Raw genomic sequence first — 144,179 nt, 5'->3', positions numbered from 1 at the left:
CTTCTCCAGGGGATCTTCCCAACTCAGGGATCGAACCTGGGTCTCCAGCATTTCAGACAGACGCTTTACAGTCTGAGCCACCAGGGAAGCCCTACATATATAATAGATAACTAATGAGGACTGACTGTATAGCACAATGAACTCTACTCTGTGCTCTGTGGCGACCTAAATGGGAAAAGAATCCAAAAGAGAGGGGGTATATGTATATGGACAGCAGATTCAGTTTTCTGTAGAACAGAAACTAACACAGTATTCTAAAGCAATTATTCTCTAATAATAAAAAGAAAGAAACTAGTTCCAAGATACTTAAAGTTGAACTCAGCTGACAGTTAATTCAAAGCAACTATTATAAATATTCTAAAAAATTAAAGAAAATGTTATTGAACATACAGGTTATGTCAGGAGAGATATAAAAACTATTAAGTAAACACAAACCAGATCATTCCTGAACCATATCACTTCTGGATTATGATATATACACACAACATACATTGAACTTGGCATGGCAGTCAGTTAGCACATAAGCATCAGGGTTTCTTGTTCTTTTTGTCGGTCATTTCTTGATTATTCTGATGGGACAGAGGATGCATAGTAGTCTTTGTGAGTTTGGAAATTACACTGGCTATATCACTGAGACAAGCATCTGTATGAAAGTTTTCATTGTATTTCAGTCATATTTCATGAAAACCTATCCCATTATATGCTTTAAAAACATTTTTTTAGATAACACAGGGGCTTTTCCACTCAATTTGTATGTAACTATTTCAGCTTCATCGGCAACTGAAAAATTAGTCCCCTATCTGATAACTCTTAGGTGTAAGGATCTCAGGAGAAAAAAATTGAAAGACCAGTTGCCCATTAATAATGTTTTATATTGAATCATTAGAGAAAAGAGAAGATAACCAAGAGGAGAAAGAAAAGTAAGATTCAAAGTGGCAATCCTAAACTTCTTACTTCTATGGATTTGTTCTAATAGACAAGCTGGGAAGGTCATTGATTGTCTTCAGTTTTTGTTAAATACAAAGAGAATTTAAAATCCTGACTTAGTCACAGGGGACTGTATGTGACAATGGCATCAACAGTATCTATATATTTGTGCTCCCTTTGCTATGAGTTACCATGAAGGTTTTGTACAAGTCATTTACTATGAATCTTTAACGTTTTTGTTTCCACTGCAGCTAAAACAATACCACTCAAACCAAAACCAAAATGTACTTGGCATGCAATGCTAATAGAAAATTTTGCCAGTCTTTCTTCTAAAAGGAGGAAGTATTCACCATCATTGCAGCCAGAATGAATCTGACTCTGGCTTTCTCACAGCACCAGTTTTCCCTTATTATATATAATTTTAATTGACTTTTTACATCAGCATTCTTGGTTCACTTGAAGTTCATAAACAGTCACATTTTGTATTCTCTCTTGGCATGGTCACCAAACTAATTTAACTTATATGCACAAAAATAAAAAAATAAGGAAGCTCTTTTGCCAAAGTGGCTCCATTTTAATTTCCAATATAGCTGCAGTTCACAAATCACATAAATACCCAACAACGAAGTATTCAAAATTGAAATTAGACTTAGCAGCACCATCCAACATTTCATATCCTTTCCTGGCAGACATTTTTATTTCCTATTGCTTTAAAGAGAAATCATGAAAAAAAATGCATAATGAATTCTAGAAATTGAAAGCAGTGAAACAGATAAAATCCCATTAATGATTTACTACATGACTTTCCACGGTTTGTAACCTGTAGTACATGATTAAATTACACCATTAAGACAGTTTGAACTATTTTGAGAATGTCTAACTTGAAGAAATAGCTTTCCATTTATAGTAACAATGTTTCCTTAATTGTTTTTGCCAATCTACTAAATGCTTCACAAATAGCACTTAATAGGCACATCTAATTAAATATTCACTTAATTTTAAGGAGTTTTTTAATTCTCTCTTCCTCCCAGAGCCACACCAAAATGAAAGTGCATAATAAAAAGCTTCAAAAGCACATGGGTAAAGTAAAACTGAATGGTAGTTAACTGGAGAACAAGGCATGTAACCAATTTCAGAAAGATGAAAAGGAAATGAAGAATTAGCCAACAAGAGACACTGAATATCAAGCGCTTTCCCAAAGGAAATGGCAAGAAGCAGCTTAATAATTTTTACCCTTAAACTAAAGAAAACCCCAAGATTTGGATTCACTGAATGATACAAAGCCTGGGTATAGAATAAAGATAAGAACATGAAGACTATTTCAAGTCTCTAAGAGGTAGAATTAGATTCCAAGGTCTCTGCTTCTATTCCAGAAATGACACATCCCTCAGGATAATCTATGGATCAAAGAATCCAGAGAGACTTCTCCAAAGAATCTCAGGCTGACAAAGGACAAGAAGCAGACCCAGGACAGTATGTTCCCTGGGGTGTTTTTGCCAATTTCCATTCCCTTATTCCCTTACCATCACCACCACCACCAACAACAGCCAACCCCCCCACCCTCTTCCCAGTTTCTAGTGATACCAGGATAAATATAAGTGCATTAGACCTAGAAAATGAACTTATGTTTGTGGGGGACGGATAGTTAGGGACTTTGGGAAGGTCATATACACACTGCTGTATTTAAAATGGATACCAACAAGAACCTATTGTATAAGCACATGGAACTCTGCTCAATGTTGAATGGCAGTCTGTATGGGAGGGGGGTTTGAGGGAGAATGGATACCTGTTTATGTGTGGGTGAGTCACTTCCCTGCTCACTTGAAACTACTACAACACTGTTAATTGACTATATCTCAATACACAATAAAAAGTTTAAAGTTTGGGAAAAAACAAAAACAAAAAGGAAAAAATAATGTGGGTTAAACCAATCACAATTCTTGCAAGGTTGGCTGGGTTGCTGACTGAGCAATGTCCATGAATGCCTCAGAAGAGAAATGGTTAGAGATGTTGGGAATTCAACATTATTTTCTACAACAATTCGAAGTACAAAGTCTTTGGGCTATAGGTTTCACAACTAATGTTTCAATATTTCCATTGAACTAACAACATGATGATAATAATTTAGCTAAACATAGAAAACAGTCTACACAATTCACATTTGATTATTTTTATTTTAAAAGTAGCCTATATAAGCTATGTGAAAAATTATTTTGTTTCATATTTCCAATTTTATAAATTTTGGGGCTTGCATAGACTATTCCACACAAATATTTTGAAAGAAAAATAAACCTGAGAAAAGCATTCAGTTATAAGGATTTTGTGAGGTGAAGCAAACAATCATGCCAAATAAAATACTTTGTGTAAAAATTATATTTACTTTCTGATGATACTCATTGAGGCATCACTATGAAAATTTCAAATAAAGAATTTTGGTGGTTGACATTCCTCTGGATACAAATTTTCAGAGGTGTGTGCTTCCCTCACAATTTGTTAATTACCCTTGCAAATAAGCAATACTAAATAAAAATGTCCACAACTGATTCTTTGAATAATCCTTGTGATATGCCACTCCCCTATTTTTCATACTTTTCAAAAATTAATATCATTATTTATTTTGTTTTGCTCAAGCTAAATAAACAGAAGTCATTCTTGACTCCTTTTTTATATATTTCATGTAACCCATCACAAAACATTTCAAAGCTATCTAAAATACATATATCATTCTCTATCACCACTTCCATTATTACATAGCTAATACTAAGCTCCAAAGTGATCTTGCCTTCACCCGTGTTTAACAACCTCACAAAGACTATTCTCTATGTAGCAGTCAAACTGGTACTTTAAAATTCTAGGTCAAACAAGGTCCCTGAACTCCCTGTGCAGAAATCTTCAATGGCTTTCCTGCTCCTTATTGATCTCCTTAGTGTTCTTTAGGAATTCCACAGAGCTTCTCAACTCAAAATTGTTTTGCACTTGCTGTCTCTACTCTTCACAGATATTTGTACAGCTCAAAAGCAAATTTAATTAATATTATAATATATATAACATATTATGTCTGCTATATTATATATATATGTCTCTGCACAATTTTACTTAATATATTGTGCATATAACACATGTATATGCATGTATTACATATGTGCATATATATAATTTATTAAAAATTTTGCTACATTAAATAGAGATTTGTATGTCATCTGGATCTTCCTGCATATGGTAGAGTGCATGATAGAAGAGATTTCTTTTCTTATATATTGCCATATGACCAATAATATTTGGAACATAAGTAGAACTTCAATGAACATTTTTAAGTTTAAATGAATGAATGACTAACATACTGATTCTGTTTGCAAATATTTATTTTTTAATTATTTTTCATTGTTTTTGGCTTTAAAGACTAATCTACTAATCTTGTGTGTATCCTCAGAATAAAACTAACATTTGCAAATATATGAAAATACTATGGTAAATTTTAACTGTTAGATTTTAAAACACATAGTCACCCAGATCATTTATCAAGATTCTGATTTCTCCTGCTTGATGAGAAAAATGTCATTTATTTTGACATTTCAGATTTGTTATACTGTTTTAAATTATCCTATACTCTCTCTCTTTACTAATGTATCCAAATAAAAAATACCAGTTCAAGATATACATATTTTTCCTTCTTTCTGCAAGCTAACAGGACATACACAATGCCCTTAATTTAGCATTATATTTATTTAAACAAAAAACATAGATCTCTTGAAAGGAACGCAAAAAAATATTTTTCATACATGATCATAAACATTGAAATTCTAAATCCTTTCAAATTGCTCTGTGAAATTCTTTCATTCTGCTCCTCCAAACAGAATGCAAATTATACTAAATAATAAATTTTTACTCATTTGTCAAGGTCTTTAAAGTAAAAAACTGTGATTGCTACCATTAAATCACTTTGATTTTGTAATATATATCTGATTAATTGGTCTTCTGCAACCTGTCCTGAGGAAATGAAAAAAAAAAAACTGTTTGGTTTACAAAAGTGCTATTTTTTTTTTCATTTTAAAATATATTGCTAAATTGAAGTAAAATAGGTAATTTCCATAAAATAAAATTCCAGGAAAAAAATGCATGAATAATACTTTAGACTAGCTACAGAGATTTTAATCAGTTTTAAGCACCTGTTGCATTCTAACATTCCTAATGGTGATCTATTGTCTAAATTTATATACATTCATAATACATAAGTGACTGCTCCTACATAATCCTGATACACAATATTGTCCCTAACTTTGCACCATTGGTTCATAATGCTAATTATCATTTAACTTTGGACTACAGGTTAAAGCTAAAAGGTTAATTTATACTCATTAACTATTATTTCAAAATATATGTCTTAAGAAAAACATGACATATCGCATAAGGAGGATTTCTAGAAAAATTATACATATTCCTCAAGAGATTATTTGCTTAAAATGATTTACCTGAGTTGATTTTTCATGTTAAAATATTTGTCAGTAATTTACTCTTAATTTTTATGCCTTCCTGTTTTTCTGAGAAATTGTAAACCACCAAAGATAATTCTGATTCATAGAAAATATCTTTTTTCCAAATTAGTTTTTAATGTCAATATCATCCACATAATTTGTTTCATGAAAATCCAAATTAAATCACATTGTACACTTTATTATTATAACTCTTTTGGGTAATTTCCACTCTATTACTATCTAGTCATTGTAAGGAACACTTAAAAGACCTTTCAATAACACTTTTGCTCACTATTAATTTTAGAAGTGTTCATCAGGCAATTTCATGATGAGTGGCAAATTACTTCTAGTTGTTTAATGAAGTCCCTTTTTACTCACAATGCTCCTATATTTATTGCTCCCCCCTTTTTTCTGTATCAGTTTGATATTATGTATTAGTCTTTCAAGGACACAATTAACAAAGACAGTTTCTTTCTAACTCTCAGGACAAATTTTCAATGCTTTTTATAAATGTATCAGAATTCAGTGGGTAAAGCAAAAAAAAAAAAAAAAAATCAGAGTGCTTTTTTGGGAGAAAGCCATATAGATATTCTGAAGCAAAGCCAATAATGAAATTATTAGATATTATAGATTAACATGATGTTGAGTTGGGGAAGAGTCATAAAGGAGCTGTGAATATTTTTAAATTCTTATGGATAAAAATAATTTTTAAATTACAGTGCTTAAATTTTATTGCTTAATTTCATCATCTTTATGGAATAATAATAATGATTACTTTTGAACAAATCTAAATGGAAGAGCAGAAGACTGACAAACATATAAATCATCTTCAGTTCAGTTCAGTTGCTCAGTCGTGTCCGACTCTTTGCAACCCCATGAATCGCAGCATGCCAGGCCTCCCTGTCCATCACAAACTCCAGGAGTTTACTCAAACTCATGCCCATCGAGTCGGTGATGCCATCCAGCCATCTCATCCTCTGTCGTCCCCTTCTACTCCTGCCCGCAATCCCTCCCAGCATCAGGGTCTTTTCAATGAGTCAACTCTTTGCATGAGGTGGCCAAAGTATTGGAGTTTCAGCTTCAGCATCAGTCCTTTCAATGAACAACCAGGACTGATCTACTTTAGGATGGACTGTTTGGATCTCCTTGCAGTCCAAGGGACTCTCAAGAATCTTCTCCAACACCACAGTTCAAAAGCATCAATTTTTCGGCACTCAGCTTTCTTCACAGTCCAACATTCACATCCATACATGACCACTGGAAAAACCATAGCCTTGACCAGATGGACCTTTGCTGGCAAAATAATGTCTCTGCTTTTTAATATGCTATCTACGTTGGTCATAACCTTCCTTTCAAGGAGTAAGCGTCTTTTAATTTCATGGCTGCAATCACCATCTGCAGTGATTTTGGAGCCCAAAAAAGTAAAGTCTGACACTGTTTCCACTGTCTCCCCATCTATTTCCCATGAGGTGATGGGACCAGATGCCATGTTCTTAGTTTTCTGAATGTTAAGCTTTAAGTCAACTTTTTCACTCTTCTCTCTCACTTTCATCAAGAGGCTTTTTAGTTCCTCTTTACTTTCTGCCATAAGGGTGATGTCATCTGCATATCTGAGGTTATTGATATTTCTCCTGGCAATCTTGATTGCAGCTTGTGCGTCTTCCAGCACAGCCTTTCTCATGATGTACTCTGCATATAAGTTAAATAAGCAAGGTGACAATATACAGCCTTGAGGTACTCCTTTTGCTATTTGGAATCAGCCTGTGGTTCCATGTTCCGTTCTAACTGTTGCTTCCTGACCTGCATACAGGTCTCTCAAGAGTCAGGTCAGGTGGTCTGGTATTCCCATCTCCTTCAGAATTTTCCACAGTTTATTGTGATCCACACAGTTGAAGGCTTTGGCGTATTCAATAAAGCAGAAATAGATGTTTTTCTGGAACTCTCTTGCTTTTTCGATGATCCAGTGGATGTTGGCAATTTGATCTCTGGTTCCTCTGCCTTTTCTAAAACCATCTTGAACATCTGGAAGTTCTCGGTTCACGTATTGCTGCAGCCTGGCTTGGAGAATTTTGAGCATTACTTTATAGCATGTGAGATGAGTGCAATTGTGCAGTAGTTTGAGCATTCTTTGGGATTGCCTTTCTTAGGAATTGGATTACACTCACGCAAATGTTTCTTTTCCTTTCTATTCTTATAGTGACCACATTATGCTTTACTTACAATTTAAAACTCCAGATTCAAAGGCATGTAGGTTCCTTCCAGATAGTTTCCAAATTGATGTCATTTCACATAAATTCTTCAAAATGCATTTCTATACTTATTGAACTATACTATTTGCTTTTAATGTGATGTTTCTTCCTTAGTAACTATTGTAATGACACAATTTTATCATATGCTATCATCAAAATGATCATTTGGACACCATAGATTATCAGTAAATGTTAGAACATTTCTTCATATTATAGATGGTGGAAATAAATATTTTAGCAACAGTTTCACATATTATTAGGGACTCGGGTAGGTAAGAATCAGAATTATTTCAGTTTTGGCATGAAGTTGCAGTAGCTTTGAAATGCCCTAATTATTACAAAGGGAGAAATAATACTGAGAGGCATTTCAGTATTATTAGGTTCCTGACTACTTCCCGTGGTTTGACTTAAGAAACCCTGCTAATACTCCACTATAATTTTAAATGAAATTTTAAAAATAGAACCTGGTATCATATTGTCTTCCTTGTACTCATATTAAACTTGCAATCTTAATAATGTCAGGTTTTTTGCATTAAAATCATGTGTCTATATTTTTAAAAAAATTAAAAGATCCCTCTTTTGTCTAACTTTTTGCTTTATTAAATTATTAACTAAATAAAATTAAATAATTTCCAAGTTCTTTTTAAAATATAATCCAATACTATATAAATTACCTACATTAAAAAAATATAGACTAGTCTGAGAAATGACAAACCTAGGCAGCATTTTAAAAAGCAGAGACATTACTTTGCCTATAAAAGTCCATCTAGTCAAAGCTATGATTTTTTCAAGTATTCATGTAGGGATGTGAGAGTTGGACAATAAAAAAGTCTGAGTGTCAGAGAATTGATGCCTTTGAATTGTGGTGCTGGAGAAGACTTTTGATAGTCCCTTGGACAGCAAGAAGATTCAGCCAGTCAATCCTAAAGAAAATGTACCCCGAATATTCACTAGAAGAACTGATGTTGAAGCTGAAGCTCCAAACTTTGACTGCACACTGTGAAGAACTCACTCACTGGAAAAGACCCAGATGCTGGGAAATACTGAAGGCAGGAGGAGAAGGGAACCACAGAGGAAAAGATGGTTGGATTGCATTACCAACTCAATGGACATGAGTCTGAGCAAACTCTGGGTGATGGGGAAGGACATGCAAGCCTGGCATGCTGCAGTTCATGGGGTCTCAAAGAGTCGGACATGACTGAGTAACTGAACAACAAGAGTCTGAATAATCTAGCAGAATGATTTCTTAGTGAGGATGGGAGACTGTGGAGGCATTTCTAGAAGCTTGTTTAGGATAGTAATGTGACTATATGAACTGTATAATCAGACTCTTTCCAAGATCAACCTGAAAACAGTTTACCAGTGGCTAGAGTGGATGAGATGGTTGGATGGCATCACTAACTGGATGGACATAAGTTTGAGCAAGTTCCAGGAGTTGGTGATGTACAGGGAAGCCTGACGTGCTGCAAACCATGGGGTAGCAAAAAGTCAGACATGACTGAGCGACTGGACTGAACTGAGAGTAGGCAAAGGAGGTAAAATTAGTGGCATCTGTGTCTCATTTTTGTAATTAATCCTGTTCTTAGCAAGATTTCCCTAAACGCCTATAACAAAAGCTGAGGCTATGAATAGCCAACAGTTAAATTAGAATTAAATATTAGATTTGGCTGGTGGTAGAAATGTGACAAGTATAAAGATTATCTGTACTCAGGACCTCCCATGCTATAATTTGCTACAAAACTTAAAATTTTTAATTTTATTAGTAGCAAAAATAAAGTAAAGTATAAGTCTTTCAGTTGTTTCCAAATCTTTGAGACCCCATGGACTATAGCCTGCCAGGGTTCTCTGTCCATGGAATTCTCCAGGCAAGAATACCAAAGTTGGTAGCCATTTCCTTCTCCAGGGCATCTTCCCCACCCAGGGATCAAACTCAGGTCTACCTCATTGCAGGCCAATTACCATCTGAGCTACCAGAGAATCCCCTCCACTTGTAAATTACCATTTTCTTCTTTGCCATTTACCTGACACAGTGTTTTTTTGTTTGTTTGTTTGTTTTTTGCCTTTTTTTTTAATTTATTTTTCAGTGGGTTTTGTCATACATTGATGTGAATCAGCCATAGAGTTACACGAATTCCCCATCCCGGTCTCCCATCCCACCTCCCTCTCCACCCGATTCCTCTGGATCTTCCCAGCCCAACAGGCCCGAGCACTTGACTCATGCCTCCCACCTGGGCTGGTGGTCTGTTTCACCACAGATAATATACATGCTGTTCTTTCGAAACATCCCACCCTCCCCTTCTCCCACAGAGTTCAAAAGTCTGTTCTGTACTTCTTCTGCCCTGCGTCTCTTCTTCTGCCCTGCATATAGGGCCATTGTTACCATCTTTCTAAATTCCGTATATATGTGTTAGTATGCTGTAATGTTCTTTATCTTTCTGGCTCACCTCACTCTGTATAATGGGCTCCAGTTTCATCCATCTCATTAGAACTGATTCAAATGAATTCTTTTTAATGGCTGAGTAATATTCCATGGTGTATATGTACCATAGCTTCCTTATCCATTCATCTGCTGATGGGCATCTAGGTTGCTTCCATGTCCTGGCTATTATAAACAGTGCTGCAATGAACATTGGGGTGCACGTGTCTCTTTCAGATCTGGATTCCTCAGTGTGTATGCCCAGAAGTGGTATTGCTGGGTCATATGGTAGTTCTATTTCCAGTTTTTTAAGAAATCTCCACACTGTTTTCCATAGTGGCTGTACTAGTTTGCATTCCCACCAACAGTGTAAGAGGGTTCCCTTTTCTCCACACCCTCTCCAGCATTTATTGCTTGTAGACTTTTGGATAGCAGCCATCCTGACTGGCGTATAATGGTACCTCATTGTGGTTTTGATTTGCATTTCTCTGATAATGAGTGATGTGGAGCATCTTTTCATGTGTTTGTTAGCCATCTGTATGTCTTCACCTCCCAGAATATTGGAAATAAAAGCAAAAATAAACAAATGGGACCTAATGAAACTTAAAAGCTTTTGCACAACAAAGGAAACTATAAGTAAGGTGAAAAGACAGCCCTCAGATTGGGAGAAAATAATAGCAAATGAGGAAACAGACAAAGGATTAATCTCAAAAATATACAAGCAACTCCTGAAGCTCAATTCCAGAAAAATAAATGACCCAATCAAAAAATGGGCCAAAGAACTAAACTGACACAGTGTTTTAATGAAGACAAATTCTTAGATTATTGTGCTATCTTGGTTATTGCTTAGTTTGTCTAATTTCCCATTTGAAAATATTTCTGATGAAATTAAAACTATTTCCAATAGTATGTATCTTGGGAAATATGCTTTTCTGAAAAGATTATACAAGGTGTAGAAGGCTTGATAATATATTCTGCGAACCGTGAATAAATAAGAGAGCATTTTATGGGTTAGCATTTGTCTTTGTGAGCAAAACCTGAAATCAGGGCCATCTGATTTTTCCATCTAAGTGTAAGGAACCCAAAAGATGAAATGAAGAAAAAACCAAAAGGGAAATTCCATAGTGCTCACAAATTCAGAGACAAACATTAGTAATTAGCAATTACAATACAATACATAAATTTAAATCACAAAGAGTTTTACTTTTAAGAATTTGTTTGTGGAAAATCTTATTATAATTTCACTGGCTGAGCTAAATGGCATATTAGGCCCAACAGAATAAGCTATCAGCCCATTTGAGAATAAATCAAAAGATTATCTGAAACAAAAAAGAATTAAGATGGGAAAAATGTAAGAAAGCAAACTGTGACAGATGATAAAGCAGATATGATGGTTAATTTTATGTATCAACTTGGAGAGTGTTTTGGATGAGATTAACATTTAAATCAGTGAACTTTAAGTAAGCAGAAGGAATTCCTTGGAGGTTCAGTGAGTAGGACTCTGTGCTTTCAATGCCAAGGACATGGATCTGATCCTTGGTGGGAGAACTAATATCCCACAAGCCGTGCAGCATAGCCAAAAAAAAAAAAAGTAAGCTGATTGTTCATATATGGGCTTCAAAATTAATTGAAGATCTGAATAGGAAAAAAAATAAATCCAGTTCCCTAGGCAAGATGGAACTCTTCAACAGACTTTCACTGGACTGGAATTGCAGTATCAGCTTTCTTGGGTCTCTAACCTGTGGGTCTATACTACAGGTTTTGGACTTATCAGCCTCCATAACTGTGTGAGTCATTTCCTTTTAACACATCTTTTTTTTTTTTAAATCTCTATACTCATCCTATTGATTGTACTTCTCCAGAGAACTCTATTATAACAGGATAACAAGTACTCACAGTCCATAAAGAGAGGAAAGAGAGATAAAGACAGGAAGAGACTGGCAGAAAAATTGTTAATTATATTATTGTTAATATTTTTCAAAGATGAAAGTCATAAACTCAAGCAAGTTAATTAAAATATTTATATATTAGATGATTCACCAAAATGATACATAGTTGCAGCATATTGAAATTTCAGTACTTTGGCTACCTGATATGAACAGCTGACTCATTGCAAAAGACCCTGATGCAGGGAAAGATTGAAGGCAAAAGGAGAAGGGGGTAGCAGAGGATAGATAGTTAGATAGCATCACCAACACAATGGACATGAATCTGAGCAAACTCTGGGAGATAGTGAAGGACAGGGGAGCCTGGTGTGTTGTAGCCCATGAAGTCACAGTCAGACACAACTTAGTGACTGAACAGTAGCAACAAATTGAGAAACTGACACTAAAACGTACATAGAAATGTAAACACCTAGGAGGTCAAAACAGAAACCAAAGTTGAAGAACTTTCGAAGTTGAAGAACTTGCATTTCATTAGTGTCAAATCTAGCTATAAACTTAGAGAAATCAAGAGATTGTGGCATTGGCATAAAAGAAGAAAACTAGACCAATGGATCATAATGTAGAGTCTACATAACAAAACATACTTAAAAAACAAGTAGGCTTTTTTTTGAAAGTTCTAAACAATTTATCTGAAGAAGAATTTTTTTAATAAAAAAATGATGGCACAACTGAATATTCATATGGTGAAAAGAAACCTGCCTTATACCTTACTCAAAATTTGAGATATATTAGAGAACTAAATGCAAAGATTTAAAATTTTATATTCAAGCCTTCCGGTTGAACACACACAAAATCATCATTGCAACCTAGAAGTTATTTAAATATTTCTTATACAAGATACTGTAAGCAATGATTGTCAAAATATTGTGGTGTTAATATTTTTTAAAATACACTTTAAAAAACTTCATTTAATGACAGTGTTATCTATAGAATTTAAAACTTCCTAGAATTTGTACCAGGGTATAAAAATCATTCTTATAGGCAAATGTTCCCTCACAAAAGAAAATTACTTGAATAAAATCTCACAACAGAAAACAGAGAAATGTCCCAGGTAATCACATGAAAAAGTAATCCGTATCATTGTTCAGTAGGAAAATATCATTAAACCAAACAATTAGAAAACAATCCTGTGTAAAATAGTTATAGGAAAGGAAAATAACTTACTTATCTATCTAGGCACAAGAATAAATATAAATTGATTAAGACCGAAGTATGAATATTGGAAACTGGGATCAGAGAGTGTAGGAAATGTCATTAAAATTCTGTGTTAGAGAATTATTTCTAAAATAGGTGTTCTGTCAAAACAAAACATAAACCATAACTACATTTAGATTACTCAAAATACATATGAGGACAATGAATGACAATACACAGCAGAGTAAATTATTTTTGGACAAAAAGTTCATTCAGGTTTTTCAATAAGATTTTACAGAAAAAACTTTTTGGTCTATATCTATCTATCTATAAATATATATATATATATATAAATAAAGTGATCACTACCATTTACTACATAACAATTTGTAGTACACAAATCAATAAAAACAGAAAAAAAGGTATGTACAGCTAATTTAGAGAACATTATAAATAGCAATAATGTCCAGGTTATAAAATTATAAATAAATACCCAAGTTCCATGGACAGAGGAGCCTGGAGGGCTATGGGTCTAGTTCAGTGGGTTGCAAGGAGTCAGAATGACAGCGACTAAGCACAAACTTTTGGGGCTTCTCTGGTGGCTTAGATGGTAAAGAAGATGCCTGCAATGCAGGAGAGCAGGGTTCAATCCCTGGGTCAGGGGAGGGATGGCAACCCTCTCCAGTATTCTTGCCTGGAAAATTCCATGGACAAAAGAGCCTGGCAGGCTACAGTCCATGGGGTCCCAAAGAGTCGGACATGACTGAGAGACCTCCACTATAAATAGCAAATAAACACATAAAGAGACTCTCAACCTCTTCAAAACATTGGAAATGCAAACTAGAACAACAAGAAAATCATTTAATACCCAAGAAATTGGGCAAAGATAACTTATACCAAATGTTGGGACTGTATATAAACCAAAGTAAATAATTGGTGCACAGAAATATGCATGATTAATATCAGATATAAAATAATATGCAAATAGAGCAATCTTTAAACCATTGTGAAGAAGAACTTAGTGTCTGAGGAATACTCAAGGGAAGGACAAACACATAAATGAATTTTCTGAACTCCGTTTTCCCTGTTAACTGATGAGCGTGAGGAGAAGCTGATTGCCTCTTACATTCTGTCTACTCTTCCCAAATTATGCCGCGCATCCTCTCATTCCTGTCTGCCCTCTCCTTCTGCATCCTCCTTCTATTCCTTCTCCTATTTTATTATACTAACAAAACAAAACAGGCCACCTCATGGAATTGCAGGAGACTCATGAGGGTGTACCCTCAATATTATTGTGCTCCATTTATTCAAATACTTCAGCATAAACTTTCTTGTGTACAAGCATTAAACTGACTATAAGTTTTATTGAAAAGAGAAAGTGTATGCACATGGAATGTGTTTGTGTTCTCATATGTGAGTGTTGTGATCTAGGCAGACAGGACAATTCATTATCCCTTTTGATTATTCTTAACCTTTGATTATGCTTGATTACTAATCAAATTAACTTTGATTAACTTTGATTATTTTTAAGCTTTTTAAGACATGAAGGATTTTTATACTTAAATATGTAGAAAACCCTTAAGATTAGCTGTCTCACCTTCCAACAAAACAATGTTGCACTATTATTTCAAGTCTGATTTGACTATTTCTTACTCTTACTAAACCAACTTTATTGGTCTTACCTACTAAGAGACATATACATTTTAAATAATCACTATTGAATACTCTCATCATCAAAGTTGACTAGAGGTTTATAATGTCCTAAAAGCAATGTTACCAGACAGTAAAATAGAAAAATCCTAAATCATCTCACTACATGTTTTGCAAACATGCAGAATATTAAGGAGATGTTGATTTAACATATGTCATGATAAAAGATCATAAATAAGGGAATTTATTAAAATTTGGACATTCTCAGAGAAGCTTATCCTTGTGATTATGATACTGGTGAGACTAGAAAGGGAAAATATAAATTTTCTAAATGCAAACAAAAATAATTAAAGTAATTGTCAAAAAGCAATATTATAATAATAAAAAACATTTTTTTAATCTAATTACCTTCTTTTTCTCTTCTTTAAATTCCAAAGTCATTTTTACCTATATCATAAAGATATTGAACAATTCTTGATATCTTCATTCTGTAGTTATACTGTTTTAACATGCCATCAAAATTCTTTCTGAAGGAAAAGTTATATAACATTTAGGAAGTGATTTTTTTAAGCCCACCATATTTTTTCTCTTCTAGTGAGTTTTCCATGGAAAGATAGAAAAAAGTGGCATAAAACCAAATGTACATTATGTGCATTTATGAAATTAATTAGCATTTTACATTTTCCTGTACTGAAGCATTTGGGAGTAAATCATAGTTGACAAAGAAAGTACTGCCCTCTTTCCCTTATACTGAGAAATTAGCAAACTTAATGGCTCATGTATAAAATGGATGACAGTCAAAGGACAAATTTCCAAACAATATATAAAATAAAATCTGAGTTGATCTTTCTCTGTGCGAGGACGTGGCTCTATGAGTTTCAATGTGTCTTGAGAATGCTCATTTTTGGCAACCTTGCATGTACGTGTTTCGCTCCAGTAAACCATATTCAACTGCAAGGGGAGGCTTCTGTCAATCATACAATGAAGTTTTATGTAGCTTTTAGCATTTGTATAAGAAAAATCACTTCTACCGAGGACCCCAGTGAGTAGTTAGAATAAATGAAATTTGGTAAATATTGATGTAAAATTCAAGGGACCTGACACATTATATTTAATGAGACATATTTTACATACAATAAAAGCCAAGTTTTACACACACAATTCTATGAGTTGTGAGAAACATATGCAATCTTGTAATTAACAAAGAAATTAAATATATCAATAGACCTTGGATCCCAAGGATGAAATGTCAACAAGATGATAGAATAAGGGATACCAAGCTTCTTTTCCCCATGATAAGGAACAATTAGACAGCGATCCATGAATGAAAATAGCCTTGGGATGGCTCAAGAACTCAAATGAGAACATACAGCAGTAGTGGAGTAAAAACTTGAAAATAACAACACAGAAAGGACTGCTAAGAGACTGGCAAAGGGACTTCCCTGGTGGTCCAGAGGCTAAGACTCCACCCTCCAAATGTAGAGGACCCAGGCTCAATCCCTGGACAGGGAACTAGATCCCACAAGGAACAACTAAGTGTCTGCATACCACAGCTAAAAATGTTGCATATCTCAACTAAGACCTACAACACTATAGCAAAAAATTCAAAATAATCCAATCAACAGTTTTTAATTAGCACTGCAAACTCCACTGAGTGTGTTTATCTATTCATAGCTAGCAATGTGGTTTCAGTGAATCTTTAAAGCATGGATGGATGACAACTTTCTTTTAAGTATTATCTGCATTACTTAGAGCAAAAGTCAATTGTCCATAGCAAAGCTAGGAGTCAGAGGCAATTGGGAAGACTTCTGATTCTACATCATTTTAGGAAAGACAGTGTTCTTTCTTCCTTGTATTGTTGTAAGTGTATGCGATGTTATACAAGTGAACTGTTATAGAGGTCTTGGATAAACAGAGACACAAAAATGTACAGACACAGCTACACTTTCACACACACACACACACACACAATTTTTGCTTCCTACAACTTAGTAGTTCAGAGAAATAGTGTCCTGTAAAATACAAAACCTTGTGTAGTTCTGGTCATAGACACAAAGTATTGAAAATGAAGAAACAAAGATGTTTACAGTATTGCATATACATATGAAATTAAATCTTGGAAACTTCACCAGTTAAAGTAATCACCAGGCTAACGTTGTGAGTACTAAAAAATAATAGTAAGTGCAAGCACTCTATTAAATATTAAAATATTATAATTATAAAATACATATCTATGAAATTATAAAAATGAGTAAATAGCATAATGCTAAAACATTTCTTCTGCTTGAAATGTTACCTGATACCAATATAAAAAATTAATTAGTATATCAAGAGTGCAATGAATAAGTTTAACAATTAGAGGTTTAGAAGTTTAACAGTTTAGAAGTTTAACAGTTCTAAACAAGTATTTGGAGTAGGAAATGGCAGCCCACTCCAGTATTCTTGCCTGAAAAATTCCAAAGACATAGGAGCCTGACTGGCTATAGTCCATGGGGTTGCAAAGAGTCAGACACAGTAGCACACACATGTGCAAACAAGCAAATAATTTTACATGCATATACACACCCATATATACACACCATGAAGCTGAAACTCCAATACTTTGACCACCTGATGCGAAGAACTGACTTGTTGGAAAAGACCCTGATTCTGGGAAAGATTGAAGGCAGGAAGAGAAGGGGATGACAGAGGATGAGATGGTTGGATGGCATCACCGACTCTATGGGCATGGGTTTCAGCAAACTCTGGGAGCTTGTGATGGACAGGGAAGCCTGGCGTGCTGCAGTCCATGGTGTTGCAAAAGTTGGACATGACTGAGCGACTGAACTGAACTGAACTGAACTGAACGCACCCATGTATATCACCCATGAAATCTTTATGATATCAGCGTGGAATAGCATATACTTATAATATGTTTGGTTATAAAAGAAAAAATTCTTCAAGATACTACAAAATTGCCTAAGGCATGTCCTTCTCTGACAACTAAAGGGAAAAATGTGCTGGCTCATTTCCAATGGTTGTGTTTGTACTTTTCAAATGTTTTGCTAAAAAATATTGATTTATAAATGACCTGTGCTCCATTTCATTAAAACTTGATGTTTACAAAAATGGTGGCTGACATCCTAAGAGAGTTTTGCCTGGTTGAGGTGTTGAGGAAATTTAGAACGGCAGGGGAATACACAGGTTAGTGTCCTCACCAACAGTGAAACAAAGTAGTTTACCTTTGGTTTTCTGTTGTCCCTAGGATGTTGTAAGTTTCTAAACTACCTTATTCATTGTTTATCTGAATAAACAAAGAAAGGGGTCTCCCCCTTTCTTCATCGGGTCATTCTGATATAGGTGTTAAATACCTGACTGACATATAATACATACAGCCATGAATCAAAGCTCCTGTAAGCTTCCTTAGACTTCATGTAATGTAATCACTTTGCTGTGAACTGTTGTAGGGCAGATCTCCCCTGGATAACTTCAGTAAGACTTGTGGTTGAATTCTGCTTGTATTCTTTGGTTGTTCTCAGTGGCTAATGGTTATTAACCTTCATAAATGAGTGATATTTTGTTGTTCCAAGTGTTAGTTAGTTTTCTGTTTTTGTTTATTTTTGTTTGTTTGTTTTTTTGCTGTTGTTCTGTATTATTGATCAACAGTTTAAACTCATGTTTTTGCTTTTGTTTTCTTTTAATTTTGCTCTTAACCAACTTTGCAAATGTCCCAGATAGGCATAAATTTCAGACTATTATCGAGCAGTTTCGTGTAATTTTCTTATTGAGATAAATTGTGGTTTATAAGTGGCATGTGTTTATTATTTATTTTTATTTTGTTTTTATTTTATACAGAATGGAAAGAATTACTCTTGAACACCTATGAAAAGTATATTTTGCAATGTTGTTAAATATTTTCATATAAAAGAAACAACTTTCACATTACTGAACACATTCTCAATTTTTCCATCTAAATGTGAATTGTGATTTTAAAACATCTGCCCATCTAACATTAATTCTGGATCCACATAGACATTTCATACCCTATATAATGCTGGAAAAAATGACTAAATTATTATTTTTAAAGTCTTTTATTCTATACATTATTAGTGTAGAATTAGATAAATATTGTAAAGTTAAATCAAAGTTAATTTAAATGTAGATTTAAATGTTTCAGTTAAAAGTAGGACATTTGGTCCCTTTGTATGTTTTTTACTTACTATAGTTATATATATAAAATAGCAAACTATTTATAATTATAAATCTAAGGCCTCCCAGGTGGCACTAGTGGTAGAGAATCCGTCTGCCAATGCAGGAGACAATAGATGCGGGTTTGATCCCTAGGTGAGGAAGATCGCCTAGAGGAGGGCAAGACAACCCATACCAGTATCCTTGCCTGGAGAATCCCAGAGACAGAGGAGTCTGACAGGCTACAGTCCATCCATAGGGTCACAAAGAATAAGACATAACTGAAGTGATTGAGCATGCACAAATATAACTTTGTATCTATTAAATTAAGGTGCAAAATGAATGCTTTAAAATATTTGAGGTATTATTATAATATAGATATGTTTTTTAATAATTGCCCATTTCATGCCTACTATTTGCCATGTGTGAATTCATTTTTGGCTGTTCACACACCCTGAAAAATGAGTATGACTGACACTAATTTAAAGATTTGGAAACTCAGATTTAAAAGTTTTAGTAGTTTGACTTTGATTTATTACAAACAGATTTTTTGAAAATAATTTTTATTTCATTGCATTGTAATTAAAAAAGAGGATAGTTGTCTGTATGTAAAATACAGTTTGCAAATTATTAAAGAGATTCAAGTTCAAGAAAGATTGTGCTTGTGTTAATTAGTTGCCACAACATCTGTACTATTATTGATATCGTTTCTAGAGGTAAATTGATTGACCTTTTAAGAAATGATAACAAACGCAATTTCAAACAGATGGTACTGAGAGAGATAGAATAGGATACTCAAAGAGCTGGCTTAGAAACCCCATTAGGGAGTTTTAGCTAGAGAGGGAACTTTAGGGGGTTTGGGAGACCACAATAAGATTAATGATCACTCAAGAAAGCAATGGGAAAATCCTTAAATAATGTGAGCTTGCTTGATTACTAAAGCAGAACAAGTTGCTTGGCATCAAAGTCAGATTGACTAGCTTAACAATAAAATCCAGCTAATTTGCTTATCAATAAACCATGCAACAGAATCATAAGACATACCCCAAAATAATAAAACAGTGGTGACATGAGACTCACATCCTGCCCAGTGAGCTTAGTTAGTTAAAGACCCCCAAAACATGTTGGGGGTCTTAGGTTGCCCCTAAGACATGTTCTTTGTAGAATGCTCCCAAACAATAAACCAATAATAGAGAATAAGGTCTACAACTTGCCCATTGTTGTCATTAAGTTAATGACCCCCAGGACATGCTCTGTGCACACCAAAAAACAACCATTTGAGGACAAAGTGTGTTATCAAAATTAAAGACCCTCATTATCTTGAGACTTGAAAGGATTTTTCCAAAGTGCTATGAAAGTCCTGGCCTGACCATATAGGGACAAGAAAATTCCCCTGCCCAACCTGGGGAAGTAACTGATGATGGAAGCATGATGCCTACTCAGGAAAGCCAAAAAAGGTCTTCTCATTCTCCCCTGTCTTCCTTTGAACATAAGCATAGCAGCACACATGCACTGAGTCCTTGAGGCAGGGCAATGCTTATCTGATTGCTTATAAACCTTAGAGGCATTCTATTCTAATACATCGTTTTAGTCTATCACTTTGCCAATCGCTGAATTCCATTCTTCACTGAGATATAAAAGACTGTGGTACCAGAGCTCTTAGGAACCCTGGAAATGAAACCAAACAGTTCTGTACTCCATTGTGTAAGAATTTTCTTTCAACAGTTTGATTTATTATCACGTTTGTGATTCAGAAAACTGCAATATAATTTGGAAGTTTATAGTTTCTTTGCATTCAAAACATTTCATTCTTATATTGTTTTTGATTCAGTTTCTACTTTATTTTCTGCTGCCTGGTGCCTCAGATGGTAAAAAATCTGCCTGCAATGCAGAAGACCTGTGTTCGATCTCTGGGTTGGGAAGATGCCTAGAGAAGAGAATGGCAAACCATTCCAGTATTCTTGCCTTGAGAACCCCATGAACTGTATGAAAAGTCAAAAAGATAGGACACTGAAAGATTAACTCCCCGTGTCACTAGGTGAACAATATGCTACTGGAGATCAGTGAAGAAATATCTCCAGAAAGAATGAAGAGACAGAACCAAAGTAAAAACCACACCCAGTTGTGGATGTGACTGGTGATGGAAGTAATGTCTGATGTTGTAAAGAATATTGCATAGGGACCTAGAAAGTTAGGTCCATGAAATAAGGTAAATTGGAAGTAGTCAAACAGGAGATGGCAACAGTGAACATCGATATCAGTGAACTAAAATGGACTGGAATGGGAGAAGTTAACTCAGATGAACATTGTATCGACAACTGTGGGCAACAATTCCTTAGAAGAAATGAAGTAGCCATCATAGCCAGCAAAAGATTCCAAAATGCAGTATTTGGATAAAATTTCAAAAGTGATAGAAGGAAAATAAACAGCTATCACAGTAATCCAAGTCTATGCCCCAACTAATAATGCTGAAGAAGTGGAAGTTGAATGGTTCTATGATGACCTACAAGACCTTCTAGAACTAACACCTCAAAACAGATGTTCTTTTCATTAAAGGGGACTGGAATGCAAAAGTAGGAAGTCAAGAGATATCCAGAGTAACAGGCAAGTTTTGCCTTGGAGTACAGAATGAAGCAGAGCAAAGACTAATAGAGTTTTGCCAAGAGAACACACTGGTCATAGCAAACATGCTCTACCAACAACACATGAGAAGACCCTACACAAGGACATCACCAGATGGTCAACATTGAAATCAGACTGATTATATTCTTTGCAGCCAAAGATGGACAAACTCTATACAGTCAGCAAAAAAGACCAGGAGCTGACTGTGGCTCATTTCATGAACTCCGTATTGCCAAATTCAAACTGAAATTGAATAAAGTAGGGAAAACCACTAGACCATTCAGGTACAACCTAAATCAAACCCCTTATGATTATACAGTGGAAATGACAAATAGATTCAAGGGATTTGATCTGATAGACAGAGTGCCTGAAGAACTATGGACAGAGGTTTCAGACATTCTGCAGGAGGCAGGGATCAAGGCCATCGCCAAGGAAAAGAAATGCAAAAAGGCAAAATGACTGTCTGAGGAGGCCTTACAAATAGCTGTGAACAGAAGAGAAGTGAACGACAAAGTAGAAATGGAAAGATATACCTATTTGAATGCAGAGTTCCAAAGAACAGCAAGGAGAGATAACAAAGCCTTCCTCAGTCATCAGTGCAAAGAAATAGAGGAAAACAATAGAATGTGAAAGACTAAAGATCTCTTCAAGAAAATTAGAGATACAAAAGGAACATTTCATGCAAAGATTGGTAGAAAGGAAAGAAATGGTATAGACCAAACAGAAGCAGAAGATATTAAGAAGACGTGGCAACCATGCAGAGAAGAACTGTACAAAAAAGATCTTCATGACCCAGATAATCACAATGGTGTGATCACTCACCTAGAGCCAGACATCCTGGAATGTGAAGTCAGGTGGGCCTTAGGAAAAATCTCTACAAACAAAGCTAGTGGAGGTGATGGATTCTAGTTGAGCTATTTCAAATCCTGAAAGATGATGCCGTGAAAGTGCTGCATTCAATATGCCAGAAAATTTGGAAAACCCAGCCAGAGAACTGGAAAAGGTCAGTTTTCATTCCAATCCCAAAGAAAGGCAATGCCAAAGAATGTTCAAAGTACTGCACAATTGCACTCATCTCACACACTAGCAAAGCAATGCTCAAAATTTTCCAAGTCAGGTTTCAACAGTACGTGAACCGTGAACTTCCAGATGTTCAAACTGGATTTAGAAAAGGCAGAGGAACCAGATATCAAATTGCCAACATCCGTTGGATCATCAAAAAAACAAGAAAGTTCCAAATCAAACATCTACTTCTGCTTTATTGACTATGCCAAAGCCTTAGACTGTGTGAATCACAACAAAGTGTGCAAAATTCTTAAAGAGATAGGAATACCAGACCACCTGACCTGCCTCCTGAGAAATCTGTATGCAGGTCAAGAAGGAACAGTTAGAACTGGATATGGAAAAACAGACTGGCTCCAAATTGGTAAAGGAGTGTGAGAAGGCTGTATGTTGTCACCCTGCCCATTTAACTTATATACAGAGTACATCATGAGAAATGCCAGGCTGTATGAAGCACAAGTTAAAATCAAGATTGCTGGGAGAAATATCAATAACCTCAGATATGCGTATGACACCACCCTTATGGCCAATAACGAAGAAGAACTAAAGAGCCTCTTGTTGAAAGTGAAAGAGAAGAGTGAAAATGTTCGCTTAAAACAACATTCAGAAAACTAAGATTGTGGCATCTGGTCCCATCACTTCATGGCAAATAGATGGGGAAACTATGGAAACAGTGAGAGGCTATTTTGAGGGAGGCTCCAATATCACTGCAGACAGGGACTGCAAACATGAATTTAAAAAGTGCTTGTTCTTTGGAAGAAAAACTATGACCAACCTAGGCAGTATGTGAAAAAACAAGATGTTATTTTGCCAACAGTGGTCCATCTAGTCAAAGCTATGGTTTTTCCATTAGTCGTGTATGGATGTGACAGTTGGACTATAAAGAAAGCTTTTGAATTGTGGTGTTGGAGAAACTCTTGAGAGCCCCTTGGACTGCAAGGAGATCAAACCAGTCAATCCTAAAGGAGATCATCCCGAATATTCATTGGAAGTACTGATTCTGTAGCTGAAACTCCAATACTTTGGCCACCTGATGTGAAGTACTGTCTCCTTGGAAAAGACTCTGATGCTGGGAAAGATTGAAAGTGGGAGGTGAAAGGGATGACAGAGGATAAGATGGTTGGATGGCATCACCGATGAGATGGACATGAGTTTGAGTAAGCTCTGGGAGTTGGTGATGGACAGGAACCCTGGTGTGCTGCAGCCCATGGGGTCACAAATAGTCGGACATGACTGAGTGACTGAATTGAACTGAATTTAACTGAAAGAAAAAACCCTTACCCTCTCCATGGAAGCAATGCCCATTGTGCATGGAATCAAGATTGTGGCAATGTGGTCCCTTACAATGGGATTAAGTTACCCAAGTTTACAGCCAAGTCCTTCCACCCACATGAGTCCCCTTGGGCTAGTTCCTTAAAATCTCTGCCCCTCATTTGATTATCCATTAAATGAGATTAATAATAATACTTTCCTCAGTAAGATATGATAGTATAACATTATTCAATATGTGTAATGCTGGTATGGAAAGGATGAAGCACATTAAAATTACAATAAATATCCATAATTATTGTATTCTATTGTATGTCATAACCATTGTATGGTAAAAAGCATGTGAATTATCTCATTATATTCCTAACAGTGTTATAAAGAATGTTCTGATATGTTGTAGATGCAGAATTTTAGCAGATAAATGATAAATAATAGCCAATATCACAGCATGTTGAATGGCACAGTCAGTCTTAGTGGCATCAGTACTTTTGTTAAATTAATACATAAATCAATTTTCATTGCAAAATTGAATTTTACAGTGTAAAACTCAGTAGTTCTTAGCATATTCACAGCTGGATAACCATTATCACTATCCAATTTCCAAATATTTCTATCATCCCCAAAGAAATAGAATACCCATTCTCAATCATTCCTCACTCACCACTCCCAGATCTTGAAAAAATGAATCCGCTTTGTGTCTATATGGATTCTTCACATTTAATGTAAATGCACTCATACAATATGTGGCTTTTTGTGTCTGGATTCTTTAACTTTGTATAATATTTTCAAGTTTCATTCATGTTGCACTCTTTATTGATAATTCATTCCTTTTTATGGATAAAAATATCCATTGCACAGAAATACCACAATTTGTTTATCTATTCAGCAACTGAGAGAATTTGAGCTGTTTCAACTTTTGGTTATAGTGAATAATGCTGCTGTGAATATTCATGTCCAAGTTTTCACATGAGCATGTATTTTCAATTTTGGAAGGAATGTACTCAGTTGTAGAATTGCTGGATCATGTGTTAGCTATTTAACTATTAATTTCTATTAAGAACTGACTGTTTTTCAAATAACTGTACCAATTATATTGTAACCAATATATGGAGGGTTTCAACCTCTCTACATTTTCCTCAGCACTTGTGTTTTATATGTTTATTATAGCCATGCCAGGGGTTGTCTTTACTGTGGTTTTGATTTGCATTTCCCAAGTGGCTAATTATATTTAAAGTTTTCTCTTGTGTTTTTGGTCATTTGCATGTTTTCTTTGAAGAAATGCCATTCAAAACCTTTGCTCAAATTTTCACTGGGTTACTCATCATTCATGGATTTTAATCTTCTAGGTACCATACTCATGTCAAATATAAGATTTGTAAACTTTTTCAACCATCAATAATAAATTGTATTTTCACTACTTGATAGTGCTCTTTAAACCACAAGATTTTTATGTTGATAAAGTCTGCTTTACCTATTTTTTCTTCCCTTTGCTCTTGCTTTATATATCATATGTAGGTATTCATTGTATATTCAAAGTCATATTGACTTCTTTGTTTGTTTGTTTTTTTTCTTTATGATTTCCCTGGTTTTAAGAGATATATCAGAAGGTTGCAGGTTCGAATTGTGCCTCAGTCGCAAGGGGATGAGTTGTTTTCTGAGGGCTTCCCTGGTGGCTCAAAGCAGTAAAGAATCCACCTGCAATGCAGGAGCTGCAGGAAATGAAGGTTTGATCCCTGGGTCAGGAAGATTCCCTGGAGGAGGAAACGGTAAGCCACTCCAGGATTCTTGCCTGAAGAATACCATGGACAGAGGAGCATGGTGGACTACAGTCCATGGGGTAGCAAAAAGTTGTACACAACCGAAATGACTTAGCACTCACAAGAGGTATATTTAGGCCTCTGATGCATTTTGAGTTCATTTTTATGTAAAGAGTGAGCTTGAAGTCCCATTTCTTTCTTTTGTAAGGAGATATCCAATTGTCCCAAAACCATTTGTTGAAAGGACTATTTTCCTATTGAATATTTTGGCACCCTTGTCTAAAATCATTCTCAAAGATATCAAGAATTTATTCTGGATTTTAATTCTTTTTACATTGATCTACATGTCTATTCTTATACCAGAAATACACTATGTTGATAATGGTAAGTCTGTAGTAACTTTTGAAACCAGGAAGTATGAGTTCTTCAAATTTGCTCTTTTTTTAAGATGGATTTCATTGTTTGTGTCCTTTGCCTTACTGTATAAATTTTAGGATACATTTGTCAATTTCTATAAAAATGACTCCTGGGATTTTGATATGGATTGCAATGAACCTATACATAAGTTAGGGGAATGTAGCCGTCTTAACAATAACAATCTTCCAATCCAGCAATATGACATGTATTTACATTTTTTAGGTCTTCCTTAACTTCTCTGACAATGTCAATTATTTTTTGTTTAGTGATTTTTCTAAATTTAGTCTGCAAAATCTAGTCTTTGTCATAAGTGAACTAAGTATCTTAATCGTTGTTTAACTACTAGACAGAAAATTTGTTAAAAACGTGGAACCGATAGATCTCCAGTGCTTGCCAAGGTGCTCTGTGTGTTTTATGGCATGTCTTTAACAAAACCAGATGAATAGCAATTATACCTTAACTTTCACTTCCTGCTTGTGTGGAGGCTTAAGGCCAAACAGATGTGACACTTAGGGCTCTTTCAGTTGTTTCCTAAACATGTCCAGGGCCTTGGGCTTGCACAAAATTCTATACCTGCCTATGGCCGTCTAGATGTCCAAAAATATATCAGCATTTTTCAAAGTGCATATAGACATCTCACCTCCCAGTTTTTGCTTTTCATCTCTTTAGTTAGCCTACTATTTGTCCCCAACTGTTATCTACATTTTCAGGAAGCTGGAACATCAAACTACTGCCTCTAACAATTTCTGATAAGTGGCTTTGGATAAAAAGCATTTTGTCTTGGGTGACTTCCAAATCAGAGGAAACAAAGGCAGACTTGAAATTGGGATTTTCCAAGGAAACACCAAATATATAAGCTATAATTCTTTTTGAGAATATAGCTTTGAAGAAGAACCAACTTTGTTTATCCTACTTCAGTGGCTTCCAGGCTTCTGGTTTTCACTATGCTTGCAGAGCATTCTTTTTTAAGACTTCTAATTGAGCTAGAGAAATAGGAATGTAAATGGTGCAAACTAAAATGCCACAAAGGTTGAAGTTCTTACCAAGGTTCAGCACTTTTTTTCTTGAATAAATGCTTCCAGATTTCTGAGTCTTTAGGTAATTTCTAGAGTTTTGAAAACATTGGTTCTGATAATTTTTCAAGTTTTCACATTGATTTTATTTATGAAAGAATTTCAGAATTCCTTACTCTACCATTTTCACTGACATCATCACCCTTGTATATTATACTTAAAAACTAAAGCATAAAATTTTTAAAATAACTAAGCCCATACACCAAATTTTATATGGCAGTTTGGGCTTTGCATCTTCATGTTAGAGTTGCAAAATAACCTCAAACTGGACAATTCCTCACCTGTCTGGAAAGCAGGAGTATAATACATTATCATCAATTTGCTTTTCTGTAATGAAATAATATAAGTTTTATCTAGGAATATATGTGTTTGTGGGGTTTTTTTGTTTTTCTGTTTTTGCTTTTGTCTGACAAGACCTTAAAGAACCTTCAACTTTGTCTAGGAGGTAGAAAGGAGGAAAGAACTTTCTCCCACCCTATGAATAAGAATTCAGATAATGTGCAATCGCAGAACTTTTCATGAACTCATTAAAGGACAGCATAAGACAATCTGTACAAGTAGTTAGGTTTATTTAATTACTGAATACTGATACTTTGACATACCACTTGGTAATATTTTAGAAGGCAAAAGAATTCAGGAAAGTGAAAGGTCTGGGTTTAACTCCTGTGTCTAACATCACACCAATTTCTATTTAAAACAGCACAATACAGTCGATACTTGTACTACTAGATCCTATTAATTTAAAAAGGTAATTGTATTTACTCTAATTGACTGTAAGATATTCAAGCAACACTTCAACTTTCCATTTTGAAACTTGTTATATTCAAGAGCATTTGCTGGAGGCATGCAGTTCCGATTAAACATATAATGTGAACTCTTAACCAAATGAACTAGGAAATCTTTATTACAAAGCTTGAAGACTGATGAAGCTTCCATATAATAAAATAACACTGGTCTCACCAAATTTTATCATGCTATGCTTATTTCTGAGTAATGATAGGTTGTTAGGAATCTTGAATTCAATATATATAAGGTTTTACTGCATTTTTCAATCAAAAGTTAATAAAGCAAATATTTTTAGGTTTTGGATATTGTCAAAAGTAGAACTTAACAGTCATGTTTCAGGGCCTTGTTTGGTTTTATATAACATGTAAATCACAGATGTTATTTGAAATCTATACTTTAAATGTCTTTACATCATCATTTTAAGCTCAGATGCAACAAAGATAACTATCAAGTTATTGACATTAATACTATTAATGTTACTAATATTTTGTAAGATTTTAAAATATTTCTTTTATCTATTATTTATATCTCTATAAACAACAGTGTTTAAATTACTTTAGAAATCCTATGATATATATCTACACTTTTGTACTGAAAGATCCCTGTTAGGATAAAAACAATACAAAGACAGATCTAAATTGAGGTTAAGTCTAATATTACCTAAATAAAGCTCTGTTAAAATTGCTATACTTTACAAGCAGTGGCAAATAATATATTAAAAGTAACAACAACATTAATTTCAATATAATATGGAAATGTTGATCTACAATAAATAGACTGCCAGCTTTCTCCAGCAAAGATGGGCTTAGTTAGGATCAACAGAGAATTGCAACTCATGGCCTATAATCACAGTGAGCTACATACAAGTCCCTGCAGGGCAAAGAAATTTTATAGGGAGGGAAAAGGAGATCTATAGTAAGTGAAGAGTCCATGCTCTTTCATTGGCTGAGTCCTGAGCAGGAAACAAGACAACTCACTTCTTCCTATGGGATTCTGCTTTCTTTGTAGGGCATGAGAGCTCCCCCTTCTGGTCTCCCAACTCTATTTTGAGGTTTCTGCTTATTAATGTTTTATGGAAGTATGAGAATATTTTATACAAATGTATATTGGTGCTCAGTTGCTCCAGTAGTGCCCAACTCTTTGTGACTCTGTGGACTGTGGCCCACAAGATTCCTTTGTCCATGGGCATTCTCCAGGCAAGGATACTGGAGTGGATTGCCACGACCTCCTCCTCCAGTGGATCTTTCCGACCCAGGGATCGAACCTGCATCTCTTAGGTCTCTTGCATTGGCCAAGTGGATTCCTTACCACTAGCGCCACCTGGGAAACCAATAAATGTATACATGTGTGTGACATCTATATATATCCAAAACTATTTAAATATACAAAATATACACATAATACTCTCAAGGGTTTTATATGATAAATAATAATATATGTATAAATGTCTATTTTTATATAATGTAGATGAATAGATGAAGAGAGAGACAGATGCATATCCTTATTTTAATTTTTAAATTCTGATTCAAGGATATCTGGGAAGGTCAAAATAACAAACTTTTTTCCATCTATGAATTTCCAGAATTATTGATTTCTTACCACTCATGGGTTCCTATATCTGTGTCTATTGTGACATAGGCAGAGGAGACTTGGGTTTATATCCCAGTGCATGAACTACTGCTGCTGCCATATTGCTCCCCATTACGGCATAGGAGTGAAAGTAACTTTGCTAAATGGAAAAAAAATTGAAGTGTGTGACCCCAAGCAGTCTAAAATTGGACAGCACACTTTCTAACTATGGAGTGTCAATTGTCTAAGAGATTTCTGGACAACACCAGCTGCTCTATTCTTGAGAACTCGTGGCAAAGGTGGAATGGTCCAGTGTGGGGTTAACTAAAAACCCAAGGGGGTTATTATCTTAAGTGCGTTCCCTCCTGAGGATGGGGGGAGGGAGAGTGAGGCTGTTCCTCCAGCACCAGGTAGCTCATTTTCCAGGTAACCCAGAGTGAGAGCTCAGGGTCAAATTAGACAAATCCATTTATTGAATCACTACTCTGAATCTGCTTCTTCTGCCAATCACACTCAACATTTCAATTGATATAAAAAAATTGGACAATTTTTGTTTCCACTTTATTTTCCCCTTAGAAACTGACCTAGTTAAACGGTGACTGTCACTAATGTCAGTCTAAGATACCAGATTTTTGATAGGGCTAGTAGGTCATGCCATTTCATTCAGAGTTTGCTTTCTGTGGGTGTATGCAATTGTTTTGAATGACATGGTAAGGATGTTTTTCAACCCTAAGAAATTAGAGATCAAATGAAAAGCATGTTGTTGTCAGCAAAAATTGTATATTGGAAAGTGTTGCTGCTGAAAAATAACTTGGATGGATATAAGAATCTTTTTTGGAATTACACAATTACAGAAGGTCTAATTTAGTTGCACTGAAATGAGCCAAACAAGTTTATATAACTTACACAGTATTTTTTTTCTTGTAAGAGGTCTCATAAACATTTCACATTCATAGTATCCAAGATATATTTGTTCTTGGTCTCCACTGATTTAAAAAAAAAAAAAAGAATTCCATTTGAGATGGAATATTTGGAACTGTAGTTTAAGCAAAATTAGATATACTTAGCAGCACATTCACAGTCATATAAGTAACAATGCAGTTTAAAAGTAACCAAAAACAAACAGTGCTCATGTACACTTCAAAAGACTAAAAGATATACTACGGAATAAAAGAAAGCTTGAAACAAAACAAAATCTGCAGAGATATTAAGTAATTTTTAAACATATCTGTGAAAATTAGCACAGCTGTTTCAAACTGAATTTTATAAAAAAAAAAAATAGGAAGTACGACAAACATACATTCTTAAATTATCTATCTGAATTTGGATTATTTGAATCTGAATTATCTGACAATTAAAAAAAATAAAAAATTGTGTCATAACTGAGGATAAAGATTATGAATAGTGTTTATTATTAGCATCAATATGTATATGTGCATATGTGTGAAAACAAATTATACTTTATTATATCTTAGTAAATACAAACAAATATTCAAGGTAAAGTCAAATAAGATGTATACAAATTTGCAATACACATAATTAAATGTTAAGGATTCCAGCCAACCAAAGATATAAACTCTGGAGTATAGTTAGGACATTGCTAATTAATTTTCAGCCCCTAAAGGAGTACAAAGGAAGGAAATGTGCCAATTGGGACGGAAAACTGGACACAGAAAAATGGAAGAAAAAATATAAAAACAAAACCATTCCCTTCAGTCTGTTTTCCATAAATCGACCTGAAAAACAGCCAGATTATGTCAGCTCAAATCCCATGATTTACTTCATATTTACCCATATTAAAATCCAGATGTTTCTATGGCTGTGTGAACTCCTTCCTCTTGTCCTACCAAACCTTCCAACCCTTCTCTGTTGCTTCCCCTCCACCAATCTACTAGCTTTGCTGCACATGAATATCCCCTCATTCCAGAGACTTTGCATGTGTTCTTTCTGTCCCCAGGCTCTTCCACCAAATATCTACTGTTTTACTTCAGCATTTTTTTTTCTGCTTTCCACTAATTGGCAGCTTTCAAACATACTAATTGTCAGTCCCCTCTGTACAAAGTAGCAATTTCTTATCACAATTCCCTTGTTGTTCAGTCACTATGGGCATATCTGACTCTTTGTGACCCAACAGACTGCAGCAGGCTAGGCCTCTCTGTCCCTTACTATCTCCTGGAGTTTGCCCTTCAATCCCCTTAGAAAAAGGAAAGTGAAACTGCTCAGCCATGTCCGGCTCTTTGCGACCCCGTGGACTGTAGGTCACCAGGCTTCTCCATTCATGAGATTTCCCAGGCAAGAATACTGGAGTGGGTTGCCATTTCCTTCGCCAGCAGATCTTCCCGACCCAGGGATCGAACCTGGGTCTCCCACATTGCAGGCAGACGCTTTAACCTCTCGGCCAAATCCCCTTACCCTTCAATTATTTTTCCTTATACTACTTATCAGCCTCTGACATCTCACACATTTATTTGCTTGTTTATTTTCTTCTTTCATTTGAATGCTAACTCCGTTAATTCCAAGGATTTTTCTTATAAAAGTTTTTCTTATAGCCAAGACAATGCTGCGCAGATATGTACCTGGCCAAGTCCTGGGAGCTCAAATATATTTTATAAAAAGGTGTTAATGCATATCAAAAAATACAATAATTTTCCTGGACTTCATTCCTATGAATTTCTTCTTAGATGAGAAATAATTTTTAGCAGCTCTGTTTTTTTTAACCCTTAACTTTGGTTTTCACATGGACTTCCCATGTGAAAAGTGCTAAAGAACCCATCTGCCAATGCAGGAGATGCAGGTTTGATCTCTGGGTCAGGAAGATCCACTGGAGGAGGAGATGACAACCCACTCCCATATTCTTGCCTGGGAAATCCCAGGGACAGAGGAGCCTGGCAGGCTATGTCCATGGGGTCACAAAGAGTGGGACACGACTTAGAAACTGAGCATGTTTGGTTTCCACCCACACACAAAATTACTATTTCATACACCATTTTCTTTCAGCTTATTTTTAAAGGAAAAAAAAATGATTTTCCTTCATCTTCAATTGAAAGATTTTTACCTGGATATAAGGTCAATTAATTATAATCATTAATTCTATAATTTTCCCCTTAAAGCTTTACAGACTATGAAAGTGAAAATAAGTAGGTTTCAATTCAAAATGTTTTCTAAAAATAAAGTTTCAATCAACAGTTTCTTCAAACATTTATTCACACAAAAAAATATGCTATTTCCTGCAAAAAGTGTATCAATCTTGTCCCTAAGAAGTTAACTTGTACCTGCCAAGTCGCTTCAGTTCTGTCCGACTCTTTGCAACCGTATATGGACTGTAGCCTGCCAGGCTCCTCTGTCCATGGGATTCTCTAGGCAAGAATATTGGAGAGGGTTGCCATTCCCTCCTCAAGGAAATCTTCTCAGCCCAGAGACTGAACCCACAACTCTTTTGTTGCTGGCGTTGGCAGGGTGTCCTTTACCACTAGTGTCACCTGGGAAGAAGTTATCATAAAGTCATTTAGCATTGTTTGCTGTTGTTGTTGCAGTGTGCTTAATGTCCTGTTTGCAACCCATGGACTATAGCCCTCCAGGCTCTTTTGTCCATGGAATTCTCCAGGCAAGAATGCTGGGGTGGGCTGTCATTGCCTCCTCCAGGGGATCTTCCCAACCCAGGGGTCAAACTTAGGTATCTTGCGTCTCCTGCATTGCATGCAAATTTTTTACCAATAGTGTCACCTATACTAAAAATGTCTTAAAACAGCAAAGTATATATGTTGAAAATAGTAATATCAAATCTCAAGGCACAAGACTTTAAGTGCTTTGTGTAGCACCTAATAATTGGCATGCAGTCAAGCAATTTACTTTCTAATGGCACTCATTTTTATCACTCAAAGATTAATGCCAAACCATGATTAAAATGATATGTGCAGCCCTGCAAGCTCCCAGAAGTTGACACACAACTCAGAGACAAGTCAATACTTATCAAAAGATTTAGGAGCATCATATAATGCTAGTGCCAAGAGAAAACTAGTTAACATAGATCAGATAGGAGTAATTTGCTGTTATGATCATGTTTTACAGACTAGAGTCAAAAGGCTGAAGTCAATGGAGTGGTAATTCAAATCATATATATACATATATATATTTTTTTAACTGAGTAATATTTATTTTAGTTATTTTAGAGCTTGATCATCTCAGACAACCTATAAAAAAGAAAGAAAGGAAGAAAAACTTTAACAAAATTGCCTTATTTTCAGCCATGTGTGCAAGAGATGAATAAAATTATGATAGGATTTTAAGTAATGTCACTTATATTCCATCTTTGCTTTATATTTTAACTTACAAATCACAATTGTTGTTATTCAGTTGCCCAGTCATGTCTGACTCTTTGTGACCCCAAGGACTGCAGTGTACCAGGCCTCCCCATCCCTTACCATCTCCCAAAGTTTGCCCAAATTCATGCCCATTGTGTCAGTGATGCCATCCAGCCATCTCATCCTCTGACACCCTCTTCTCTATCTGCCCTCAATCTTTCCTAGCATCAGGGACTTTTCCAATGAGTTGACTGCTCACATCAGATGACCAAAATACTGGAACTTTAGTTTTAGCATCAGTCACTCCAAAGAGTATTCAGGGTTGGTTTCCCTTAAGATTGACTGGTTTGATCTCCTTGCTGTCCAAGGGACTTTCAGGAGTCTTCTCCAGAGCCACAGTTTGAAGCTATCAATTCTTTGGTTTTCTGCCTTCTATATGTCCAGCTCTCACAACCATATGTGATCACTGGGAAGACCATAGCCTTGACTATATGAACATTTGTCATCAGAGTAATGTCTCTGTTTTCCAGCAAACTATCTAGGTTTGTCATAGCTTTCCCCCTGAGAAGCAATTGTCTTCTGATTTCATGGCTGTAGTCACCATCCACAGTGATTTTAGAGCCCAAGAAGAGGGAATCTATCACTACTTCCACCTTTCCCCCTATTATTTGCCATTTGTAATGGGGCTGGATAGGGCTTCCCTGATAGATCATCTGGTAAAGAATCCTCCTCCAAAGCAGTAGACCCAGGTTCAATTCCTGGGTCAGAAAGATTCCCTGAGAAGGAATAGGTTACCCACTCCAGTATTCTTGGGCTTCCTGGTGGCTTAGACAGAAAAGAATCTGCCTACAAGGTGGATGGCTTGGGTTCGATCCCTGGGTTGGGAAGATTTCCTGGAGAAGGGCATGGCAACCTACTTCAGTATCCATGCCTGGAGAATCCCCATAGACAGAGGAACCTGGCAGGCTACAGTCCATAGGGTCACAAAGAGTCGGACATGACTGAATGACTAAGCACAGCACAGTGGGGCAGGATGCCACGATCTTAGTTTTTTTAATATTTGATTTTAAGCTGGCTCTTTCACTCTCCTCCTTCACCCTCTTCAAGAGGCTCTTTAGTTCCTCTTTGTTTTCTGCCATAGAAGTGAATAGTCTGTAATGTGCATAACCTATTTATGACCACTGGCTTTCCTCAAAAAGTGCTTTGATATATGCCAATGAATAAATTATTCTCATTAGCATTAATTTGTAACCGTAACAATTATAGAACGGAAAATACTTGTCTAGAACAGAAACTTAACATCTGCAGTAAATGAAAAATTAGAAAGGTGTTTTTCTGTTGCCCTGGTGCTGGGATTTTTTCAGATTGTATCCTCATCCTGACAACCTCTATTTTTTATTGATTCTGCTCCTACAGCTACCAGAAAGTGATTGCATACACTACAAGGACTGGCACATAGCAAGCACTTCCAAATATGCTTGCTTATTGAATTAATGGAAGAGTAGATGAATGACTGCAAATAAAGTGAAAAGAAGATTGAATTGGACATCACATAGTATGTAATATGAATCCAATAAATAAATTAATATAGAAATATTTGAGGGAAGGGGAGTATCGGGTCATGGAATCTCTATCTGATGGAAACTCTACATTCACTGATTTTTTAAATGTGGAATGGCAGCATATTATTGATTACATTTTATATATTGGAACCTGTGATACAAATTAGGAATATCAAATTCACTTTCTGTTATACACATATCACAGTCTATAATGAGGCATGTATTTAAACTACTAACCATCACGAAAATGGTGAAAAGGAAAATATGTTTACATTTAACACAGAAAAATAACCTTATTCAGATTTGGAAAGAAAAACCTAAAACAGAAATAAGTTGAATTTTCATCAAATACTGTATTCAAAATTGAGTACAGAATGAAGCAATGTCAGAAATTTTGAGAGAACACAGTTACAACCTACTACTTTTACCCATGCAGATAATAACCTAAAATAGCATCCATACAATTTAATGTTCACTATGCATCTGATACTGCAACTAATAACTTATACTTTTTTATTATTAATCCTGCAAGTAGACTAGTGAGATAAGTATAATTTTATTCAGCTATGAAACTATTTCAATTGTGAAATTAAAGAAAGAAATGATGGTATAAATGGTTGAAAAATTTATGAAACTTTGTCCAAAGCACCTTAGTTTGGAATTAATGAATGTGGTATGTGAGTCCTGCTCTAACTAAATATAAACTCTCCTGTAACAACCATTGCTATATGTAGAGTGTATGGCCTGAAGGCAAATACAAAGTTATTCTCATATTTGAAAATGCTGAAGCTGTATTAACTGTATTTTATTAAAAGCATATTTAAATGTCTACTACATTAAAATAAGAAACAAATAAAAATAGTGACTCTGTAAATGAGAACACTGCACTATTTATCTGCTTATATACCCCATGTCCCAGGAACCCAACTATCCCCTATCAAATCTCTCACTTTGGCATAGCAGAGCTTTCAAGGTTGAGAATTCAGCCTATTTTGAAGCTCTGATACTCTAAAATATATCCTGGACCTCATGCTCTGTCTTCTGATCACAGAAGATAAGAGTCAAGGAAGGTGTCCAAATTTTATATTAATACTTCACTTTCAATTGTTGATGGATTGAATTTCATTGTTTTTCTCAAACTTGTGAGTTTTCCCCAGGGGCAGTCAGAAACTTTCTTGATTTTTACAACTATTACTTCGGCCAATCTTCTCAAGTGCTTAGAACACTGCACCAGTCAGTACATTCCCTTCCTTTTGTGTCCCAATAAAAAGCTGTGCCATTACACCATGCAAGGACTTTTCACGCTTTATCTACTCTCAGTGCTAGCCAGTCAGGTTCCAGTCCCTTTCTTTAAAAGTGATTGCTCAGATTACTTCTCACACCAAAATCTTGAGTTAATGTGTCTCTGAAGAAGACTCTGGGATGAAAATTTGCTTCTAGGACATTTCTTGGGTTGTCTATTGCTGTCTACTGATACAAATGATTACGTATAATTATGACTGATTCATGTTGATGTACAGTAGTGGGCACCACAAAATTATAAAGTAATTATCCTCCAATTAAAAAAAAATGATTGACGGTGATGGACGTAGAACTGGGCAGAACGAGAAAACTGTAATGTGGTTGCAACAGAGACCTCGGAAAATCTAGCAGTACACTGAACAACTGCACTATCTTGAGGCAACCAGGCTGGGCCTATTAAACACCAGTTGTTGCTGTTGTTCAGTCACTAAGTCATATCTGACTCTTTGCAACCCCATGGACTGCAGCTCAACAAGCCTCCCTGTCCTTTGCTATTTCAAGGAGTTTACTCAATTTCATGTCCACTAAGTCAGTGATGTTATATAACCATCTCATCCTCTGCCACCCCCTTTTCCTTTTGCCTTCAATCTTGCCCAGTGCAAGTTCTTTTGTACTGAGTCAGCTCTTTGCATCAGGTGGCCAAATTACTGGAGCTCCAGCTTTTAGCATCTGTCTTTCCAATGAGTATTCAGGATTGATTTCCTTTAGGATTAACTGGTTTGATTTCCACGCAGTCCAAGGACTCTTAAGAGTCTTCTACAGCACCACAATTTGAAAGCATTAGTCCTTCAGCTGTCAGTCTTCTTTATGATCCAGCTCTCACTTCCATACATGGCTACTGGAAAAACCATAGCCTTGACTATACTGAACTTTTTTTTTTTAGCAAAATGATGACTCTGCTTTTTAATACACTGTTTATGTTGGTCATAGCTTTCCTCCCAAGGAGTGGCCTTTAATTTCATGACTGCAGTCATCATCTGCAGAATTTTGGAGTCCAAAAAGATAAAGTCTGACACTGTTTCCACTCTTTCCCCATCTGTTTCCCATGAAGTGATGGGACCAGATGCCACAATCTTAGTTTTCTGAATGTTGAGCTTTAAGCCACCTTTTTCACTCTCCTCTTTCACTTTCATCAAGAGGCTTTTTAGTACCTTTTCATCTTCTGCCATTAGGGTGGTGTCATCTGCATATTTGAGATTACTGATTGTTCTCCCAGAAATCTTGATTCCAGCTTGTGGTTCATCCAGCCCAGCAATTAGCATGATGAACTCTCCATATAAGCTAAATATGTAGAGTGACAATATACAACTTCGTTGTACTCCCTTCCCAAATTTGAACCAGTCCATTGTTCCGTGTCTGTTTCTAACTGTTGCTTCTTGTCCTGCATACAGGTTTCTCAGGTGGCAGGTGAGGGGGTATGGTACTCTTATCTCTTGAATTATCCACAGTGTTGTGACCCACATAGTCAAAAGCTTTAGTGTAGTCAGTGAAGCAAAAATAGATTTTTTTTCTTTAATTCCCTTGCTTTTTTCTATGCTCCAATAAATGTTGGCAATCTGACCTCTGGTTCCTCTGCCTTTTCTAAATCCAGCTTGTACATCTGGAATTTCTTGGTTCACATACTGTTTTGAAGCCTAGTTTGAATGATTTTGGGCATTACCTCCTAGCATGTGAGATGAGTGCAATTGTGCTGTAGTTTGAACATTCTTTGGCATTTCCTTTCTTTGGGACTGAAAACTTGTCTTTTCTAGTCCTGTGGCTACTTCTGAATTTTCCCTGTTTGCTGGCGTATTGAATGCAGCACTTTAACAGCATAATCTTTTAGGATTTTAAATGGATCAGCTTGTATTCTATCACTTCCACTAGCTTTGTTCGAAGTAATGCTTCCTAAGGCCAAGTTGACTTTGCCCTCCAGGATGTCTGGCTTTAGGTGAGTGACTACACCATTGTGATTAATAAGACCTTTTAATGACCATTGGGTCATTAAGACCTTTTTGTATAATTCATCTGTGTATTCTTGCCACCTCTTCTTAACTTCTTCTGCTTCTCTTAGGTCCTTACTATTTCTGTCCTTTGTCATGCCTATCCTTGCATGAAATGTTTCCTTGATATCTTCTTGAAGAGATCTCTAGTCTTTCCCATTTGATTGTTCCCCCCCATTTCTTTGCATTGTTCACTTAAGAAGGCATTATCTCTCATTGATATTCTCTGGAATTCTGTATTCAATTGGGTATATCTTTCCCTTTCTCCCTTTCCTTTTGCTTCTCAGTCATTAGATATTGGCATTTCGGTCACTAGATGTTGATAGCTTTGGAAAATGATGACAGCAAGTGAGGGAGCTCTCTCTCTTCAACTCCCAGACTCAGCTGAGAGTCTTCATTCTCCACAACTTCAGAACCTGTGGGGAGAAGGGTCTCATTCCTGAAAGGATGGGAGAATCATGCAGCAGACCAGTGTATAAGGCACATGGGTCCCAGATGAGAGAGATTTTTTTCCTTCTGTTGTTTTTAAGACAGTGAGTGTTCTTTTCACACTGTATGCATGGCTATAAAATGAAGTATGTTCTGTAACTGTGTGTTTACTTTTCATAACAATCTGGTCATGTCTTCCCCTTCTTTTAGAAACTTATTGAAAATTCATGGTAGGTATTTTTATATCTTAAAATTTTCAATTCTCATTTTCTCTTGGAATTGAGAAAATGCATTTGAAAAACCCGTAGCCTTATTCCAAATGTAAAGGATCATATTTATTTTCTCCAACAGGGGGACCACATCTGGAAAAGCAAATATAACTGGAACAAGTATCCAAGAAAATTTTTATCAACACATTTTACTCTTTTGAACATGGCAAGTTAAATTATAATGTGCTAGGATTGACCCATATCCTTGATGTGTTTGATGGTGATGGTAATGTAATAATTGCAATGTCCTTTGAAATACATATAGCATGTTATAACATGTTTCTTCAAGGGTACTATATTTTAACTTCTACTGTTGCTCTTTCTACTGCTACTACTATAACTGTTAGTGCTATTATTACCACCAGCTCCATGATTATGATCTGGCAAAAGATGTATCATGTTTATCCATAAGAACATGGTTATCCAGAGTTATTCTGATCTTCACTACAATTGAGTTTTCAATTTTTACTACAACCTGTAACATTCCTGGCCTGCTGATTTTGTCATGTTTTAAAAATTCTGACTTTCTTCAACATTATGGAGAAGGAAAAAGCAGTTGGTCAGAATCTGAGGGAGACAAATTAAGCAGGTCATTGACCACATGCCTACAATAGATCCAGTCTAAATGTCTTAGCCTATAACCATCAGATGTCTTTTTAATATTACACCAAAGTTTCTTACTACTCTAAATCTTTTCTTTTCAGAACTCAGCATATAAATCCCAAAATAAGCAAAGATATTTTAAGGGGCATACATACTGCAACTTAGAATTGTATATGTAAATCTCCTAATGAATGAATTCACATAAATCATTTTATCTACTTTTGCAAAGCAAATCCATGAATTTGCAAGATTTCTTATGAAAAGCTAAATTTAAGAAAAAAAAGCTAAATTTATAGATTTTCTGTAAGTAAAATCCTTCTCTTTGCTATTCTTGCTTTTAACCTCCAAACCCCAAAAGTTATAAAGCTTTTATCCTAGTTTTCAGGTAAATTTTATAAAATTATGACCTTGACCATTATTAGTTTTCTTTTCCAAGTGAACATGGCTTTGTCAGACAAGGTTTCCACAGTATGGACATTTCACCAAGCTTTTCATATCCATCATGATAGCCATCTTCTAACGTTTCTTATCCCATTCAGTATTGATCAGTGCCTTCAAGTTCATATAGAGTGACACAGCAGGTTGTAAATTCAACTGACATTATAATGTAGCCACCTACAGAATCAGCCATCTAGGTTGCCAATAAATGATCTCACTTTCAGAGTCATGGTCAATAACAGAATCTTTCAGTTTGAATACAGAGAAACATTGGGTTACATTCTGTGTCTTGTGCTGAGCATCTTGATGTTAGGAGCTCAGTTGAGCTGAAGGAACAGAGCTAAGCTGCCAGATGTGGGAGATGATGACTAAAGCAAGCAGTCAAAAATGAAAGAGTTAAACTTTTAATCACTTACTGCAATGCTACAATCAAGAGTCTAGGACTGGAGAAAATGGTCACTATCCCTGTTCCATTTTTCCTCATGGAAGAGTGCATGGGTTGAGGGTGAGATAGATCAGTGGAAGTACTGAAGTACGCATTCTCTTTTTCTTGGGGAGACCCTGAGCCAACAGTTCCAGAAGGTTAATGAACCCTGGAGTGAGGGGAAGGGCTAGGAGTAGAAAAGAACCAGGTCAGAATGAGGAAACGTGACTTCAAGTTTTCTCTGACTTCTCCCTTCTAAGAAGGTCTCAGAAGAGGTACTTGAAGAAGACTTCCCCCTAAGACTGCACAAAAAGAAACCTAGCAATAAAGGTGCCTGGACTAGGAATGCAAATAAGCCAAGAGAATGACTGGCCTGGGGCCTTGCCTTCTTGACAGTAATTCCCCTCAGACCCTTGCAATGCACTGGCTGCCCACTAGACAGGATGTGGGGCAGCCATAACACTGCTAGGTGAAGTCCGTATCATTGCCTACAGTTAGACCTGAAAAATTCCAGATTTTTAACCTGGAGCCAGACTCTCCACCTGATATGTGAATGTGTTCATTTCTCCGTGTGTTTTTCAGTAATGTCAAGTTAGTTACCTTAAAGCATGGCTTCAATACATATGCTAATTTTGAAGCTATTCTATGATGGAAACTATCTTGTGGCTCAGATCATCTCCTTCAGTAAACTCATGGCCCCATATGACCACAATCATTGTTTGAGCAACTGTTTCTCAACTTCCTAAAATAAGCTGTTCTTTTAACATTTTGAAAATATTAACCAGAAGCTCATTGTCATTCACTGAAATGCAGCTCTGTGTTTAATTCCAAACACATCATTCATTCCACAGGGAATAATACCTATAGCTCACTTTTTGGAACCAATTTCAATAATTTATTGGATTTTCTGTTTTCCAGCTTCAGAAACCAGCAGTAATAACAAAAAGAAATGAAAATAGTTTGTAGAATTAAAGGAAGACCTTGGCCACAGACCTTTATAAGATTTGTGGGAAAGGCAGTTTGTAGATTTAAGCAACAGAAACTTTAATTTATTTTCCCAAGAGGTTAAAGGAGTGACTTAGAGCACTTAAGCCCTAGTTTCTAGCAGTAATAGTAAAATTGGTCTGGAATTTGTCATATACATGTGTGGCGTGAAGGTGTGGATCTGTGCATTCAGAGGAGAACATTTCCCATCATAAAGGTCTATTATCAAAGATGGAGGAACAAAAACATCTGGACAAACAAATGTTAACTTCTATAACTCTCAAATCTGAATCACAAGCTGTGATCTCTGTTCTGAGATCAAGACATAAATACTACATTTATATTGGATATCTATACTTGTTTGCTTCACAACATGCCTCAAACTGAATTTTAATTTCTCAGCAGTGAGAAATTGCCTCTCTCACCCATTTTAGGGGTTTCCTGGAAACTCTAATCTATTTAATGTCATGTTATATAGTCCAAAGAAGAAACATGAATAATTAATCATCTCCCTTCCATTATACTGCCAGCATTTAATCAGACTGCACATAGTGTCGATTGCTCCTTAAATTATCCTCAATATATATTTTCCCTCTGTCTCAAATACTTTGCTCATTATCTTATTCATGGATAATTGCAATATCCTAAGTGAAATGTTTGTATTTTCCCCAAAGACATAATGATACTTACAGAATGAAAAAACAAATACCTTTGTTTCTCAATATTTGCTCTTTAAAACACAAATGCCTTTGCTTGTCAGCATATCCTTAAGTATATAACCTGCAGATGGTGTGCACAGAGGCTCAGTCACGTCCAGCTCTTTGCAGCCCCATGTACTGTAGCCCACCGGGCTCCTCTATCCATAGGAATCTCCATGCAAGAATACTAGAGTAGGTTGCTATTTCCTACTCCAGGGGATCTTTCTGACCCAGGGATCAAACCAGCGTCTCTTGAGTGTCCTGCATTGGTAGGTGGATTCTCTACCACTAGCATCACTTGGGAAACCCCTAAGAGTCATTCCCTTCTCCAGGGGATCTATCTCCTCAACCCAGGGATCAAACCCAGGTCTCCTGCATTTCAGGCAGGTCCTTTAATGTCTGAGCCACCAGCGAAGCCCAAGAATATATATACTTCATAATAATTAGCCATACTTCTGTCTACCTGATCATTGTTAATAACATCAAATTACTTGCTTTTGATAAATATATCATGTGATTAGGATGAACTGGAATATGTAGTGTGTTCTTTCTGATCGAGGTGATTAAGCTAGCTCACAGTCATTCACTCACAAAAATTTAGGATTGAATTTGGTATCTTATTATGTTTTTTATTTACCATGCTTTGTTCTTCTTTGTCTTTTTTTATTTATACTATATTTATTTTGGTTGGGAACACTGTATTTTTTTTAATTTAAGATTAACCTTAAGAACTATTTTGACTTACTTATTTTCCCCAATATGTCCATAAATACTTTCACAGGAACACCTAAAATCTTACCTATTTTGGTGTCTTCTGTATACAAATTTTAGTACATGTATGTATGTATATACATTTAATTATGTGTGTGTACTGCACGCTGCTGCTGCTGCTAAGTCGCTTCAGTCGTGTCTGACTCTGTGCGACCCCATAGATGGCAGCCCACCAAGCTCCCCCATCCTTGGGATTCTCCAGGCAAGAACACTGGAGTGGGTTGCCATTTCCTTCTCCAATGCATGAAAGTGAAAAGTGAAAGTGAAATCATTCAGTCGTGTCCGACTCTTCGCAGCCCCATGGGCTGCAGCTTACCAGGCTCCTCCTCCCATGGGATTTTCCAGGCAAGAGTACTGGAGTGGGGTGCCATTGCCTTCTCCAGTGTGTACTGCATATATTGTATGTAATCTGATTTTAGAACTTTTTAGAATATAAACATTACTGAGTCATTTTTAGAGTTATTTCTTATGTATCATATAACTTTTCCCTTGATTTCTCTTCTCGCTGCTTTCCATAAATAGTTTCAAAAAGAGGTTTTGTGTCATTAATCTTATGAAACTTTATATGGCCTTTATTATCTATATTCCACACATTTATTTAAATAAAAACTAAGTAATTTTCAAATACCACATCACTATAATTTTCTGTATACTCCTAATAAACATTTTAGACTAACCATGTTTCCTATACCTTCTCAAAACTCCATTTTTTATTCCTCAATATTAGTAAATGAAAATATATTTAACTTGGGTTAAAGAAAATAAGTTACCTTACATTTGTTTCCCTTGAACATCTTATTATGAGTTCTTCCCCTTAATTCTGCCCTTAGATATGAAGCAATTTTTATCAAGTCTACTTCATCACACTGCTCTGAATGACCATAAGATTCTCCTAGGATTTTATAAAATCTCTTATTTTCATGCCTTCAATATGCCTCTTTGAACATACTTCCCTGCAAGTGTAATTAGTAAACGCATTTCAGACCATACATGGCATTACTTTCCTTAAAATGTTTCCATAGTTTCCACTGATTATAGAATTACCTGTGTATGTTTTTCACTCAGTCATGTCCAACTCTTTATGACCCCTAGGTCGATAGCCTGCCAGGCTCCTCTGTCCATGGAATTTTCCAGGCAAGGATACTGGAGGCATTTCCTTAAACCATTAAGGAGCCATTTCCTTCTCCAGGGGATCTTCCCGACCCAGGGATCAAACCTGGGTCTCCTGCATTATACGCAGATGCTTTACCATCTGAGTTACGTACCTGTGACCATGACGTTTAAAGTCTCAAGTGACCAAATCTCAGTGAGTATCACTTTCTCTATTTCTCACCACTTTCCCCTTGGTCCAAGTATAACAGCCATTTTACCAGTCTTTCAGGAATTGAAATAATGCTAAATTTTGGTGATATTTACTTCCTGTTTCTAGTTATATATCTTCAATGACTATTATTGAAGGCTCTAGCCTACTTCACATCTTTAGAGAAGATGCCTCTTTCAAACTATTTGAAATGGCCTGAATGCCAATCACTTCCTTCTTAGTTGAAATATGGTTCATGTATTATCTACTGAAGCTTCTCTGTAGATTGACTTGCCCAGTTGGAATATAAGCTTCCTTAACATCAAGGTGGCTTCCCTGGTAGCTCAGTTGGTAAAGAATCTGCCTGCAATGCAGGGGACTCTGGTTCAATTCCTGGGTTAGGAAGATCCCCTGGAGAAGGGATAGGCTACCCACTCCAGTACTCTTGGACTACCCTGGTGGCTCAGCTGGTAAAGAATTCACCTTTAAAATGGGGAGACCTGGATTTGATCCCTGGGTTGGGAAGATACCTTGGAGAAAGGAAAGGTTACCCACTCCAATATTCTGGTCTGGAGAATTCCGTGGACTGTATAGTCCATGGGGTCACAAAGAGTTGGACACGACTGAGAGACTTTCACCATTAACATCAAGATTTTTTGTGTTATACACTGCTATATCTCTTAAAACTAAAACATGTTAATAAATGGTGATAATGGATACACATGGATGTGTAAACTATTTAAAATAAAAGTGACATAAATATTATTCATTTTTAAAGTAGAATCACTTTTGATTTTTTCTATCTGAATATTATTAGCAAATGTAAAATGTCACTTCAAATACAAAAAGAAACAGAGTCGCTTGTAGTTTTGAGCATATATTATGCCTATATTCCTATTTTACATACAATTATATAAAACGTGAATTTGTCTGTTGTTATTACCAAAATACTGCCAAAAATGATCCTGAAATCTTAGATACACAGAAAAATATTGTGAAAATTAAAATTAACTCATGAAAATTAAGATGCCATTTTTTGAAAACTTATTCACAGTGGCTGGACAATGTCCTTAATGCCAGTTTAGTTCAATCTGAAGAAATTGCATGCCCATAAATTAAGTATTAATGTTATTCAAGTCCAATTAGAAGGTCTGGTCTTCCTATATCTAGTTATTTAGAGTCATGACTTTTGAAATATAGAGTTTAAAATCTGAAACATTCATATGTATTAGGTAGGGAGAAATTTATCTTATCTGTTTCTTTATAAATCTGAAGCTTTAAGGAATTAAAGTTAAAAATAACGTTGATGCTTCAGCAAAATAAAGTTAAATGTTATCAAAATAATACAGTCCTTTCCTTTTGAGATTCAAGAACTTGAAGATTTTTAAGAGGGCATCAGAAGAGCTATGTTGGAATTAGTCATAAACTGAATAAATAAAACTTCTATTTTGACCATTTGATCCTTGAGAAATTACAGTGCTAATAGCTTATTTTTGTATGTTTGTTTGCTTGCTTTTAATCATTGAGAAAGGATTTTAAAATAACCAATTTAGGGTATTTAAAATTTTTATTTTATTAAGGGAATATTAAATTGAGAACAAATAAGTGTCTTTACTGATTTGATTTTGAACTTTCATAAAGATGACATAAATAACAAGAAGCAGAAGCATATGATTTTCAATCAATCTGGATGAATAATTTACAAAATCATAAATGTTCAATAAAATAAGAATTATTTTATTAATTATTTTAATTATAATTATTTTGATAAATTTAAATATTATTTTTATTTATTAATAATTTTTCTGAATTAATTTATCTGTGCAATTAAGAGAGTCAGAAAGCTCATAAGTTTAGGAATAAGACTTAACTAAATTTAATCATAGCTTTCTTCTGACTTTGTACCTTTTGAGATACTACTTAAATACACTGAGTCACAAACTTCACTTGAAAAAATTGACTAATTATCTCAATTGCATTAGCTTATGTAAACATTTCTAAAGATTTAATTGGTTAAATATACTACAAAACCAGGCATTTAGAAATGGAAAGAATGTGTACCTTAAGACCTGTTCATTCACTTTCTCTGAGGGTCACTGCAAACAATTTTCCCCAAAGCAAACACAGGTATACATGTGTTTTCGTGTGTAAACACACATGTAGATTATATATATATATATATATATATATATCATATATATATATATAGTATTCTGAATGATATTGTATTTGTAAGTGAATAAATTTAATTATTTATTGGCAACAATCTCACCTTCTTTCATTTCGTGTTCTACAGCTTTCAGTTTAGGTATTGAATATGGCCACTGTATATCAAATCGGTCAAAAATTTATCCTCTTTGTTGAAATGTAAGTCAGATTCTATACAATTCACCTATTTAAACTGTACAAGACAATGAGCTTTAGTGCATTTATGTAGTTATGCAACCATGAATACAATCAACCTTAGAATGTTTTAATCTCTCCAAACAGAAACACTCTATCCATTAGCAATTCATACCCATTTCCACTACACCCCCAGTTCTAGGAAAGAGCAATATTTTCCATAGATTTGCTTATCCTGACATTTCATGCAAATGGAATTATATAATATGCTACCTTATTTGAATGATGTTTTCAATAGCATAATATTTTCAAGGTTCATTCATGTAGTTGCATATATCTGCATTTGATTTTTTTTTTTACTGCTGAATAATATTTCATCATATGCTTATACCAGATTTGATTTATCCCTTCATCAGTTGATGAGCATTTGGGTTGTTTCCATATTTTCACTGCTATGGATAATGCACCTTTGAACATTCATGAATAGGTTTTTGTGTAAATAGAGTTTTCATTTTTCTTGAGTAAATAACCTAGAAGTCAAATTGCTGGGCTGCATAGTAACTCTATCCTTAGCATTTGGAGAAATAACCAGACTATTTAACAAAGTGGTTGCATTTCAATATACATTTTTTGCCATCAGTGCACTAGGATTCTGATTTTCTCACATTCTCACCAACACTTGTTATATTATTGTTGTTGTAATTTGGTGATGATTATTATGACCATCATCCTAATAGATGTAAAGAACTCTTCAATTACAATTTTGAGATGAATTTCATTGATGGGCTAAAGATGTTGAGTATATTTGTATGTGCTTTCCCATCCATTCATATATTTACTTTGGAAAAATATCTATTCATAGCATTTCCATATTTTAATTGGTTTATTTTTGCCTTTTTATTTTTGAGTTAGAAGTGTTCCTTCTATATTCTGAATAAAAGTCCCTTGTTCGATGTATGTTTTGCATGCTTCCTGATAGCCTCTTTTTCAGTTTATTGTACCTAAGTTGGAGCTTCTGTCTTGAATGCAAGAAGCAACACTGAAGAAATCAAAAGATACCTCTCAACTATTTTTTGCACAATAGAAACTACTGAGATTCAGAAAATTGCTGGAAAAATATATTAATCAATATCTTTAAAACAAATATTATGCTTGAAGTATATCAATCACATCTTAATATATTTAGTACTGTGAGTAAAATTCTATAGGCATTGCTAAAATCTATGCATTTTATTGGATGGCATAAGTTTTATAGGTGACATGTCTACAACCAGATTAGTCATTGAACTAAATATTTTTGCAGTACATAAAAATATATATTCCCTAAATTCATTGCGTGGTTACAATCAGTTCAGTTCAGTTCAGTTCAGTTGCTCAGTCATGTCCCACTCTTTGTGACCCCATGAACAGCAGCACGCCAGACCTCCCTGTCCATCACAAACTCCCAGAGTCCACCCAAACTCATGTCCATTGTGTTAGTGATGCCATCCAACCATCTCATCCTCTGTCGTCCCCTTCTCCTCATACCCTCATTCTTTCCCATATTCAGGGTCTTTTCAAATGAGTCAACTCTCTGCATCAGGTGCCCAAGGTATTGGAGTTTCAGCTTCAACATCAGTCCCTCCAATGAACACCCAGGACTGATCTCCTTTAGGATGGACTGGTTGGATCTCCTTGCAGTCCAAGGGACTCTCAAGAGTCTTCTCCAACACCACAGTTCAAAAGCATTAATTCTTCGGAGTTCAGCTTTCTTTATAGTCCAACTCTCACATCCATACATAACTACTGGAAAAACCATAGCCTTGACTAGACAGACCTTTGTTGGCAAAGTAATGTCTCTGCTTTCTAATATGCTGTCTAGGTTGGTCATAACTTTCCTTTCAAGGAGCAAGTGTCTTTTAATTTCATAGCTGCAGTCACCATCCACAGTGATTTTGGAGCCCAGAAAAATAAAGTCAGCCATTGTTTCCACTGTTTCCCCATCTATTTCCCATGAAGTGATGGGACCAGATACCATGATCTTAGTTTTCTGAATGTTGAGCTTTAAGCCAAATTTTTCACTCTCTTTTTTCACTTTCATCAAGAGGCTCTTTAGTTCTTCATTTTCTGCCATAAGGGTGGAGTCATCTGCATGTCTGAGGTTATTGATATTTCTTCTGGCAATCTTGAGTCCAGCTTGTCCAATGCTTTAGGTCATGCCTTTGTTTCATTCTGGCTACATTTTCTCTAAAATATTTAAGTTTCAAGGAACTAGTGAGATATCATTGTGCTACTTAGATTAAATTCTTTTTTAAGAGACAGAAGTAGGTGTTTATTTCAATCACTTTAGTTTTTGTTAGATTTAAAAGAAAAAGATAAAGAACAAAAGATTAAAAGGTTACAATTTCAATCCAAATGCCTTAAAACAATCAATAAGATTTGATCAGATAAATGATTTTCTTTAAAAATACAATTTATTTTATTAGTCTCCTCTTTCTGTGAATTTTCAAAGCAGCTTAGTTTTTCACTATATTGTCAGGCTTATTAGCCCCTGATGTTAAGATGCAAAGGAACTGCTATTAGAGAAATTATGTTCTAGATCCCTAAGCTATTTTTAAGGCAATCATAACTGTTTTCATTTGAAAGAGATAAATAGGATTTGCATTAATTGAAATATTCTTTTCTCAGAAATTTTGACCTGTTTTGGCTATTCTGTTAAATGTATTTTATATATAATTTAAACATTTTTCATGCAAAATATCAATTATTTTCTATAATTAACAGTTGCTAATTAATAAACCACTAATATTATCTATCAAGTGAAAACTTTAATATTCTTTAAAAAAACAAAATTTCTTCTATTCTTATTAATAAAATCAAGCAATTAATTCCATGTATGTATTTGAGAAAATTACTATTTAAGAATGAGACAATTGTCAAACTAACATAAAATGTAAGAAAATTTGAAAATTATCTCATTCTAGAAATCAAGAAAAACAGTGTAATAATAATATTACAAATAAAGCAGATAATAGTATAATTAGTTTAAATAATTTCATACTTTTTGAATATGTCATATTTTAGCTGCATATAGATGAGAGCTGAATGTTTGCTGTTGGTTGAATTATACATTAGGCAAATAGCAATATAAGAAATAAATAATTATAAACAAGTGCACTAGATTTACTTGCTTGACATAAGAATGAAATGTAAGACATATTAGGTATATGTATAGCTTAATCACTTTGTCGTACACCTTAAATTAACATAACATTGTAAATCAACTATCAGTTCAGTTCAGTTCAGTCACTCAGTCATGCCTGACTCTTTGCGACCCCATGAAACGCAGCACGCCAGGACTCCCTGTCTATCAACAACTGCTGGAGTTTATTCAAACTCATGCCCATCGAGTCCGTGATGCCGTCCAGCCATCTCATCCTCTGTCGTCTCCTTCTCATCCTGCCCCCAATACCTCCCAGCAAAAGGGTCTTTTCCAACGAGTCAACGCTCTGCATGAGGTGGCCAAAGTACTGGAGTTTCAGCTTCAGCATCAGTCCTTCCAATGAACACCCAGGGCTGATCTCCTTTAGGATGGACTGGTTGGGTCTCCTTGCAGTCCAAGGGACTCTCAAGAGTCTTCTCCAACACCACAGTTCAAAAGCATCAATTCTTCAGCACTCAGCTTTCTTCACAGTCCAACATTCACATCCATACATGACCACTGGAAAAACCAGAGCCTTGACCAGACGGACCTTTGTTGGCAAAGTAATGTCTCTGCTTTTTAATATGCTATCTAGATTGGTCATAACTTTCCTTCCAAGGAGTAAGCATCTTTTAATTTCATGGCTTCAATCACCACCTGCAGTGATTCTGGAGCCCCAAAAAATAAAGTCTGACACTGTTTCCACTTTTTCCCAATCTATTTGCCATGAAGTGATGGGACCAGATGCCATGATCTTAGTTTTCTGAATGTTGAGTTTTAAGCCAATTTTGTTACTCTCCTCTTTCACTTTCATCAAAAGGTTTTATAGTTCCTCTTTACTTTCTGTCACAAGGGTGGTGTCATCTGCATATCTGAGGTTATTGATATTTCTCCTGGCAATCTTGATTCCAGCTTGTGCTTCTTCCAGCCCAGAGTTCCTCATGATATACTCTGCATATAAGTTAAATAAGCAGGGTGACAATATACAGCCCTGACATACTCCTTTTCCTATTTGGAACCAGTCTGTTGTTCCATGAACTGTTGCTTCCTGATCTGCATATAGGTTTCTCAAGAGGCAGGTCAGATGGTCTGGTATGCCATCTCTTTCAGAATTTTCCACAGTTTATTGCTTTGGCATAGTCAATAAAGCACACAGTCAAAGGCTTTGGCATAGTCAATAAAGCAGAAATATACGTTTTTCTGGAACTCTCTTGCTTTTTCGATGATCCAGTGAATGTTGACAATATGATCTCTGGTACCTCTGCCTTATATGGCTGATTCATGTCAATGTATGACAAAACCCACTGAAATGTTGTAAAGTGATTGGCCTCCAACTAATAAAATAATATTAAAAAAAAATAAAAAAAAAAATAAAAAAAAAAAAAATAAAAACAGCTTGAACATCTGGAAGTTCATGGTTCATGTATTGCTGAAGCCTGGCTTGGAGAATTTTGAACATTACTTTACTAGCGTATGAGATGAGTGAAATTGTGTGGTAGTTTGAGCATTCTTTGGCGTTGCCTTTCTTTGGGATTGGAATGAAAAGGGACCTTTTCCAGTCCTGTGGCCACTGCTGAGTTTTCCAAATTTGCTGGCATATTGAGTGCAGCACTTTCACAGCATTATCCTTTAGGATTTGAAACAGCTCAACTGGAATTCCATCACCTCAACTAGTTTTGTTCATAGTGATGCTGTCTAAGGCCCACTTGACTTCACATTCCAGGATGTCTGGCTCTAGGTAAATGCTCACACCTAATCTCAATATAAAATAAAAACTAAACTTAGGAATTAAAAGATGCTTACTCCTTGGAAGAAAGTTATGACCAACCTAGATAGCATATTAAAAAGCAGAGACATTATTTTGCCAACAAAGGTCCGTCTGGTCAAGGCTCTGGTTTTTCCAGTGGTCATGTATGGATGTGAGAGTTGGACTGTGATGATAGCTGAGTGCCAAAAAATTGATGCTTTTGAACTCTGGTTGGATAAGACTCTTGAGAGTCCCTTGGACTGCAAGGAGATCCAACCAGTCCATCCTAAAGGAGATCAATCCTGGGTGTTCATTGGAAGGATTGATGCTGAAGCTGAAACTCAATACTTTGGTCACCTCATGTGAAGAGTTGACTTGTTGGAAAAGACCCTGATGCTGGGAGGTATTGGGGGCAGGAGGAGAAGGGGATGATAGAGGATGAGATGGCTGAATGGCATCACTGACTCGATGGGTATGAGTTTGAGTAAACTCCAGGAGTTGGTGATGGACAGGAAGGCCTGGGGTGCTGTGATTCATGGGGTTGCAAGAGTCTGACATGACTGAGTGACTCAAGTGAACTGTACTGACTGAAACTTAAGAAAGATATATTAGATAGTCCTTGCTTTCATAAAGTGAAGTCGCTCAGTTGTGTCCAAATCTTTGTGACCCCACAGTCTGTAGCCTACAAGGCTCCTCCATTCATGGGATTTTCCAGGCAAGAGTACTAGAGTGGGTTTCTACTTCCTTCTCCAGAGGATCTTACCGACCCACGGATCGAATCCGGGTCTATTCTCATTGTAGGCAGATGCTTTACCCTATGAGCCACCAGGGAAGCCTTAATAAATGTTTCATAAAGCTAAAACATAATTAAATTAAGGTGGCTTAAACAGTAAAGAATTCAACTACAATGCAGAAGACCTGGGTTCGATCCTTGGGTTAAGAAGATCCCCTGGAAGAGGACATGGAAACCCACTCCAACATTCTTGCCTGGAGAATCCCCATGGACAGAGAAACCTGCTGGGCTACAGTCCATGGGCTCACAAAGAGTTGGACATGACCGAGAGATTCAACACACACAATAATATAAAACATGACATCTGAATACAATCTACATTTAAACATTTTCTGAGGAAATAGTCATCTGGCCATACTACACTCTTAATTTATTTTTTTTAATTGCTAAGCCTTAAGTTTTATGCAAATCCAAAATAAACCCTTAATTTATTCTACTATAGAATTAAAGGTTAATTTTCTGAAAGGTCTCAGAGAAATCATACATAGTCTTTCATGAAGCTCATGGTCTCTTGGTGCATACAGATCAATGCATAATGATAAATATTAAAAGTTAGTATAAAACTGTGTTAATTGATATATAGAAAGCAAAACATTATGAATAAGGAGAGGTTAAGTTTTTAATAAACCTATTTTGCTTCTCATTTGAAGAAAGCAGGAATACATGACTTTTCACTTCAGCCTAGTTTTGTCTCAGAGTGACAGAGGGCTTCCCTGGTGGCTCAGATGCTAAAGAATCTGCCTGCAATGTGGAAGACCTGGGTTCAAGCCCTGGTTCAGGAAGATCCCCTGGAGAAGGAAATGGCAACACACTCCAGTGCCTGGGAAATCCCATGATTGGAGGAGCTTTGCAGACTACAGTCCATGTGGTTGCAAAGAGTCCTACACAGCTAAGCAACAAACAAAACTACTAATCTAAATGATAGAGAACAATGTGAATATATCTGTCTCACTGATAAAAAGTAACCAAAAATACAAGTTCCTTCTGAAGTTTAGGATGTGGGTACATGAAGCAAGAGTGCATTTGACAGGATTTATTTTATCTCTTGATAACTATGGATGACGGTTTGTGACATTGTACAGGAGGCAGTGATTAAGACCATCCCCAAGGAAAAGAAATGTAAAAAGGCAAAATGGCTGTCTGAGGAGGCCTTACAAATATCTGAGTAAAGAAGAGAAGCTAAATTGGCTGATTCATGTCAATGTATGACAAAACCCACTGCAATGTTGTGAAGTAAATAGCCTCCAAAAAAAAAAAAAAAAAAAGAAGAGAAGCTGAAGGCAAAGAAGAAAGGGAAAGATAAACCCATTTGAACACAGAATTCCAAAGAATAGCAAGAAGAGATAAGAAAGCCTTCCTCAGTGATCAATGCAAAGAAATAGAGAAAAACAATAGAATGGGAAAGACTAGAGATCTCTTCAGGAAAATTAGAGATACCAAGGGAACATTTCAAGCAAAGAAGAGCACAATAAAGGAGAGAAACGGTATGGATTTAACAGAAGCAGAAGATATTAAGGAAAGGTGGCAAGAGTACACAGAATTATACAAAAAAGATCTTCATGACCAGATAAACATGATGGCTTGATCACTCACCTAGCACCAGTGGGTGCATTCCTGGAATGCAAAATCAAGTGGGCCTTAGTAAGCAACACAAGGAACAAAGCTAGTGGAGGTGATGGAATTCCAGCTGAACTATTTCAAATCCTAAAAGATGATTTTGTGAAAGTGCTGCACTCAATATGCCAGCAAATTTGGAAAACTCAGCAGTGGCCACAGGATTGGAAAAGGTCTGTTTTCATTCCAATCCCAAAGAAAAGCAATGCCAAAGAATGTTCAAACTACCACACAATAGCAATCATTTCACACCCTAGCAAAGTAATGCTCAAAATTCTCCAAGTTAGGCTTTACCAGTACATGAACCAAGAACTTCCTGATGTTCAAGCTGGATTTAGAAAAGGCAGAGGAACCAGAGGTCAAATTGCCAACATCTACTGGATCATCAAAAAAGCAAGAGCTCCAGAAAAGCATCTACTTCTGCTTTATTGACTATGCCAAAGCTTTTGATGTGTGAATAACAACAAAAAACTGTGGAAAATTCAAGAGATGGGAATATCAGACCACCTTACCTGCCTCCTGAGAAATCTGTATGCAGGTCAAGAACCAACAGTTAGAACCAGACATGGAACAATCAACCAGTTCCAAATTGGAAAGGAGTACATGAAGGCTGTATATTGTCACCCTGCTCATTTAACTTATATGCAGAGTACATCATGTGGAGTGCCAGGCTGGATGAAGCACAAGCTGGAATCAAGATTGCCAGGAGAAATATGAATTAACTCAAATATGCAGATAACACCAACCTTATGGCAGAAAAGTGAAGAAGAACTAAAGAGCCTCTGATGAAAGTGAAAATCTGAGAGTGAAAAAGCCGGCTTAAAACTCAACATTCAGAATACTAAGATTATGACATCCAGTTCTATCACTTCATGGCAAATAGATGGGGAAGCAATGGAAACAGTGACAGACTTTATTTTCCTGGGCTCCAAAATCACTTCAGATGGTTACTGTAGCCAAGAAATTAAAAGATGCTTGCTGCTTGGAAGAAAAGCTATGACAAATTTAGCATTTTAAAGAGCAGAGACATTACTTTGCCGACAAAGGTCTGTCTAGTCAAAGCTGTGGTTTTTCCAGTAGTCCTGTATGGATATGAGAGTTGGACTATAAAGAAGGCTGAGCACTGAAGAATTGATGCTTTTGAACTGTGGTGTTGGAAAAGACTCTTGAGAGTCCCTTGGATGGCAAGGATATCAAACCAGTCAATCCTAAAGGAAATTAGCTGTGAGTATTCATTGGAAGGAGTGATGCTGAAGCTGAAACTCCAATACTTTGGCCACCTGATGCAAAGTACTGACTCACTAGAAAAGACCCTGATGCTGCAGAAGATGAAGGCAGGCACAGAAGGGGATGACAAGGATGAGATGGCATCACTGACTTGATGGACATGAGTTTGAGCAAGTTTCAGGAATTGTGATGGACAGGGAAGCCTGGTGTGCTGCAGTCCATGGGGTCTCAAAGACTCAGACATAACTGAGCAAGTGAACTGAACTGCTTTTATCTCTTGTCACTAGTAGTCAACATTTGCTTAAATGTTTCCAGCTAATGTGGTCAGATAAAGTGAATGTAGTAAAAATTACTCATATTACATCTTTCTTTTTATTCCAATAGAGCCACAGTAAAATGGATTTTAGTGTTAGTCGCTCAGTTGTGTCTGACTCTTTGCGACCCTATAGACTCTAGTCCACCAGGCTCCTCTGTCCATGGAATTTTCCAGGCAAGAATAGTGCAGTGGGCTGCCATTTCCCTCTCCAGGGGATCTTCTGGACCCAGGGATCGAGCTCAGGTCTCTTACATTGCAAGCAGACTCCTTACCTTGTGAGCCACCAGGGGAGAAAAATAGATTTTAAACTGCAGTTATTTTATTGAATCATCAGAATTTTATTAACTGTAAACCAGATAAAAAGTAAATTGGATCAATGGGACGCTGTGTAATCAGTGATTACTCATTTTATTTATAAATATTTCTTCTTTGTGGTTTGAATTCCATTAAATAAATAGATGTTGAGTGGCTTTTTTATTGTTATCCCCAAGAATGTTTCTCTCCCTACTATATCTGTTTCTAAATTTAAGTCACAAATCCTGTTAGTTGCTCCTTGTAAATCCTTTGAAATATGAGAAGATTGTTTCTTAGAGAGTTTAAATTATGTACCCAAAGCAACTACATTTTCACAATTACAAACTTACAATGATACATTCATCACTACTAATAATATTCACTTTGTTGTTATGTATTTGGTTTACAAATTATATTTGTTTGCACAATGTCATTTATATTATGTTTATGCAAATGCTATATGGAGTACTTTTTTCAATTGTGTTAAAAATATGTTCCTACATAAATAAAGTGACAGTAGAAATTTAATTGTTGCAGCTGTATTATACTTTTTATTGATTGAATTTTGTATCCTACTAGGCAAGCATGTGTTTAATTCAACATTTATTGATTCAAATTAAATTTCTACCCCATAACATTAACATATCTGTAGTACAGTGTCAAACTTCTTGGTTTTGGTTTAGAATTTCACAATAAAATCTTTCACATCTTACTTATAATATGATTTAAAAAACTACTTCTTGGTGACACCATTTATATAATTGAGCAATTGATCAACTGAACTTAATGATTCAATTTAAGCATGAACTTAATGACTCAGTTTCAGTGCTCACTTTTAGCAATTTAATTAAATGTATTTGATCTCTGTTTTTCATATATCTTTAAAATCATACAAAACTCTATTCTTCCTCTTTATTTTTAATCTAACTTGTTCATATTTGTTAATTTTGTACTTGTGTAATAAACAATATATATGCTGCTGCTGCTGCTGCTAAGTCACTTCAGTCGTGTCCGACTCTGTGTGACCCCATAGATGGCAGCCCACTAGGCTCCCCCATCCCTGGGATTCTCCAGGCAAGAACACTGGAGTGGGTTGCCATTTCCTTCTCCAATGCATGAAAGCGAAAAGTGAAAGTGAACTCGCTCAGTCGTGTCCGACTCTTCAGGAACCCATGGACTGCAGCCCACCAGGCTCCTCCATCCATGGGATTTTCCAGGCAAGAGCACTGGAGTGGGTGCCATTGCCTTCTCTGAAGCAATATGAATACATAATCATACATAAGGAGAGAGACTGTCAGAGTAAGAGGGACACTGACTCTTAGTTGCTAGACTGAATTTCTAAACAGGAAAGTTTGCCTTCGTCAGGTGTTTTGCCATTGGGTGGAGAGGTTCAACCTTACAAAATTAATTGTATAAAACTGTGCAGTTAACTATATACTTTCAAAATAAAGTGTAATTTACACATGGAGATTTGGCTGTAAAATAAGTATATTAATAAGTGTTCAATCTCACTATTTATCAAGAAATTAAAACTTTCTGGAGGCAAAATTTAACACCATATTATTTCACTATCTTTTTTGAAGTAGTACAAATTCTATTTTAAAATGAAATTTGCTAATACCTGGAAAAAGTGAGAGAACAAACACTCTGTTCCAACAATCCCAATTCTATGTGGGTTTACCTTTAAGGAATCCATGAACTAGGATATATATGAAGAAGTATAGACTACAGCACAACATCTACATCCCAGGGCAGAAAAAACCTAAGAATTCCTCATTGGAGGGTAGATAAGATATAGATTATGAACACAATGCAGTACTACGCAATAAGCGAAGTGAATGTAAACATAAGGCTAAGTATGAATAAAGATTATTTGATAGCAAAGAAATGGTATGGTATGGACCTAACAGAAACAGAAGATATTAAGAAGAGGTTGCAAGAATACACAGAAGAACTATACAAAAAAGATCTTCATGACCCAGAAAACCACGATGGTGTGATCACTCACCTAGAGGCAGACATCTTGGAATGTGAGGTCAAGTGGGCCTTAGGAAGCATCACTACACACAAAGCTAGTGGAGGTGATGGAATTCCAGTTGAGCTATTTCAAATCCTAAAAGAGGATGCTGTGAAAGTGCTGCACTCAACTTGCCAGCAAATTTGGAAAACTCAGCAGTGGCCACAGGACTGAAAAAGGTAAGTTTTCTTTCCAATGCCAAAGAAAGGCAATGCCAAAGAATGTTCAAACTACTACACAATAGCAATAATTTCACACCCTAGCAAAAAAATGCTCAAAATTCTCCAAGCTAGGCTTCGACAGTATGTGAACCATGAACTTCCAGACGTTCAAGTTGGATTTAGAAAAGGCAGAGGAACCAGAGGTCAAATTGTCAACATCTACTGGATCATCACAAAAGCAAGAGAGTTCCAGAAAAGCATCTACTTCTGCTTTATTGACTAAACCAAAGCCTTTGATTGTGTGGATCACAATAAACTGTGGAAAATTCTAAAAGAGATGGGAATACTAGACCACCTGACTTGCCTCTTGAGAAACCTGTAGGCAGGTCAGGAAGCAACAGTTAGAACCAGATGTGGAACAACAGACTGGTTCCAAATTGGGAAAGGAGTACATCAAGGCTATCTATTGTCACCCTGCTTATTTAATTTATGCAGAGTATATCACATGAACTGGATGAAACACAAGCTGGAATCAAGATTGCTGGAAGAAATATCAATAACTTCAGATATGTAGATGACACCACCCTTATGGCAGAAAATGAAGAAGAACTAAAGAGCCTCTTGATGAAAGTGAAAGAAGAGAGTGAAAAAAAACTGGCTTAAAACACAACATTCAGAAAACTAAGAACATGACATCTAGTCCCATCACTTCATGGCAAATAGATGGGGAAGCAATGGAAACAGTTAAAGACTGTATTTTGGGGCTCCAAAATCACTGCAGATGGTGACTGCAGTCATGAAATTAAAAGATGCTTGTTCTTTGGAAGAAAAGCTATGACCAACCTAGACAGCATACTAAAAAACAGAGACATTACTTTGCCAACAAAGGTACATCTCAGTAAAGCTATTGTTTTTCCAGTAGTTATTTATGAGTGTGAGAGTTGAACTATAAAGAAATCTGAGCACTGAAGAATTGATTCTTTTGAACTGTGGTGTTGGAGAAGACTCTTGAGAGTCCGTTGTACTGCAAGAAGTTCAAACCAGTCAATCCTAAAGGAAATCAACCCTGAATATTAATTGGAAGGACTGAAGCTGAAGCTCCAATACTTTGGCCACCTGATGCGAAAAGCAGACTCTTTCAAAAAGACCCTGATGCTGGAAAAGATTGAGGGCAGGAGGAGAAGGGGATGACAGAGGATGAGATGGCTGGATGGCATCACCAACTCAATGGACATGAGTTTGAGTAAACTCCAGGAGATGATGAAGGACAGGGATGCCTGCTATGCTGCAGTCCCTGGTGTTGCAAAGAGTCAGACATGATTTTGAGACTGAACAACAACAACAATATTTTCAGTGGAGTAAGGAATTTGCTTCTAGGTCTATGGAATTTGATATTTATAGCATATCTGAACCATATAAAATATATATCATTTATTTTTAGAACTGCATATTTAAAATGCAAATATATATATATTTTTATGATTGCACTTATAGAACAATGGTTATAACTGGGAAATAGTTGAAGTACTAGGGTGTCTTGACAACATGCTTTAATTACCATTGCTTTTTAATTTAAACATATGAATAATGTTAACATGTGCACCTACTAACTGATGCACTATTTCAGTGTGGTAGGTCCATTTAAAATTTTATAATCTCAAAGCATATAATTACTTTCATCTTTCATAAGAATTCCCAGTTTCTCTACATTTTCTAAATTTTTATCTTATTTAAAAATATAGTGTACAGAAGGTATTTCCCCAGAGTAATCATATAAGAGAAACACTCAAGTGACAGGCTAGAATAATTTCAAAAGTAAACTTCACCTGACATACAATTACAGTTGACTCTTGAACAATACAGGAGGTGGGGAGCCATCACTCCAGGCAGTGAAAAATTGCATTACAACTTTATAACTTGCCTTCCATACCCTTTATTCAGTATTCACAGATTCAACCAGCAGTGGATCATGTAGTACTATAGTATATATTTATTGAATAAAACCTTTGTGTAAGTATACCCACACAAACCTGTGTTATTCAAGGGTCAACTATAACTGCAAATGATATTTAAAAATGAAAGTGGCTGAAAAGGATATTGTCATTGAAGTCAGTGAAAAAGGTGACCTTCTGATGTGGACGTTCTCAATTCTTTTGAAAGGTAAAGAGATTTCAAGTAATTGAGAACCAAAAAGAGAAGTATGATTAGACTCAACATTATGCAGTTAATATTTCAATATTAGTGTTAGCAAGAGTCCCTTCACAACAGTGTTGGGCATGGGTGCTAACACAGAGTACATTGAAGAGGAGAGAAGAAAGCTTTCCCAGAGACATTTGACTGTACTTACTCTATTAAAGGTGCTTCCCTGGTGGCTCAGATGGTAAAGAATCTGCCTGCAGTGCAGGAGGCCTGGGTTCCATCCCTGGGTCGGGAAGATCCCTTGGAGAAGGGGATGGCAGCCCACTCCAGTATTCTTGCCTGGAGAGTCCCATGGACAGAGGAGCCTGGCGGGCTACAGCCCATGGGGTCGCAAAGAGTCGGACACGACTGAGCGACTAATGCGTTCATGCTTTCACTCTATTAAAGGGCCTTCTGGTGACTCGGGGTAAAGAATACACATGGGACGTGAGACACCCACATTCAATCTCTGGGTCGGTAAGATATCCTGGAGAAGGAAATGACAAGCCTCTCCAGTATTCTTGCCTGGAGAATCCGATGGACAGAAGTGCCTCGCGGGCTATACAGTCCATGGGGTCGCGAAGAGTCCGATATGACTGAAGCGGCTTAGCACGCAGGCACACAACACACTTTCATTCAATTAAAAACTTGAGGATTAAGCCCACCAGTCTGTGTTCAGAAGTTTTCTAGGTAGTTCTGAACATGCTAAAGTTTGGAAAATGCTGTTAAAAATATATTTATATAGATGCAGGCAATACCAAATTTTGGGAAAATATTTATAAGCAGATAATATATAAATATATGAAAAGAAGTAATAACAGAGTATGATCCCTTGAGAGCTTATGTTTAATGTAAGTAATGGTGAGATCCATTGTGTTTCTAAATTGGGTGGGCTAATTGATAAAGGTATTACTGGAAAAGAGATAAAGAAGTCCATATCCCTGTGTTTTGTGTGATAAATAACTGATGTTTCTTGGTAACGTCAACAGTTGGTACAGTGAAAAAAAAGAGTGATCCAAATACTCCTCAGTGGATGTGGGAAGTAACCAGTATAGGAGAAGATGACAAAGGGAGAATAGTTAATACTACAGGTGAACTGAACTTCTGGACGGTAGGGATATTTACCAGAAGTGGAGAGGGTAAAGACTTGGGAGTTGCATTGGGAAGCAAGGAGAACTGCCAATCTATGTGGTGAACTATTTAGAATTTGTATTACAAGTGCTTCAAACTGAGATGGCTTTTAGGAAAAGGTTGAATGAAAAAGACTTTCAGGTGTCAAATGAGGAAAGTTGGATGAAACAATAAAAAACAATTACAATGAAAAATTAAATTTTAATAACCATAAATTCTAATTTCCAGTGGTGTAATACAATTTTTTTATTAAAAAAAAAAGTAAGGGAGTAGGTTATAGGCTGTGTGTAGCACAAAAGAAACCAGAGAGTAGAAGATGGAGAAAAAAATGAAGAAGCTTGAAAAGCATGAATGACATGTTGAGAATCAGAAAAACAGAAATTTGAGTTTATAAAGCTGCTTCTGAAGGAAAATGAAAACAACTGCATTTATTTTCAGGTGAGGAAGTGAGTCAACAGTTGAAAGAATTGGCTGAAGTGTTCCTTAGTAACTGTAGGCCCTAAAAGTTATAGCAAGTATGCTAACTAGAAGTAAATAGAAAAGGAGCAGAAGAAGGAGAGTGTTTTAGTGAGGTTAGGAGGGAGGCAGGCACAGAAAGCCTTTGGCAATGGCTAAAGCAAGTCTACACATATTTTCCATAGCATGTTTGGCATTTTTAAAAAATTCACACAGCATCAACAGACTGAACTCCTTCCCAATTGAATTGGTGTCCATGGGGAAAATTTGCTTTAAACAAACCGAAAGTAAGATGTATTAAAAACATACATACATTAATGTATGTATTAAAATGTATTAAAATATTATATGATTGCTATTAGAGTCAAGTTAATGTCCATAAAGTGATGAAGGGATAATACCATAGGCTGTATAATGACTATATGACTTTTTAATTCTAATATATTCCAATATATTAAGCCCTGAATAACAACCATCACCCCTCCCCACAACTGTCAACATCTATATTTACTTCTTATGTTGATAGACACAATAATTATAAAATAATTAATCTGTTCATAGACTTAGAGTTTAGATGCAACTTTCATATATGTGTAAGTGTGTATATATGTTCTCTTTCTTTTCTTAGAAGTAAAGCTGTAATATATAATTTAAATGAAAAAAAACCCCAAGTCCCTCACTTTTGTTATAAATGGTCTATTGCCCCTCTTCCACCACACACATTATTTATTACAATAAATTGTACTGATTTTTTTTGCATTATGCACAAATGTTTGAAGAACGAATGAATAAATACCTAAGCAAGCGAATGAATCTTTGCAAATGTGATTTATAACTTAATTGCTGTAATTATAGTGGCTTTGGTCTCTGAATTTGTAATTGGGAATATATATTTTGAAATAAACCTTGAAAATAGGCAATGTGTGGTATATTACTGCCTGGAACATTCAGTCAATTTAACTTTAATGCCATGGCTGATGATGTAGCTTCCATTTGGTTAAGCAGTTTATTAACTACAATCTCCTTAATTCGAAGGTGTATGCCAAACCTCTCTCTGTCTAGATGTAGGATTGAGTGGGAAACAGTTAAATGACATTCAGAAAGGAAAGAAACAAGCTATTCACAATTCAATAAATATTGTTCAGTACAGCTAAAGTGGTTTTTACATGAATGCCTTTGGAATCCACTGTAATAAAAATTATAGAGGATAATTTTAAGTTTGTATGTATTTTCTAACCTAAGGCAGGTCCATATTTTGTAATAAACTTCAGTCACTTGCTTTGGCTTTTAGAAAAAAAAAAATTCTGAGGATTTTCTAAAACATTATCAGAAAAGTTAGTCACAGAATTAGAACTTTATGTAAACAAAATCTGTAAAAAAAAAAAAACTTCATATAGATCTATTTATAAATTTTAATCATTAATTGTATTAAAAGAATCATTTGAGCATTTGAGCTTTAAAGTCAAATATTACATTGCCCTTCAAAAAGGGAGGCTTTTTATAAACAAGAATCTTTGTGAAAAGCAAATTATGTAATACAAACTTACCCTGATTTTTTTTTCTTTTTCGGGGGATTAGTGGTATTGCAGAGCTTCCCCGGTGGCTCAGAAGTAAAGAATCTGCCTGCTAATGCAGGAGGCACAGGAGATGCAGGTTCAATCTCTAGGTCGAGATCACCTGGACGAGGATGTGGCAACCTACTCTTGCCTGGAGAATCCCATGGACAGAGGAGCCTGGCCGGCCACAGTCCATGGGGTCGCAAAGAGCTGGACACAACTGAGCGACTAAATCAACCAACCAACCATGTGTTATCACAGTTGGGAAAACAGTCACTCTTCTCCAGAAAACAGGCAATACCTCTTCACTTATTCCATGTGTTTTATAAAGAACATGACTTATTGGAGAATAAGTGCAAAGGCGCAGCAGATGAGATGACTTGCATGTGGGTAAGGGTTTGAAAAATAAGATGGAACAGAGGAGTCCTGCATCAGTACTGAATCAGAAATGCTGACATAACTCCAGGAGCAGTCTCATGAATTCTACTGTTAGTTCCTTGGAAAAGAGAAATGACTATAATCACTTTCTACCTCATCCAAGAGAGTTTACACCTCTGTCTGTCTTTGACTGTAGCTCCCTGGAGTCAGAGCTCATTATTTCACTGCATGAAAGAAAAAAAAAAAAAAAAAATATATATATATATATATATATATATATAAATATATCTTATATACACAGTAAATGGCTATCTAATGGATGAAATAGGATTCATAATTTATGGCAAAATAAGAAAAAATATAAACCTCAATTTTTCTCTACCCATTTGGGCCTCCTTTTTCCCTTTACTGTGCATTTTGCACCTCCATTAACTAGATTTCCGTAGGAATAACACTCCTTTGCAATCCTACAAAGGGTCATGATTACCCACTACTCATTTTACACATGAAGATCTGGATTGTGTAAACTGGAAGTATGTCACTTGATATATAACCCTTTGTCTCAAAAACATATGTCACTGTACTTCTACCTCTAATGTGTGAAACAATCTTCAGAGATTTCCAAAAGACTGTGTCTGGGCTATAATCCACAGGTTAGATCAAATAAAATTATCTGTTTCTTTCTTGGGCTTCCCTGATGGCTCAGTGGTGTAGAACACACCTGCTAATGCAGGACTTGTGGTTTTGATCCCGGGGTGAGGAAGATCCCCTGGAGAAGGAAGTGGCAACCCACTCCAGTATTCTTGCCTGGGAAATCCCATGGACAGAGGAGCATGGCAGGCTAGATATAGTCTATGGTGTTGCAAAACAGTACACAACTTAGCGACTAAACAACTTTCTTAAATGAATTATTGACTTTATTTATAACATACTAAAGTAGTTTAAAAAAAATTCTGAAGATTGTTTACTCATTTCTCAAATATATTTTTCTGATATTGTTTTTTAACATTTTCTAAGAAAAAGTTTTAAGTCAGATTTGGATTTGCCTATCTGGCAATATGATTTAGGCATGCCTATACACAGAAGAACTGTACAAAATAGAACTTCACAACCCAGATAATCATGATAGTGTGATCACTCACCTAGAGTCAGACATCCCAGAATGTGAAGTAAAGTGGGACTTAGGAAGCATCACTACAAACAAAGCTAGTGGAGGTGATGGAATTCCAGTTGAGGTATTTCAAATCCTGAAAGATGATGCTGTGAAGGTGCTGCACTCAATATGCCAGCAAATTTGGAAAACTCAGCAGTGGCCACAAGACCAGAAAAGGTCAGTTTTCATTCCAATCCCTAAGAAAGGCAATACCAAAGAATGCTCAGACTACCACACAGTTGCACTCATCTCACATGCTAGTAAAATAATGCTCAAAATTCTCCAAGCCAGGCTTCAGCAATATGTGAACCATGAACTTCCAGATGTTCAAGCTGGTTTTACAAAAGGCAGAGGAACTGGAGATCAAATTGCCAACATCCACTGGATCATCGAAAAAGCAAGAGAGCTCCAGAAAAACATATATTTCTGCTTTATTGACTATGCCAAAGCCTTTGACTCTGTGCGTCACAATAAACTGTGGAAAATTCTGAAAGAGATGGGAATACCAGGCCACCTGACTTACCTCCTGAGAAATCTGTATGCAGGTCAGGAAGCAACAGTTAGAACTGGACATGGAACAACAGACTGGTTCCAAATAGGAAAAGGAGTACCTCAAGGCTGTATATTGTCACCCTGCTTATTTAACTTATATGCAGAGTACATCATGAGGAACTCTGGGCTGGAAGAAGCACAAGGTGGAATCAAGATTGCTGGGGGAAATATCAATAACCTCAGATATACAGATGACACCACCCTTGTGGCAGAAAGTGAAGAGGTACTAAAAAGCCTCTTGATGAAAGTGAAAGAGGAGAGTGAAAAAGTTGGCTTAAAGCTCAACATTCAGAAAACAAAGATCGTGGCATCTGGTCCCATCACTTCATGGCAAATAGATGGGGAAACAGTGGAAACAGTGTCAGACTTTATTTTTGGGGGCTCCAAAATTACTGCAGATGGTGATTGCAGCCATGAAATTAAAAGATGCTTACTCCTTGGAAGGAAAGCTATGACCAACCTAGATAGCATATTAGAAAGCAGAGACATTACTTTGCCAACAAAGGTCCATCTAGTCAAGGTTATGGTTTTTCCAGTGGTCATGTATGGATGTGAGAGTTGGACTGTGAAGAAAGATGAGCACCAAAAAATTGATGCTTTTGAACTGTGGTGTTGGAGAAGACTCTTGAGAGTCCCTTGGACTGCAAGGAGATCCTACCAGTCCATCCTAAAGGAGATCAGTCCTGGGTGTTCATTGGAAGGACTGATGCTGAAGCTGAAACTCCAATACTTTGGCCACATCATGTGAAGAGTTGACTCATTGGAAAAGACCCTGATGCTGGGAGGGATTGGGGGCAGGAGGAGGAGGGGACAACAGAGGATGAGACGGCTGGATGGCATCACTGACTCAATGGGCATGAGTTTGAGTAAATTCCGGGAGTTGGTGATGGACAGGGAGGCCTGGTGTGCTGCAATTCTTGGGGTCGCAAAGAGTCTGACAAGACTGAGTGACTGAACTGAACTGAACTGATGTGCTTTGGCATATAGCATCATTAATTCTTGTAGAATACATATGGAGTGGGTATTGTTAGCACCTGATTTTATAGGCAAAGTAACTAATACTTAGAGATATTAAGTAAATTGCTTAAAACCAACTTTATTAAAATGTTTTATAAATTCATGTATCTCCATTTTAAACACAAGCCTCATGATTAAGAAGTCTCCCTTTTCCTTTAATATAATTTTGGCTAGTGTTTCACAATTTCATGGAGACAAAGATCTGTGATATTCTGTAAATGAATTTTGATATTTAGAGACAAAATGTATTTATATTGAGGTGCCAGAATCATTCAGAGAAGGAAACTACAAGTGTGAAATTAAAATTCAACCCTTTCCTACCCAGGCAAAAACAGTTGAATCACTCTCAACCTGACAGAACACTTAAAAACAGAGTGGCATTGTTCATGACAAAATGATGTTTATGTATACTGATTTTGCACATACACATAGTAATTTCTATTTACTCAATGTTTTCCCTTCTGATGATAGAAATTTATTGAAAGTAAATCACACACATCTTGGTTATTTTTTTTAATTTCACCTAGGTGAAATCTTTGCTGTTTTGCTGTGAATCTCTTCCCATGAGATCCAGTTAAAAAGTACATTATTGCCTAAATGTAAAATATTTTGCATTAAAATAATACCTTTAAAAATTTTTTTATTGCTTCTTAAAGACTTTTCAATGTATCCTGTACTAAGCTGTAAACCAGTTTGTTTTAATACAATGTGTACTTAGTATCATCTGGCAGGACAATTTCTCAGTTGGACTTCTGATTCCTTACATGTTAAGCTCTGTACAGCTCTGATAACTGCATATTTCCCCACTTTGAAATGCTTTTAATTTTCTTTTCACCAATTTACTTATACTCCCTATTTAACTTCACTTGAAGCTTTACTAATTCAGGCATCCCTTTACTAATTATACCAAATCCATAAACAGTCATTATACTTTACACTACTTGACTCTTGACAAATTAAAGCATTTGTGATTTTTTTCCCCTTGCTAAACCATATGCTCATTGAGATCAACCTGACATCTACATTGTCTTTCTTTGAGGTTACAAAGTTACAAAAGCACTTAATATACAGTAGGGACAAATAACTATTCTCAACAATATGTGTGGCCATTATAAATTCTTAATACATGACAGATAATTAATTGGAAACCATATAGATGACATGAATGTGATGTTTAAATATAGGCTCCTGTGTTCATGGAATTTTTCAGGCAAGAATATTGGAGTGGATTGCCATTTCCTATTTCAGGGAATCTTCCTGACCCAGGGATTGAACTGGCGTCTGTTCCATCTCCTGCACTAGCAGATGGATTCTTTACCATGCAACCTGGTTGTTCAAATAACTTGGGATTCTGTAGCACTGGGTTACACCCATGGCCTACATTGCATAATTTTTATTATTTACCCATATATTATCTCCAATTTTTCATCAATAATATAATATTTACCTCTTTCTTACTATTTCCTCCAAAGTTTCAATCAGGCAATATTTATAAAGTGTTTTTCCCAATATAAAAGTAAATTTTCAGTTAATTATTAGTTATTGTCATTGTATTCTAAGAAACATAGATTTATTTTACAATAAGCAGAGGAAAGTAGTGCATATGCTATAAAAGTAACTACATAGATACTAATATCAAAATCTGAAAAAAAATTAGTATTAAGGTTTAGCTTATGTTTAAGCAAATTGAGAAGATATTTGGAGCTGATTTTGTCTTGTATTTTTATTTTTGCTCTGTTTTTACTTCATTTTGCTTCTTTCAACTCCTTTTTCTCTTTTTCCCTACTGTCTTGATTTCTTTTAAATCAGAAAAAAAAAAAATATTGATCCTGCAGGGTATCTAAGGAATAAATTATTTGAATTCAATGCATGGCATAGAGAGACCTCCAGCTGATACATGTTATTGCTTCAGGTGAAAAGCTTGATTACTCTCATAAAAAGAATGAAAGGACAATAATGAGGGAATCACTTTCACTGGCAGCCTATGGCTCCCGGGTTTGCATACATAGCATAATATAAAAAAGCAAAAATATAGAAGAATGTTTCAGAATGTGGGTTGGCTTGGAAAGAAACCAAGATAAGTGGCAGATGTAGAACAGAGATGTCAGGTCAGCAACTTGACCAATTTGTGTCTTTATTTCCCGGTGATATATAGAGTGGATTATAAAGTATATGCTGTGTGCACTATACCTGTACCTTCTCTCCCTTACTCACTGTTTTTTAGCTAAGTTAATTAACTTATTATATTTTCAAACATTAACCAGAAGTATCAAGTTGTTCAAGTACAAGTCACTTGCTCATTTGTAAGTATGGGTTCTTTGACTTACATATTAACTCCTCTTAAGTGGCTTAAGTCACTTAAATTAGCATCATCAGCATGGATATAATGTGTGTGTGAGAGAGAGAGAAAGGTAGAGAGAGAGGAAGGGAGAGAGAGAAGAAGCTTAGTACCTTGGTTTAGCTGCTGCTGCTGCTAAGTCACTTCAGTTGTGTCTGACTCTGTGCGACTCCATAGAAGGCAGCCCACCAGGCTCCTCTGTCCCTGGGATTCTCCAGGCAAGAACACTGGAGTGGGTTGCCATTTCCTTCTCCTAGTACCCAATATTTGGCACTACTGGTGAAGAACCTCCTTGCCGATGCAGGAGATGCTTGATCCCTGGAGAATCCCATGGAAAGAGGAGCCTGACAGGCTATACAGTCCAAAGGGTTGCACAGTGTCAGACAAAACTGAAGTGAGTTAGCATATATAAAATAGCTCCAAGTTTCATTTAGAAGGCATAATGTAAACATGTTTTCAATTATAATTGCTTTTTAATGGCATAAACTGCTCCAATGTATTACAATAATAAAAATAAATGCTACAAATATATTTATACCAAACAATCCCATTTTTTACACAAGTTAACAGTCACATCTTTTTAAGAGCCTACTACAAAGAGAAACCAACTTTGTATCCATATAATGTACAACTTTGTATCCACACAATGATCAAATCTCTACATAATTTTAGCCTTCACCTCTGATAGAAAGGTAAACTTCAGAAAGATGCTAAAATTACTATTTCTCACTGTGGAACTGAATATTAGCCAGGGCAAACTCACTGAACCTCAACCAACTTGGATATTAGGAAATGAAACTGTCTAAGGCAGTTTTAGGTATTGATAAACAGGCACCGTTACTCTAGGATGAATTTATTGTTCACTCATCTTTTCCCCATTATTCACATCACACATGTCTATTATGGCTGTTACTACAGAATGTCTCAGTTATTTATGCATCTGTATCAACAAAAGTATGATGTGTTCCCCAAGGCTGGAGCTATCATCTCCTTCTGCATCTTCAGTACCTACTTCATTAAGTACCCAGTAAACAGTGCTGTTCAGAGAAATAGTTTATGTAGATTAGTCAACTAAGAAATTGATTTAGTACATTTCAGGCGATAGACTTGAAGATTTAAAAGTAAGTAAGTGAGTGTTGGTCACTAAGTCGTGCCCGACTCTGCGAACCCATAGACTGCAGCCCACCAGGCTCCTCTGTGCATGAGATTTTCCAGGCAAGGATACTGGAGTGGGTTGCCGTTTCCTTCTTCAGGTATCTTCCAACCTAACGATCGAACCCAGGTCTCCTACACTGCAGGCAGATTCTTTACCAACTGAGCTACAAGGGAAGCCCCAAGATTTAAAAAAGATGACCAATTTAGGAAATTGGTCTTGAATATTCAATGGAAGGACTGATGCTGAAGCTGAAGCTCCAATACTTTGGCCACCTGATGCGAAGAATTGACTCATTGGAAAGACCCTGATGCTGGGAAAAATTGAAGACAGGAGGAGGAGACAACAAAGGATGAGATGGTTGGATGACATCATCAACTCAATGGATATGAGTTTGAGCAAGCTCTGGGAGTTGGTGGTGGACAGGGAAGCCTGGTGTGCTGCAGTCCATGGGATCACAAAGCATTGGACATGACTGAGCAACTGAACTGAACTGATAAGAGAACATTCCATGAGCACTTGCTTTCAGCACTTCCCTCATACTATTACCACTGGGAAACTCAGAAATTAAAGAATAACTGTACCACACACCAACTGGGCTTATTTGATTCTGATGATAAGAAAGATGCACTGTGTAAAACATCTTTGTCAGCATGAGACTGTCTTTTCACAATTTGGCTGTATTAAGAGTTGTTTCTTTTGAAATGGAAATGAACTCATTATTTATCAACTCTTGCAGAGTTCTACTTAATTCCAAAAGTTACACCAATGATATTTTCAACTACACTTTAAATTGTCCTTATGAAACCATTTTGTGTTCTTTAGTTCTTTAACCTGAATAATATTTACTCATTTTTCTCTCATGCATAAGTTTGTTTCAATTCTGGAAGCAAAAGAGATGCTCAGGTTGAGATTGTTTCCAGGCACCGAATATGTGTAAACTATTGATTAGAATCCATAGATATATAGTGAAGTTATCTAACAAAGCTTAAAATTTAGTAAGGCATATACATCATTTAAAAGGAGGGCATAGCAACCCACTCCAGTATTCTTGCCTGGGAATCCCCATGGACAGAGGAGACTGGTGGGCTACAGTCTGTGGGGTTGCAAAGAGTCAAACACAAATGAGGGACTAAGCACTGCACACATATGTCATTTAAACAACAGTGAAATACATGTGATGCAACCCTAAAGTGATAGATTTAAAGGACTTAGAGTACCACTTCAGGCCAACATGTGATAAAAGGGATTAAATTTATTAATATCCTCCTGACTGATATGAACAAAAATCTGGACAAAATATATGATTACACACTTTTCATGGCATTGGTCTCTGGTTAACAAAGAGTAATGAAACAAACAAAGTGAGCTCTATGATTGGACAGGCACCGATGCTCTGAGAGAATTTGCTGACCATGGCACAGGAGGCGGGACATTAGATGAGCCCAGCCAAGTACCAAATCAGATTAGATAAGGTGTGACTAAGGTGTATAAAGTCACAAAGCAGAGTAATAAAAAGAAGAAATTTGTACAAAGAGAGAAATCTGGAGATCCATATATGGTCACCCTCCAGAATTCAGTAAAGTACTTATCATACAATCATATGAAGAAATCACCCAAGACCAAGAGAAGAACATCTAAAATGATTAAAGAACCATCTTATGCATTTGCAAAAGACTATGAACAGCACCTATTCCTCTCAGCCAAAGTAAGTGGTATATAATTCAAGGCTTATTGAGTAGACTATTTAGACTTAGCCTAGACTAAATTCTTCTCTGTTATTGCCTAACAAAGCTTAATAGCAAGCCCCAGTGTGGGGAAATAACTGCTCCCATGCAACTTCCACTGCAGGGCGACACAGGTTTGATCCCTGGTGGGGGAAGTTCCACATGCAATACATTGTGGCCAAAAAAAAAAAAAAAAAGCATGAAGTCCAAATTGAAGTCTGAAGTTACAACTTTAAATTTTAACATATTTGATTGCTTTCTTTGATGTTTTATTTTAATGACCATGTAGACAAAGTAAATTATAGAGTCTATCTACAGGGTGAGTTTCAGTGGTGACTGAGGAAAAGGGAGACAAGTTAATTCATATAATTGCAGCCAAATAATTGTTATGTTACCAATTTTGGTCTGGACATAGAGGAAAAAAAGAGTATAATATTAATTTGGGGGAAAAAAAGGTGTTGGAATCAATGAAAATATATGCTATGATTCTTGTGAGATCTAGTGGTACAATTTTGATAAAGTGATCTGGAAGAAGGAACTTGATAACAGAGCTGACAAAGTGACCCAAAAGGAATAGTATAAACAGTGAGATATTTCAAAGCATACTGTTAAAGAGAGTTTGATTTATTTGATGACAAGATTCATAGTGGAACTATGAAAGAACTGATGGAGTGAACAGAAGAAATAGTCATTAGTTAAGAGGGCAGTTAGCAAAACAACAGCTGATCCAATTACATGGTTGATGTTACATGGAAATAACCCATTTGTGGATGAATTTTGAATGGAGATGATTGTGAATGGTTGGAGCTTCTATAGAAGGCAAGTTTTATCTAGTTGAATCTCATGATGGAATTCACTGAGATTGTTGTACAACTAGTCCTCCAGGTTCAAAGTTGAATATTTTTCTTTGGGTGTGTGTGTGTGCTCAATCACAGTGCCTCTGCAGCCCCATGGACTGTAGCTCCTCCCACCAAGCTCCTCTGCTCATGGAATTTTCCAGGCAAGAAAAATTTTATGTTAATTTTATTATTTATTTTAATAATTTATATTATTTATTAATATTATTAACTAATATCATATTGATATTGATATCATTTTAAATAATTTATATTACTATATTGGTTTTTATTCCAACTGCGATTAATCTCTTATTCCTCTCAGACTTTAAGGATAGCACATAGTGAACGCACTTGCAAATCTACAAACAATTCAAAAGTTGATAAAAACTTTTCAGATGAAATTCCTATGTGATCTGCCAGCACTCAGTGTGAAAGAGCGTTAGTGTCATTTATATGAAAAGTCTTTCAAGTCAATGACAGAACTAGGCCAGAAGAAATGAGAATAAGTTAAGTGATAGAGGATGTTCAATGGTCATCTGAAACTATGGTATAAAAGCCGCTAGCAGTTCTCTTCTCTTTCACATGGAGAAACAGAAAACAAAAATCTACCCTTCATTTTTTGAGGGCGCAAAACTATTACATTTGTGCTTTTATCCTATCAGAGTTGATACAGACAAAAATGTGCTTCATATATTTTATTTGATACAAATTAAAGTCTCAAGTTAGATTACAATCATTTGAACATAGTGAAAACTAATGCATAGAAAATAAAACTTGAGATGGTATTCAATATGCTTAATTTTTTACTGTTTTATTCTATTGAGTAGTTCTAAACTTGGCATCTGAATGTATCCACTGCTTTAGATAGATAGAAACATAGATAAACAGATAAAGTATAATGGATCTGACCCAACCCTGAAAAAGCCCACTTAATAACTCATTTATTTGCTTTATGTTTTCCATATATCTTACCCTTTTGCCTTAAGAAAATCCCCTTTTCAGGGAGCTCATTATATAGGGGTTATCCTAATCCTTATGCCTTGTTCCCAACAAATTCTACTACCCTTACATAATTTCTCAAATGTAATTATGCAATTACATCATCATTTTTCCTTAATTGCTGTAACTGTGAGTTATATTTCCATCAGCTGGTCCTCTACTTCAGGTTCACAAAATTTTTTACTTTCTTTTTCCTTTATCAATTAGGCATCCATATCTGACCTGAATCATATCCAATATCTGATATTCACTATATTTTAGCACCTTATCTCACATATTTTTATGCCTTTATGGCCCAATAACCCACATTTACTTTAGTACCAGAGTATTTTCAGGAATTTTTGAGTCATAAATTGGATTGTAACACCAAGTAGTTTGATTTTGATGATATCTGCTTGCCATCTTTGGTTATGAAGGTATCAATAAAATATTTTAAAACTAATAGTGGCTACAATTTTAGTAAGCTTGTTCATGTTTTGTGATACATTTCCTAAATATTGCAACATAAGAAAGAAAGGAAATGTTTTATTTTGAATTTTCACATATTAGGGATCACAGGGTCAGAGATATTAAATAATAAAATATGCCTAAGTTTATATATATAGCAAGTAGTGGAAAGCAGATTCATTACTTATGGTCTATGCTTATTTCATGTCTTCATATTGCCTATGAAAATATTTTCAGAAAAGATCATAAAATAGGCACAAAATGTTTTGTTTGCTGATATTCAAAAAATTCATTTTGATTTTTGCTAATGGTTTTTCTAGCACACATTGTGAGTTTATATTATTTATTTATTTATATACCTTTGTCTGTCTTGATTGTGAGCGAACCAAGAGTATTAGATAACCATCAAACAAAACTAAAAAATGATTACTGAAATCATTTCACGGGATTATGCATTTTCTCTGTGTCGCATGTTTCTGGTGACTCCCCCTGCCACAGTTTTGCTGAGAGTAATTGCATATAACATTGTATAAGTTTAAGGTGATTTGATACAAATTTGTATAGTGAAATGATTACCACAACAGTGTTAATTAAAGATCACCTCACATAATTACATAATTTTATGTGTGTGTGGTAGGAATATTTAAGATATACTCTCAGCAACTTTCAAGTATATAATACAGTATTATTAACTATAATCACCATGCTGTTGATTAAGCCATAAATTTCATTTTTCTTATAACTGGAAACCTCTATTCTTTGACCAATATTTCTCCATTTCCTTTACCTTCCAGTCCCTGATAACCAGTCATTGACTCTGTTTCTATGAGTCTGGCTACTTCTCTGTAAAAGAGAGATCACATACACTTCCTCTTTCTGACTGACAACACTGTCTAATGCCCTCAAGATTTATCTATGTTGCTGCAAATGTCAGCATTTCTTTCATTTTATGTCAGAATAAATTTTTTTGAAGAACTTCTATATTTTTCATGGTGGTTGCACCAATTTACATTCTCACCAACAATGCACACATTTTTTCTTTCCTCTATATCCTTGCCCACACTTGCTGTAACTTTTCATTTTGATTATAGCCATTCTAATGGGTGTGATGCAAAATGATAGGCCATTTGATTTGGATTTGTATTTCCCTGACGATTAGTGATGGTGAGCATTTTATCATGTAGCTGTTAGCTATTTGTATATTTTCCTTGGAAGAAATGTCTGTTCACATTTTCTACTGGGGGTATTTTTGACTGATGCCACCATCAAGTATGATTATCTGAGGTCTCATCAGTCAATTAAAAAGTCACTTTTCTCCATTATCCTCTATATGTTTAGAAGTTATTGAGTCAAATGAACAATCTATTTTTTTTCATTTTTTTCACAAGTAAATTGGATTATGTAACTTTTAAAAAATCTGACCCAAAATATTCACAATTAAAATGCCATATTCAGGGATGGTATAAATTTTTTACTTTTCTTGATGTAACTCACCATGGTTATTTTTTATATTCAGAATTTGAATCATTACTAATATAGGAAGCATATATATATTTAGGTTTTCTTTTTTTTTTTCTTTGTATGTTCTCTCATGTGAAATAGTCTCTGAGTACCCAGGTTAATTAACTAATCACTGCATTGTCAGCTCTCTACTATGTTCTCTGCTGTATCCTATCACTGACTTGTTCTGGGTTAAGATTTATCTTGGGAATTGAAAGCCAAGGCTGGAACAAGCTGAACAGAGTGTTCTATTTCTGTATAAAATGATAGATGTTACACTTGCCCAGAATGACAACACTTTCCACTGCTCCCAATCTGTAAATTGCTCCATTTGCTTGGCATAATAAGTATACTGATGCATTTAATTCTTTCTACCAGGGCCATGCTGTTCAGTTCCTTTCTGCTAGCCAGATATATCAGAAGTCATAAATTACTCATCAATAAGGAGACAATGTGATCTCTTTTATATGTAATATGTAAAAGCAGTGTTACAGCCCTGCTGTTACACTTTTGAGTTATTATGTTTTTAAGATTCAAGATTAGAAAAAGATTTGTGGTGATATTTTTACTTTTATCAATGACTTCGTCTTAGCCCAGCAAACATTCTGACAAAATAATTGTGTATAATCAGAGGTATGATCTCTGGAAATGCTTTATTGTTAACATAACTACAACTTCTTCTCAAAATGAGCTTTCATTTCTTTCATTTTTTTCATATTCTGCAAATAGATAGTGTTTGTTTTAGATTCACATATTACAAAAATAAAATGACTTAAATATTATATTCAGCTGTGGCACCATATATGATTTTGTTTTCTCTTTTACACATTTCTTTTTTCTTTTTCTTTACTAAGTACAGATTGCTTTTATAGTTCCCCAAAGAGGAGCAGAGTTGGACCATAAAGAAGGCTGAGCACTGACGAAATGATGCTTTCAAATTGTGCTGGGAAGATGCTTGAGAGTCCCTTGGGCTACAAAGGGATCAAACCAGTCAATCCTAAAAGAAATCAACCCTGAATTTTCATTGGAAGGATTGATGCTGAAATTGTAGCTCCAGTACTCTGGCACCTGATGCAGAGAGCCAACTCATTGGAAAAGACCTTGATGCTGAGAAAGATTGAGAGCAGGAGAAGAGGGTGACAGAGAATAAGGTGGTTCGATAGCATCACCGACTCAATGGACATGAGTTTGAGCAAACTCCGGGAGATAGTGAAGGACAGGGCAAACTGGCGTGCTGCAATCCATGCAGTTGCTGAGAGCCGGACGTGACTTATCGAGTGAACAACAACAAAAAAGGAGAATGCCTCAAGGGAACAAGGTTTGGAGTGTTTAGTGCCAAGCATTACCAGTTTCCCTTATAATCATATGACCTGAATCATATCCAATACTTCTAAGTTAGGAGTGCCGAACTATTACCCACTGGATCAATCCAGTCTGGTACTTAATTTTCAAAAATGTTTCATTAGAGCCATGCCCATCTATTTCCATATTGTTACAGCTGCTTTAGTCTGCAGTGTGGTAACTAAAGCAGACTTTAGTTTCATTGCCACAAAGACTCTACCGCTTGCTGTCTGCTTACTTGCTCAGTTGTGTCTGACTCTGTGACCCCATGGACTGTAGCCCACCAGGCCCCTCTGTCCATGGGATTCTATAGGCAAGAGTACTGCAGTCCATGCCCTCCTCCAGGGGATCTTCCCAACCCAGGGACTGAACCCAGGTCTCCTGCATTGCAGGCAGATTTTTTACTGTCTGAGCCACCAGGGAAATATTTATTTCAATGGAATTTACTGAGTTTGTTGACACTGATTCAAGTAAGAGTCAGAAATTATCATTGTTCCTGGTGTTTTTTTAATGTCATTTACTTTTAGAAATTCATTGAACTATTTCTACTCTTAATACTCATAGGGTTGTTGAGAAGAGCAAATGAATTAAATAAGTCAATATTTGCAAGCAGTTAAAAATACCTGGGTCATAAGAAGGGCCACATAAGTGTTTCATTAAAAATGCAAATTAATTTAGCATATACAGTAATTCAAAGAGTGCTAGGTCTCTTAATGTGTATTTAACCAAATTGTGGATGCTAGCAGTGTTCAGAGATTCATTATTAAAATCAAGCATAAACTTGACTATATCAGGCAAGTCATGAGAAAGCAGAAACTTGTTCTTTTTACTCTAAAGATAATTTATACATTTAAATAAGAGAATGAAGTACTTTTGACAGATTTTTCATGTACAAACATATCCTAGAGCAAATAATGCATATTTCTGTCAACTAGTCACTAGAAGACAATGATAGGTTACTTTTGGAGTTTCCTTCAGTAGACAGTTGAATACATTATATCAAAACTTGGTTATTCAGGGAATATTAAGGTTGTTTATATTATATTCAACCTAAGTGTTTATTTAATGTTAAAGTATTATGATGCTGTGCTTACACACAAAAATAAACATTTCAGCCATAAGAAGAAGGAACAGAAAAGTTTCTAAATAATTTTTTTCTTCAAGTGTCTCTTCCTGTTACTAAATTAAGAGGAGACTATCTTTATTCACATAGTTTTTTGGAAAGTAGTTAAGAAATGGCTGTATTTTGGCCTTTGGTGCTTATTTGTGTTGATGACGATACACATTTTGATCAATGAAAAATGATTTTATGCATACTTTAGTTTCCACATATTTCCTATAAACTGCTTTAGAAACACATTTAGCAAAGTTACCTCTGTACTCATAAAAATCTCATGCTTTTTCTTGCAGTTTAGTGATATGGCATATTTAAGAGTACAAACTACTAAAATATCTATGCAACATTTTGATTAGCCAATTATGAATTGGTCTTTTATAGCTTCTATAGCGTTTATACAAATATAGATCAAAATAAAATATGTAATCATGATAAACAGTTAACATTATCAGTATGTAGCACTGAATTTAAGGATAGCATAACATAGGGCAGTGGTTTTTTATTTCCTTAAGGAGCAGTGCCCTATTTTGAGGAAATTTTTTGAAATTCTAATAAACACAGGTATTAAAGGAGAGATTCTATGGTTGAAATATGTGCTGGTGCCTAGTCTGTCAGCTATTGTCACAAAAATCTTGTAGAGCAAACCATCTTAAAATTCAGCTATTTTAAGTTATAATCATTTATCTTCTCTCCTTTGTCTGCAAATTTGCTATGATAAAATATCAGGACAAATTTTATCAAAGATATTCTCTAGAAGGAATGATCCCTTTATTTGATGGGCTCCTTATATACTCAGATAAGTAAAGTTTTTTCAGGAAAAATAACAGTATATTATCAAGCAGTTAAGAAAGTTTGAGTCTCAATGTTGATATTAAATTAGATTTAATTTAATAATTTCATCTCTATGGATAATGCATTCATTATTTTACTAGGAATCATATTTTATAATTGGAATTATTTAAGTGAATTGTATTTATATTTAATATCAGTTAAATAAGTAATTGCATTATTATTAAGAATAATACTTTAATATTAATTTGTGTAAATATGTTTTCATGAACTATTTTTGATTAAAAAAATTGATGGTAGAGTAAAATGATTCAGTCACTGTAATGCAAACAAGATTATATGAAGTAAACTTTTTAAAAAGATTAGTCCCATTTGGATATAAAGCAGATTTGTCATTGAATGACTGGATGTACTTGTACTTGAACAGAAATGGCTTTAATTTGCTATGATAACCCTGTGGCTATATGTTGCCAAATAGTTTTAGAAATTTCATTTTTTTGAGTGACAAAACAATTACTATTGGATCTCTTGTTGGTTGATAGAAAATATGACCTTATAAATGTTAAATAGAAAGTCTCAAAAAGGAGAGATATCCTTCTTTGTTGATGAATCCTCTAAGGAAAATTGTGCTATTGTATAAAGAACCAATTTTTTTAGTCAAGAAACTGGGACATCTCTGACTAACTTTCCATCTGACCCTGTTATAATTGCATTTTTGTGATGGGGATGGAAGTCTTCTTTCTTCCTTCCATCCACTGACCTAATTTAAGAGGAAAAGAAGTCACAGGGAAAAAATACTGCAAGCACAAACAACTATGAATAAATCTTATGTTTTGAAAAATCAAAGGAAATATAGGAAATTCAATTACTCTTCAAACATGGTTTAATTGAATTATATAATCTTTTATAAAATTCATCCTTTATAAATTGTCCAAAAATCATTTTATTTATATTATTATTTTTAAATCACATAACCAAATATCTGTGTTTGTAGATATGTGAATCCTTCTAATGTAATCATAATGCAATTATAATGATAAAATAAAATCCTTATAGTGCAATTTCATTAAACTATCAGTCAAAACTGGGATTAACCTTCATTAAGAAATATGTAAATTGAATATTTCTGATTAAGAAATGAGTAAGTGGGCAACAGTACTGATCCTATGGATTTACACAGAGGTTGACAATCCCTGGATCTGCTTTAGACAAAAACACCTTTTCTTCCAGCTGGTGTATGAAGAATATAGCTAAGCTGTTTCACCAGCATTGCTGCCCTGGCATCCATTCTGTTTGGCCAAACTGTTTGGGGGACCTTAAACTGACACTAGCTCTCTCATGCAAGCACATGCTTTAGATAGCAGCACAGTGGCAGAGTCATAAGCAACTATAAATCCCTGATGGGACTTCCTCAACAGGCCTTGTGATCAGCAAGCTCCCCAGTCTCCTAACACCTTCCCTTTATGTGTCATTAAATAAGACCTCCATGAGGCTTAACCAAACTCCACTCCTATGGTTTGAATCTTCCATTCTGGCCCTAACCTGGGAATTCCAAAGCACTTCAAAGGGGAACTCTATTGAAAGCGTGTGCTGACTCTCTATTTGTACCTTGCCATGACTACCCTACGTGGCCCTGTGAGACCACTTCCTCCAGGACTTGTAATAAGCATCTCCATTTCAATTTTTCTTGCAGTCTGTTATTGAACCATGGCTCACCATCCAGCAATCTGTGCTCCACGTAATAGGTGTTAATTTGACAGATTCATACCTAGGTGTGAATGAATATGGTGTACTGCTTGAATGAGAAATCAATTATAACACAAACTAAATGAGAGCCAAGGAATTCCATGATAAAACTATTAATAAGTATGAACATTCAAGGGAGCAATAAAAAGCATGTTCACCTCAGTAAGTACTGCAGTATTTTTAAAACCCCCTGTTGCTTTTAATTTGAAAATCTTATTTATTGCATGCTGGATTTCTATTCTGCCTTTCAGATATGCATTTGCATTCATTTCTAAGGTGAAATAAATTCCCCATTATAATACTACCTGAAAAATAGTTGTCTCCCTCAGTATAAATGCATAAAATGCACTGCTGACTTCTGATTTTAAAGGATAAGATTAAACATACTGTACTCATTTTTATCACACTCTCCCAAAACTTCACTAAAATGAGTTTTTAAAGGTGTGAGCCTGAAAGCCAGCAAAAAAGACAAAAAGGGAATAAATGGAAGAGAGAATTTTGGAGATCAAAGAGCAAATGCTTAGATGGTCAGTCACTGCATTAGCAGCCCAGGAAATGTTGCCAACTAAGCTGGCAGTTGGCAAAGTCAAGGCACAACTGAGATTTACACTGAACAAGGATTTGCTGGGTCAGGTATTCAAGCAGAATCACACACTTTAGATATGCTAAAGAATTCGATGTAGTATTTCCAAACAGTATCTGCCAAAATTAAGAATTAGGATAGATTTCTGCCTCCAGAGTTCTAAACAAACAAAGATAAATCATAAAAGTAGAGGTAAACATGGATTCCAGGAATAACAACCCAAGCAACAAATGTGATAGCAATAATAAACATAAAGGAAAAAGTAAGGGTGGAAAGACTGAAAGACCTTTGGATACTTTGGAATAGGAAAATGGCTGAGGTAGTTCCTGGGTTGGAAAGAACCCCTGGAGGAAGAAATGACAACCCTCTCCAGTATTCTTGCCTGGAGAATCCCATAGACAGAGGAGTCTTGCAGTCCATGAAGTTGCAAAGAGTTGGAAAGGACTGAGTGACTGAAACACACATACACACAGATGGCAAGGTGACCTTAAGAGTTAAAGTTGCAGAAAATTTTTGAAATTTAGGCATTTTCCTCATTTCTTTACTATCTTGAACTAACCACTGGCAAGCCTATGGAATTTGTTGTAATAGCCTAGACCACCATGATTCTGCATTCAGTTCAGTTCAGTCCAGTCGCTCAGTGGTGTCTGACTCTTTGCAACACCATGAACCACAGCACGCCAGGGCTCCCTATCCATCCCCAACTCCTGGAGTTCACCCAAACCCATGTCCATTGAGTTGGTGATGCCATCCAACCATCTCATGCTCTGTCGTCCCCTTCTCCTCCTGCCCTCAATCTTTCCTAGCATCAGGGTCTTTTCAAATGAGTCAGCTCTTCGCATCAGGTGGCCAAAGGATTGGAGTTTCAGCTTCAGCATCAGTCCTTCTGATGAATATTCAGGACTGATTTCCTTTAGGATAGATTGGTTGGATCTCCTTGCAGTCCAAGGGACTCTCAAGAGTCTTTTCCAACACCACAGTTCAAAAGCATCAGTTCTTCGGCACTCAGCTTTCTTTATAGTCCAACTCTCACATCCATACATGACCACTGGAAAAACCATAGCTTTGACCAGATGCACCTTTGTTGACAAAGTAATGTCTCTGCTTTTCAATAAGCTGTCTAGGTTGGTCATAACTTTCCTTCCAATGAGTAAGCGTCTTTTAATATCATGGCTGCAATCACCATCTGCAGTGATTTTGGAGCCCAGAAAAATAAGGTCTGACACTGTTTCCCCATCTATTTGCCATGAAGTGGTGGAACCGGATGCCATGATCTTAGTTTTCTGAATGTTGAGCTTTAACTTTTTCACTCTTCCTCTTTCACTTTCATCAAGAGGCTCTTTAATTCTTCTTCACTTTTGGCCATAAAGGTGGTGTCATCTGCATATCTGATGTTATTGATATTTCTCCCGGCAATCTTGATTCCAGCTTGTGCTTCCTCCAGCCCAGCATTTCTCATGATGTACTCTGCATATAAGTTAAATAAGCAGGGTAACAATATACAGCCTTGATGTACTCCTTTTCCTCTTTGGAACCAGTCTGTTGTTCCATGTCCAGTTCTAACTGTTACTTCCTGACCTGCATACAGATTTCTCAAGAGGCAGGTCAGGTGGTCTGGTATTCCCATCTCTTTCAGTATTTTCCACAGTTTATTATGATGCACACAGTCAAAGGCTTTGGCATAGTCAATGAAGCAGACATAGATGTTTTTCTGGAACTCTCTTGCTTTTTTAATGATTCAGCAGATGTTGGCCATTTGATCTCTGGTTCCTCTGCATTTTCTAAAACCACCTTGAACATCTGGAACTTAACGGTTCATGTATTGCTGAAACCTAGCTTGGAGAATTTTAAGCATTACTTTACTAGCATGTGAGATGAGTGCAATTGTGCGGTAGTTTAAGCATTCTTTGGCATTGCCTTTCTTTAGGATTGGAATGAAAACTGACCTTTTCCAGTCCTATGACCCCTTCTGAGTTTTCCAAATTTGCTGGCATATTAAGTGCAGCACTTTCACAGCATCAGGCATACATATATCAAGGTAACATAAAATCACTGGTTGTTGATGTTAATTGAAACAGTGCAATCTGGCATTCTGGTCTTAGGGATTCAACTGTTTTACTCCATAACCTAGGAGTGAAAGTGCAAGTTGCTCAGTCATGTCCAGCTCAGTGCAACCCCAAGGACTGTAAGTCCAGGCCAGAATACTGGAGTGGGTAACCTTTCCCTTCTCTGGGGCATCTTCCCAACCCAGGGATTGAAGCCAGGCCTCCCTCATTGCATGCAGATTCTTTACCAGCTGATCTACAAAGGGAAGCCCAAGAATACTGGAGTGGGTAGCCTATCCCTTACTCCAGTGGATCTTCCCAACCCAGGAATCCAACTGGGGTCTCCTGCATTGCAAGTGGATTCTTTACCAACTGAGCTATCAGGGAAGCCTGTTGTAAAGTCATGAGTTTCTTTGTTTCCAGTACAACTTTTTCCTAAGAGTTAAAGTGAAAAGCTTACCAGAAGGCTTATCTGCGGAATGACCAACAGTGACCAGCACAGCTTCAATCATTATACAGTCTTTTTCATTTGGTATCCTTTGAATTTCATCAAGCTGAAGAGCAACCAGGATTGTCATAGAAAATCTATTTCATTCAGAAACATGTGTGGATAAAACGCTGAATTTAGCAAGAGAGGGTTATAAACATTATTTTCTGTTTCTACAAGATGGTTTTCTTTTAATCATTTATACGATACCATACCTATCACTGTTACCTCCTGAGTCAGTCCCAAATAAACCTCCTTGTGACCCCTGTCTTTTGAGCCAGTAGCGGGTGATGGAGTTCAGTTCAGAAGCAAAAGGAAGCTCTATTCTTTCCTCAAGGAATGGAGAGGTACCGACTTTCACTCTAGAGCACAGTTCTCCCTGACGAGCTGGTGGTCTGGCTGCTCTTCCGTGTTCCTGTCAGGGAGGACAGGGCAGAGTTCTCGCGAGTCAGGGGGTCAGCGCACCGGTGCGCGCGCAGCTTCAGGCTGACGTGAGCGCGGATTCCTTGCGCATAGCCTCGGCATGGAGTCGGCATCGCCATCTTGAGTTGAGGTGCCCTGCGCAGCGTATCTCCACCAGGCTGCTGGCCGAAGTGCCCTGTTGCTCAAAGTGGTTCTTTGCTGGGAACACCAATCCCATGTGTTAGGTGTGAGGCCTCTGCTCACTGTCCATGATGGGCAGATGAAACTAGACTAACCGCAGAGGAAGAGGTAAGACCTTATCACCCAGGTTCTCTTATTTTTCCTGTGGAGTCCAGGTGACTTTGTGGGTACCAGAAGAGGTGGGTTTTCACAGTATCCTGGGAAACATTTACATTTCCTAGAGGTTTAAAATTTTGAAAGAACAGGAGAAAGACTCTTATAATTTTGTTCCCTTAAGATACCCACTGCTGCTACTGCTGCTGCTAAGTCGCTTCTTTTGGCCAAAGGTAATGTTAAAAGAAATGTGTAATATTAATATGTATTTGCATGCCTATATAGTGTTTTGCACTGGGTTTAAGGGTTTCCTAGGTGGCTCAGCTGTTTAAAAAAAATAAAATCTGTCTGCCAATACAGGAGATGCAGGTTCAATCCCTGGGTCAGGAAGATCCCCTGGAGGAGGAAATGGCAACCCACCCCAGTATTCTTGCCTGAGAAATCCCATGAACAGGGGTGGTTGGATAGCTACAGTGGAGTGAGGTGGGGCGGGTGGGAGGTGGGTCACAAAAGGATCAGACATGACTTAGCAACTAAACAATAATAACAAGAAATAAGTAAACATGTATTTCCTGATATCAAGATTTCCTGAGTGGTACAAGAGTCAGAAATATATTTTTATGTAGTAAGTATTTATGCACTCTCCTAATTCATAATTTCAAGCATTTATAACTTTAAGCTATGACTATGATCATAAATATGTTGCATGAATATGTCACAATAGGAGGGCTTGAGATTTACCATCAAATTTATTTCAGTTACAGTAGAACTTTATATTTGAAATGACCAGTTGAGTAATTTAATTGCTAGAATGAGAATTACATTTCTAATATTATACAGGCTATAAATACCTGGATATTGCATTAAAGTAGGCTATATTAATGACAAAAGTAAAATAAAATATGCTTTTATGTCATAATACAGTATTTTTAAAGTGGGCTACATTGTTAGAAATTCCACAATGGCCAATCATAATATAGTTTACAATTTAGCATGTACCTAACTAAACTGCATGAAAGTGAATGTGTTTACATCAGCTGTCTATAAGGTCTGTTATAATTCACAGACAAGTGAAACAGGTACAATTATTCCTTTGATCTATGTAGAAATATCTTCAGTCCTTAGGAAATGATAAGCTTAAGTGAGCTTAAGTGAAAGTCGCTCAGTCGTGTCCAACTCTTTGCGACCCCATGGACTATATAGTCCATGGAATTCTCCAGGCCAGAATACTGGAGTGGGTAGCCTTTCCCTTCTCCAGGGGATCTTCCCAACCTAGGGATCAAACCCAGGTCTCCTGCATTGCAGCTGAATTCTTTACCAGCCGAGCCACAAGGGAAGCAGAGAGTAAACTGATTCATTCAAAACCTTTTATATTTAGCTACTGTAGAAGTAAGTATTTTTAGTCAGTGTGTTATATAAGCATTGTTTGAAAAGCGAACTGATTGGTATCATACAATGTATAGCACCCTTTCTTTCAGATGTTAAAGAATCTGCCTCCAATGAGGGAAACCTAGGTTAGATTCCTGGGTGGGGAAGATTCCTTGGAGAAGGGAATGGCAACGCCCTCCAGTATTTCTGCCTGGGTGGGCTACAGTCCATGGGGTCGCAAACAGTTGGACCTGACTAAGCAACTAACACTTTCACTTTCTCTCATTTTCAATATCAGAATTTTTAAGAGTCTTAAGAAATGGAAGGTAATCAAACTCAAAAAAAGAACAAAAGATAAAAATCTCACTTTTAAATAGAATTTGAAGTAACTTTGATATCACATAAAACAATGAAGTCTAAATTCTACTTATTTGACACATTTAATAAGTAAATATGGATAATAAATTATATTTATTTTATTTTTTCTATGTAAGAACAAATTTTTTAAATGTTATTAAAGAAGTCTTCCATTAATATATTTTCTTTATTACAACAAAGTGTGATCAATTAAAATATATGCATTTTCAGCTATTTGCATCATATCTTATTAAATATGGACAAAAATAAATATATATTGACATATCAAAAAGTATATATAGTTGATCTTGGAGTAGAAATGTGAATACAGGATAAGATTTGTGTGTATGAACTGAGCACTGCAGATATTGACTGTATAAAAAGGGTAATAAACTAGGCATAATCTCCTGCAGTCAAACTTATTGTGAAAAATTCCACATTATATAATGTCTTAAAATAGTTGGTGCTATTGAAACATTTAATTTTCATGAGAGTAATAAATTTTGAATATATTCAGTTGTTTCTATGAAAGTACACTGTCAGACTACTTTGTTTGAAAGCTGGAATATTTTGTTATTTACTGGACACTATTTTCTTCTATGGAGTTTGAAGAATTAATTATTACATAAAAGGAAAATCAGATGCTTTCAAATATGAATATCTTTTCAAGCAGAGTCTAAAGTTTAGCATCTTAAAAAATGTTCATTAATACTTTTAGTAAATATACATTGATAAGATAAATAATCAAACACTTTATTTTGAGTCTAAATCATAGATAAAAGCATGCAATGCCTAAAATCAAGAACATTGTTTCATTTAAAGAGACTGAAAATTTATTAATGACAGTGCATACATGCTAAGTCACTTCAGTCCTGTCCAGCTCTTTGCAGCCCCATGATCTGTAGCCTGCCAGGTTCCTCTGTCCATGGGGTTCTCCAGGCAAGAGTACTGGATTGGTTGCCGTTTCCTTCTCCAGGGGATCTTCCAGACTCAGGGATCAAACCCTCATCATTTGTGTTTCATGCATTGTCAGGCAAGTCCTTTACAACTAGCACCACCTGGAAAGCCACTAATAGCAGTAGGACTCTTTAATAATAAGTTTCTTCACATATTCCAGTTACTAACTGGAATCAAAGTAATGTGTAGAAACTCCATAATTCAAGACTGTTGATACAGGTACTAAGGAACAATGGAGAATTTACTTAAAATGTAAAAATTAGGAAAACTAAGCAATGTTTAACATCTACACTAATGGTTTTAACCTTTTGAATATATTAAGTAGCTTTTCAAAATTTTATTTTAAGCCTCATATTTCCACTGTCTAAGAAATAATGATAATGTTGAAATATCATACTAAACTAATTAACTTATTAAAACTCTAGATATGAATATTTTACTAATCTGATGAATAGTTGCACAGTTTACCCCTGTCTTTCTTGTGTTAATGCCTTATACTGAAACAATTTTGTGGTGATAATATGGTCTATAAAATGGTTGGATGGCATCAGCTACTCTATGGACATAAGTTTGAGAGGCTCCAAGACTTGGTGATGGACAGGGAAGCCTGGCGTGCTGCAATCCATGGGGTCTCAAAGAGTCGGACACGACTGAGCAACTGAACTGAGTATGGTCTATTATCTGACAATGTATAATGTGATTAATATAAAAAATTTGCATTTTATTTATTACATATTTACCTCTGTATCTATAGACTTAGGAAATTTAAAATAATGTATATATACTTGAAGAAGCATAATTTTGCAATTCATTTTTCTATACATAAAAACAGTCATAAGTCGATAAGAAGAGGGTGATATCAGCTTCTATAATGCGACATATACCATCCCTTTGAGTCTGAAGACCAGCTTGAATTTGGAACTAGGAAAATGGATGGTATACATCCCCTCACTCACACAATCACACACACAGTTGAGTGATAGAGTCTAGGAGATAAGTAACATCCTGCATCAAAGAGCTCCTGTGAATCAATGGACACACCTAAGTTTCATTTTCCTGTTCACTGCATGCTCTGAATTAAAGTTTATTCTGGTTCTGCCTAACATCATTAAGAATATGACTTCAAAGTTTCAAACTGTTTCCAAGTAATTTAATTGAGTCCCAGAACAAACTAAAGAAAATTTAAAGGAATAAATTTCACAACCGAACAAGAGAAAATTCAGTTTTTTCCATCTAATAAAATGTTACATGCATGCAAATAAGCTTGAAAATATAACCCATAATGAGAATTAAAAAAAAAAAAATCCAGAATTAACACAGAAAACAGAATTAGTAAATAAGGATATTAAAAGTTAATATAACTATTTTAAATATGTTAAAAATGGCAGAGAAATACAGATTTATTACACAAAGTAGTGAAATAGATATTTTCAGAATAACCAAATTGAAATTCTATGGATGAAATTTATAGTTTCTAAGATGACAAATGCACACAAATTTATTGGCAGCAGATTAGACAATTGTAGGAAAGAAGTCCAATTAGTTAATGTGAAGACAAAATAAATTATCAAATTTGGAACTGGGAATAGAAATATAGAATTGAAAAAATGTTCTAGTATACTTTGGGAAACTTTAAGTAAACTGAAATACTTAAAGGTACTTAAGCGTTTCAAATATAATTGGAATTCCTGAAAGATTGCAATGAGAAAGAAAGATAACAACAAAAAAATTGAAATAACATTGTCTAAGAATTTTCCAAATAGGTAAGAACTATACATTTATAGAACCAAGAATATTAATAAAAAACACAAAAATGTTGAAGAAAACTGTTACCAAGATAATTCAAAATCAAATTGCTTAAATGAATGATGAAGAGAATATGTTAAAGATAGCCAGAAAATAAAGACAAATGACACCAAAGGGAACAAAGATGAGGATCAAAGCAGAACTCTCCTCAGAAACAGTGCAAGGCAGAAAACACATTTAAAAGTTGATAGAAAACAAAAACTGGGCTACTTGTATCCTACACACCAGAGATATCTTTCAAATACAAAGGTAATAGGAAAGCCTTCTTCAGCATACAAATCTTGAAAGAATTACTGAAGTGAACACCTGCACAACAAAGGAGATTAGGAAGAGAAAAATACCAGATAGATATCTGATGCATATAAAGAAGTGAAGTGTAGCAAAAGTCAGAAATATGTGGAAACATATAAATTGCTTATAGTTCCTATTGTTTAAATGTCTTTAAAATGCAATTGACAGTTAAGCAAAAGTGATAACAGTGCACAATGGAATTTGCAGTATATCCAATACTGAAATGCTTACACCAATGATACAATAATACAAACACATTACTAGTGCAAGGTTCTTACTCTAGAGTTTAAGTATTACAATTAATTGAAGGTAAACTAAAAAGTTTAAGATGTTGTGGTAGACAAAATTCCAAGGTGGCATCCAAGTTTCCTATCCTTCATTTTGTGTGCTCTATAAAATCTCTTCTTTCTGAGTATAGACGGCTGCTACTGCTGCTAAGTCACTTCAGTCGTGTCCGACTCTGTGCGACCCCATAGACAGCAGCCCCCCAGGCTCCCCCGTCCCTGGGATTCTCCAGGCAAGAACACTGGAGTGGGTTGCCATTTCCTTCTCCAGTGCATGAAAAATGAAAGTGAAGTCTCTCAGTCGTGTCCTACTCTTAGCAATCCCATGGACTGCAGCCTACCAGGCTCCTCTGTCCATGGGATTTTCCAGGCAAGAGTACTAGAGTGGGGTGCCATTGCCTTCTCCTGAGTATATGCAGGATCTATCAATATGATGGATAGTCTTCTCTTGAATGGGCTACATATGTGGAATTGGTTATTGAGTAGCCATGCCCATGATTGCAATACAGTATATAACTCCTCAGGAATAAGACTCTCCTTTGACTCTGAAGAAGAAAACTGCCATGTTGTAAGTAGGATCATGGCTAGGACCAAACTGTGGTCTCCAGATGCTGACAGAAACCTCAAGCTAGCAAGAAAGTAGAGCTTTAGAGCCAAATGTAACTGAATTCTGTGAAAAACCTAAATACGTTTGAAGAGGACCTAAGTTCCAGAGGAGAATTCAGTCTGGCTAACACCATCTGAGACCCTAAGAAGAGAACCCAGTTATACCACACCCAGATTTCTAGCCTCCAGAAAGTGCAAGATAATACACTGATGTTGTTTTAGGCAGTGAAGTTTGTGGTATATGGAAGTAGGAAGCTGCCATAACGATTACCTAGCAATGTCTTAAGTGGAACTGGAAGCAGGAAGAAGGTACATACTGAAAGAAATTTGAGAAGCAGAATAGACTAAATCTAAATTGCCTTGTATATACTGTTGGTAGAAATATGAACTTTAAAGATTCTGTTGGTTAGGGATGAGATGAAAATGAGGAATCCATTATTAGAGACTTGAGGAAGATAGGATCCTTGTGTTGTAGTGATGGTGACCTTACTGAAAATATGTCCTGCGATTATGTGGAAAGCAGAACTTGGATACAAAGGACTTAGATATTTAGTTGAGAGAGTTTTCAAGTTTAGTGTTGAAGATGCATGATTTATTCCTGCTGCTTATAATAAAATGTGAAAGTAGAGAAATAAACTGATGGAATAACCATTAAACAAAATAGAACCTGGACTGGGTAATTTTGAAAATTTTCAACCTCCCAGATGATGTTTTAAGGCAGAAATGGTGCTAAAAGGGGCAGAGAGGAAAAAACCCAAACAGTTTGTTATTATGCTTTTTTTGCTACTATATAACATTAGTTCAAAACTTGAGAGTATTTAATCATAGTGGCCTTTCAGGAGATTAAGGGTGAAATTCAAAGATTTTCTCAACCAAACCTGAAGGCTCTAGGAAGCTTCAGAATATTTTATCTCAGCCATTTCATTTGTTTTTAGTAAAAATGTATATATTTAAGGTGTACAACACTTTATATAATAATGCTATAGTAATCCAAACAGCATAGAATGAGCATAAAAATGGACACATAGATTAATGGAATAGAATAGAAAGCCACCAAATAAAACCAAGCATATAAGTTCAATTAATTTTTGAGAAATGATTGTCTTAAAGTTATCTGTGGGTGTGGATTTTCTCTAATGTGAAGAATTTCAATAAAATGCAAGCAAGACACACAATGTTCTTGAGAAAATTATATTGACAGAAACACTGTTAGCTTGAAGTGAAAGACAGAATATAAAATGCAAAAGCCTGTCAGACACTCCAGTTTATTGGAAACACGTTCTAACTTTACTTTTGCAAGTAAAGACAACATAGAGGATAGAGTCAAGAGCTAATGAAACATTATTTCCAGGTTTTAAAACCTAATTAAGAAAAAGTCAGTTTTCCACCATTTGCTGGGACAGCTTCAGGTAGATAACATGTTTCTTCAGGTTCACAGTTCCAGAGTGAGAACTTGTAATATATCAACTACACTTTATCAGTTTACAGCCTGGAGTTTACCCACATCTGGCTCTGATGTAGATTTTGGACTTTGCACTGATGACCTGATGAGATTTGGTTCAATAGAAGGAGATCATTGGGGCTTTGGGCTGGTGCTGTACAGAATTCTACTGTTGAGAACTTTGGAAAGAGATGACTGTATTTTGTATTTTAGCGAGAGAAGAACTGTGGGTCCACACATTAAGCTGTGGTATGCAGAATTCTAAGGTGGTTTCCAAGATTCCTAGCCCCTACATTCCTAGCACCTTTTTGACATCCTTCTCTTGAGGGTGGGCAGGACCTGTGAATATGATGGGACCATGGCTTACTTCATTCCTTTACCTGGTGTAGCAAAAGTGGTGAAATAGTTGTTCGCATGATTAAATGATGTTTATATGACGTCTTCATAGCAAACTGAAACGGGAGTCTCCTGTTAGCCCACAAGAAATAAGCTTCCTTGTGATAGGGCCATCTGGCTATGTAGTGAAGACAGCTGTTGGTAGTTGAGAGAAACCCAAAATGACTGCTGGCAAGAAAATACCTCCGTTCTATAGCCTCTTGGAACTGAATTTTGCCAATAAAGTGAACAAGCTTGGAAACTGAAGATGGGAATGCAATCTACATGACAACTTGATTTCCTCCTATTGAGACCCTAAGTGGGTCTCTGCATTACTTGCAGAAATGACAAGATAATAAATGTGTGTGTGTGTGTGTGTGTGTGTGTGTGTGTGTGTGTGTGTATAAGGATAAATAAAAGAACTCTCTAAACTATGATTCTTTGTTATGCAGCAAACTAATAAAGATGTGTATTATAACCTAATGACTAAAAACATTGAGTAGAAATATAGATTGATTTCTCAGTCTCAGCACTGTTAATATACTGGACCAGATAAATCTTTGTTGAGAAGGGGTTGTCCTGAACCTTGTAGGGTGTACGGCAGCGTTCCTTTACCTATCTACCTACCTATCTTCCATCTATTTATGTTTGGTACTTTAGTTAAATGCTGTCCTTGAACAATCTAATTAACCTGGAGCTTTTATGATCCTTCTGTCATTATTCCATATGTTTTATCACGCTGGCAAACACAGAATATTGATCTTCTAATCTGTATTGGTACAAGAGGTAATTAAAGTAGGTCTTCTTTTAGATCAGTTCCTCTCCTCCCTGTGATGCTCTTCCTCATTCTCCTTAATTCTGAGATAATTGTACTAAGTTTTCAAGATATAGTCTGTTCAGTGAACCTCCTTTGAAAGTGAAAGTCGCTCAGTCGTGTCCGACTCCGACTCTTTGCGACCCCATGTACTATGCAGCCCATGGAATTCTCTAGGCCAGGATACTGGATTGGGTAGCCTTTCCCTTCTCCAGGGGACCTTCCCCACCCAGAAATCAAACCGAGGTTTCCTGCATTGTAGGCGGATTCTTTACCAACTGAGCTGCCAGGGAAGCCCTATGTTTCTATAAACTACAGAATCTGGAGCTACATCACTAAAGCACAAAGCCTCCATTATTCTAGTAAATATTTGCTAGCTATCTGCATTTGATGAGTCTGTTTTTTCTGCTACTTTTTATCCTTTTTTTTTTGGCTAACTTTTGGTTTGGCTAACTTTTAAGATGGTTTGTTCATCTTAATTTTTCTCAGAAGTAACTCTTTAGCTCTGGATTTACTCTGTTATCCTATACTTTCAGGCACATATATTTTGATGTTTCTATTGTGATGCCACTACATAACTGCTACAGTTTTAAATCTTGCATATTTTAAAATTCTAATTTATTTACTGCTTATACAGTTTATATATTTTTAGAGTTTGTTATTCAACAATTCTGTTCAAAAGTATGTTTTTAATTTTCACATTTCCAATACTCAGATTCTGGTAGTGAACAGATCACTTATGTCTGAGATTTTTCCAAATATCTAACTACATCTTTCTGATTATTTTGAAAGCTGTGCACTCAACCTTAGACTGTAAACATGAATTGTGAGAAAAATCGAAGTATAAGATTATATTTTTGGCCATTGTTTAGTGGGAAGTGTATCTAATCATTAGAAACTTATTTTTCACAAAAAAAAAGTATAAAAAATGCATTTTTAATAAGAATTGAAATGGTCATAATTTGTTTTTTTAGGATTATGATTTGGGATAAATGAGAGAAAGCAAATATAACATGTCAAAACTCAAATATCATTCAATTTTAGGGATGTATGTGTGTGTATATATATGTGTGTGTGTGGATGTATATTTTAACCCCTTTTCTGTTGAAAATGTTTAGAACTTTTAAAAACAATTTTAATTTAAATCGTGATTTGTAAGATATTATATATATGTATAAATATACTCATTGTATTATATATATATGTGTGTGTGTATATACTTATACTTAATATAGATGTTTAAAACTATATAAACTGGATGGAGTTAGAAGGCAGAAGGTATTATTAAGTCTGTGGAAGGTATAGCATTAGTTTCTATGAACAAATTCACAGGACAGGAACCAAATATCAGGGCTTAAATTTTTTAAAGAAGCAAATGATTATGACTTTGATATATACAATTTCAGTCTTAACCACACACTAAGGAAATATTATCCACTCTCTACACACACACACATACACACAGACACACACATACAGAAAGTAATTGGAAAGAACCTTAAAAGTTTAAATAGCTTGCAGTTCATCTACCTACTTCACACTGCAGTAGAATTTGGATGGACTTCATTTTCTTTAACTGCAAGTGCATATTTTCATTTAGGTTTGAATTGCCTACTTGCATTACCATAGCAAGAAAAGATATATATTTTTGTAAAAGAGACAAGATAAACATCTATGAAAAAGAATATGATAGCACTTTAATCCTAGTTATCATTGAAGTAGGTATATGTGTGTGTGTATACACACACGCATTATTTCACAAATACATTTTTTAGACTCTCCCCATAACTTAAGCTAGAATTAGCTAACATTGGCCTACTATCATCAGGCATTATGAAGAGAAATTTAGATATTTGAAAGTTTACAAAAGGTTAATTGAAATAATAAAATTGTAATAATCATTCATTTAATTGGCCTTAAGCAGTTTAAAATTGGAAACAATTATGCAAGCTATAGAACTGAAATATAGCATAAGCTTTGAAGTATGTGTTGGCATAATTATGTGGAGAATCACATGTTTCTCCCATGTAGTGAACAGAAAGAGAATTGCTACAAAGGCAATAATTTTTCTTCAGTAAAATGATAACTTATGGGTTAAAGAATCAGGAGAAACTCATCTCTTATCCTGTAAGTAGAGGTATCAAATTAAAGTTTTAATGCCATTTAATTGACCTACACATAAAATGGCTTTCCTCTCTAGGTAATGAATGTAATTACAAAGTAGAGCTGAGACAAAATGCTTTGGAAGATCTAGTGGCTTTCTTATTTATCTATTTCTGGCTGTATTGGGTCTTCGTTGTTGCATGGGGGCTTTCTCCAGTTGTGGTGCATGGTTTTCTCACTGTGGTGGCTTCTCTTGTTACAAGGCAAGAGTTCTAGGATGCTTGGGCTTCAGTAGTTGAAGCATGAAGACTCTAGAGTGTGCAGGCCTCAGTAGCTGGGGCACACGGGCTCAGTTGCTCTGGACCATGTGGAATCTTCCTGGACCAGGGCTCAAACCTGTGTCTGCTTCATTGGCAGGTGGATTCTTAACCACTGGACCACCAAGGGAGTCCACATTTACTTTTAATATTAAATAACTTCCAGACATTGTATCATCACTAGTCCAACAGGTTCACTTTTCTACTTCCTTCCCCTGCCTGGTTTAGAGCAGAACTGTTCTTTCCTTCTTCGTTGACCATGTTGCATTTTATTCATGTTCTTGATTTAGTATCAATCACATTGTACTTTAAGGTCTTCTGACTTCTGATAAATAGTTTGCAAACCTTCCAAAATCAAGACTGTGTACTTAACTTCTATCTGTAACTTAATAAAGAGAAGCAAACCAGCCTTATAATAGGGTCTTCACAAAAACATATTAAAATAATTGAATTTACTTAAGTCTCAATAATTTATAGGATTATGCCTGGTCATGGTACTGAATATAAGCATTTATGCCCAACCATTCAGGGAGCCTATTTCCTTAATTATAAATAAGGGCTGTGACTGTAAAATGTAATGTAACAGAAGAACAAGATTAATTCACATTAATATACATACACACATATTAATAGTCTCTCATGGTTATTTATGGAATTGTCTTTATCTACAGTGTTTTCCCTATTACTGCATAACAAAATTCTACCACCCTTTACAATCACATAAATCATGAAATATTGAGACTTCCTACTGTATTTCTTATGTATATTCTTCCTCTCCACTTATTTTTTTAATAATATATCCTAGGATCTTACAAATAATACCATCTAAATTAACACTTGATTATTCTTTAAGTTTTCCAAAGATCCTTTGTATTTTTTCTTGTTTTCTCTTTCCAGCTTATTCTTTTTTTTATATATTTTATTTTTTTTAATTTTTTTTATTAGTTGGAGGCTAATTACTTTACAACATTTCAGTGGGTTTTGTCATATATTGACATGAATCAGCCATAGAGTTACACGTATTCCCCATCCCGATCCCCCCTTCCAGATTCTGCTTATTCTATTAATATTTCTCGATCAAGTGTGTAATGGACCTATCATATGATAGAGCATAGTAAGAAATATTTTAAAACTAGAATAATAAGAGTTATAGCTGATTATAGTTCTTAAATATTCTTACTTTTTCACCTACTTCAACCACTTGTTGGAGTAACTGTCTTTTCTACTATCTTTTAAATTTTTTTTTTTTTTTTTCCTGCCTCTAGTTGTTGTCTAGATAAATGATTAAGGCCAGAATTCAGGAGGAGGAGCCAAGATGGCGGAGGAGTAGGACGGGGAGACCACTTTCTCCCCTAGAAATTCATCAAAAGAATAATTGAACACAGAGCAAACTTCACAAAACAACTTCTGATCGCTAGCTGAGGTCACCAGTCACCCAGAAAAGCAGTCCATTGTCTTCGAAAGGAGGTAGGACAAAATATAAAAGATAAAAAGTGAGACAAAAGAGCTAAGGATGGAGATCTGTCCCAGGAAGGGTCTTAATAGAGGACGTTCCCAGACACTGGGAAACCCTCGCACTGGCGGGCCTGGGGGAAGTGTTTGAATCTCAGAGGGCAACCTGACTGGGAGAGAAACAATAAATAAAACCCACAGATTATAAGCCTAAAAGCAACTCCCAGCAGAAAAGTACCCCAGACACCCGCATCCGCCACCAGCAAGTGGGGGCGGAACGGAGAGGAGCGGGCAGCATTACTTGGGGTAGGGTCTGGACCTGAGTGCCTTGAGGACAATCGGAGGGAGCTTTTGTGAGTTCCCAGCTTGAACTGTGGGAGAGCAAAAGAGAGAGAGAAAATTAACCGGCCCGAACACACTGCCGGCTGTTCGCAGAACAAAGGGACTGAGATTCTGGATGGTCGACATCTGCCGGTAGGGTCGCGGCGAGACACAGGGCGCAGGCACCCGACCAGCGCAGGCGGGGACTGGGGCTGGGGACGCGGAGGGCAGAAGGCGCACGCACCGGACTGCCGCCGGCGGAATCTGAGACTGGGACCGCGGAAGGGAGTGGGTGCGCGCACCCGGGGAGAGTGCGCCCGCCAAGCCCCTGGCTGCCTGGACCGCTCGGACGGGGAAGGCACGAAGAGCAGGCGCAGCTTTCTGTTCAGACCTTTGGCAGAACACCCGAGGGCTGGAACCGCGCACAGCGCCGCGTACACTCCATAAAGAGCAGCCGGAACCTGAGCAGCGCCGGCCACGCCCTGCAACTCCAGCCCCGCCCTGCAGCGCGACAGAACTAGCTACCTGAATAAGAGTCCACCTCCGCCCGCCTGTGTCAGGGCGGAAATGAGGCCCTGAAGAGACCGGCAAACAGAAGCCAATTAAACAAAGGGAACCGCTTCAGAAGGAACTGGGGCAACAGATTAAAATCCCTGTAGGAAACACTGACCACACCGCAAGGGGCCTGTAGATATCGAGAAATGTAAACTGGAATGAGGAGCTATCTGAAACCGAGCCGAACCCACACTGACCGCAACAACTCCAGAGAAATTCCTAGATATATTTTTACTTTTTTTTTTTTTTTAAGTAAGAAAAAAAAATTTTTATTTTATTTTATTTTTTCTTTTTTATTTTTTTCCCCTTTTATTTTCCTTTAAAATTCCCTATTACTCCCCCATTACTCCTTAACTTTCATTTTCATAAATTCTTACGATTTTTTTAGTTAGGGGAAAAAAAATTTTTTTTTCCTCTTTCTTTTCTTTTTTTTGTTTTTTTTTCTTTTTTTCCCCCTTCTTCTCTTCTATTTTCTATTTTTCTTTTTCTCTTATTTATTTTAAAGTCCTCTCGTACTCCTCTACTACTCCTTAATTATTCATTTTCAATACACTATAACCTTACAAAGAGAAAAGGAAAAAAAAGAAGAGAAGCCCTATTTTTAAACCGAACCTCATATATATTTCTAAAAAATTTTGGGGGGTGTTTTTGTTTTTGTTTTTAATATAGTATTTTTAAGAGTCTAACCTCTACTCTAGATTTTTAATTTTTGTTCTTCAGTATATGATATAAACTGTGAACATTTAAGAATCCAATATTCAGTTTCCATTTTTATTCAGGAGTGTGTTGATTATTCTCCCCCAATCTTGACTCTCTGTTTTCTACCTCAGAACACCTCTATTTCCTCCTTTCCCCTTCTCTTCCCAATCCAGTTCTGTGAATCTTTGTGGGTGACTGGGCTACGGAGAACACTCTAGGAACAGACGACTGCGTAGATCTGTCTCTCTCCTCTTGAGTCCCCCTTTTTCTCCTCCTGCTCATCTCTATTTCCCTCCTCCCTGTCCTCTTCTTCATGTAACTCTGTGAACATCTCTGGGAGTCCTTAACGGGGGAGAATCTTTTCACCATTAACCTAGAAGTTTTATTATCAGTGCTGTATAGTCGGAGAAGTCCTGAGACTACAGGAAGAATAAAACTGAAATCCAGAGGCAGGAGATTTAAGCCCAAAACCTGAGAACACCAGAAAACTCCTGACTACATGGAACTTTAAGTAATAAGAGACCGTCCAAAAGCCTCCATACCTACACTGAAACCAACCACCACCCAAGAGCCAACAAGTTTTAGAGCAAGACATACCATGCAAATTCCCCAGCAACGCAGGAACATAGCCCTGAAAGTCAACATACAGACTGCCCAAAGTCACACCTAACAAAAAGACCCATCTCAAGATTCATTACAGGGCACTCCATTGCTCTTCAAAGAGAAGAAATCAAGTTCCATGCTCCAGAACACTGACACAAGCTTCCCTAACCAGGAAACCTTGACAAGCCAACCGTCCAACCCCACCCACCGGGTAAAAACTCAACAATAAAAAGGAACCACAGACCTCCAGAGTACAGAAAGCCCATTCCAGACACAGCAATCTAAACAAGATGAAAAGGCAGAGAAATACCCAACAGGTAAAGGAACATGACAAGTGCCCACCAAGTCAAACAAAAGAGGAGGAGATAGGGAATCTATCTGAAAAAGAATTTAGAATAATGATAATAAAAATGATCCAAAATCTTGAAAACAAAATGGAGTTACAGATAAATAGCCTGGAGACAAAGATTGAAAAGATGCAAGAAATGTTTAATACAGACCTAGAAGAAATAAAAAAGAGTCAATTAAAAATGAATAATGCAATGAATGAGATCAAAAACACTTTGGAGGGAACCAAGAGTAGAATAACGGAGACAGAAGATAGGATAAGTTAAGTAGAAGATAGAATGGTGGAAATAAATGAAGCAGAGAGGAAAAAAGAAAAAAGGATCAAAAGAAATGAGGACAACCTCAGGGACCTCTGGGACAATGTGAAACGTCCCAACATTCAAATGATAAGAGTCCCAGAAGAAGAAGACAAAAAGAAAGGCCATGAGAAAATACTCGAGGAGATAATAGCTGAAAACTTCCCTAAAATGGGGAAGGAAATAGCCCCCCAAGTCCAAGAAACCCAGAGAGTCCCAAACAGGATAAACCCAAGGCGAAATACTCCAAGACACATATTAATCAAATTGACAAAGATCAAACACAAAGAACAAATACTAAAAGCAGCAAGGGAGAAACAACAAATAACACACAAAGGGATTCCCATAAGGATAACAGCTGATCTATCAATAGAAACCCTCCAGGCCAGAAGGGAATGGCAGGACATAATGAAAGTAATGAAAGAGAATAACCTACAACCTAGATTACTGTACCCAGCAAGGATCTCATTCAGATATGAAGGAGAATTCAAAAGCTTTGCAGACAAGCAAAAGCTGAGAGAATTCAGCACCACCAAACCAGCTCTTCAACAAATGCTAAAGGATCTTCTCTAGACAGGAAATGCAGAAAGGTTGTATAAACGTGAACCCAAAACAACAAAGTAAATGGCAACGGGACCACACCTATCAATAATTACCTTAAATGTAAATGGGTTGAATGCCCCAACCAAAAGACAAAGATGGGCTGAATGGATAGAAAAACAAGACCCCTATAAATGCTGTCTACAAGAGACCCACTTCAAAACCAGAGACACATACAGACTAAAAGTGAAGGGCTGGAAGAAAATATTTCACGCAAATGGAGACCAAAAGAAAGCAGGAGTAGCAATACTCATATCAGATAAAATAGACTTTCAAATAAAGGATGTGAAAAGAGACAAAGAAGGACACTACATAATGATCAAAGGATCAATCCAAGAAGAAGATATAACAATTATAAATATATATGCACCCAACATAGGAGCACCGCAATATGTACGGCAAACGCTAAGGACTATGAAAGAGGAAATTAATAGTAACACAATAATAGTGGGAGACTTTAATACCCCCCTCACAACTATGGATAGATCAACTAAACAGAAAATCCACAAGGAAACACAAACCTTAAATGATACAATGGACCAGCTAGACCTAGTTGATATCTATAGGACATTTCACCACAAAACAATCAATTTCAGCTTTTTCTCAAGTGCACATGGAACCTTCTCCAGAATAGATCACATCCTGGGCCATAAATCTGGTCTGGGAAAATTCAGAAAAATTGAAATCATTCCAGTCATCTTTTCTGACCACAGCGCAGTAAGATTAGATCTCAATTACAGGAAAAAAACTGTTAAAAATTCAAACATATGGAGGCTTAATAACACGCTTCTGAATAACCAACAAATCATAGAGGAACTCAAAAAAGAAATCAAAATATGTATAGAAATGAATGAAAATGAAAACACAACAACCCAAAACCTATGGGACACTGTAAAAGCAGTGCTATGGGGAAGGTTCATAGCATTACAGGCTTACATCAAGAAACAAGAAAAAAGTCAAATAAATAACCTAACTCTACACCTAAAGCAATTAGAGAAGGAAGAAATGAAGAACCCCTGCGTTAGCAGAAGGAAAGAAATCTTAAAAATTAGGGCAGAAATAAATGCAAAAGAAACTAAAGAGACCATAGCAAAAATCAACAAAGCTAAAAGCTGGTTTTTTGAAAAAATAAACAAAATTGACAAACCACTAGCAAGACTCATTAAGAAACAAAGAGAGAAGAACCAAATTAACAAAATTAGAAATGAAAATGGAGAGATCACAACAGATAACACTGAAATACAAAGGATCATAAGAGACTACTACCAGCAGCTCTATGCCAATAAAATGGACAACTTGGATGAAATGGACAAATTCTTAGAGAAGTATAACTTTCCAAAATTGAACCAGGAAGAAATAGAAGATCTTAACAGAACCATCATAAGCAAGGAAATTGAAACTGTAATCAAAAATCTTCCAGGAAACAAAAGCCCAGGACCAGATGGCTTCACAGCTGAATTCTACCAAAAATTTAGAGAAGAGCTAACACCTATCTTACTCAAACTCTTCCAGAAAATTGCAGAAGAAGGTAAACTTCCAAACTTGTCCTATGAGGCCACCATCACCCTAATTCCAAAACCAGATAAAGATGCCACAAAAAAAGAAAACTACAGGCCAATATCACTGATGAACATAGATGCAAAAATCCTTAACAAAATTCTAGCAAACAGAATCCAACAACATATTTAAAAAATCATACACCATGACCAAGTGGGCTTTATCCCAGGAATGCAAGGATTTGTCAATATCCGCAAGTCAATCAATGTAATATACCACATTAACAAATTGAAAGATAAAAACCATCTGATTATCTCAATAGATGCAGAGAAAGTCTTTGACAAAATTCAGCACTCATTTATGATTAAAACTCTCCAGAAAGCAGGAATAGAAGGAACATACCTCAACATAATAAAAGCTATATATGACAAACCCACAGCAAGCATCACCCTCAATGGTGAAAAATTGAAAGCATTTCCCCTGAAATCAGGAACAAGACAAGGATGCCCACTCTCACCACTACTATTCAACATAGTCTTGGAAGTTTTGGCCACAGCAATCAGAGCAGAAAAAGAAGTAAAAGGAATCCAGATAGGAAAAGAAGAAGTGAAACTCTCGCTGTTTGCAGATGACATGATCCTCTACACAGAAAACCCTAAAGACTCTTCCAGAAAATTACTAGAGCTAATCAATGAATATAGTAAAGTTGCAGGATATAAAATTAACACACAGAAATCCCTTGCATTCCTATATACTAACAATGAAAAAACAGAAAGAGAAATTAAGGAAACAATAGCTTTCACCATTGCAACAAAAAGAATAAAATACTTAGGAGTATATCTACCTAAAGAAACAAAAGACCTGTACATAAAAAACTATAAAACACTGATGAAAGAAATCAAAGAGGACACAAACAGATGGAGAAACATACCATGTTCATGGATTGGAAGAATCAATATTGTCAAAATGGCTATTCTACCCAAAGCAATCTATAGATTCAATGCAATCCCTATCAAGCTACCAACGGTATTTTTCACAGAACTAGAGCAAATAATTTCACAATTTGTATGGAAAAACAAAAAACCTTGAAAAGCCAAAGTAATCTCGAGAAAGAAGAATGGAACTGGAGAAATCAACCTGCCTGACTTCAGACTCTACTACAAAGCCACAGTCATCAAGACAGTATGGTACTGGCACAAAGACAGAAATATAGATCAATGGAACAGAATAGAAAGCCCAGAGATAAATCCACGAACCTATGGATACCTTGTCTTTGACAAAGGAGGCAAGGATATACAATGGAAAAAAGACAACCTCTTTAACAAGTGGTGCTGGGAAAACTGGTCAACCACTTGTAAAAGAATGAAACTAGATCACTTTCTAACACCATACACAAAAATAAACTCAAAATGGATTAAAGATCTAAATGTAAGACCAGAAACTATAAAACTCCTAGAAGAGAACATAGGCAAAACACTCTCTGACATAAATCTCAGCAGGGTCCTCTATGACCCACCTCCCAGAATACTGGAAATAAAAGCAAAACTAAACAAATGGGACCTAATGAAACTTAAAAGCTTCTGCACTACAAAGGAAACTATAAGTAAGGTGAAAAGACAGCCCTCAGATTGGGAGAAAATAATAGCAAATGAAGAAACAGACAAAGGATTAATCTCGAAAATATACAAGCGACTCCTGAAGCTCAATTCCAGAAAAATAAATGACCCAATCAAAAAATGGGCCAAAGAACTGAACAGACATTTTTCCAAAGAAGACATACAGATGGCTAACAAACACATGAAAAGATGCTCAACATCACTCATTATTAGAGAAATGCAAATCAAAACCACAATGAGGTACCATTACACGCCAGTCAGGATGGCTGCTATCCAAAAGTCTACAAGCAATAAATGCTGGAGAGGGTGTGGAGAAAAGGGAACCTTCTTACACTGTTGGTGGGAATGCAAACTAGTACAGCCACTATGGAAAACAGTGTGGAGATTTCTTAAAAAACTGGAAATAGAACTGCCATGTGACCCAGCAATACCACTTCTGGGCATACACACCGAGGAAACCAGATCTGAAAGAGACACGTGCACCCCAGTGTTCATCACAGCACTGTTTATAATAGCCAGGACATGGAAACAGCCTAGATGCCCATCAGCAGATGAATGGATAAGGAAGCTGTGGTACATATATACCATGGAATATTACTCAGCCGTTAAAAAGAATTCATTTGAATCAGTTCTAATGAGATGGACGAAACTGGAGCCCATTATACAGAGTGAAGTAAGCCAGAAAGATAAAGAACATTACAGCATACTAACACATATATATGGAATTTAGAAAGATGGTAATGATAACCCTATATGCAAAACAGAAAAAGAGACACAGAAGTACAGAACAGACTTTTGAACTCTGTGGGAGAAGGTGAGGGTGGGATGTTTCAAAAGAACAGCATGTATATTATCTATGGTGAAACAGATCACTAGCCCAGGTGAGATGCATGAGACGAGTGCTCAGGCCTGGTGCACTGGGAGGACCCAGAGGATTCGGGTGGAGAGCGAGGTGGGAGGGGGGATCGGGATGGGGAATACGTGTAACTCCATGACTGATTCGTGTCAATGTATGACAAAACCCACTGAAATGTTGTAAGTAATTGGCCTCCAACTAATAAAATAAAATTTAATTAAAAAATATATATATATAAGGCCAGAATTCAGCACACTAAGACTCAGAGATCAATTCTTTTGTTCTATTTGAAAGCTGAAAATAGTCTTTACATTTTTTTTAAATGAGGGGGAAAAAAATCAAAAGAAGGATCATACTTATTGAAACAGAAATTTTACGAAATTCAAATTTCAGTGTTTGTAGGTAAAAGTAAAGTCTTATTGGAACCCAAGCACACTTATAAACTTACATATTATCTATAGCTAATTTTTTGGCATAACAGCAGAGGTGAAAAGTTGTGGCCGAACAACTCACTGAAGATACACAGATGGCAAATTAGCATATAGAAACATGTTCAGCATCACATGAGTCATTAGAGATTGCAAATTAAAATTATAAGGTGATACCACTATATACCTATTGCAATAACCAAATTCCAAAACACTAACAGCACCAAATGTTGACAAGAATGTGGAGCAACTAACACAATGAAAACTCTCTAAAAGTCTGAGACAACTAGAAAGTTAAATATTATTCTAATGCAATGTCTGATAGATAATAGGCAAACATTTTGAATGAATGAATTAGATTCTTCCTGATAGCAATTGTGAAAAAACTTTGATACCCTACTTCTGCCCTGATGTTGTCCTTTAGAGCCCTTCTTACCTTGTCTAATATAATAGTCCTTATGCCTCTTTTATATAGTTATTCTTACTTTATTTGTATTCTTTACTCAACTTGATGCACTTTATGGAACTGAACATATGCAGTAACGTTCAGATCCTTGCCAATAGTGTGACATAAAACAGGCTCTCAATAAGTCTTCACTGAATAATTAAATCTATTTTAATTCTCCTGCTTATCCTAACTCTAAAATGAGCACATTTTATATAGTTTGTCCTCCATAGAGCCAACACAGTGTTATAATTTTAAGAAGATACTCATTAAATGCTTGTCAGTTGTTAAGCAGATAGTGATTATTTAGTTTCCTTTCATCCAGAAATATATCATTTCCATACTTTCTAGTCAACAACGATCCTATTTGTTCTTCCATAGTATAATGGCACCACCATTCTTGGATTTTCTTTTTACTAAAACCTTTAACACTTTTGGCTGTCCGTGCAATATTTTCCTTTTTTAAAATTCCCCTGCTCAATTCAAAGTTATCAAACCTTATGAAACCTTTATATATTCACGATGACTTGGAACCTCAACATATCATGCTTGCATTATTACCACCTGTTTTTCTGTTTCCAATAATTATGATACTAATGAAACCAGTATAATATTGCAAAACAAATATAGCCAAAGTAAAATTATACTAAATTTCCATTGCTGCCAAATTATTTAAGTCAAGGAATTCAGTCACCCATAACTTGCCTTTACATGTTGACCCATAATTAGATACCACTATTTTTATACTTTATCCTTTTAATCTAGCAAACTCATTTTTAAACCAAAAACACCTTAGTTGTAAAACACTCATACATTTTCTCAATCTTTACTCCTTTGGTGATTCAAAATACTAAATTAAAATATTTTATTCTAGTTAACAAGGTTATCCAGATCCTTTATATATAATACATTAATTTTGAATGATTTTAAATAAAAGTTAGTCCAGAAATGACTTTTCTCTTGCTAACTATACCTCCTTGAATCAAAAATTTTCCATTAGAACCCATTTGAAGATCAAGAGCTCACCATTTGGTAGGAAAAAGACCAAGCTCTAATTGTCAGACAATAAATGCAGAAGATAAGTGATATATGGATGGTACTCTAGAGTGGTAAGTGCTTTAAAATTTTAAAAAGTAGGTGCTCGGGACTTACCTAGTGGTGCAGTGGTTAAGACTTCATGCTTCCAATGTAGGGGACATGTGTTCTATCCCTGGTTGGAGAACTAAGTTCCCATGTGCCATGTAGTGCTGCCAAAAAAAAAAAAAAAAAAAGAAGAAAAGTTGATGTTAAAATTAGTTGATTTTTGCACAAGTCTTTGACATTTATTTTCAAAGTTACATTTAAGTAGTCTAAGGACAGGCTACAAGTTAAGCAAATTATAATTCTGTGCCCTAATATTAAGTTGTATTTGTTTTCATTAATCTGATTGATTAAAATTAATAAAAATTTTTCACCTATTTATCATGTAAAAAACATTTTTTACATTAGAGATTAACTGGCAAATATTTGTCTCCAAAATAATCATAGAAACATTTAACAAGAAAATATAAAAATAAGAAATATTAAAATATATCTTAAATAGAATTGATTATTTTTACAGAAACCAATGTAGCAAAGACCTTTATTAGAGAATCAATCAGTTTTTAAAAAATAGTTTCATTTTATGAGATCAACTAAGTAATCATCAGATAAATTTAAAAATCCAAAATATTTCATACAACAGAGAAAACTAATGTATTTTATCTTGAAACAGGATCTTTGACGTATGCTGTCAGAGAACTAAATAAACGGTATATGTTTGACTGTTTTTCTTCTTTAAAAAAAAAAGATTTTATTTAACTTACAGAGAAGTAGCAAGAATCCCTATATACCCTTCCCCCAGGTATCCCATACCACTTTGCCAAATGCCCCAGACATGTTCTTTGTAACAAAAGGACCTCATTTGGGATCATAAGTTGTACCCACTTGCCATAACTTTCTCCCCACCTTGACATGGAGCAGCTGTTAAGTCTTTGCTTGAGTTTGATGCCCTTAACTTTCCTGAAGAAGATCAAGAAAACAGGGCAGTTATTTTATAGAATGTGCCTTAGCTTTGTTTGGTTTGCCTATTCTTCCTCATGGGCAGATTTGGGATGTACACATTTGGGATATCATATTAGTGATGTTCTCTTTTTATGGATGGTCTCCTGCTGGGTAGCACATGATATTTATTAGCCAAATTGCAGATGATAACATTGATCTTTTGAGTAAGATGGTGCCTGCTAGGATTCTTCACCATAAATTTCCTATTTTTTCCTTTGTAATTAATAAATATTTGTGTGGAGGTGTTTGGAGAGTATGTAAATATGCTCTTCCCTATCTCACTTTTATCTGCTATGCTTAATACACACATTGATGTTCCTTGGTCAAATAACTTTATTTTTTTCCTATTTTAATTTATGTTTTAATTGTAGGAACATTTGATTTTTAAAGCAAAATGACAATTCAGAAGAATATTTAAGTCAGGCAGTCATCTTTGTGTTTTGAGTCAACAAAGTTAATAGATATAAAAATTGGAAACTTGAAAAAATTTCATATTTTAAACTGTATTCTGTATCAGTGTTAACCATTTTGAAAATATTGTGTTGAATATTTTGAAAGTATCAAACCTCAGTGAAATTTTTCTGACAGAAAATACAAAAGTCAACAAGAAAATGTCCACTTGTTTTCTGGTTGGTGATCATCTGTCTTTTCTTGACATCGTCTTTGCCTGTAGCACATCCTTTCATCAACTTTCTCTTGGTAAAGGAAATAAAACCAATTTCAGTAAAAGATATTGCATAGCACTTGTTAAAATATACATATCCAGTTCAGCATTATACTTATGGACATGAATAAAATATTCCTGAAAAAAGCCTTTATTCTCTAGTTACTCACACAGACTTGAATATACTGTGTTTACAAATAAATTATATACATTGAAATAATATAATCTAAAATGTTATTAAAATTTATTAATTTTAAACATTTTCATAATTCGAAGTAATTTATGAATGCCCATTTTATGCTATTATGTTTATAAAATATATTACTAATAAACAAATATTTACTATTTTTATGAACACACCACACTTTACACTCTGCTTATAATTTTCCCTTCATTTAAAATGTCAAAATCTGTCACTTCTGACAAATTCTATGATTGCTATCTGTTTAATTTCCCCAAGAAGTCCTCATAAATTGAATTACAGTATATCTTGATGTGAGCATTCAAAATGAGAATTCTAGTGTGAACATATTTCAAGGTTACCAGTGTTGATAATGAAAAGACAGAATGAATTGTTCTCTTAATCCTAGTTTTCTTTTAGCAACTACTATTTCATATCTTTCCCAGCCAAAATAATTTCTGTGCATATCTAATGTTTTACATTCTAATCATTCATCAAGTCAAGTTAGACTCAACTTTGCCTCCAGTAACTCACTAAATGCATTTTTTTACATAATCACCAATGACTATCATATTGTCATTAATCTAATTAATTCCACATCTACGGTTTTGCAATAGTATTTAATACTGTTGATCATTCCTTCCCTTTTGAGAAACAACCTTTCCATTTGCTTCTAGAGCACAATCACCTCCAGGTTCCTTCCTACTTTGTTGGATGTTCATTCTCAATGTCTCTTGCTTCTCTGTCCTCCTTTACTAGACTTGTGAATATTAGGTTGTATCTAAGCTAAATGCCCATCCTCTTTGCTCTCTGAATGATGGGTAGGTGATCTGATTTGCTCCTAAGATGTTAATTATCACCTATAATATCACCAATAAATCTAAATATGCAACTTTTGCTGAGACTTTGTTTCTGATTCAGAGCTGTGTAGTAGCCTTTTCAGTTCAGTTCAGTTCAGTTGCTTTTTAGATACCTTCAAATGAACATCTCACTGCTACCTCAACCTAATATATCCAAAACTGTATTCACAATCTTTTTTATTCATTTAAAATGTCAAAACCTATCATTTCTGATAAACTATGTGCTTGATATCCTTCAAAGATTCATTTTCTTCAAGAAGTCCTCCTAAGTTAAATTATAGTATATCTTAATGTGAACATTAAAAAATGGCAATTCTAATTTAAACATATCTAAAGGCCATTAATTAATGTTAAAAAGACAAAACAAACATCTTTTACCTCTTCCAATGTTTTCTATTTCAGTAAATGTACCATAATCAACCCAGTTCAACAAGGTTTAGATGTGGTATTTACCTTTCAGACTTCAAGGGTACCCTACTTTTTACCCTACTTTTCCTTTTTGCTTTCTGACTGCTTATCCAATTAAATGAAAAATCACTTTGGATTCTCCCTCTAAATACCTCTTGTATCAATTTGCTTCTTTGTTAACCTTGCCATCACTCTGGTCTAACAACACATCTCCTTACCTGGGCTAGTGCTTCATTAACTAGTGCTAATGTTTCATTCCTTGCCTAGTTAATCTCATGTCTGCTAATCTCAGTAACTAAAGCAAAATTTTAAAATGATATCTGTTTTTGCCATCCTCCCATCAAACAGTTTCCATTGAACCTGGAAAAAAAGTACAAGAACAAAAACAAAAAACAAAACTTTAAATATAGTATACTAACAAACCAATGTGTGCATGCATGTGTGGAAACAAAACCAAATGCTTTGGAGATGAACAAAAGAGTCACACATCATCCCTTTGTAAAAACCTCATGAAGTTCTTTTTTTAAAAATTTTTTCCCATGAAATGACAATATTACTTTTATGTACTTTATTGTTCTTGTTTAGCTGTAAGTTCTGTCCAACTCTTTTGTGACCCCGTAGACTGTATCCTGCTAGGCTCCTCTGTCCATAGGATTTCCCTAGCAAGAATACTGGGGTAGGTTGCCATTTCCTTCTCAAAGGAACTATTCTTATAGAACTCCCCCTTTTTTCCTATTACTATGCACATCTCAGCTTCCATAGGCCTCAGAGACGTGTGGTGTGAAAATAGAAGCAATCTTAAGGGCTGATCCAACTATATATTGGAAAAAAAGGTGTTCAAAATTCATTGTCAATACATTACCTTAAAATATGTACTTTCATTCTATTAATGTTAAGGGGAACAAATGGCAACTGCCAAAAATGTTTTGCCCACCATCAAACTCAGGAACACCATTGGTTTTCCCAATTATGTTCCTAAAATATTTAGCTGTTAAGGAAACCAGAAATCCTTGGACAGTTGTTGGTTTTATGTCTTGGAGCAAGAAAAATCAAGATGGATCAGAAATATGCTGTTATTATTAGAACTAGAGATGTTTTGAAGAAAATACAGGCAATTGAAAGATCAAGTAGAATGCTAAAGAGATTCTTTTCAGTAAGATATAATAATGGGAGCATCAAACAAGAATAATGAAAATGAAGTCAATCAGGACAAGTAAAGTAACTTGAAAGAACCTCATGGTTTCACAAAGATATTCTACAGAAAATTGTCAATATATACATGTAAGGCACTGATAATGCAGTGTTTGATTATAAGCCTGTACTTTTTATTTGATTAAATAGTGAAATGCTATAGGTATTTTTGTTTCCTTTGTAAAATATATGGTAGTTTATGCTTCAATATGTTCTTCCTTTATTACATAAGTAAAAATAATTATATAAGATGTGTGAATAAGCCAGTCAGTTTTAAGGTCCTGACCAGACCTTAAAATACCCTGAAAGAAAGACAACTTTGCACACTGAACCCCTTATTTTATGAGATGAAATGTTCGAATAGCTCTACAGATTACAATAAATCATTAATGAAGAATGTGTACATCTTAAAGTTTCATAGCTAGGTAGGATAATAATAGGATTAAAGTATACCATTATATTATGAAAATTTGTAACAAAAGATACACAGCCCTCAGGATGTCCTTGAACTGATAAGCAAGTACCTGTGATTAGAGCAAGATCTTATGAGGAATATATCAGATTCTGCATTGTCTGCTATTTTTGTTTTGTTTTACTTTATTTTTGATTTGTGGGAATCTAGGACTAGGTATACAACAGCAAAACTAAAAGTTAAAAAAAAAATCTAAGGCAAAAATGGTATATTTATTGAGTTAGAATCAATTATTATTACATTCAGTTAATAATATTGCAAGGTTACTAGTTCGTATTCATCATAACATTGCATATAGGTTTTGTGTTTAATAGATATAGAACATTTAGTGGACCAACCATCTTAGACATAATTTTAGTGAACTCTTTAGAAAATTTTAATTTTTCAAATAGATTTAAATATTGGAGACACTTATGTTTCTTTATTGTGTAAATGGGACACATATTTAGAAAATAATCAGTTGTCAGTATTTAAAGAAGTTTATTCTTTCATTTGACAAATGATAGTATTTTTCTTTCTACCTAGATTGGTTTCCCCTTTATTCCTCCAGTTCAGCAACACTAAATCTTTCTTGAATCCCCCAAGAAACCAAGTTAACTCTTTTCCTCAATACTTTGATGGCACATTATATATACTAATAGTTTATAACATCACACTATATTATAACTTGTGTTGTATCTTCCAACCTCCTGATAGGCAATATCTTGAAACCAAAAGTGTTACTGCCTTATAATTACAAAGTATTAAAAAATGCCTAACTCATGTATGTGTTTTAAATATTTATTAAAAGAATGTTTAAAACAAACATTTTAATATATTAATATATTGAATTCTTTCAGGTTATATTGCTCACAGAAAGCCATTTCAGTTTAAAGTTAAGAAATTCAATGTGTTTGGCTTTATTAAATAGTTTTCCTCTAAAACTTTTAATTGGAGGATCATTGCTTTACAATGTTGTGTTTATTTCTGCCATACAACAATGTGAATCAACCATAAGTATGCATACACCCCCTTCCTCTTACGCTTCCCTCCCACCTTCCAACAGATTATCGGAGAGCCCCAGGCTGAGCTCCCTGTGTTACATAGCAGCTGCCCACTAGCTATCTGTTTTACACATGGTACTGTGTATATTTTAATGCTGCCCTCTCAGTTTTTCCCATCCTCTCCTTCCCCTGTTGTGTCACAATTCCATTCTCTATATCTGTGTCTCATTCCTTCCCTGCAAATAGGTTCATCAGTACCATTTTTCTAGATACTCTATATATGTGTTAATATACAATATTATTTTTATCTTTCTGACTTACTTCACTCTGTATAACAGGCTCTAGGTTTGTCCACCTCAGTTCAGCTGACTCAAATTTGTTCCTTTTTATTGCTGAGTAATATTCCATTGCTTATATATAATACATTTCTTTACCCACTCCTCTGTCGATGGACATCTAGGTTGCTTCCATGTCCTGGCCATTGTAAGTAGTGCTGCCATGAACCTTGTGGACAGGCGTCTTTTTGAATTATGTTTTCTCAGGGTATATGCCCACTAGTGTGATTGCTGGGTTATATGGTAATTTTATTCCTAGTTTTTAAAGGCATCTCCATACTGTTCTCCATAGTGACTATATTCATTTACATTCCCACAGGAGGGCAAGAGAGTTCCTTTTTCTACATATCCTCTCTAGCATGTACTGTTTGTAGATATTTTGGTGATAGCCATTATGACTAGTGTGAGGTGATGCCCCATTGTAATTTTGACTTGCATTTCTGTAATGATGAACAATATTGAGCATCTTTTCATGTGTTTGTTATTATGTCATCTTGGGAGAAATGTCTGCTTAGGTCTTCCACTCATTTTTGATTGGGTGGTTTGTTTTTCTGATGTTAAGCTGCATGAGCTGCTTGTATATTCTGAAGAGAAAGCATTTCTTCTAAGATTAGGGACAAGACAGGGGTGCCCACTCTCACCATCATTATTGAACATAGTTTTGGAAGGCCTAGCCACAACAGTCAGAGAAAAAAAAAAAGAAAAGGAATCCAGATTGGAAAAGAAGAAATAAAACTCTCACTCTTTGCAGATGACATGATGCTATACATAGAAAACTCTAAAGATACCACCAGAAAATTACTAAAACTAATAAATGAATTTATTAATAGTAACATCACTGGATACAAAATTAATACACAGAAATCCCTTCCATTCCTATACACTAACAACAAAAAATCAGAAAGAGAAGGAAACAACCCCATTCACTATCTCAACAAAAATAATAAAATACCCATGAATAAATCTACCTAAGGAGGTAAAAGACACTGTATGTAAAAAACTATGACACTGATGAAGGAAATCAAAGACAATATAAACAGATAGAGAGATATATTGTGTTTTTGGATTGGAACAATCAATATCATGAAAATGATTATACTACCCAAAACAATCTACAAATTTATTGCAGTCCATGTCAAGTTACAAATGGCATTTTTCACAGAACTAGAACAACAACAAAAGTAATGTACAATATTTGGAAACACAGAAGACTCTTAACAACCAAAGCAATCTTGAGAAAGAAAAATGTAGCTGGAGAAATCAGTTTTCCTGACTATAATTTCAGACTATAATACAAGGTAACAGCAGTTAACACAGTACTGTACTGGGGACGGAGGAGCCTGGTAGGCTGCAGTCCATGGGGTCACGAAGAGTCAGACATGACTGAGTGACTTCACTTTCACTTTTTTCACTTTTATGCATTGGAGAAGGAAATAGCAACCCACTCCAGTGTTCTTGCCTGGAGAATCCCAGCGATGGGGTCGCACAGAGTCGGACGCGACTGAAGTGATTTAGCAGTACTGGTACAAAAACAGAAATGTAGATCAATGGAACAAGATAGAAAGCTCAAAGATAAACCCACACACCTATGGGCACCTTATCTTTGACAAAGAAGGCAAGAATATACAATGGAGAAAAGACAGCCTCTTTAGTAAGTGGTGTTGAGAAAACTGGACAGCTACATGTAAAAGAATGAAATTAGAATACTTCCTAATTCACACATACCACACACAAAAATAAACTCAGAATGGATTAAAGACCTAAATGTAAGGCCAGAAACTATAAAGCTCTTAGAGGAAAACATAGGCAGAACACTCTTTGACATAAATCACAGCAGGATTCTCCTTGACCCACCTTCAGAGTAATGGAAAGAAAACCAAAAATAAACAAAAGAAAACTAGTTAAAAGCTTTTGAGTAGCAGAGAAAACTATAAACAAGATGAAAAGACAAGTCTCAGAATGACAGAAAATAATTGCAAATGAAGCAACTGACCATACATATATATGTATATATATTAATAATTTATTTTGTAACTGTTAAAAGTCAAAATCAGATGAATAAAACAGGCCTTATGTTGTTTAGTTTTAAGTCATGTCTGACTCTTTTGCATCCCTGTATCTGTAACCTGCTGGGCTCCCCTGTCCATGGGATTCTTCAGGCAAGAATACTGGAGTGAATTGCCATAAATGCTGTCAAATAGTTGTATTGTGGCATTTAAGTCATTTATTAAATTTTGTTGTTAAAAAGTTTACCTTAGGTAGCCTTAATTTAAGATAATTCCTAGTTTTTTGTCCATTCCTCATTTTTGTCATATCATATTTCAAGGATGACCCACATTCATATACATCTAGACTATGAAATAGAGATTTTAAGCTATCCAGTGAGGACTATTCATAGGTTACAGTATCTCCATAACAACATAATCACTTTGAATGTAATTCTGATAATACATTTTATTTCTTTGTTTATTTGGTCATAGGTGACCCAAGGCAGCTGAGAGTAACAACAAAATGATGTGGTAATAACTCTTCCTACACACTCTAGTCAATGATAGCATTCCTCTTTGTGTAAGAGTGGTCTTCACAGTAACGGCACATACTCTCAGGTTATTGGAGAGCTGCTTTGTAAGTATATCTTATAAAGTAGAGTATAATTTTTATGTTGAATACCTTCATACTTCAGTGACTCCTAACCACTAATATATCATGAATGCACAGAGAACAAAGCATTCATATTTCTGTTACTAAAACAGTCAAGTGGCAAAATGGCCTAGGTGATAGTTTTCACTATACAGACAATTTATTTAATCTTAAGAAGCAATTTGACTTAACCGCAAAGTATGATATAAAACAAACTTTCAATTAAAATAATCAACTTCTAAATTGTAATGTATATTGTTCAGATATTGTATTCTCACTTAAGGAAATATTTAAAATTTTGAATTATATTTTTTTGTCCTCTAAATGCTTCTTTTTAGTGACTTTTGCTTTCTTTGTCTCTCTCTTCTTCTCTTTCCTGTATATACATGAAATGCCGTTTCATGTATATATTTTACTAATGAGATAAACTTTTGAGAAATGAAATAAAAATATTTTCACTTACCATAGTTGATGAGGTTTGCTATCACTTTTCAAACTGCATTACAAATCTCTCGTAACAAAAATAAACAAACATCTACAATGTCAGTTTCTATAATAGAGATGGGATTTTTCTTATTATTCAAGGTAATCTTTTCATAATATGTGAAATGACATCACAATATTTCTTCTCTAAAATTATATCACTCAACAATACAATCTGTGTTTTTATGTCAGAAAAGAGTCGATTTAGTTTGATATAACATTATTTTAGAAGCTTATTGAGAGATAGATAACATGGAAACTACTAGCAATGTGAAAATACATTTGAAATATTTCAGAGAACCTCTTTAAGACAAATGATAATGAGTTCAATACTAGAAAGCAAGTCATAGCTTCTCAGTGGCGTGTTGGGTAAGAAAAGGAAATGTAATGGACAAACAGAAAACACTTTCTGAAGATATAATGTATACTAATATTTTAATATCTAAGACTGTTGAAAGAAAAATAGAAGTGCTGAAGCTTAGACATAAGAAAATTGCAAGATATTTGACATAGAAACTGTATTTATTAAAAAATAAAACTAAGAAACTAAAATAAAGCTAAAAAACCAGAAAAAATTTTGAAGTTAAAATAAAATCATATTGGCATGTATATACATACATGTGTATGCACAAAGGGATGCTCATTAGATAGATAAATACAATTAGATATTCTAAAAAGCAGTTTACATTTACAAGAATTAACTATCTTCTTTTACTAAAATGTACAGTTTTAACTGAAAATTTGCAATGACTATTGTCCTATATTAAGGATTCAAAGATGAATCAGGTCAAGTTCTTACACAGAAAGAAATGACTATTACAAGTGGATGCTTAATACCATATTTAGGAATTATAATTCATTATTTTGAAAGATGCCACTGAACTGTAATTAAAATATTTTGGTTATAGTCTAATAGACCTAATGGTGAAGAAAATTGGGGGGAGTTTCATAAATAAGTTTCATTTGCAATATCTCTTCACAAAGTAGGACTTCTCATTTGGCAGCTAATGAGAAAAAGTGTTTAGAAAGTGGAATGAGGTCTGTAGAGGTAACCTTAAAGAATCACAGTTATTTAAAATGTTCAGATAACACAGAGTACATGAAACACTGCAGAGCTGAGGTTGAATATTCAGGGATCAGACCATGAAAATTTTCATATTTCATGCATCTGCGCTAAGTTGCTTCAGTTATGTCTGACTGTTTGTGACTCTGTGGGCTGTAGCCTGCCAGGGTCCTCTATCCATGGGATTCTCCAGGCAAGAATACTGGAGTGGGTTGTCATGCCCTCCTCCAGGGAATCTTCCTAACCCAGGGATTGAACCCGTGTCTCTCATTTCTCCTGCACTGGCAGGCAGGTTCTCTACCACTAGGTGCCACCTGGGAAGCCCTTCATATTTCATATGCCACACCAAATAATACTATCATGTAGTCAAGGAGATGTCTTTCACAATTTCAAGCACAATCTGTGTATTGCATATTTTAGCCCTGTGGAGGATTTATTTATTAGGCTTGCCAGAAACTTGGAATCATTTGAGAAAATCATGGAGGGAAAGAATCAATACAAAATATATTTAATAAGAAGGATGGTCAACTTGGAATTAATTAAACATGGTAAATTTACATTTGATCTCTCAAGATGACCTGGAGAACTAAGTAAATTATGAATTTTTTCCCCAAGACTTATGAGCAATGAATAGGCACCTCAGGAAATTAATTTGAGTAAATTTATTTTATTTTCCATACTGCTTATTGGTTTTAACATTTTAAACCAGCAGAATAACTTGATTACAAAAGGCTGTAGGTCAGGGCTTGTGGAATTCTCCTCATTGAAGCAGCATGCAGATAGACTGACTTTGTACCATGTATCTCTTTTTGGCCTATAATGTGAACCCCTTCACATGAATTTATATATTTTTGAGTCAAAATGTACAAGTGGATAGTTTGCACTGTATTACACACATCCCATATACACTGCATTGTATATATTCCCATACATAAATATATATAGTTGCATATTACATGTGTGTATGTATGTGTATACACATATATGTATATACACACTTATATCCATATGTGTATGCATATTATATGTGTGGTATACATATTTGTACATGTATATATACACTTATACCCATATATGTGGATCCATATATCTAGACTTTAGTATGGATCAATTACCCTTCTATACATTAAGGCATGTATACATGTACATATACATATATGTATATTTTTAAATTTCATGTGTAATATATATTTATATCCATATTCTTGTACTTTTAAACAAACATATAGTCTTTCTATTGGGTTAAATTACTTATAAGTCACAATTACAAAAATTAGGTCATATGTTTTTAGTCAGACTAAGATCAGTTCAGACTTTATTAGTATTAACTAACTACTCTTATATACACTAAGGCATGGCATCATCCCATTTCATTATTAAATATGTGGCATTAGGTATATTTACTCCTGTTAAGATATAATGCTTGTTGTACTCAGTCATTATTTATATAACATCCATACTTTGGGTTAGTGATATTTGTTACACAAAATTTCTTTGTTGACAATACTCTTTCATTGTTATCTATGTTATCTATTGTTAGCTGTGATGCACATAATTGTAACAAATGAATTTAGTTTGGCATGATTTTATAAGGCCACACAGAAGAGTGAAAGTTGAATTATTCTGTCAGATGAATCAAGCATCAGGTGATGTAGAGTTTACACGAAATTAATCAGAACAAGAATCTTTTTACCACTTTATACCCATATTATCAGCCAATTCAATTGTGTCAAGCTTTTTGTTTTTCTTATCCATACACCTAGGCCAACACTTTTTAACTGTGCTCACAAATTAATTTTTTGAAGATAGTTTAAGCTTGAATTTTCAAGGTATGATTGATAAATGTACTAAAAATAGTTGCAAACACTCATTAACCAGGAAAACTATTAACAAGTAAATGTTTTAGCTGTTATCATTAGCCATTAAATGAGAAAAGTGATAGTAAATTTCAAGGAATTTTTCTTGTGCTAAGATTAAATCTACATGGAAAGTAATACCTATCTCTTCCAAACATGAGCACAATAATCCTCAGTAAATTTAGTATGTGAGTAAAACATGCTACCTTGTTTTGAAATGAAAAAAAAAAAAAAAAAAAAACTTGAGTAATTTGATGACCACAATCATTAAACCTATTTGATTTTTATGTTTTAATCTTGCTTTAAAATTCATTACATGCTGTGGTTATTTCTTGTTAAATAAATTGAGCAGTGCAGCAATGGAGAGCAGAACAATAAAAAAAAGAACAGTCAAGAAAGTAAAATAAACCTATCCAGATGTCAGAAGGTAGCAGCTATTTTCTATTTGCTTATGAAAAATGGTGTATAATTTAGCATAAATATTTGAGGAAAAATTGAATGCCTTTCATATAATGCTGCTTTTATGAGATATATTAGTTTTATAATTCAGTTAAATCCATGTAAAGGATTTTTATCTAGTGTTTAATAGTTGTTCTGTGCTGTGCTTGGTCGCTCAGTCATGTCTGACTCTTTGTGACCCCATGGACTGTAATCTGCCAGGCTTCTCTGTCCACAAGGATTCTCCAGGCAGGAATACTGGAGTGGGTTGTCATATGCCGTCCTCCAGGGGATCTTCCCAACTCAGGGATTGAACCCAGGTCTCCTACATTGCAGATGGATTCGCCACCATATGAGCCACAGGGAAGCCCAAGAATACTGGAGTCGGTAGCCTATCCCTTCTCCAGGGGATCTTCCCTACCCAGGAATCCAACTGGGATCTCCTGCATTGCAGGCAGATTCTTTACCAGCTGAGCTACCAGGGAGAGGTTCAAAATTATAGATACTTTCTAATTAACATCCATTCTCCATTCTTTTGCTACTTATTGAAAATTAAATGATCAATTTTATATATAGTTTTACAATAGACATCATAACTTTATTTCCTTAAGAAATTATAGACTAAATATTTCTGATCACTCATTTTAAAAAAATAATTTGATATGATTTGCATATTGTTTAAAGTAAAAAATACTTACAAAGCTTGTTTTAGATTAGTCTGTTACTCAGCTACATATCTGATAAACATAGTAAAAGGTTGATTTTGTATTCCAAATTTTAAAAGACATTAACAGAGAAGCAAGTAATAGAAGACAAAGATTAGCCTGTACCATTGCCTGGACGTACATTCATCCTTCTTAATATAATATCAGTCACATTTTAGGAGGTGATTGTATAGTCAAAGTTTATTTAAAGGTTGGACTTAAAACAAGAATCATGTTAGCTTCAGTCCTAGAAATACTTAATTTTTTTTGTTGTAGTTTAACATAAGGATTTTACATTTGACTTGAACCACTTACTTGACATATTTGATTTTAATCTAAGACAAAAACTATATGTATTTTCCCAAACTTCTCTTCAAGAAAATGTATTTCTCACCTTTAGCGTTGTTTTTCATTGTTTATGTTAGTGCGTGCAAAGCGATTACCTTTAAGTCTGGTATGTAGCAAGATCTTAAAATTATTAGCTGTTGATTTTGTGATATCACTAAGGATGCCTTTTTCATTATTATGTCTTACTACGTGCACTGTAACTAGAGATCTAATAAATATATATTTCCCTGCTTTAAAATTCTCCAGTCATCACAGATAATTTTACTAAACAGAGTGCAGTTTTGAAAACAATTACTCCAGATATTTCAACATAGACACTCTAAGAAAATGTTTTAAAAGGTATTGGAAGTCTAAGAAAGCAAAAAAGGAAATACTGAGGTAAGGAAATACAAGGTTGAGATATGAGATATCAGGCTATCTGTGTTTGCTAATTGGTCTTACCAAAAGAAAGAGGAACTTTCTCTTATCTTCATGGCAAGAAATACTTTTACAACTGTGCTCGCTTCGGCAGCACATATACAACTTCAAGCAAGACACTTGTGGAAATTAGGATACTACCCTCTCTTAGAGAGGAAAGAATATAGCAGTCTTCCTTAATAACTACATTTCAAGAGATGGCTCCCAGGTGCTTGAGAAAGATAGTCCTGGGTTATGAAACCAGCAAGGTACCTAAGAGATAGTGGGTTGGCCAAAAAGTTTATTCAGGTTCTTCCTTAAGATGTTATGGAAAAACCAGAATGAACTTTTGACCAATGCAGTATTTAAGAAATTGTGATAGTTATAGATATTATTCAGTCTTAAAAAAAAAAGAAGAGAGAGATCTTGCCATTTGCAGCAATATGATGAACCTAAAAGTATGCTAAGTCAACCAAGGCAGACATAAAAAATAAAGAACTACAGGATCTCACATATTCAGAATTTAAAAATGCTGAAGACATAGAAGCAGAGGGTGGAATGGTGGTTAGCAAGACAGGGAGGTGGGGGAAACAGGGAGATGTTCGTCATCACAGTAAAAAGGGTAAAAAGTTATAATTTTGCAGGATGAATAAATCCAGAGACCTAAGGTACAACACAATGACTACAGTTTATAATACCATACTATATACTGGACACTTGCTAAGATAGATTTCCTGTGCTCTCATCACACACACAGACACAAAGATAAGATGATATGTTAATTAACTTGACTGTATGACTATAAGAATCATTTCGTCATGTGCATGTCTATCAAACCATCATGTGGTACATTTGAAATATATATATAGATAGATAGTTTTTATTTTAAAGAGTAAAAGAAACCAGGAAGAACAAAAAGGAAGCATGACACAAGATCCTTGCCCTCAAGATGTTTACTGTATAATCAGAGTGAAAGGAAGAACTTACTGATGGTCAAAGACACATGGACCATGGAATTAACTGTAAATTATAAAGTAGAAAATTAGAGTAAACTGGGTGTTGCTGGAAAATAGAAAGATTTATATCCCCAAAATGACAGAGAATAAATTATAATTTTAAGTTTTCTATGGTAAATGCTCTTAAAAAAGGGAGAGGGACCTCTGTGATTCAGGCCATCTGGATTTTGTAAGGGCAGGTGTGAGAGGTAAGTCAGGAGGCTAGAAAAGGAAAGAAATCTGTCTGAAGTTTAGTTAAACTTGGGGAAATTAAGGCCATTTTGGTGAACATATGCTTGTTTTCCTTAAACATTTTATGGAGTGATAATGTATTACTAACTGATGCAGCCAGTGTCTTGAAAATCATGACTAATTGCCTTGTGTGATCCATTACTCCTTCTTCCTTCCTCTCTTTTCTTTCATAATTGACCATCAAAACTACTAACTAAATTTAAATACGTTGACAGAGAGTGTGTTTGCTTGGGTTTGTAAAGTGGTAGAGACAATATGTTACTTATTTTGAAAGGTTTTCAAGATAATTTACTGTGGATAATTATTGCTGACAGTATATTAATTTGAATACAAATTCAAATAAATAACTTTTTAAGATACTTACCGAACTCCTCTAAGGGAAAAATAACTGTTTGGATAAAATGATAGAAAATCTTTAAAATCAAATAGACTCTATAGAAATGATTATTTCTGTGATTTGAAAATTACTTCATTGGATTTTAATAAGAAGATTATTTTTTTCAGTGCACAATTCATTATAGTCTTATATACAAACAAAAGACTGTCAAAGTCCAATTACTTGAGCAACTTTTGCTTTTTCCATACAGTTCATAAAGGAAAAGTAAATTTTATTAACATTCTAGTTTAATTTTTGACATATATACACCTTCATCACTGAATGAATGAATGAAAATATTGAAATGTCAAAGCACAAACACATCACACAAATAATTGTAAGTAATTCTGTGCTTTTTTTCAGACTAAAGTATGAGCGTCCATTCTCAGCTTCTCCCAGCAGGAGTAAAATCTCTTCTTAGCTCTATCTTACTCCAGCTTGTTTTCACCTCAGGAGGCCATAAATACCTCGACAAAACTGTAAACTTCCAGAGAAGGACAGGGCTTGAGGTTGTATTATGCACGGCTTTTACAGAGCTTTGTGGATCAACTGAAGTTCAGAAAGACTGTAGTGAAGAAAAATTTGGTAAGATGTCAGAGACTGTAAAGTTAGAATGAGATCAGCCACAAAGGATAAGCCTGTTCCTCCTATTCAAGATCTAATCACAGCAGAGCATTCAAACTTAAGCCTGGATATTTTGGTTTGTGTTCTCAGGGTTGCAACACAGGGCTTTATATTATAGATATCATAGCTTAGACGTTCTCAGTGTAATTTTCTATTGATAAGTGGCTTGTGGAAAGTAATTTTCTGATAAAAGGAAAAAACCCTTCAAAATCTCTTATGCAGTCATAAGAACTAAGGTTTTTTTAATCAGAAAAATACATCCAGGTATTCAGAGGGCAAAGGAATAATCAGTCTAAGCAACCCCTCATATACAAGGCAAGATATTTAAGTATTTGCTCCCATGGTATGTGGCAAGCCATACCTACTGTGGAATGCAGTTCTTTAAAACCATTGCTTGGTTCCTTCTGGGTAACTGGGTGGGGCGGGGGGAATGCTTGTATTGAAGAAGATTAACTGGTAAAGTATACAGTCATCCTGTGAACAAGCATAAGAGCCAAAGTATAAGACGGGTGTTCAGTGTTATTTTAGAGTCCGTTGTCATTGTGTTTGTGTTCCCTCCACACTTTTGAGTGTACAGATGTTTTATTATTCCCCATTCACTGGATGATCTCCTCAAAGTTGCATCTTTATAGAGTGGAACCCAGTTTTTTTGATCATTTGCTTCAGTGAGGATAGGTACTAAGTGCTTGTTAAGTTCACCTGTTTCTTTTTAGTAAATTTAGTTTCAGTTCACTTTAGTTCAGTTGCTCAGTCGTGTTCAACTATTTGCGACCCCATGGACCACAGCATGCCAGGCCTCCCTGTCCATCACCAACTCCCAGAGTTTATCCCAACTCATGTCCATTGAATCAGTGATGCCATCCAACCATTTCATCCTCTGTCGTCTCCTTCTCCTCCTGCCTTCAATCCTCCCCAGCATCAGGGTCTTTTCAAATGAGTCAGTTCTTCGCATCAGGTTGCTAATGTATTGGAGTTTCAGCTTCAGCATCAGTCCTTCCAATGAACACTCAGGACTGATATCCTTTAGGATGGACTGGTTGGATCTCCCCGCAGTCCAAGGGACTTTCAAAAGTCTTCTCCAACACCACAGTTCAAAAGCATCAATTCTTCGGTGCTTGGCTTTCTTTATAGTCCAACTCTCACATCCATACATGACTACTGGAAAACCCCTAGCCTTGACTAGATGGACCTTTGTTGGCAAAGTAATGTCTCTGCTTTTTAATGTGCTGTCTAGGTTGGTCATAACTTTCCTTTCAAGGAGTAAGCGTCTTTTAATTGCTTGGCTGCAGTCACCATCTCAGTGATTTTGGAGCCCCCGAAAATAAAGTCTGTACTATTTCCACTGTTAAGCAGCATATAAAAAGCTTCTGTGATTGGTTAAAAAAAGGTTATGATTGTTAAATAATCAAAATATTTGGAATCATAATATTTATCACATATTTTAATTAATTATATTTATGTATGAATATGTAAAATATCATAGTATGGGCTTCCGTGGTGGCACAGACAGTAAAGAATCTACCTGCAATGCAGGAGACCTGGGTTCAATCCCTGGGTCAGGAAGATACCCTGGAGGAGGAAACTGCAACCCACTTCAGTAGTCTTGCCTGGAGAATTCCATGGACAGAGGAGCCTGGTGGGCTCTAGTCCATGGGGTTGCAGAGTTGGACTCAACTGAGTGACTAACACACACGTATCATAGTATACGTGTATGAAAGTCTCATAATGTGAGTAGCATTCCTTTATGACAGGTTTTTGTTAAAAAATGAAGTAATTTTAAAGATCATTTAGAAATAAAAGCAGACTGAGGTATTTTGTTTTGTTAACATGTTATGGAGCCAAGTCAAGTAGTGATATTATGACAATCCTCTGAAAATTTTTCTATAGATGTATTACAATAACATCAATATCTTAGTAGGCTTTTTTGAATAAAAAGATTAAGATTTATCTAAATTAGTAAATGATCTAGAAGAGTCAAAAATTGTTTAAATTAAGACCAAATTTGAGGACTTATGCATATTGATTTCATGAAATATTATAAAGCTACAGTAATCAAGGCAGGTGGTATGGGCATAAGAATAGACACATGTATCAGTGGAATGGACTGTAAAAAGAGACTCTGACTTCTGTGGTCTGTTGGTTTTCAAAAAGTCATGGAAGTAATTGCATGAAGAAAAGCACTGGAAATGTTTTGTATAAATATATGAATATCTGCAACCTACCTCCCAAAGATTTTAGATATGTAGATCCAAGTTAAGGCTCCCAGATTTACATTTTTACTTTCCAGGAATACTCATTACAAAAAAAAAACAAACAAAACTTTTTGGGGGAGGGGGAAGTCAGGGAGAGAAACTAAGGTTTTGTCAAAATAGTATGAGATGCCTTGTGGGTTATTCCAACTGTCTTTTATCTTTCATTCCATCCCAAGCACAGCTAAAACAGTCATAAATACAGCTGTGTTGTGGGCAGTTTTAGAACTTTCCATAAGCTGACTGCACAGACTGGGCTTTGAGTTGTCCCTGCTCTATCTTTTTATGTTCCTTAGGGTTGAAGTTAGTTTCTCATCTTTCTAGTTCCACATTCATCCCGTTAAGAGTTTATCTCTGCATATCAACTCCTGTCTAGATTCATGCAATGCTCTCTTTACACATTTAATCCAATCCTTCCCTAAAGTGTTATGGATCCTATTATTCTCCAGATGCTTCAAAGTCTTTTATTTCAGTCACAGGAAAACACAAAATGCTTACGCTGAACCAGAAGACCCTACATGATCTGTCCCCACTCCCTGCGCCCAAGACCCTCCCACACTGTTCTCCCTTCAGCCATACTAGCCTTTCTGTTATTCCTCCAACTTCCACAATGTGCTCCACTTGTTATTCCCTCTGGAACGTTCTCAAAGATGTTAAGGAAGTTACTGCTGTATGAAGCAGTTCAGAATTATTAAGTGTCTACTCAGATATGCTTTCCTGAACCATTCTGTCTAAAATAACCTCACCTAGAACTGGCTGCATGATTTGCGGAGCTCTGAGCAAAAATGTAATATGTGGCTCCTTGTTTAAAATGGTTAAGAATTTCAAGACAGTAAAGGGAGAGCATTAAGCCAAACACAGAGTCCTTCTGAATGCCTGGCCCTGGTAACTACACAGGTTAAATGGCCATGAAACTGACTGTGCCCTCACCTCTTCCCAGTTTTTCTTTTAGCCTCTTATTTTAGTCTGACTCACATCCTCTAGTAGCATAGAGTGTGTCATTTATGTTATTTATTATCTCCAGTTGTGAGGCCAAAGATATTTCTTTTTCTGTTGCCACATTCATAACACTTTAAGCAGTCCTACAAGTAGTGGACAAACAGAAAATACTTGTAGATTGAATATGTGAACCAACAAGACAAAACTTCTAGGTCACACATTTGCATTACTGTTTTTTCCTATGCTATCATAACTGGGAAAATTCATGGTGGAGATTTTTTAAGGATTAATTATAATTTAATGTAAGACAGTAGTGTATCATTCTTCATTAATTATGGTTAAAACAATATTGTAATTAAGTATCTGAAAATTATTTTATTTAAAAGCTCTCATTTTAGATAGAAATCTGAAGTTACACATTGTTATAAAAGATTTAAAATGTCTTCTACTGACATTCAAATGTAAAGTTTCAGGCTAGCCTTTATTTTAACTTTAAAAATTCAAAAGATGTGAGTACTGCAATAGAGTATAAAGTGATACATTCAATTCCCATCGGAATCCAATCTTACAGATCGTAGCTGTAGGGCATTTTTATTAACTTTGCTTGAATACATCTCTTCTGTTGGTTTTAGTCTTTGTGAAAGTTTTTAATTTCATAAGAAAGTAAACCTTTTAGTATTAAAGCGAGTAGACTATATGATTTCTATCAATCCCTTAGGTAATATATTTCTCAAGTTTCTGAATAATTATGACCTTGAAGATGATGATAAACCAGACAGAATCTACAAGGATTTAAAGCTTTTAGAGTTTTATACCCTTGGTCTGGCTGCATGTCTCCATGACAAATCTGCTTGTGGTTTGAATGAAGATTAAATACGTCCTACATTAGAGAGCATTGCTTCTGCTATTCTCATCCAAGTAACAATGAAATGATAGCATAATTTCAATTCTATGACTATTTATCATGTAAATCTTTCTTTTTTCATGTAAATCTTAATATAGTAAATTTATATTATACAATCTATATTGGTAAAAGTTTATAAAATCATTAATTTTATGTGTATTAAGTCAGTTAGAATGTTGTATATAGTCTAATATCTGTAGCAAACTTTTAAGGAGTAGACAGGTAGAAAAATGGTTAACTTACACATATATATGTGTGTGTATATATTAATATACATATAAATATATGCATATATGTGCATCAGTTCAGCCACTCAGTTATGTCCAACTCTGCAACTTCATGAACTGCAGCATGCGAGGCTTCCCTGTTGATTACCAACTCCTGGATCTTGCTCAAACTCATATCCTTCAATTGGTGGTGCCATCTAACCATCTCATCTTCTGTTGTCTCCTCCTCCTGCCTTCAGTCTTTGCCAGCATCAGGGTCTTTCCAATGAGTCAGCTCTTCACATCAGGTGCCCAAAGTGTTGGCGCTTCAGCGTCAGTCCTTCCAATGAATATTCAGGATTGATTTCCTTTAAGATAGACTGGTTTGATCTCCTTGCAGTCCAAGGGACTCTCAAGAGTCTTCTCCAACACCACAGTTCAAAAGCATCAATTCTTTGGTGCTCAGTTTTCTTTATGGTCCAACTCTCATATCCATACATGACTACTGGAAAAACCAAAGCTTTGACTATATGGGCCTTTGTTGATAGAGTTATATCTCTGCTTTTTAATATTCTGTCTAGGTTGGTCATAGCTTTTCTTCAAAGAAGCAAGCATCTTTTATTTTTTTTTTTTTTTTTTTTTTTTTTTTTTTTTTATTTTATTTTTTTTTTTAATATTATTTTATTAGTTGGAGGCCAATCACTTTACAACATTTCAGTGGGTTTTGTCATACATTGACATGAATCAGCCATATAGTTACATGTATTCCCCATCCCGATCCCCCCTCCCACTCCAGTCATCATTTGCAGTGATTTTGGAGCCCCCCAAAATAAAGTCTGTCACTATTTCCATTGTTTCCCCATCTATTTACCATGAACTGATGGGACTGGATGCCATGATCTTAGTTTTTTGAATATTGAGTTTTAAGCCAAATTTTTCACTCTCCTCTTTCACTTTCATTAAAAGTCTCTTCAGTTCCCCTTTGCTTTCTGACATAAGGGTGGTGTCATCTGCACATCTGAGGTTATTGAAGGAAATTTATCTGCCTATGAATAGTATATGTATGTGTATGTGTGTGTGTGTGTGTGTGTGTGTGTGTGTGTGTGTGTGTGTAGGTATATTATTTTCTCCCATTCTGAGGGCTGTCTTTTCACTTTGCTTATAGTTTCCTTCATTGTGCAAAAGCTTTTAAGTTTAATTAGGCCCCATTTGTTTATTTTTGTTTTTATTTCCATTACTCTGGGAGATGGGTCATAGAAGTTCTTGCTGTGATTTATATTCGAGAGTGTTCTGCTTATGTTTCCTATGAGTTTTATAGTTTCTGGTCTTTAGATCTTTAATCCATTTTGAGTTTGTTTTTGTGTATGGTATTGTGAAGTGTTCTAGTTTCATTCTTTTACACATGGTTGACCAGTTTTCTAAAATGTCAACATATCTTAATCTCTATTATTCTTCCCATAAAGAATTGATATACATGATCCCAAAAGCTCTGAGTGTAATAAAAGAAGCATGGTGCTGCATCATTGTTCCTTGGTCTTCTCATCCTCAGTTGTTCTGGGGACGGGGGGGGGGGGGGAGAGTGTTTATTGTTGTTTGTTTTCCTAACACAGTTACTTATAATCATCTATTGATTTGCTGCTTCTTTGTATTAATGTAACACTGGTCAGGGATTTGTTTTCTTTGTATGACAGGCATACAAAATCTAACTGTCTCATAAGGATGCACTGATGACTCTTGGAGGGTCTTAGGCAGTCTCCATGAACAGATGCTAATGTAGGAAGTGTATCCAGAGCTTAGCTACAATACTTAGAGACATGCATGGTCACTTTCATTCCATTAGGAATTCAGGCTCTCCTGACCTGGTATATGTTCATATGAATCTGAGGAAAAGTATATATTGCTCATCAGCCAAACATCTACAATGCAAGCAGCTTCACTAGGACTTTCTCTCTCAGCTTAGTTCTCTGTCTTCCTGATTTTTCCAAATTTCAGCATTTTTCAGACTAATGATAAACACCAGCACCTTTCTCACAGTTGCATTTTATGCAGTTGAATGATAAAAACTGACAATAAATTCCTTCTTAATGGAGAGGCCAAAGCTAAAGAATCATTTCTATGGCATAATTTCTATATACATATCATAAGAGTTCTTTCTTACTGTCTGATATGATCATATACTTTTTGATATCATACTAATAGTATTTCTTTAAACTCTGGAGAATTTAAAATGGAGAATTTAATTGTTTGTTCTCAATACAATGCTGTCACCACTATAATCCCTTTACTTTTAACGCAAAAGATAGAAGATGTCTCAAGTGTTTTCGTTTATATTCACCTGTTAAAAAACCTTGCAGTTTCACTTACCTAGTGATTTCATTCAGAATTAAGCATAACAAATTCATAAAATATGGGAAAATTTGATGGCAATAAAAGTAATATATGTATACCCTCAAATTATACTTCTGTCATAAGCAACAACAGAATACAATAGTTATGTAGTAAATTACACAAAAAATTTATTGAAAATCAAAACAATACCATAATTTCTTAAATGAGAAACACAAGTCCAATTCAAGACAAAGATACCTAACTGTAGTCGTAAGTTTGGAGGGCAACCTGATAGATCCTCCTGTCAGCTGCACAAAGAGAAAAATTCTGTTCTTTAGACTCCTCTTTGTTAATTACCCTGCCCCTGCTATTTAGTTTTTGACTTAATTTTTAAAAATTTTATCTCTGATTACACATCCATGGATATCATTGTGTTAGGTAGTTAGAATAGGAAAAAGGAGTGTAGAATGGCGGTGGCTAAAAGACAAGGAAGGGAAAAGCCTGCAAAAATAGAACAAAGGAAGTCCAAGGACTGGAGTAGGACCTCGGGTAGAACAAACAGCACTCCTGGCTAGCCCAATTTTACATAGGCCAGGCCCAGGGGGAGGAAAAAACATATACAAAGAGGAGCCACAGGGCTGGGGCTCTCTCTTCTCTTTGAGTCTTTTGGGTTGGCATGCCCTCAGCCTGCCTCGAAGATGTGTTTTCCTTTTATTTTCTAAATAAAACTGGGCTGTAACACGGAGCTGTAACACTGATCTGTCCAAGAGCTGTAACCTGTCTGTCCGAGAGCTGAGAGCTGTAACACGGTCCGTCTGAGAACTGAGACATGTTCTCTCTGCGGGCTTTGACATCCGTCGCTTCAAATTTTTGCTGTGACGAGACAGAACCAAGGAAATGACACACTCCCCTGACAATTGTAATGCTACTTAACAGCTGAAAAATGTGTTAAGTTTAAGAAAAATATGTCACTTTTAGAGAATATGGTTGTTATCACTGAGAACTGCATCTTGTAAGTCAATATGGAGTTAACTACTTACAATTAATCAGATAAACTAAAAACAGTTACTGAAATGGGTCTTTTATTTAGAGGCTAAAGGTTTACACAAACTAAGTGCATTAAAAACTGCTGACAATTTAATAACATGTGATGATACAAAATTTACATAGACACATGGAAGCAGATAATTACTTAAGCTTCTAAATATTTATGACATTGATGAATGATTTTCTATACATATAGTCAGAGCACCCTGTCATTCATTATGTTTTTAATAAATATAATTATTTTCTTGTGTATAGATTTTATAACTTGACCCATTTATTTACAACCATAGGTCCATACTGACTGAAGTAACACCTTGCTTCAAATTTGTGGCAGTGGGATTGAAATGTTTTGGCATTTTCACATACCTCCATTTGAAATGTTAGATCATAAGATTCTTAGACCTATTAAAATTAAAATTTGAAAGCTCACTTCTCACAGTACCAGTTATATATCAGAAATTATAGTAGGCATTAAAATAATTACTTTTGAAAAGTTAAAAATTCAAATTAAATATTTATGTAAGTGAAAATATTCACTAACTCAGCTCTTGCTTGCTTCAACTATTATTTTAGTGTGAAAATGCTATTCAATCACATTGGATTTGTTAATTATTAATAAACTGACTATATGCATTCATATATATGAATTTTAAGCTCATTCATTCTATAAAAGTAATGTTAAGAATGATCCCAGAAAGAAAACATAGCTTAATCAATTATTATACATAATTTATAAATTATATTTTCTGTACCCATTAAAGTATTCTCTTACTGTTTTGCTTTTTTGTCCCCCAGAGCATGAAAACAAAAAAAGGTCTTTCTAATTAGTCTTTAAGTAAGCAGAATTTAAACAGAATGTTTGTATTACTCCCTGAAGATTCTAATTAATTAGATCCTTCCCTCTAAGGGATTATTCCTGTAATGCATGGGAAAAGAGACAAATAAAAATAAAATTATAAAACTATACTAGATGTAGGACAATTGAAGGGAATTCAATCACCCATTTAAAAATTATATTGAGAGTCTAATTGAATCAAGCCTTAAACAACACACTAGAGTCTATAACCATGTTTACGATGTTTTAGGTTTTGTCTGGATACATTTCTGGAAGGGCTTCTTTTATTATAATTTGAAAGAAAAGACTTCATCTGGAAATTAAAATCAGAAGTTATTTCTTTTAAAAACATCATCTTGAATTAACATAAAATATAAATTTCATTGAGATGTCATTCAATTTTTTGGTCTATTAATAAGGGCAAATTAGAAGATATACTAACGAAATTTTAATTAGACATTTTTGCTTGATCAGAAAAATTCAGACTAAAGGTTCATATAACTGTTGTTATTGGGAGATATATCTCCTCCTGCTTTTAAGTGTGATGGTAATGATTACATTTGCCTTTATAAACAAAATCAAACAACCAACAAACATTTATAGTTAAAGTCAAGGACTTATTACACATGAAGGAAACAATGAGTTTAATGGAATGCCATTTTGAAATCAGATTTTATTATTTTGCTTTGTGAGCATAATATCACTAGGTAGATAACAAAAGGAAGCATAAAAAAGATTGAGATATACTGTTAGCAATAGGCTGTGATTTTATACAGTAACCAGAAAAATGAATCTTTCCTACTACTGCAATGATATATGTCAAAGATTCAACTCAAACTAAAATTTAATACAAAATCATGATACAAATTAGACAATAATTTATAATTAATTAAAAAATAATAAATCAACACTTATAGGATGCAGAAAAATCAGTGCTCAGAGGGAAAATTATAGCTGAAAATGCCTTTGTTAAAAGGAAACAGGTCTTAAGTCAGTAACCAAAACTTCCACCTTAGGAAGACTGGGGGATAAAAACACTAAATCCAATGGAAGATAAGATTTAATAAAGTCAACATAATTTGGATTGATAAAAAAGTCTGACTAATAAATGAAATACAGGGCTGGTTTGTCTAATACAAGTGTTAGTGTTAGTCACTCAGTAGCATCTGATCCTTTGCGACCCCTTGGACTGTAGCCTACCAGGCTCCTCTGTCCAAGAGGTTTCCCAGGCAAGAACACTGGAGTGGGTTGCCATTACCTTCTCCCGGGTATCTTTCCTAACCAGGGATCCAACCATGTCTCCTGCATTGCAGGAGATTCTTCACCATCTGAGCCTCTATTTTAGTATAAATCTTACACATATAATTATTCATTACATTACTCTTAAGTGGTAAGTGCAGGAAAATTAAACTTATACATAGTGTTTGGTGAGTGACTTGCTAGAGCTTTTTCCTGGCCTCCAATAGAGTGTCAGAAAAGGCCATCCATTTGTCATTGAATGTTGCAACCAAGACAGACCCAACACTGAGAACTGGCACATTCTAAGCATTGAGAAATGACATGTATTAGCAAGCTATAAACTTCAAAATAGCCACATTAGTTGGTATATAATCAACAGCCTAGAGTAAACTATTTTGGCAGGAGCTTGACTGAAGTAGGTATCCAGTCGGGTATCTTTTGCCTGCAGAGAGTTGAGAGGGTAATGCCAAATAACTATTGTTTTTGTTTAGATCCTAAGTCGTGTCTGACTCTTCTGCAACCCTATGAACCATAGCCCACCAGACTCCTCAATCCAAGATATTTCCCAGGCAAGTATACTGAAGTGGATTGCCATTTCCTTCTCCAGAGCATCTTCCTGACCTAGGTTTCAAACTAACGTCTCCTGCATTGGCAGGCAGATTCTTATCACTAACCCAGCAGGGAAGTCTACCAAGTTACTAGAAATACCATAATTAATACACTCCTTCCTTTATGGTCAGAAGAATGACTCTAACTATGTAAAGCTCCATGTTTCAGTCAAAATTTTGGTAGTAGAATACCCAAAAACAGAAAATTTGAGAGGCTTAAAGATATAGAAGCTTTTTAAATAATAAAAAAATTAGTAATGTCTTGGGAAATTGCTTGTGCATATTTTTGTATATTATGTACCTAAACTATGTTTATGAAGTTAGACTTGCTTAGAGTGAAAAGCATTACAAGTAATTTGTAATTTATAGTAGATTCATAGTTGTAAAATCATTTGAACCTTAAATCTTAGTGTTTATTCTCAACATATTGAAATATGTGAAGAGGCTTAATGATTTTCTTACTTGTAAGGTTATTTTATCAAAATTTATAGCAGTATTTAGTACTCAGGAAATGTTGTTATTAAGTCAAAAAACTAAAATACCTAAAATGGAATTGAGTTAGTGAATGTATTTTTAAATATTTTAAGATATTTAATTAACTCAATATTTAAATGGAACTAAATACTCTTCAAAGACCTTTTAAACTTAATGATTAAATAACTTTACATTTATAGAAACAGAAATAATTTTGGAAGCTTAATTTTAAAAGAAAGCTTTAGCTTTCCACTGGCCTGTGGTGTCTTAAGCTTTGGGAAGGAAGGAATATTTTGTGTCATCTCTTAAATATCATGATTTTACATCTTGTAGTACTAAAAGTGTAAGAGGATCAGTGTTACCCTGCTCACCACAAAGCAATTCTAAGATGTTGATTATCAGGGCAAGTGTTAATTGAGGTGTGTGTTATTCTAGGCTCTGTGTTTCAACTACTGTGTTTCTATCCAATTTCAAACATTTTAAAAGTTTTACTTATTTAGGAAATTTTACCTAATCAAGCCTAAAGTATAACTACATGCTGTGAAAAACACTATGTCAAAATAGAAAGAGAGAAAATCAAAGTTAATGACCTTTCAAATTCAATATTCTGTCTCAAGTAGTTAACCAGAGCATCATGCACCTAAGGACATTGGAGACTATCAAACAAAGAAGCAAAACGAATCAAACTGATAAAAGGATAACCAGTTTTCAAATTGTTTCAAAATATATCATTACTTTCATCAGCAAGGACTCTGGAAATCTTTAGCATTTTGAAATCTCATAAAATATCCTTTACAAAATCCAGCAATGATCTTGTGGGAAATGCACTAGAAAGTTTATTGGAATAAGATTTATCTTTAGTTGTATCTCTAAATCCAAATGATTCCTTTTTGTCCAATGCAGGTCACAAAATTGAGTTTTTGGTAGTTACTAGAGCAAGTAAATCTATGCAAAATAGATTTCATTTTCTTCATGTCCTTTTTCTTCTGAATTTGTCTAGGATCTTGGTATTTTAACCAAGGATACACAATTCAGATTTGAAATAAGTGTTTATACACTCTGTATCTGATCAAAAGATGTCAGTTTTACTAGTGAATATTTTCAATTATAATATTTTGTGGTTTGGAACTTTGTCATCGTTTGACACATAAGTCTATCTACATAATGTCTCCTTCTTTGAAAGAGTAGCTCATGACTTTTGAAAATATGATTATTATTTTATGTAAAATTCTAGCTTGACATATTTTACTAAAAATTTTGTAAAACATGTTGTTGGTCTTCCATATAGAAAGTACTAACACTGTCCCCATGTTCATCAAACTAGTATTAGTATTTTGTTCAAAGTATTAGAAATAGGAGTAAAACTCATTTGACCAAGGCAAACCTTAAATAGCCTAAAATTTTTTTCTTTACTGTAAATTGAGTGCATAATGACTTCAAACAGAAATAACCTAATAAATAAATAACCCTATAATGCTTACAAAGTTGCAACAGGAAGGAGCATGAGATTACTCTCATCCTATCTATAAAGCCAAATAATTAGCAGTGTATGTCTCTTACGGCAGCGTTTCATGTTCCTGCAAATTTCATGTGAGTTGTTCCTTAGGATTTGCACTTTTATGAGCTAAACTCATATAGTTCAGTCTATAAACCATTCTCAGACACAACCAACAATCTGCCATCCACTGTCCAATAACTTTATTCAGATTACAGTACAGCAGAGGTAATTTTCTTAAGAAATAGAGACTTTCCTTGATGATGTAAGGACTCACTAGATTCTTCTGATCTATACCACAGTCAAATGCCAAGACATTAGATTCTCAGAAAATCCATCATACCACATCAGGCTATCTGAACTAACCAGTAACCCAGAGGACTAGTCTCCGATTTGTTGGGTCATGATGCAGCCATATAAATAAAAACATAGTTGAAGAAACAGGGAAAACTTGAATAATTTAGACAAAATCATTATGAGAAGTAATCACAAAGGAAGATGGCTCACTTAGGAAAGGACCTAGTTATTTTGGGGTCAATTCGAACATAATCTTTAGTCTTAGAAGCGACTAACTGTTTTTCAGCTGCTTTTTAAGTACAATAAAACATTCAATGAAATCACTTCCCAAGGAATATGGAGATGCAAACCATCTTTTAACTTAACACCTTTGTAATAATGTAGATGGGATGGACAAAAATGAAAGCAGATTAGAAATAAATGAAATAATATATGACCAAATGATAATTTTACAGTTACTTTATTTTACAGAATATCTTATAGATATTACAAACTCCTGATATATATATATACACACATATATATATATCTCATTAACATTTTTTTTCCTTGGGGATGGTCTTGATCCCTTCTTCCTGTAAAATGTCAGGAACTTCTGTCCATAGTTCATCAGGTACTCTGTCTACCAGATCTAATCCCTTGAATCTATTCGTCACTTCCACTGTATAATCATAAGGGATTTGATTTAGGTCATACCTGAATGGTCTAGTGGTTTTCCCTACTTTATTCAATTTAAGTCTGAATTTTGAAATAGGGAGCTCATGATCTCAGCCACACACAATTCCCAGTCTTGTTTTTGTTGACTATATAGAGCTTCTCCATGTTTGACTGTACAGAATATAATCAGTCTGATTTTAGTATTGACCATCTGGTGATGTCTATGTGTAGAGTCTTCTCTTGTGTTGTTTGAAGAGGGTGTTTGCTGTGACCAGTGCGTTCTCTTGGCTAAACTCTATTAGCCTTTGCCCTGCTTCATTCTGTACTCCAAGGCCAAATTTGCCTGTTACTCCAGGCATTTCTTGACTTCTACTTTTGCGTTCCATCCACTATGATGAAGAAGACATCTTTTTGGGTATTAGTTCTGGAAGATCTTGTAGGTCTTCATAGAACTGTTCAACTTCAGCTTCTTCAGCATTACTGGTTTGGGCATAGACTTGGATTACTGTGATATATCTAATGATTTGCCTTGGAAATGAACAGAGATCATTTTTTCGTTTTTGAGATTGCATCCAAGTACTGCATTTTGGACTCTTGTTGACTATGATGGCTACTCCATTTCTTCTAAGGGATTCTTGCCCACAGTAGTAGATATAATGGTCATCTGAGTTAAATTCACCCATTCCATTCCATTTTAGTTTGCTGATTCCTAAAATATTGATGTTTACTCTCGCCGTCTCCTGTTTGACCACTTCCAATTTGCATTGATTCATGAACCTAACACTCCAGGTTCCTATGTAATATTGCTCTTTGCATTATCAGACCCTGCTTCTATCACCAGTCCCATCCATCCCTGGGTGGTGTTGTTGCTTTGTCTCCATTTCTTCATTCTTTCTGGAGTTATTTCTCCACTGATCTCCTGTAGCATATTGGGCGCCTATCAACCTGGGGAGTTCATTTTTCAGCGTTCTATCTTTTTGCCTTTTCATACTATTCATGGGATTCTCAAGGAAAGAATACTGAAGTGGCTTGCCATTCCCTTCTCCAGTGGACCATGTTTTGTCACCATGACCTGTCTGTCTTTGGTGGCCCTACACAGCAAGACTCATGATTTCACTGAATTAGACAAGGCTGTGTTCCATGTGATCAGACTGGTTAGTTTTTTGTGATTGTGGTTCAGTCTGTCTGCCCTGGATGGAGAAGGATAAGAGGTTTATGGAAGCTTCTTGATAAGAGAGACAGACTGAGGGGGAAACTGGGTCTTGATGGCTGGGGTCATGCTCAGTACATCTTTAATCCAATTTTCTGTTGAGGGGTTGGGCTGTGTTCCCTCTGTTATTTATCTGGGGTCAAACTATAAAGAAAACTGAGCACTGAAGAATTAATGCTTTTGAACTGTGGTGTTGGAGAAGACTCTTGAGAATCCCTTGGATTGCAAGGAGATCCAGTCAGTCCACCCTAAAGGAAATCAGTCCTGAATATTCATTGGAAGGACTGAATCTGAGGCTGAAACTCCAATACTTTGGCCACCTGATGCGAAGAACTGACTCATTTGAAAAGACCCTAACGCTGGGAAAGATTGAAGGCAGGAGGAGAAGGGGGTTACAGGATGAGATGGTTGGATGGCATCATCGACACAATGGACATGAGTTTGAGTAAACTCCAGAAGTTGGTGGTGGATAGGGAGGCCTGGCCGCTGTACTTTCATTAAAAGGCTGTTTAGTTCTTCTTCACGTTGTGCAATAAGGGTGCTGTCATCTGTGTATCTGAAGTTATGGATATTTTTATCTGCAATCTTGATTCCAGCTTGTGCTTCATCCAGCCCCTCATTTCACGTGATGTACTCTACATATAAGTTAAATAAGGAAGGTTACAATATGCAGCCTTGACCTTCTCCTTTCCTGATTTGGAACCAGTGTTGTTCCATGTCAGCTGGGATATACTGAGCCATATATGCATAAATGTTATAATCCCAGACTCACCTTTCCAACACTGTAATCAGGTAACTAGCTTTGGGAGCAGGGATTGACCTGACATTGTTGCAAATCCCTGGCTGGGATTCTAGGATACATCATAGGAATAACCTGCTTGATTCCACATAGAGTAAATGCCCTATGGGAAACTTTTTCTCAAATGAAATGTACTAGTGTTGAAATAAATTTCTCTTGCCCAGGATCCTATATCAGCAAACTAAACTTCTGTGTTTCAATAAATGCTCTGCTAGACCAGAAACACAGTATATTCAGTCAGTCAATCTCCAAACACCAAGAAACCTTGTTTCTTACCTTAAACAAGGCTGATTATGTAGTCCTAACCTATCAGATATTTTCTATTTTTCCCTTCCTTTTTATATACACTTAATTCTATGGGAATTCATCTGCCTTAACTTGCAGTACTGTTTAGGAAGTATTTAATAAAGTTTTTGTTAACTAAATTGTCTTTATTAATTATTCCTTAACAGCTTTTGGTCAAGAAGATGGGATTCAAAGATAACTGCTAATGTTCTGCGAGCATGCTCAGCCAAGGTGCCTTCTGAACCCTTTCAGTTCACTGTTTTCTGGGTAAGTCACTGTTGGATTTGAGTTTCAGTCCTTTGTGTGCAGCTCTCCGATCCAAGCAACTGTTGTTTAAAAGAAATTGTCCCCAGAAAGGTGCTGGGGCCCCAGGGAATTTTCAAAGTAGCCATAACGGAACTCTGCAGTGAATGGCAGCCATTTAGGGACTCAAGAAGGAATTCCAATGCCCACAACGAGGGACAGCAGCTAGGGGACTCATAAGTCCTCAAAATGAGTCTGCTGCATAAACTGATGGGGTACCCGGTGAAATTAAGATGAAAAATGTAAATATATTAATCATCAAAATAAAAACTTAAGTAGACACAGGTCAGACTATGAAAAGCCACTAGGGCATCCACGTTAAAAGGAAATCTGTGTAGGGAATTATCAATCTATTGCTAAAGGGAATCCTGGAAACCAAAGCAGCACATTTGGTGGACACAGATCAAGTGCTTAAAAACTGTGGGAGCACTTGCCATGTGACTTTAGCACTCTTGAGCTAAGAGCTAGGATAGGCTGGTCACAGAACATATTAGACAGACACATGAGGACTTCTGCCATTTTATATCTTTTGCCACAATAACATTTGGAGTGAAATTCCAATTTTTACAAAGCCTTAAGACAGATGCCATGTATCACAGGATTCCAATGATCCAGATTTCCAATAGCCAGTTAATTGTGCCATAAATCATAATAAAACTAATAACTAGCATCTTTGTAATTTTTAACTCATAATTGTCAAGCAGAATATGTTCCAAAAGTCAATTTTTTTGAAATAATATATTAATTTTTCTGTTCCTTTTTCTTCTGGAAGACTGTAAGTATCCCTGTTATTTTCATAGAACCAACAAAAATAACCAGAGAAACAAAGTTTGCATAATTCACAGTACATCATATAGGTTAGCATCAGGAATTAGTGACTCAAATCAGGGTGAAAAATGCTCCAGTGAAAAAATTTCTTCTTCCGTCACCAAACACTAAATTCTAAAGGCCCAATAAAAAACATTGTTCTGTCTTCATATATTGTGGTACTACTATTTATTTTAATCTTTTGTTATGTCTCTGGGAATCTGTTTGCTCATTACATTTTATTTCATTTCTAGTTCTCACATTGATTTTCACAGATGTCACAAAGATATTTTGACAGAAAGATGCCAAGAGATAGTCAGAAGAAGCCTAGTTTTCTAGGATAAGAGAGATAGAAAATAATGACAATTTTGTGAATCTATGGTTTTCAGATTACCCATGTGGAATTATTGCTCTGTATGGTAATCAATGGCTGAAAGAGTAACAATTCTATCAGGTTAGAGATCGCTTCCTTAGCATGCATGCATGCTTTGGAGAAAGAAATGACAACCCACTCTAGTATTCTTGCCTAGAGAATCCCATGGACAGAGGAGCCTGGTGGACTGCCTTCTATGGGGTTGCACAGAGTCAGACATGACTGAAGCGACTTAGCAGCTGCAGAGATTTCAATTTTCACAGACAGATTTTTTTCCCCATGCTCTTGGAAGCTCCTCATTCTCTTATAGTTTAGAATATACTAGCTTTATCTTATGGTCATCATTTATAAGCAACTTACGAACATATGTTGAGTGTTTATAGAAACAGCCTGGCTGGATAAGGGAAAAACCATACCTTGGGCATTTTTCAGTCGACCCAAATTTCAAACTTGAATGATGTCTAGTTCTTGTTATTAATGTCAAGCTATGCATTCATATTATTGTCTTATTTGCAATTAAAGGCTACTATGTACATTTTTTCCTTTATTTCCTCTTTCCTCAAAACACATTAATAGTCTGCCTTCAGAAATCAAGATGTTCTGAAATGTACTATAATGCTCTAGAAGCTATTATCTGTGTTCTATAATTGGAATTTATGAACTAGGTGATCCCTGAATCTGGTTCCTAAGTGTGGTCATGTATCTAAATATTTATATTGAAACTTCTAACATTTTATAACCCTTTCCAGGTACTAAATTTAGCACTTCATGGTTCGACCTTTCTTTCAAGTGTACTTTGTTAATATTTTATGGTTCTCCATTAATTTAACTAGGGATTTCCTAATTTAAAATTACCCACATTTTTTTATATGAAAGTGTCAAGAATTACTGTCAAGTCCTCAGGTAACTGTGGAAATGAAAAAATATATATGTACATGTATTTATGTATATATATGTGTGTGTGTGTGTGTGTGTGTGTGTATATATATATATATATATATATATATATATATATATTGAGAGAGACAGATTATTTAAGTTCATCCAAATAATGGATTTGTTTTTTATCAACTATCTGCCATACCTGAAGAAATAAACTGAATAAAATAATGTATCTGGTCAAAGTGGTAAATGATTCTATTTGTTGTAGACAAATATGTTACACTGAGAAAATTCTATAACCAACTTTCAATTTTGTTGTTTTGCTCACTAACAAGTCCCATGATTACCAGTTATTTGCCTCCAGAGAAAGCATGCATTTTGTGTAGATATGAATATCAATTTTCTTTGATGTTTTATGTCTTATTTTAATAAACTGTGAAGTATGATGGTTGTGCTTTTCACTTCCATGATGGCTGCTGTTGATTTTTTATAAATATCATCACTGTTATAAAAATCATCACTGTTGATTTTTTTATAAATAAAGGAAATGGGCCTCTGATAAAATAACTAATTTAACCTTAGAAAACTACTAAATGACAACTCTAGAACTTGAGCTAAAGTCTTTGGGACTTGGGGTTCAGAGATACTTTCAATAGTGAGGAGTAACTGTTTAAAAAAAAAAGAATAATCCTGTGTAGGAAAAAAATGACTCTAATCCTGAAGATGTCCACATTAATTTCAAGTAATCTAGGATTTTAGTATTTATTCTTGGTTTAACTACCTAGGAAACATCAGATAAGTTCTTTATCATCATAATACTTTCCTAATCTTATTTTATTATGATTAATCATCAATGACCTGACCTACATGAAATTAAAGGCATAAAACCAAAGTATTACTTTGGTTTTATGCCTTTAATTTCATTTTTTATATGAAATATAAATGTTTTAAAATATATATAGATATAAATATATTTTTAAATAAGTGTTTTTTATAAAATATAAACGTAAGGTAGATTTTGGTAAGGAAGATCATATTCTGGAACAAAGCAAAATTCACATAAAAATAATATAATAACTGGCGAAGATACTAGCCACAAAATTCTGAAATATATGAACAATTTCAAAATGTAGATTCATATACTATGATGGAGAAGTTTTTAATCTTTCACCTTCCGTAATGTATTAATCAGTGAAAATAAAAAATAATGCAGCATATACCAAGATATAATCATGGTACATGCCATTCCCCACACACAAAACTCACAAAGTGGAGCTTTCCTCCCATGTAGCACTCAGGTCTTATTTCTCTGTGACATTTTTGTGACTGAAATAACAAATCTTCCTCTGACATCTTATAGTCTTTATTGTGCTAACAAATCATCTGCCATTTACTTTACACATGCTGATTGACAAAACCTCCTTAACTCTGTTTGGTTTTACTGCCTATTCTTAACTGACCTCCATGAATCCTCTCCCTTATCTAATAACCCTATCCTCTACAGGAGACTTACTCCTCCTCTGTGTTCCTGGTCGGTAAAAAAACTAGATTTGCTGACATTTTTTTTGAATAGTTTCTACTTATCCACCTATTATTTTTGTCTTCCATTTTTCCTAATAAAAGGGGATAAGTGAGAAAATCTGTGGGTGAAAGATCGAAGAAAAGCAGGGGAGCCTACAGGCCAAATTGTGTTTTAGACATTTTACTAAAAGGTCAACTACTTCCTTGAATATGCTTTAATACAGATATCTTAAATTAGCTACTTGGGGAAAAAAGAGGCATCTAACTATGAGTACAAGCATTTCTTAAATCTTAGATATAAAAATAAATATAAATGCAAATATTTCAAGTTATAAAATAGATTTTTCAGTGTGCGCAGGGAAAGGGATTGAGTGAGCATTCAGAATGAGATTGAAAGAAGGATAACCCAGAAAAGTTGATGTAATAAAAAAAAAAGCTTTATTTATTGTATTATGCCTAGAACTAGTGAGGGTGATATAAATGGCAACGTATTTCTCCACTAGATATTGAAACTTTAAGCATCCAGTTTCTTAGTTTAATATCTTTATTTAATCTTTACACTCTCTTTTCTGTCCCATTCTTTGACCTCGTAATATAATGTTTAAATTGACAATCTTATGCCATTCAGAATATGAGTTGAAAACTATGTTCTGTAAGACAGCTCCTACTAATTCAAATTCCTTGTTGGTTACTCCTAATGCAAATATCTCAAGTCTCACTGGAACTGATGCTCTTCCTTTGCTACTTTTTTTTTTTTTGGTATCCATAGGAACCTATCTGTCTTTGCTTCCTTGCACTCAGCTAAGCTTGCAGAATCTATTTACTTCAGCCAATTTTGTGTGTACATTATAAATTTCTTTGCAAGATTATTTTTAACATAGCTGTATGACAATGCCTGACCCTGTCTTAAACCCAAGTTGATAGATACTATTAAAGAAAGCTTTATAACAAGTGATGATCCAAGGTAATGCTTATTGACTACTATCTGGCCCTTAATAATATCTGGCAGCTCTCTTCAGATATTTGTGCTATTTAGTTTCACACTCCCTAAAATGTATATTACATAATGCTTTCATTTTTAACATTTCTTGAATTTTTTTTCTCTAAAAAGTTAGCAAGCTTGTTCATTTTACAGTGAACACTTGCATGTACTAAATCAACCATCTATAGCTGTAAAAGTATTAGCTCTGCCATGTCTTCACCCCATTCTCCACTTTACAGTGAGGGCAATATTCACAAATCTTGGGGTTCTTTCTTAAGATCACAAATAGCTCTGAAGATAAAATATTTTAAAATGATTTAAAGTAACATCAAGATCTGAATTCTGAATATATTTGGAAATTTAACCCATGTATCTTACTCTCATTACTAATATTCTATTTTCAATATTTTGCAGTGTTCTCTGGTGTTCAAGTTCTATGGACTACTTCACTTTGGTTTTCACTTATGTATCAAGTATTCTTTATAGTAGGTGCATAGATTACTGACTCTCCAAAGATATCTATATCCTAATCTTCAGGAATTTTTAATATGGGAAATATTGACTAAGTTTAGGATCTTTAGCTGAAACAGTTATTTGGGAATATGTGGATGGGCCCAGTGTAATCACAAGGGTCCTTTTAAGAGGGAAGCAGATCATCAGGCAGAGAAGATTTGACTATGGAAGCACAGATCATTTGCTATGGCTGGAAGGGGACCATCCTCTAGAAGCAAAGGGAAGGAAGGAGTGTTTTCTTTCCAAAATGCTCCAGAGAGAAACACAGCATGCCCACTCATGATTTAAGACTAGTGAAATCCATTTTCAGGCACCTTCCTTCCAACATTTTTAGATAATAAATCTGTTTTAGTGACTGCTTTGAGCCACTAAAATTCTGACAATTTGTTATAGCGACAAAACAAAATCAATGCAGTAGGTGTCCAATAAATTGTTAGGTGATATATTAATTCTTTAGATGCATTTTAGCATGTCTGAAGACAGAAACAATTCGAATTACAAGAAAAAGAAATTCCAAAGAAGAAAATCCATTGAGTTTACAAGAACATTTAACTTTATACTCTTGTCGTATTTCAGTTTGTTTCAACAAATTTTTCTTTCATTTACAAAAAATTATCCTTAAGTTTACATAAAAATCAGTATTTTAGAAAAGTTATTCACTACATATAATTGAAGTATTTCAAAATATTAAGTAAAAATTAATACTATATATACTTTGAGTCCCTTAGACTGCAAGGAGATCAAATCAGTCGATCCTAAAAGAAATCAACCCTGAATATTCTTGGGAAGGACTGATGCTGAGGCTCCAATACTCTGGCCACCTGATGCAAAGAGCTGACTCATTGGAAAAGACCTTGATGCTGGGAAAGACTGAAAGCAAAAGAAGAAGGGGGCAACAGAGGATGAGATGGTTAGATAGCATCACTGACTCAATGGGCAT

Source organism: Muntiacus reevesi, chromosome 11, assembly GCF_963930625.1.
Source record: "Muntiacus reevesi chromosome 11, mMunRee1.1, whole genome shotgun sequence".
NCBI lineage: Eukaryota > Metazoa > Chordata > Mammalia > Artiodactyla > Cervidae > Muntiacus > Muntiacus reevesi.
The sequence above is the reverse complement of the archived record's forward strand: the minus strand, read 5'-3'. Positions refer to the sequence as shown.